We start from the raw sequence: 144179 nt of genomic DNA on the forward strand, positions 1-144179 counted from the left end.
TGTTCCAAGTGGGTAATATGCATTTGGTCCTGTTCAATTATTGATGACTAATTAATTACTTGTATTAAACCACACATCCATTCACTCATAAGAGTTGCAGTATGTGTAGCCTCCTCTCTTTTTTTCTAGGTTAATCTGTTTTCAGTTTGAATGTTTTATCTCATCTGGCCTCTCTCTGTTCGTTTCAGCACTAATGGCATACATTAGCCACCCTGACAAAGCAAGATATTCAGTTCTTTCATATTGTAAAGAACATTAGAATGCTACTCAGGATGCCCATTCACCACCCAGAGTACTGTATTAGCTTTTATCAAAAAAAAAAAAAAAAAAAAACCTGATGTGAAAAACACTTCAAAGTTGCAAGCAAAACCACTACAGTGTAAATAATTAAATAGACAAAAAAAAGGGGGTTTTGGATGGGCTCCCGAAGCCAGAGATACAGTGTTCTTCTACTCTAAAGATCTTGTATTATTCCTGATGTAATAATGAGAAAATGTTGAAAATAGGTTATTAAATTCATCTTTTGAAAATAGATGCTATTTTTTCCGGTGTGACTATAAATCTTTTACATTTGCCTTAACACCACATTCCTCTTACTTATTTCAATGTACACTCTGGTAATGATAGCGACCTTTCCAATGAGCTGAGAGTCACGGTGAGCGGGCTGCGCCCTCATTAGCAGCCTGCACTCGCTGTCTACCGGCCGTATCCCCAACCGAAAGAGAAAAAAAAAGCAAGCAGAGACAGACCTAACTGAGATGGCTTGGGTAAGATTGTCCCTGCACGCTTTCTCTGTCCCCAACCTCGTCCTTGTCCCTTCCTCTGAAGCCTGAGAAGGGACAAACATGTCAGCAACACAAGGTGCCAGACAGGCCTTCGCCATCTCTGTGGATTCTGGATCTATTTTCTGCTCATTAGGAGGTATAACAAGATTTCACCCTTCTGCCCAAATCAAATACAGGCTGTGTGATGATAGCCTCGGTGACCTTAAGGCTCCTAATGAATCTGACAAGACAGCATTCCTGCCTCCCCTAACCTCCCCTCCTCTCTGCATGCGTGTCTCACAATATTTGTCGGGTCTTGGTGAAATTTCTGCTTGTGCTTCCTGGAATATATAAGGAATGACCTGCTGATGTGACTGAGAAAAAAACATTGTGAATAATACGGATTCTCAATAGATGAATTATCTGCCAAATTATCATTTTACGAAGAAAAAACAACAAGCTGCATCTATCAATCATGATAGAATTTGCCATAGCGGGCATGAGATTCAAATCCATCTGATGTACAACAGGGAGTCTCTTGAAAGACTGCTATGACTTGTCAGGGGAGTGTCAGTTGGCTGACTGTGTTCAGGCTGTCCTCATTAATGGTTTACATTTTCCTATGAAGAGTAATAATGGAATTAGTAGATTTGACACAAGACTTTGTTCAGTGAGGAAGCAACAATGTTAAAAGCCAAATTGGCCGACTGTCAGGTGGTCAGAGGGGAGGCAGATAGGTCAAGACCTAGTCTTTCAACCAACTGACTGGTGTTAGTGTCCTCTTGGTGGGAGTTATGTGGAAGTAGAGTTTAAGCCTGGGCCTGTTCTTTCTCTTTTCCTAAGGATAAAAACAGGGTTTTGGTGCCTTAAGATAACCATTTTACAGTATTTATAGTGTGTTTAAAACAGTGATTATGACGTAGGATAACTGCTTGTCACATCTTACATTTTGCAGGATATCTTACAGATCGCATTGCAAAAGATTTGGTAGGAATAATTCGAACCCAATATATATATGTTTTTCATTTCCAGCTTTCAATATTTTATCAATGTAATACATGTTCATCCTTGTTCGGTGTATTTCATCACACTCCTGCTTACTTTTCAGGCTTGACATAATTTGGTTAAAATGATGTGCCCATTTACTGTCTGCACATTGCGTTTCTGCTACATTCTTCCATTTTGCCGAGCAGATGTTCCTGGCTGAATGTTCTGCACCATGAGATGGGTCTGACAAATGCAACAAGGAAGAAAGCAGAGTGTACGAAATTATCAGCATTTGTGAGGTGATGCTGGGAGTGCCGCACTCTTCATCAGATGTCTGCACTCCAAATGTCAGGCGTGCAGGTGTTAATGTATTCATAGACCTTTGGAACATAATGCACTGTCAACTTCTGTTATGTTTTTCATACCTTGGATTCTGACCAAGGACTGACATGTATTTAAAATATCACTGTTCTAAATAATTACAAATAATCATACTGGCATATTCTTTTATTGAATGTAACATTAGGGTGCATACATGTCCATACCAATAACTCAACATTATAGAAAGTTGGGGATGACCTTAAAGAACTTTTCTTTCTGAACTTTATGTATTAAGTTGAGAAATTTCTCTCAAGCTTGATATATTAAGTTTAAGAAATTCAACACTTAGGACTTTATCGAGAACACCTGTGGCCCACACAACTTCTCTGAAAGGCCACCCGAGCTGTCGTTAAATATTAATCATTTCTATAAATGCAATATGAGGGCATAGCTTGCACACAATAGTGAACCTCTGCTGTGTTTGAGATTGATTATTTTAATTAAACTGGCTTGGGGAGAAAGGCTCCTCAATGCATCATTGGATAACTTGTTATTTGTTATCTGAGGTGAAAGCTTTCTCGAGGGCTGTGGTGTGTGTATGGAAATCTCTTTTAAACTGCTGAAACTTTTATAAGCTTTTCTCAAGCTTTCCTTTTATATTTTCTTTTTACCACATGAAGTTGAGAGTCTGGAAAGTTTTGCGTGTTTTGTATGTTTTTAATCTTTGCCAAGGTTGACGCATTTCTATTCCTCTGAAAACACATTTTAAATTCCTAAAAAGTTTATATAATGTTTGCTAGTCTGGCCTTTTTTCGTGCTTGCCAGGACTATTTCTGTCCCCTTCTGGGGATCAGCCAACATGAGACAGCCTCAATCAAACATTTCCCTTCCACCATCAGTGGGCCCATATCCTGCTGAGATTCACTGCAGCGCAAGGATAGCCACTTTGGCTTCACACTGGCGGAGGAAAGTTTCCTGCAATCAAGAAGTTAAAACCCTCCTCGGAGCACTGATCCCAGGTCTGATTGCCTTTTATCATTTTGATTCAGCTCCTTAAATCTGTAGCCAGTTTTGGGAGAGCACCAGGTGAGAAGTTATTTCCGTCAGTGAGAAAGAAAGGACAAATGGTGCTGAAACATTTGGGGTAAAATGGAATCTACATGTCCTCTCATGATTGCACAAAATTGCATGTAAAACAGCAATACAAATCTTTGCTGTATTCAATTTATACTGGGTAGTTTGCAATACTATGAGATCCTTTCGGAATAAGAGAGTTACACATATGAATGTTATGACGGCAAAATAAATACATTTTATTGAATATGCAGATTGTCAGAATCTCAACTTCATTCATTTAACAAATGCTATCGACAAATGCTTTAAGGGTGAAAGATCTATAGGGCACATGAATAAAACAGAACAATAAAGCCAGAAAATGGTACAGCAAAATTAATCCCTGCAACTTTGGTTAGTTGGTTCTAGAAGCTTGAAAACATAGGGGAGCTAACTGCTAATTGCTAGTCAATCACAGTGGCTGACAAAGTTTCTCTCTTTTATTCTCAATTGTTGACTTGCTGCCTGTCTGTCTGCTCAAAGGTCAGTTCTGTTAAGTTTGGTTGCTCTTGGTCAAAAGTACAAATCCACGGGTCAACATTCAGCAAAGTTGAACTTGGAGTAAATCCACCAGTTGTCCTTTTAATGCTGACTGCGCTTTTAAACGTTACCTGTTACGTTCCCAGTCCCTATAAATAAAGATTATTATTACTGTTATTGTTATTTTTATCGTTATTACTATTATTATTATTATTATTATTATTAATATTATAGGGCAAGGGAGTAACCACTGATTGTAATACATTAAGGGTGACAAGGAAATAAAACAGGTAAACTGAATAAATGCAAAAGTAAATGATTTATTAAGAGAAGAAAATTAGGTACAAAACAGAAAGTGACAAAACCAAAGAAAGTATAATAAATGGACCACCTCTTTCAATCACGACTTGGTCTCCACTAACTCACAGAACCTCCATACACTTTCTCAAAATCACAAAGACAGCTCACAATCGTCAAGTGGTCCACCACCTCCGTCTGCTTGGGTTTTCACTCTATTGTACCTTCTGCATCCCCCTTAATCAGTAGGTGATCGCAGGTGTGCCTTGAGGAGGTGCAGAAGGCGGTCCTTGTTTGTCGGTATCAGACGCAGAGGGCCGTGACAATGCATTGAAGGAATGTTATGCATACTGGGCTCAATCAGAAAAAAAACTGTTTGTGTGTGTGTGTGTGTGAGGAGAGAAAACAAAGTTTTGCAGGCGGTGCATAGAGTTATATATATTACATTAGCATGTATCTGATAGCAAGGGATTGCTAAGGTTGGACCCTGAATGTTTTCCTACCAGGCCAAAAGAAAGTGAACAGGAGTGAGTGGATTGGTAGATTACATTTTTTTTTTTTTTTTTTTTTTTACCAGAGAACATACATATGCAAATCACATAAGTAAAGTATTGTAATATTGGTGAAGATTAGAACATTTTGCACAAACTTTGTCAAAACTTGGCAAGACATTGATTTCATTTTTCCAAACGACAGTCTGTGAAAAAGCAGCTGCACTGTTTCATCATGTTCGGCTGTTTATTTTGGTCCTTTTTGTTCTCTCGTGTCTGTCTGAGTCGGACTCAGTCCCTGAAGTGTTTCCCTTCTGAAGATGAGATGTCTGATCCATCATGACACAGCTACAGTGTCTTATTGAACTGGGAGTGAACCCTGAAATCTACAACAGCATCTGAGATATGAGAAGAATCTCTGAGCACGCTATATTAATATTGTAACACTTCTGCAGAGCGGGTTATATTAGTCAGAAGGAAGGAAAGATTAACAGATTATTCATTTACATTCTTACATTGAGTGCAAAATAGTTAACAGCAGAAAGGCTGATTCATATTGTGGATTAGAGAGAGTTCAACTGAAAGCAGTAAAAAATAATATAACTTCTACTTATTAGTGTGCTTTTAAGTATTTCACTCAATTGACATACCTCTATCTACCAGCCCAGTTCCTCAGGTCAGGATCATAAACAAAATAATCTTCACTGCAATCTTATCCACCTCGCCATTGCCATTTCCATTTGCATACGCTACTTTCTTCTTCTTTCTTCCAAGAAAAGAAGCCTTAATATCACTTAGGAAGTTGTAATAGAGGTTGCTAGAAACAAATAATTCACAATAACCAACAAACTATACACATTTAGGAGGAGTTGTTGGGTGAACTATGGGGTATAGATTTCAGATTTATTACCTCATCTGGCACCATTGTTTTGTCCATTTTTTCATAGTTCCAGCTAGCTAGCTACCAAGCACTGAAGGCAGATCCGCAGTCTTGGTATTCCTATGATAGGTATCCTACTAAATGTTGTCCATATACAGTTTGCAGATAAATTAAGGACAAGCAGGAGGGGAGTTGGATGGACTTTTACCCAAGAGGTCTGTGTTCATTTCCTGCTCATGTCCCTTTGTAACTTCTTCACTGATGTTCTACATTAAACATCCTAACCTTAAACAAGTGGTTTTCTTGCCTAACATTAAGTGGTTCTGTATCATAACATTACCAATGTGTTTAAAGCAGCAATCATCAGAATCAGAATCATCTTTACTGGCCAGTTATGTGTGCACATACCAGGAATTTGACTCCGGTTTGTCTCTCTCTCTTGCAAAAATACACAAATGTTAAATATTAAGAATAGCAAAACAAGACATTAGAAGAAATACATGTACATGGTCAGGTTGGTGAAAAAATATGTACAGGAAGTGAATAGTATATTGTAGATCATAAAGTTTTTTAAAGCAGCAGCTGTTATTTCAAGTCAACTGTTCTCCCGACCTCCACTGTAAGAGGTTTTGCTGCAATATAATAACATCACATGACGTCCAGTTTTGCTTTGAAAAGAAGATGGGCATTATTCACACAAGGGTAATTGTTTTGCATTGGAACAAATAGCCAATTCTGCCATTTTTCAGGAGAAAACAGTGTCATAAAAAACATAGTTAAGTGGTCAAGAGGGTCAGAGTCAAGTAGAGAGGTTAAAGGGCTTTTTGGTATTCTAAGCAAAGCCAATGTTTTTGCTACTGTATCGTCTGTGATGCACTGAAGCCTTAAAGACAATAAATCCACAGCATAGGTTAGAGTGAGTCATTATATCACCCCTCTGAATCTAAATTCACTCTCGTTCCTGGATTTGCGCCCTGTTCCAGATTGCTTTGGTTAGACCCTGCCTCCATGTTTACCATACTTCGTGTGTCTGGATAAACCATATAAAATATGTATTATGTAAACAGCCACCTAGCTTTGCCTCACTGTGTGTATGTTTTTGTTCTTATCCTTGAGATTAAATATTCATGTTCTTTATGATCCATCTTAAAGCTCTAGACATACAGCCCCACCTGCAGCGGATTATTTCTGCTCATTTATTTCTAGAAATTTTATTGAACATTGTGAAACTAATTACATAGTAAAAATAATAATAAAAAATAATTCCGGTAGTTAATGGTGTCATATTTATATAAATGTTCATTTAATGAATGCTGTCAGTGTAAGTTGACACATATTAATGAATCATAGGAGACAGAACAAGAGTTCTCAACAGTCTGAAGCAAATTTACTGATGCAAATGCACTCTATTGGGGTCGTGCTTTTTCCATAATTGACCAAATATCATCAAAGAGAAACAACACATTTGCAAAATATTTCTTAATTTCCATATCCATAAACTAAGAGCAGGAATGGACACCACTAACAATTTATCTGCCAAGTTTACTTTGTAAGCTTCAAGGTGGATTTCCTTAGTAAGCCATGATATCTAAGAAAAATATGTATGGAAAAACACTCGAAGATACCCAGGGAAGGAACATTTGCCAACAGGCCAAGGAAAAACAATGTGATTCTGCAAAACAGAATAAAAAAAATCCAAAGCTCGAGGCTATTTTTGCACTGATTAACTTTACCTGGTGCAGTCTGTCTCTGATGCATTTGTCCCAACAGAAGGAGGAGCAGAGAATCAAACCCCCAACCCTGTTATTTGTAGATTAACTTCTTTACCTCTGGAGCATTTTGAACTATCTTTTTTAGCCTGCTCTCACCACAACACAGACCTGCACGGGTGGACAGATTGACAATTAAATGCAGTGAGATAACAACAAGCTTCAGTTCCTTCCGTCTCAGCAGCCAAATACTTTGGAAGCTCCCTGCAGAAATGATTTTTCTCATACAGCCCACAATAAGTGGTGACTCGTCATTGCTCCAACAAAAGGACCTATTCAAAGACTCCCACCAGAGCATTAGATTTTACCAAACCCTCTCTTTCACTTCAAGACAAGGAGCCAATTACACACCCGTCATGCACTTCTAATAAACATCACCCCCGCGCCACACCCCACGCTCACACTCAACTGGTTGTTTAATAAATGCCTCTCATGTCTGTAGCTGTTACCGGGCGGAGGAGAAGAAGGGATTTTCCCAGTGGCCTGTGGAGATATAAATATAATTATGTACTTCTTCTCTTGTTTCAGAGTTGGTCTCAAGAAAGTTTGTTAAATGGAGCAAAATATCACGCTCTTTTTAGCAGAACTGAGAAAAATACTTTACCACTAATAAAGAGAGTGGAGGGGGAGAACTACAAAGTAAGAAGAAAGCTCTTAGCACATTTCTCTTTAATATTAGAGGGGTGTGATCATAGAAGTTTGCACAGGGGCTGAGTGTTGATTTTTCCTCTCTGTGTCCGTTTTTAATCACTCATTGGAAACCGATCCTGTACAGCCAAGTCTATAGAGATGCCAAAGTTTCCAATTATAGCTGCAGGCTGGATGTTGGGGAACTCTCTATAAAATACAAGAAATAAGTATAAAAGATATTCCCATTTGACACAATGGTGAAGCCATAAATGAGTGGCAGATGACTGAAAACATCAGACAGCCTAAATGAAGCACTGCACCATGCTGATAATGAAAATATTTACTGTCAGACTGGAAATGTATGATTTTTCCGACCTTTAAGCTACTTCAATTTTCCCAGTCTTTTTCATTTCTCAAATATGACTTTAAAACTAAATGAACCCACACACAGCCACATTATTTGTTACCTCAAATAATTTTAAGCATGACATTTGGATAAAAGCTTCAGGAAAAGCTTGTAAATGACTCTCGAGTTAAAAAACATTCTTTCAAACTAATTTATTGACTAAGGTCAATAATAAATTCATCTGAACTTTTTAGATTGTTTCTCATAGCTTTCGTGAACACCAAATTCAGACTAGGGGTGGGCAATATGGCCTTAAAATATTATCACAATATTTCAGGGTATTTTCGCAATAACAATATTCTTGACAATATTAAAAAGAACTGAAAAAAATATAGAAATTTATTTTTTTGTCTGTATAAATAAATAAAAATCGTACAACAAAATAAAAATCAATCAGAAATCTAAATGTAGTGTAAATTGCAAATCCCAACAGTTCCAAATACAAACAATTGACTCTTGATTCTTGAATATTAGCAAAATATAAAAATAAAAACATCTAGGGGGTCCAGGGGGCATGCCCCCCTGGGAGAAAATTTTGTACATTTTCAAGTAAAATGCATCAATCTCATCCACTTTGAGAATTACATGTGATCAAACACCTCACATAACAAAGTTAACAGGGCTTTCCTCTAGAACATGGAGTAGCCAGACAGTGTGGAAAAATAGCTGGCTAGGGCGGTCCGGGGTCCTGGAGATTTTTTTTCATGAAAGCCCAAATCATAAACACTGATTTTAACCATTGCCTATTTTAATTAATTATTGTTAAGGGGAAAAAGGGTTCTTGTATGTTTTATTTAAGGCATCTTATTTTGACAATAATGATTGTTTGATGCATTTTCAGGAATATTTACTCAAAGTTGATCTATAAGTAATGTTCAATCAAAGATCTGCAATGCCTTCTGTCTATATGTAAAAGTAGTTTTAAAATCAAGATCCCCATTTGAAACCATGACAGGTTTGTATGTCATGTTTGTTTCTTCCCATGCAGCTTTATGGACCATTACATTGCACCTATTTTTGGATTGGAGACGTTTTTTTGAGCGCTTAATTAATTTCCCATTCCCCAGAGCAACATTAGGTAGTTTTACTGAGGTAAATGATAGTAATTATTAGGGTCATTTGTGACTTATTAGTGGAAAATGATGCTTCATCTTCCACGGTCACTATACTAATAACAATAATTTAGCATGTAGAGATGGAACCATGTTCTTGAAATACTGACAGCTTTCGAAGAACACTGCATGTCAGCTTTTGATCACTGTTGATGTTGTATCCTCTGATTCCAGCCGGCACTTTCCCTCTCTGTCATGTTGCATCACCACATCTGTCGTCCATTCACGTGTGAATTAAACAGACGCCCTCCAAACACTGAACCCATTCCATATCATGACCACAAATCATTGCAGCAGCCAATTTCCCTCCACAGAACATTATTACGAGTGATTCATTTCGTCATCATTAAGAGCTGCGGCTATGTGGCCGAAAAAGAACAAATTACAAGATAATGGGGAAAAAAATGAACAAATACACGTTATTGAGATCATCTTTTACATATCTGTCAGGATTTGATTGTAAAATGAATGATAATTTCACTGGCGTGCAGCACTATCCTCGCTTGTTTGACCCAGAAATAATAAAGGCCGACATCAGGAAAGGGAAAATGGATCTGTGAACATAGAAGAAGTGCGGCTAATAGAAGAAGGTGGTTTCTGTGTCGCTGAGCTTTTTTGTTCAATCTGACAAGTCCAGAGGACCCCAGAAGAGGTTCAGACCAGGAAAAAATTGTTCAGAAAGTGTAAGTGCAGTTCAGAAGCATGACAAGAATATAAGATATAGAGAAAAACTGAAAAATTCTCTGCACAGAAAACCAGTGGACACCAAGGATCCTCCATTATGTCCTTATTTCCTATTAGTGGGGCGGATTAGCTCAATATTTTACAACAATCGTTCACTTTGTGATAAAAGCATGAAATTTGGTAGATGTGTTGGTGAATATGTTTCAAACAAATCTGGATATTGGGCCACCTCAAAAGCGCCCCCTAGTGGCCGTGGCAGGCATTTGTTATACAAATAAATCAATGATGAATAAAAACTGCCCTTTTAATAATACCAACTGGTGATGAATTGTATATTGTTGGAAAGCCTGATTAGTCACCTTTACAACGAGGTACAGCTTGTAAGGATCGTGCATTCATGGAATGAGCAACGGGGCTAAACGTGTGGGTAGCAACCCCCAAAAATGTGCATCCCCTGTGTAGTGGGGCGGATTAGCTGAACAATCGTTCATTTTGTGATAAAAGCATCAAATTTGGTACAGTCATTGCTGAATACATGTTTAATGAATCTGGATATTGGGCCATCACAAAAAAAATTGTGATGGCTGTGGCGGCCATTTTTAAAAATGGCCGCCACAGCCATCATAATTTTCCTCGCCAGAATGCTTTCCTACCGTACCGCTGCTGTTTCATGTTTTCAGCACCACAAATATAATTTAGAGACATGTTAAAGTGACAAAAGCTTTATTACAGTCTAATAGAAAAGAACATTAACTTTGTATAACATTTTATTAGGTCTTGATATTCCCATTCACAGGCTACGGCCTCCTCTTTGGCTTGTATTCTTCTGTTGCTCCTTAAAAAGAAAAAATAATTTTCAATATTGTATGACCTGCAACAATAAAAACAAAACAAATTTAGACAGAGAAAAAAATCATACATTTTAAAAATTCTACTAGGGTTACTTGTAGCAAGATACTGTTTCTGGCAAAATCCTTGTACTGAGGTGTGTGACTTAGTCAGGCGGCTTAGCCAAATAAAGGGGACACGCCGGACAAGAGCACCACATTTTTTCCACATACTCTCTATCATTATAGGTTTCAATTTTTAGTAGGAGCCACTTCATCAAGATTGCGGTGATGGCAGCCATATAAAGTCTATGAGAAATGCTATATCTTCCAAGCCACTTAGAAAGTCAATCTTGGTGTCAAAATATACATTTTCTGGGTCCAGGAATCATTTAAAGCTATTGAGAATATCACTGGATGATTATTTGATCAAATAGATATGTTCATTTTCACTCAGACTGGGCAACTCGCTTCAAGTGCTGCAGCAGGGAATCCTGAATTGAAACTGTTTGGAATCAATGTTCACGGGAGAGTGTGGATTAGCTGCCATGTACACTGCTCAAAAAAATCAAGGATATGCTTTCATCTCATGTCAGATCTTGATCAACAAATTATTTACAGTGAGTCATCCAGTGATATTCTCAATAGCTTTAAATGATTCTTTGACCCAGAAAATGTATATTTTGACACCAAGATTGACCTTCTAAGTGGCTTGGAAGATATATTGGTTCTCATAGACTTATGGCTTATATGGCTGCCGTCTCCTATCTGCAATCTTGATGAAGTGGCTCCTACCAAAAGTTGAAACCTTTGGTGATAGAGAGCATGTGGAAAAATGTTGGTGCTTTTGTCCGGCGTGTCCCTTTCTTCTCAAATCTGGTCCTAAGCCGCCTGACTAACTGTGATGGAGTTATAAAATACATTTAAAAAAAGAAAAAAAGAACCACATGGGCAAAGGAGACATTACATATAGTGTGTGTGTGTGTGTGTGTGTGTGTGTGTGTGTGTGCCTGTGTGTGTGTGTGTGTGTGTGTGTGTGTGTGTGCAGAGAGGGATGTCCACATTCCACAGGACATAATTTAACAGTGTCTTATTAAGCTTTCACACCCAACAGCCACTGATACATGTTCCAAGCTTACTAGCTAGCTTAAGTACCTATTTTTGCTAGCTTGCTAATTTACTTTTCCGCCAAGGCCCATGATGATTGTTTTTCTCTTTAGCCTTTATGATGTTCATAGCATATTTTATTCATAATTATAACAGGTGAAATAAAATATTTAGACATACCTTGATGGACAGTCCACTGCACTGCTTGTCCCAGGAAGCAAATGCTAGCTAGCTCATTTGCTAGCTAGCTCGATGGCTAGCCCGATTGTGGTAGGGCAGGAAAAATAACTGAAAGAGTGCCTAACTGGATTTTTGTTAATTTAATATGTGTATTTACATTTTTTAATTTACGTTTGTATATTTAGTTTAAATTTTTTAAATATTTTAAGAAATAATTTAAATATTTTTTGTAATTTTAATGAAGAAAATGACTGCTATGGCCACTAGGGGGCGAATTTGCGATGGCTTCATATACAGATTTGTTTGAAACATATCCACCAACACATCCACCAAATTGTGTGCTTCTATCACAAAATAAACAATTCTTGTGATTTATTGAGCTAATCCGCCCCACAGGGGATGCACATTTTTGGGGGGTGCTACGCACACGTTTAGCCCCGTTGCTCATTCCATGAATGCACGATCCTTACAAGCTGTACCTCGTTGTAAAGGTGACTAATCAGGCTTTCCAACAATATACAATTCATCACCAGTTGGTATTATTAAAAGGGCAGTTTTTATTCATCATTGATTTATTTGTATAACAAATGCCTGCCACGGCCACTAGGGGGCGCTTTTGAGGTGGCCCAATATCCAGATTTGTTTGAAACATATTCACCAACACATCTACCAAATTTCATGCTTTTATCACAAAGTGAACGATTGTTCAGCTAATCCGCCCCACTATATGATATAAGGCATCTTTGAAAAGATAAATGCTGAGTTTTTCCTTCCGAACATCGAAACCAAAAGGCCCAAAATATTCACAAATTTAACCAACAGAAGAAGCGTACTGTCCAATTTTATCTGACCCTTAACATTACTTAAAACACAGATAAAGGCAGTTTTTATTGTGCATATATTTGAGGTTTATCAATATCTTCAGCAAAGCCTTCTATACTTCTCTACAAAAAGAAAAAACAAAACAGCAATACGGGACTTTTTATTTTCTAACTGTGACTTTGTCAGTGCCTTGACACAGTCTGAACACAGCTGTGACTGTGATTGGCTGATTAGACATCAGCAATCTGGCAGTTTCTCTTTGTTGGCTGTTAACTTGTCAAAATCTTCAGCTTTTCTTGATGTTTCAGCTGCTCTGTCACTCACAGCTTTTTAAGCAATGGATTTCAGCTCCCAACATCAAATCATATCACATTTTCTTCTTGTTTCAGTGCGTGGACTTTGGTGCACTCATTTAATTCCAAACAAAGCCTCACTTAACAAGGTCTAATCAGCTGGAATAACTGGAAACACCTGTGTGGGTATGCAGGACCTTTTTTATGCTGTAATGTTAATCTATGTTTTACATTGGACAGTACTCAAACTGTGGAAATTAAGTCTTCTTACCTGTACAAAAGTATTATATTTTGTTTTGGAGTTCTTACTTATAAGAGCTTTCTTCATCATACCATATATATATAAATAACCTTAAATAAGTGGTTTTGTTGCCTACATTTAATTGAATGCCTAAACCCTAGCAAAAGTTCTGTATCACAACATTAACAATGTGTGTAAAAAAGCAATCGGGGTTAAAACAACAACCATCAACAGGCAGGACGTCATAGGAACCGTGTTGTAATAGTTTGCATGGCAAATCATACAAAGCTGTTATTGAGAATGTTATTATATGAGACAAAGAAATGCTAACATTGTGGTAGCTAGCCACACAGTTTCTAGTGCTCCCATGAAGGAGGTTACAATGCTGCTTTGGTTGAGATTTTATAAATATACTGATGGTCAAATCCATACTCTCCAAAAGGTCTTGATTCAAACAAACAGAACGTTGAAAACATTTATATCCTCCTCCTCTTCAATCCACATACATTTATAAACTCATGTTCCACAAAAAATGTCCCTTTTAGGCTACAGTCACATATACACAAAACGTAAGCAAGGGTTGAATGTTGGCAGTACAGGATGTGAGACGCTTTGGTTTGCATTCTCTTTGACAATCAAGTGGTGTCCACCACACACACTGCTTTATTATTGATTAAAGAGTTCAGTGTTGAACTCGCAAGCAAATATTGTCTTCACCCCTTTGCTGTCATAGAATGGAAGGGAACAGGAGGAGAGTATTTGCCATTGTTACATTCATGGATGTGTGACGGCCGCCTTAAAAGAGTGGTAAGGGTCCCTTAAATTTTTTTGAAGAAAATAGTTACTAAAGACAAAGAAATACTTAAATGCTCAAGGGCAAACACTTTGGGATCTAAGCGTTTTCCCTGACAAACTCCTCATGGTGATTTCATGCAACTCATTTTTAGAGACATTTGTTGGCTATGGTTGCCCTTAAATTTTCATCTAAGTGGTTTGCTGCTGCTGTGACCCTGCAGTGGACAAATCATCCGACCCCACTGATATGAACATGCATGTATTGACTGTGAGCACATTTGTCCATTTCTCAACGCAGCTTTCCCTTCAGCTTTAGTGAGCTGACAGACTTAAGAGATGATGGAGTACAACTGCTTCATTTCTACAGTCGATTCCAACTAATGCTAATCGCTGAGATTGACTTATTGACTCGAGTGAACAAAACACAGAAGGTTAAGCTGCTAGTTCTCTAGAGAGGCTAACCTAAAACTAGCTACCAGTTACTGTCGTTACTGTAACTGTAGAGCTAGTCTGATAATACTGTAAGAGCAACAATAAATTGGATGTTTTCTTCTCCACCAAAACTTTAAATCCATCCTCGCTCTGCAGGCTGTATACCCACATGGCAACCTGAACATCTGTGATTTAACTACAAAGCCACTACCAGCCACAACAATTCATTTCTGTTTTGATCTACTTCATCCTTCACAATAAATGTGTGAGCTCAGAGAGACTTGTAATTCTGCTGAGGTGGAGGATAGCACCTCTTAAAACTGGGATGTCTTTTTGTCTTTTATTATGAGAAAAACACATCAAACTCCAAGGCACTTCATGGTGAGCAATTCAATAATGCAAGATCAGTCACTGTGAATGCATATTTATAAAGCTTTGATTCCTCCAGTGTGTGTATATATATATATATATATATATATATATATATATATATATATATACTATTCAATGTTTTTAGAAAAGTTTTGTTGTATTGACTATGTGCTTTAGTAATAGTTTCTATAACTTGCAGCTTTGATTGATGAGTTTTTATGAGAGTACAATTCAAATAATCATATTGCAGGGACGAAACATGTTCCCACAGCAACTTTATGGGGACTCACCAACCTATCGGGGTATTAACATCACTGGTCCCCACAAGGTTAGCCTTCCATATTGTCCTCTGGGGAAATCTGTGGCCTGAGCACAGATCAGTAATCACACAGGGGAATAAATGCAACACGTCAGCAGCTTCTTGCAGCCTACTCAGGATGATATAGAGGCCACCGCGCCACTTAAATGCACAGAATAGCTTGGGCAGGTCAGTGGGGATCCTCTGATGTCTGTGACTCAGTGCAGCATTACTGTTACTCCTGGCTGATAACAAAAGACCTACCACCAACTCCTCTGTGTGTGTGCGCAGAAAGACGAGACACAGTCAGAGAGAAAGGGAGAATGCAGTACATTAGAGTGGGCCTGAGTAGAATTAACAAGACATCAGGGGAGTACGTGCAAGAGGGGAGTGTATGATGGTGTGTGCTCTTGCTCTCGGCCCTCGCAACAAAAGTGTGCCCAGGAGGAAGAGAGGTTTTCATTTAGTTGCTCCTTTCAACTAAGTTCTCAGGGATATTGCATCAGGTTAAGTTCAGGGCTGAAACTGGATTCAAAGTTAGCAATAAAAGTTACTTTTTCATGATTGTCCAGCCTCTGAAAGTTTGCAAGGTATCTGCATTCACCCACACAAAAAAAAACCAATTTGAATGTTATCAGACGATTGAATGGATGTTATCAACGCAAATCCACCAATAAGTATGGGCCAGTAGAGGCCCGCTCCACCTGCTGGTAGGCTAGTAGGTTGTTATCAGCCCATTCAATGTGCTGTTTAGCAACGCTCTCTACCGACCATAGTAATTACGAACATGGCCAAAGCCCAAAGCAGAAGTGACGAAAGTGAAGTAGAACACAAAAAGTCGCTCTTATAGCAGGTGCAAGGTGAGGTGGATGGGTGAAACAAACAAAGACTTTCCACCGTTTACGTGCATTTATTTATTTTATGTTTGTTTAGTTTTCTGCCCTAACCTAAGATAAGTTGTTTTGATGGGCTGATAATAACTTTCTCAACCTGCCAGCAGGTGAAGCAGACCCCTATTAGTCCATAGTTAAGGGCTGTTTACTGCTGATAACACATATTTCATTTCATAACATTCCAAACAGCTGGAAAAACATGTTATAAAGCTTGAAAAAGCCCACTTGTCACCAATGATAGACTTTAAATCATGTCCATGAACAATCATTCAAACTCTAGTTTGAAACTGAAATACAAACCAGATAAAACACATTAAGTGATAAAGTAGTATTTCGTGCAATTCACCTAAAATAAATTTAACCACTTCAAGTCTCATTTTCATACATTTGAGTTTTTAAGGACATCCTCCACATTGTATAATAACTCTTTGAAGAATAGAGTTTTGAGTGTCAGTCACAGAGTGTCTCATAAAAGTAACAACAACCAGATATATAAATAACAACGTGTTTGCTGTATGATTGACAGCTTGTTCATTTAATGGGTGAATGAAATAAGGAAACACTTGCTATTTTTAAATGTGATGGCTGTCTGAGTAAAAATTTCTTCCGGACTTATCAGTCAATGGATTCTCATCGTGAATTTCCACATTAAAGAGGATCAGTTTTGCAGAATACACTAACTTCAAGAGGGACCACCAACACCAGAGAGGCTTTCAGTCACGACGATGGTGCCACACAGCCACATGTTCCATGCATTTACAGAGCTGTAACTGATCAATAAGATTGATCAGAAGACATCATGCAAATCAAACAGAGTCCCATTGGCGATGCAATACTGAAATAACAGAAATTGCTTGAAAAAAATCACTTAATGTGAGTTACTATTGATCTTAGCTCCTGATCAATAGTCATCTGAGAGGCTGATGGAGGGGAGACACAGAGGCTGGTGGGTGGACGCAAATGACCTCCGTTTTGGCCAATAGCATCCCTGAGGGGCAACATTTGACAGTTGAAGATAACAGAGATAAATGGAGATCACCAACAGAATCATGCATTGAGCACTAGCCTGGCATCACTACATTAATTTGCAGATGCATGTTGTTTCATTTTTGTACTCTCAGGGGCATTATCAACAGGCACACACCAAAATGTCTCTGACTCGACCTACAACCAATCAGGGCAAAGATGTGCATGGCATATTGCAGAGTGACACAAGTGGCGCCCTTCATGCTGGATGTCAGTCGTCCTGTCTCGCCTTCTATGAGATAAACGACTGTCATTGGCCGGCTCAGGGCCTGGTTGGCTGATAATCTGCCTTAATGTCTGGATTGAAATTACAACATTTTACAAAGCAGTTTCCTTATCACAATAGTCACTTCCTGTACTTGTTTTCTGACCAGAATTCTCAGAAACCAGTCTCGACCGGTTGGTCAACAATTTAGCCTCTGGGGGCAACAACCAATATTTCTGGGATTCTGGTGCAGCCAGTGCATATGTGGATAATGGATAACCAAGCCAAGACTTTCTGTTTTGTGCATCAGCCATTTATCACAGTTTGATTAGTTACTTGAGGCTGAATGTACAACTGAATTGATGCTCTGTATACACATTAAGATACATTTTTTTAAAAACACAAATTAAAAAGTTGAATAGCTGACAGATTCTTAGATTGCATTTCGGAACATTACCCTCAGATTCAGCATTTATATGCAGGAATCTGTTTATGGAGTTTAAGTGGTCAGACTTTAGGAATGCAAGAATCAACCTTAGTATGCAAATCCTTGCATGCTCTAAAAAACTATACAGAGTTGCAAGAGAAAGAAAGAAGAAATAGACCCCTTGAAAAACGACGTCTGTAGCCTGAGTATGAAAGCTGCATTCAGCAGGTTTGTGCAAAAATGAAAAGGAGAGGTCACTTTGAAGTTTAAGGACTTCCAGAAATCCTGTAAGGTTACATGAACACAATGTGCCTGTGCTGATCTGCTCAGCTGGTCTTTGATGCTTTATATCAAAAGAAGCCAAATGGATGAGAAGGAAAAGAAGAAAAAAAGGTAAAGATTTAGCATTGGCAATATTTAGACATTTTACTGTTTGCTCTTCAGTTTCACTTCAAAGTTAAATACATGTATGACTGCAGGTGTAACAAATCCAAATAAAGTCCAAACCCCATGCCAGAGTTAACCCATCTCATCCCTCCTCTGCTGCTGTCCTGCTTTTGATTAAATGGGTGAATTTGGTGTAAAACCTTGCCATGTGCTGCTTTAAACCGTAAAGCTTGGTACACAATAGCTCCCAACAGGTAATACCTTTTGCTTTTCCTACATCATTTTGTACAGGCAGGGATTTCTGTGAAGACATCTTAGCTGTGCAACATGCTTCATGTATGTACAGTTGCACTCATAAAACCAAGTAAATAAATCCTTGAATCACCTTAACTTTATCTCTGTCTGAGCCACAGTATTTGGGGAAAATACCTGGTCGGAGAATGAAGGAAGCCTAATTGCCTCAGTTTGGCATGCTGTTCAACCTTTTGTAACTGATATTTCTCAAATGAAGTGAACAGGTGAGATAAAATGAGAGCGGGGATTAAAATTCTCTACATGCAGTCTAATTCCTGGAAACATGTCAAGTCCCTGTTATACAGCTGAATAGTGGAGGGCCTGGCACGATTTACATACAAATCATCCAAACCAAAGAACGTAGGTGAATGCTGAATGGGAGGCTAAATGAGACACAGCTCAAAGGGCGTAGGATGTTAACTTTTAGTGTCACTGCTTTGCATACATTTGCAGAACACATCATTTTTTAGGAAAAAAGTTGAATAGTGAATTGGTTATGTCACTGAAAAGATCAGCTAAACAGGTAAAACTCCCTGAAAACAAGATCCAGATAAGAAAAAATGTTATGAACTGGAAACAAAAAGGACTCAAGTGGCATTATGGACTAAAACCTGCTCAAATGATTGTTTGCTGGGGTTCAAGCTCACTGGGTAGATCAACAATATCCATTATGCCATGTAGCCCTTTCCATGCACAAGATGACTCATTTTTATTTGTTCAGGCAAATGAGTCTGATCACTCTCAGAATCAGACTGATTTCCAGCAACCGCTGGGCAAGTCAGCAGGTTTGAAAGGTTGACTGACGTCTGGCACAACTCATGAAACTCAGATTAAACTGTCAAACTAGGCAGCGCTGATCAGACATGACTTAAGATTCTGATTCTGCAGTGCCTCTGTCTCACTTCATGCATGTGTAACTCAGTGCTACGTCGCAAGTTGTGTTGCTCCAATTGGTTGGGTGTCACATTTTGTTGGTCTAATTGGTTGCAGGTCTATTCAGATGCTTTTTTTTCTGCACCCATGGGTTACAACCCGTGAAATGGAAATACAGAAATGGGACTAACTAGTCTGTTAATTCCAGTTTCTTCGAAGACATTTGACGGTTCAGTAGAGATTCAGAATTGCATTTGAAATGGACTTAGGGGAGAAAATGTAAAATATGCAAGTGACCTTGGTATTGTCAGTGATTCAGGAATTTAAACTGCTCCTCAAGTCAGTGTAGGCTCATTATTTCCATATTAAGCTAGGTGACAAACTGAATTCTGCTCAGTAGAACTGTATATAACATCCAGTTGAAATGACATAGAGCATCAGTCATGTTGCTTACACAGTGAATGAAAGATACACACTTAAATGAACCCATTTATTAATGCAACAATAACAATTTACTCAGCTGATCAGACAAAGCAAGTGTGTAGTGTTCTCCCTAAATTCTAAGACTTAGAATTTATAACAATCACCAGATCACTGATACCTCCTTGCCACACTACCTCACATTATCACCTAGTAGCCATCATAGGACCTGAGAAACCTGCAGCACTTTAATGAGACTTGGTGCAGAAGGATATCGTCACAGTTTTTGTTTTTGTTGAGAGTACGTGAAAGGTTTGATGACAGAAAAATTCGACCCAGAGGGGCAGAATAGTAAAAAAAAGTTTTTCTATCATGGGATAACACATCCTTTGTGGTTCATTTGCACTGCTTCTTACAGAAAGCACACATGTGATATCTTGTGACAATACTATAATCTTTTTTGTCAAATATTGACACATATAGGCTCACTTTTGGGGGGTTAAGGGGGTACGTCATCAGTCATCAGCATGGTGGTGCGGTGGTTGGCACTGTCACCTCACAGCTACAAGGTTCTTGGTTTGGACCTGCTGGCCAGCTTGGGCACCTATGTATAAAGACCAAAACTTTTTTTCGCATTAGGTTTTTAATATGATTATTTCAGCAGTATATTTGGGCATTTTAACATGGGGGTCTATGGAGACTGACTTATTTTTGGAGCCAGCCTCAAGTGGCTGTTTGCGGAAATGCAGTTTTTGCTACTTCTGTGATGGCAATCCAGTAACAGATATAAAATAAAGAAGCAGACTAAAAGATCATTATGGTTATATTGCTGTTTCTATTTTGTTTTGCAGTGATGCAGCTAGCTGAGTACAGCGCAGATTGAAACAAAACTGTGTGAAATCTGAGAGAAAGTAAGCAACACTTAAAAGATCATTTGGTATGCATTTTAACTTAAAAGATCTGCATTAGGCATTACACCAGTGGCATCCACAGGCTGTAATAGGACACTTCCATGGTTCATTTTTGCCACACAGGTCTCATCAAAGGGGAAACACACCAGGTATCAAAAGGGGGTGCCTCTTTTCATTTTACCCCTGCCCCTTTGCACACCACTGGTATGTCCTGATGATTATAATTATAATGTAATAAGTCAAATACAATAAATCACAATATGGTGTAGGCAGGAGCACGCACTGGAAGCCCCAATAGCAACATTGACGGAAGCCCACAGGAGCCTTTTGATTTTTTTCCACCACGCATCTCCTGGATGCAAACCAAATGTGTGTCACATTACACAAGACAGTGCAGGCAAACAAAGAGACAACCAGCTACAACATATTTAGCCCGTACCCATAATGTCCCCGGTATATTCTGCACCACCGTTTTAAGGGAAAGCCGAGTCCCTCTCCCCGTTGCAAAGAAGGGGGGCGGGCTGTAGGACGGAGCAGCCAGCCAGCGTCAGGGCTGAATAATTGATCTCTCTCTATCGGTCAGGAGGACGTTAGTGGGACGTTTCTCTCTCCATTCCTCCATGTGATTCAGTCGCTCCTTCTCATCACGGTGTGAACGGCAGCTGCTTCACCCTCCGCAAACCACCACCACCACCCCCCCTCTACTCCTCCTCTTTCTCTCTACGTGCGTGCGTGTGAGTGAGTGTGTGTGTGTGCAGGAAGACGCAGCGGCAGGCAGGAGGAGGCACCAAGGACGTCCTTTTTCCAGCCCCGGGAGCCGGAGATGCAAGGGACGAGCAGTTAGATTAGCCTGTGCTGCTGTTGCCTGCTGCAGGATAACTTCGTTCCGGAGGGTGCTGCAGTTGAAGCTCTGCTCTTTGATCCCTGTTTGGTGTGTGAGTGTGTGAGGAGGATTTCAGCCAGTCGCCGGACGGAGGTAAATCGCTGCTTGATGCGGCTGCTTCAATGAAATTCAACGGTTTGGGGAGCTATCCACTCGCGGTGGTGCTGAAACAAGGCTCTGATCAAACAAGGAAGTGCATGTGTATCCCTGCTTTCACACCGTTTCTATTTCTTTGCACGCTAACGCACAATCAGGTCGATGTTGAACATATTTACTGCACGTTCACTGCATGTGTGGCTGTAAACATGCATGCATTAGTGTGCATTGGTGCTTAATTAACGCACTGTAAGAGCAGCTTTTCTCTTTTTTTGATACCGGAGTGGGATGGCTGAGTCCAATGTCCCTCCAATGGAGGATGGAAAGTTTTACCACATGATCCGGAAAAATACACAGCACTGGTTTAGTCCGGCGTCCACATGCATGACAGCAGACTGTCCTGCCAAGCTGAGGACTTGCACCGTGCACTTTCTCAAAACTCGCTTGGCTGCTGGCAGAGCTCGACCACATCGAGATTATTACTGACTGTCGTGACACGTACTCCTGTCCGTGCCCGGCACTAAACACTCAGCCGTGATTCTTGAAAAAGAGCCACATTTGCAAGGGAATGACGAGCCATAGCTGCTGATTTGGTGTAAAGATTTGAGGTGTTTTTCCTGTTTTTCATTGTGTGCAGGTTGTATTTGAACCATTGACCTTGGTGTCCTTCAACTGGCGCACTGAAGAAATACAGATTGTATAAGCCTAGGTGTGACTGTTTGCAAGCTTTAATTGGAGCTAAAATGATGGTTTAATGTTTCTACAATATTCTTTAAATATTTAATGTGGAGCATGTCTGTAGTAGTGTAAAGTAAGGGACCTCCTTCTCCTGCTTAATGCCATTTAAATACATGACCAATCATCCTGAAAACTATGCTGTTTTGCACACTGCTCTTGCTGTCTTCCTGTTACATTTTAGGATTAAATAGTTGAAGTTTTAAAAAAAATATTTTTTTATCTTTTTTTTTCCAGATCTGGCTACAAAGGACTTCTACTCTTCTGTCACCATTGAATGTAACATTGCTCGGACAAGGAAGGCAGGGAATTAAAAGCCATCATCATGAATTTCGTTATGAAACAAGCGTTGGGAGGTAAGAGCGACCTTTTTTCTCACTGTTGCATCCCCGAGTCTCAATGCATATATGTGTGTGTGTGTGTGTGTGTGTGTGTGTGTTTGTGTGTGTGCGAGCGCGATAGTGTTCCAGCTTCTCCTGGAGGTTTTCATTTTCCTTTAAACTTCGGTCCGACTTTTTGCGTATTCAGTGCCTCCCCAATTTCACATCTTGATGCACAAATTCACACATCATTATTCTCTCCAGTCACAGCTGCAGCGGTGGAAGTCAGTTGATGTGTTATTTCTTTTTGGTCTCCCTTCCGTGTGTGCACTTTTCCTTCACATCTGCTGCTGGCTTGCTGCACACATGGTGTATTTGGCCCCTGGGGCACATTGAGTACAGCTTACTGTAACAGGCTGGTGATTTGTTACGTAGACTGAACTGCTGTGGCCAAAAGGGCATTTCATGTTCCAGTGAGTGCAACCTGCTTACCAAGAGGTGTTAAAACAGGTCTTTGCCGTGGCTCAGTTCTCCCATTAACCAGTTTGTAGGGGCGCCTCTTGACTGGACGCTGCAGCGACTCTTATCTTGACATGCTGAGTACACATTTTCCACCTGAAGGGGAAAAAAGATAATCAAGGCAGAATCTAATCTACAATAATTTCATTCCAGCATGCAGGCATGTGAATGATTTTGTAATTGCTTGTGCTGCAACGACTCCCCAGACATGAGATTATCATACCGCAGTAATGAATTTCGAAGGACTATCAACTTGTTATTATGTATGAATATGCAGATGGTGCAGTGAAAGGTGAAAGGGCCTTAGTGGTTTTCACACAGCAGAGGCACTGCTTGGTGATTTGTTTGTAGTGGGTCTGTAGAGAGGAAGTCCAGTCCTGGTCTGCTGTTGTTGATGTCATCAGGTGATGATGAGACTCTGAAGTACTGGATCCGCTCTGAAAATCATTTGTGGTATTTCAAACATGCAGAGTATTTACCCCTAGTGGCTTTGGTGGTTATAAGACAAGCAAAGCAAGAAGTCAGGTGAAGCAGTATAAAGAGTGACAAAGTCAGAGCAGGTTGGGGTGGATAGTAGGCCTAAGTCAACTTACTTAAGTATTAACTTTAAGTCAATTACATAACTTACATCACATGCGTAATGTAAATTAACTTGTAACTAAAGTTACATAATAAACATAGCCTACTTATTTTGGCAATATTTGGCACAATTTATTTCGTTTTTAAGAAAATGTTGTCAGAGTTCTAGTGCTGTGCTATGCATAATTCTGTGTACCGTATGACTTCTGTTGTAAATATACTTGTTAACATATAACGTATGAAAAGATTTCTGGATGAAGTTGACTTGGTGTTGTCACTTGGGCAGGTGTTTGTCATTATTTAAGTGATAGCCGACCACAATACTGCTACAGTCTGCTGTAGTAGGTCTGATTACTACAGGCTCATTGGACAAATTTGCCTTTTTTTTTTTTTTTTTAATTTAGCAAATGCTCTCTTCCCCAGGACATATTTTGATTTATATAACTGTATTTTTTCGGTTATTAACTTTTAACTATCTGTATGGATTACAATCATAGTCTCCATTGGATTCATGCACCTAAAATCAATTGGATTTTCTCATTACCTTAAAAGTTACTTACCACTTCAAGCAGAGAAACAATTGCTTGTCTTAGGCAGTTTCACTGATATTTTCATAAAATGCTTCAAAGGGATTTGAATCGCTTGTACCCAAAATTACCTTTCAAATGTCCAAAACAGAGGTTTTGCATGTGTTTGCATTTACCCCAAACCGTTTTTACTTTACATCACCACCTGCCAATTTGTAAAACTATGCTCATTTTATCATTTCATGCAGACTTCATACTTGTTATGATCGATTACTTAGCACTAGCAGGTTTCAAGAGACTGCTAATAGATTTTATATCAAACAGAAATTAATGAAAGTCAATAGTAACCAGAAATACTGAGAAAAATATACATCCCAAAGTATAAAATGTTATAACATGTATTTAACACTAGGCATTGATTGAGGCATAATGTCTACATGATTTGCAGTTAAGGAGCTTAAACCTGCAAACACTCTGGTATGTTGCTTTAAGGCGGCTGGTCTCTGTGGCTATGTTTGTTTTTGTTAAGTACAGTAGCTGCGTGTTCATCATGTATTTAAATGTGTATGTGTGTGTGTGTGTGTGTGTGTGTGTGTGTGTGTGTGTGTGTAGGTGCAGGTGCCCACCACCAGGCGCGCACAAAGCTCCTTATCAATAAAGACGAGTCAAATCCGCTGAACTGTGCATAAAAGAAATTTCACACATAAGGAAAGCAGGCCGTCTGTGTCAGGGCCTTCACCTTTAGCAGAGTATTTCTTTCCGTCTTGGGGAGCACGCTTTTTTTTTGTTTTCTTCTTAAGGAGTAATGAGTTTTCAGTGTGCAGTGGATTAGCTGTGGGCTATTATCTCACTTCTCTCTCTCTCTCTCTCTCTTTGCGCTCTGAGGAGAAACTCACACTCCATCTGCTCCCATCTACGCCGTGATTTGTATTCTGTCTGTTTTATACAGTGAAGAGCAAGGTTGTCTCGGGTGGCACCGAGGCAGCACTCCTCTCTTTCATCAATGACCCTTTGAACCTTTGAAATGCAAGTCATAGATCAGAAGTGCCCAAAGTTTTCCATGTTAAGGGCCCCCAGAAGATGAATAGTTTATCTGTAGAGAGCATTAAAAGTCTGTACCAGAATAAAAGAAAAGATTGTGCTGGTTGTTTTAGCTGGTTCATACAAAAGAGGAGTGGCACAACTCCACCTACTTCAAGGAGCATGGTGAAGGGAAAAGGCTTAAGAGGTTAAAACTCCAGTGACAACCTAGGACGTCCAAGTAAAAAAATGAATGAGTGAGTGTGGTCAGTTACTGATGCGCAGGTGGCACCATGCAGCCTCGGCCACCAGTGTAATAATGTGTGCGTGAATGAGTGAAATGATGATCTGTAGAGTAAAAGTCGCTCTGACTAGAGAAGTAAGATACAACTGAAGTCCATTTACCATTTACCATAACTATTGTGACTGACTAGTGCTTACTGGTTGACAGTAATCTTACTGGGGTAGTTAAGCTACTAGCCCTGCACATTGTCACTCCCTTCCCTAGGCTTCTTGTAACACATATTCGGCGATAAACCTCGCTGTGAGTCTTTTTGTTGTGACCGAAACATCATACCTTCCAATCAAGACTGACAGGGACAATCTAAAATTCTCATCGTCTTTTTTTCTGGCTCAAGGTCCTGTGTTTGTCTGACTTATCCAACCACCCCAACTGCCTCCCTATGCAGACTTTATCACTCTTTATTCTTCAGTCACTTGACTGCCTTAGGCAGCCCTGCAAATGTAGACATCATGCTAATAGAGTACCCTGTGTGATTTAAAACCAAGGAGCCCTGACCAAGCGTCCACAAGCTGATTGGTTCTTTAATCTATACTGAATAAAATCAGGCCCTGAAGATCCACTTCGAGGACTGTAGGAGTCCTTGAACCACATTTTAAGAACCACTGGCGATACAGTATCTTATCAGAGAAATCTAGAGAGAAAAGTAAGGACAAAAGGATTGATTCTGCCTGCTGGGCAGTTAGAGCAATGTGTGTGTGTGTGTGTGTGTGTGTGTGGTTGGTGTGTGTGTGTGTGTGTGTGTGTGTAGGGCTCTTTTTGCAAAGACGGGATACCATGCAGGGAAAGAGGGGAAGATTTATTACAGATGACATCATCAAAACTGCTCGTAAACAGAAGTCAGCTTTCTCACCTCTTTCTCTCGATGAAGCTGCAGCCCCCCCTCCTTCTCCTCCTCCTCCTCCTTCCTCCTCCTCTGGCATCTCTGCCCTCAGCCTCGGCGGAAGAGGAGGAGGAGAATGAGGTGTAGGAGGAGATGAAAAGTGACAAATTGATCTTTAAAACTGGGTGTTATATCATCAGCGGCTGACGGCAGAGGTTGTAAAGTTGTGCTGCACTCTGGACCGGCAGGAGCTGTAATCTCCATTTAATGGGAGATGTTTTCTATCCTCTGCGGCTTCGGAGTTTCTCCTCTTTCATCCTCTACTGCTATCATTCCTTCATTCATCATTCTGTTCTCAACTCCTTTCTCCCTCTAGCATAACCTCCTCCTACCCTTACTCATTTTCAGTCATGTTTCGTCCTACCTTTGTTTCACCTTCCTTTGCCACCTCTCTCAGTCCCTCATCACTCCCCTCCCTCCCTGCACAGCTCTCTAACTCTCTCTACTTTTACTCCATCAGTCTTTCAATCCCCTCTTTGCTCCTACATCTTTCAATTTTACTTCCATTTCTTTCCTCCCTCCCTCCTTCAGCGATTACAGTAAATCTAAAGGGCGAGGCAAGGAAACCTCAATCAGGCAGCCACAGGGGAAACTGGGGCGTGTGTGTGTGCATGTGTGTGTGTGATTTAGTGTTTGGTTGTGTGGGGCAAGAGAGAGAGAGAGAGATAGAGAGAGAGAGAGAGAGAGAGAGAGAGAGACACAGAGAGAGCAGCAAGTGTGTGACAGACAGACAGAGAGACTTTGGTGGACCTTAGTAGTCGGCTTTATGGCATTCGATGATAAAATAAGTGCGTGTGTGTGTGTGTATGTGTGGTGCAAGAAGGACACAGAGAGAGGTGGTGATGCTGACACAAACACACAGAACAACACAAAATTGGAGTGCAACACACAAACACATGAACACTGACACGCACCACCAGGACAAAAACATCCAATTCAAACCCACTGACATACTGATAAACAAGGCCAAGCACACACACACACACACACACACACACACACAGACAGGGAGTCGTAATCAGTGGGATGCGACAGACCTCCCGCTCAGCTGAAAGACACAGTTGGGTAACGCTGAAGGAACACTGGGAGAAGTGAACCTGCTGTTGAGCCTTTTACACACATACATGGACGGATGTAAACATTCTCTAAGACAGCAAACTTCTGTGAATCAACAGAAAATAACACTGGATAATAACAGTGGTTGCACAGGAGAGCATTTGGGCAGGATACTTACACAGAAATACACACTGAGTCAGGGATTTGAGGGACTAAAATAACAGAAATGTCACAGTGCTGCCAATCAGTTTCAAGTTTGAATTCCTCTTCGTGACTTATTTCCTATGGCTCCAGCTTCTGATAGAGCTACATTGTCTTATTTTGTTAGGAAGAAAATATGCATTTTCTCAAACTAAACACTCAGTCAATCCAATATCATTTTGAAACTAAATATTTTAAGACATATTTCATGTTGCTGCTTTTATAAGTGCGTATTTTGAGCGAGGTTGCTGTTACTGCAGAAGTTATTCCCTCTGACAAGGCCATGTGGATATAACCTTTATTCATCCAGGACATGTTTATTGAGCACAGATGACTCTCTCAATGATCTCTCTCAATGAGAGTTTTGCTCAACCGATGAAGGTCAGAGAACTGAACCGAGGACCTATCAGTTACTAGCCAGAGGCTACAGCTGCCCTTTGAATGGATTTCTATAATTTTTTGAGATGAGACAGAATGGATTGAAGAAATCGATCTGGGTTTGGGGTGATATTGGACATGATCTTGGAGTAAACAAAGACAGAGCTTGGATTTAAATTATTTGCGTGCTTGTAGTGTCAAAAAATATGTTCTAGTGAAGGGATAAATGGTGTAGGTCTAATTATGCAAACCTACACTCTAGGGCTGGGCAATATGGCCTATAAATGAAATTGGAATATGTTTAGGCTATATCACAGGATACATCTCAATATTTTTAAAATTAATTAAATCCTTTAATATATACAGTCACACCAATGTGATGAGACTATAGTCCCTGCAACAGATGTTTACATTAAAACATTCTTGTTTATATTCATAAGTGGTTTCAGTTGGAACTATTTTAATTTTGTATGTAAAAATGGGGAAATAAAAACCAAGTTAAATTTAACAAAACAGTATTTATAGGCTTATATAGGCTTTAAGAGGGAGGAAGAGAGGAGGGCGAGGCTAAAGCTACTCAAACTACTCAGCTAGCACTAGCTAGAATTTTTCCTTGGCAATTGTGTTCCCGTCAACAAATTTCTATGGGCATTTAGATGATTAAAAGATTTGAGCAAAGCTTGATGGAAACACCAGAATTAAAAAAAAAAAAAAAAGTTAATGCACTAAACTGGAGATGGAAACGATTTTTCCAAGTTCTGACGTAGCGAACATTTAACTTACATCGCTAATCAGCTGTTTCCAAACTGACACGAAGGACAAGTATTAATTGCCCAATTGAAACAAATTCCTGAAGACTTCTCTCCACTTTCCCTCTTGGGTGGCCAAAGTTGTCTGAATAGTATCCTCTGTTTTTGTTTTTTCTCTCTTGTGTTACCTCTTCTTCTTCCCCCAACCGAAGGGTTGGTGGTTCGATCCCTGACCATCGCAGCCTACATGCCGAAGTATCCTTGAGCAAGATACTGAACCCCAAAATTGCTCCCGATGCTGTGTTCATCGGTGTGTGAATGAATTCCCAATGGTGGCAGATGGGACCGTTTAGGGTAGCCTCTGCCACCAGTATGAATGTGTGTGTGAAAGGGTGAATGAGCGCAGTCTGTAGTGTAAAGCGCTTTGAGTGGTCGCAAAGCGACTAGAAAAGCGCTCTCTAAGTGCAGGTCCATTTACCATTCTACTATTAACTGATGAATTAGCTTACAGCAATACATTACACTGCCATCTTCTGACCTAAGTATGTTTTGCTGCTTTGTTTATTTACTCAAACCAGTCCCTTATTAGAATTTTGTTGAATAGGTACTTTCAAAATTTCGTTTCAAAATTTCACTTTAAAATTTCACTTCAAATTTTTTTTCGACTGTAATGGAAACACAGCTATTGTTTGCTATTGGTCTCTGGCAAACAAACTGGATGAACTACGATTTGGATCACAACTTATGATTAATTACAAACTGCAACATTATGAATTCATGGAAACACGTCAAACAGTGTTACCGATTTGGCTATTGATGCAAACATTATGTCATCAGTGCAGATAAAACAGCTGATTACTCCGGTAAGACCGGAGGTGGGGGGCTGGACTTTTATGTGACCGGCCCCCAACACTGATGCACGGACACTGCTACAATCATCTAGCAGCCACATATAAACTCCCTTTGGCGCTTCACTTCTTTCATTCTTTCCAGGCTCTTTCCCTGTTCGCTGCTTCTCTTCAGATACAAAAACACACTCCTTATAGGTCACACACACTGGCCCAGAAAAGAGTGGCCTGGATGGGTTGGGGAGTCCAGTGTCTGTTAGAAGGAGATAAGACAGAGTCATGCTGTGACAATGTGTACTTCGCCATTGTCATTTACTACATCGCACGTCGAGCAAGTGGGGATACTTTGATTATATTGCATATATCACCTACTGCTACCATTCATTGTAAAGTGTGCATAATATTGATAGTGTAACTGTGAAGATGTAATGTGCTATACTGTATGAGGCAATTCCCCGTGCTCTGGTAGTGTGGACACATAGGACATGAAACATAATTATCCTAAAGGATTAATTAGGATTAGCTGAAGAACCCTGGAGGATATATGGCTATATGGAGATTTTTAACTCCTGTGTGACCTCACAGACCCCTGGTGGCTATATGGCCTGTTATTTGTTTACTTGTTCAAAGAGAAAAATAGAGCCCCATTCTGATTTTTAAGTCTTAAATGTGACTCTTTTTAACCCTGATATGGATATTTCACACATAATGTACATCCCCTCTCCCAAAGGATGAGTTAAACAAACCTTCATATATTAGTGGCTTTGCATGTCATATTCTGCATGACCTGCCTTTGCTCATCTCCATGTCATTTCCCTTTTCATCTTCCTTTTTTTTTCTTCTTTGCCCTCTATCCATCTAGCTCTGCCCACTCTCTGCTAATGAGGGTGATATGGGCAATGCCTTTAGAAGAGCTGTGGGACACAGTCATTCACATTGCATAGCTACATCATTTTTCTTTTTATGTAAAGCTTTGATTTAATCGACAGAAAGTGGAGTTGAAATTGGATTTTTACGCCATAGCAGTCACATCAGTGTGCCTGTGGTATTACAACACTTATCAATGCCTCTCATTTCTTCACATAAATAACTTAATGTTTCAAATATTGCTTGTTTTCACAATACTTGCAAAATGCTGTTTGTGCTCCCAATTCATTTCAATCAGGCCATTAACATCTGTATCCCACCTTACCAGAGTTTAACCCAAAGCTTAGATAACATGACATGTCATTTCTATATGACATACGCTTCCTGCTGGATTTCATATAAAACCTTTGCGCATGGGTGGGCAGTCTCTGTGAGCAATTCAAATGAGTTTCTTCACACTTAACTGGCTTTCAGCTGACTTGGCACATAAGAATAATGTTTTATGGCGGGTATCAGCCTATTTGAACCCAATTCAGAGAAATGAGCCAAGAAGGGAGGCAATGTAATCCTGATAAATTGATGTGCAGTAATGATATCTGCCCTCTTTACACACCTCCGCTGCACAGCACAGTGGCTTTTATCATTTATGGTGCAGAGCAGAGAAAAAAATAACAAGACACAGATTTTAAAGTCATTTGTGAAACAAAACTTATGTCCATCTACAATCAAATGTTTGGCTGCAAGTCGAAGACTTTGAATTCTCATTGTTGAACTGTTTGGTTTTGTTCGATTTTGAAATTATTTATATACTACCAAAAAAAATTAACTTCAGTGATTAATTTAAGGATAAAGGTTCACTTAATTCAATTGTCCAACATGTTTTTTTGCCAGAGGTCATCATATTTGGTCTAGAGGGCTGTCAGCTAGCGCTAGAACTAGCTCGCTAGCTTAGTTAGCAAGATGCAAAAACAGCAGAGTTAGCACGAAGGAACACTGAACAAACATTTTAGGCAAAGACAAACTAATCAGTGAACCTCGGTAGCGTCCTATCAGTCACAAGATAGCTATGCATTAAAGCATACCCTTGTTTTTTACTCAAAATGGGCCCATAATTTACAAAATAAACATCATGATGTACGGGAGGGGACTTGAAACTAGTGATTGAGACCATGAACTCAGGAAAATGTTCACTTAAGTAAAAAAAACAAAAAAAAACAAGTGAGAAGTAGGCTTATCTTTCCATAAACTTCAATGCAATCTGACATATTTTTATAGCATCATCCCATGCTGGCCATTAGAAAGAATAAAGGTATATATAATAAAGGTTCAATGCCTGGAGGTTTCAGCTGGAAATGGCAGTGTCAGCCAAATATGTAAAAGTGTGCATCATTTTGAATAGGTAATATTATATAGATATCTATTGGCAGCAGAAACGGTTCATGATTGCCTAACAAGAAAAGGGATGACACCTCTGAGCTGTCAAGAACTCCATCAAAAAGAGAAAAAAAACTATACTCCTGACACCTTGTCTTGAGAAACACAACTCCTCCACCTGGTTCTACTGAAGGAGCCAATATATAAAAAGTGTCAGACTGGAGATGATTGATGTGTTGATATTTATTTGTCACCATGGTCCAGCAACTCAGCCTGAAGGTCTCCGTGTCACACTGTGTGTGTTGCTTGAGTTATCATCATGGTGAAGTGAGAGCGACCGACCTGCAGGGATTTAGTGAAACTGAAGTGACAGACCAGTGTTTCAGAAGCAGCCGTGTCCAAAGGAAAGTATCTTTTAGGAACTTATGATGTCCCCTGAAGCTTCAACGTTCAAGACTATTGTCATGAATTAAAAAGGGAAAGTGTTTTCTTTTAGCCTGGATTGGTTCTGGGACTGTTTGTGGCACACATGCTCTTTTGCAGCAGCCGTGTGTTTGATCCTCTCAGTTGCCTACAGTATGTTAAAACCATTAAAACAATGCTATCAGATCTTCAACTGTTAGCAGATTCTTCTAGTTTCCCAATAGAGTTGAAACAAAGCCAAGATTTTGGCTGTAATTAAAAAAACAATGCTTAAATGGCTGTTCTTAGCAACTGTGCTGTACCTCAAGCTTTGTCATCCATGAATTACTGGAGAATTGCACTTACCAGTGTATAAATACCTCTCAAATTGATCCAGACCTTGTCTAAATTTCTTAAGTTTGGCTGCAGACTTCTATACTCAAGCTGACAGCCTTTCTGCAGTGCTGAACTTGTATATTTCTCTCTTTCTCTCTTCTCTTATATAATAATAATAGCAATTGATTGACATTCTCCAATCTGTGGGGGTTTTCTGCCCTACAACAGCCTGCCGGGGGCGGACAGTCCAACAACTGCAGAGGGAATCCCCATGTGGCCGACGCAGCTGTCAATCAAATCCTTTTCATTGCCAACATTAAAAGTCCCTGATGTATTCTCAATGTGGAAACTGTTGCAAGAGCGAGCGAGGAATGAGAAGAATAGATGCCTCAATTAGCTGAATGCACACCTGCACTGGGCACATTGAAAAGCCAAAATACCAACTCTTTAAATGACATTAAGTACCTTTACCTAGAGACAGACTGTCTGTATGGGGAATGCCGACAATCAGGGCGCCTGAAGTGTCACAGACGACTTGTTTCCCATACCCAGTGTGTGTGTTTTTGGGCTGATAAACTAGCATTAATGGATGTTTTATGACAATCTAGGGCAGTATAAGCGAGCTGTAAAAACAACATTAGTATATTACCACCTTAAAGATTGCATGTTAGCAAACAGAAGCCCACATACACGCCCACCTGAATAGGAGCAACATCTAGCATTCATTTGCAGTTGTCGTTCTGGCCACTTTGACAAAAGTAGATCTATTATCCACTCCCCTTTTAGCTCTATTTTGGTCTCAACCATCTCCTTTTGAAAACCTTTGTCTTTTTAGCAGCACAATGTGTTGCCTTTTTGAGGAGCACCTTCACTTTCTGTGTGCAAGCTTTGCAGGACAATAGTGCGCAATAATTGCACACACAAAACTGTTTGCTGTATTCTGGTAGTTTTTAAGGATTATTTCCCCACTATATATGAATTACTTGTATAACTGTAGGGAAAGGGTTGATTTTGAGTACACAGACAACAGGTCAATCAAGCAAGCTGCAACGTACCCCCCCCCTCCTGAAACCTTGTTTAAGACTTAACGTTGTGTGAACTGGTGTGTGATTCCATCCCAGTCTAGATGTCATGTCATTACTAGATTGCCATCAGCATGAAAATGAACCACACATATGCACAGTTAAAGACACACACTAAAACCACATGCCTATCCTACTCAGCCATCGGTGCAGACAAATGAGCCTCTCTGAACCTAAACACACAACACATCACATCTTTTGCTTCTCTGTGTTAATTGCATCTTCTGTTTTTTTCCCTGATCTTGGCGGGGAGTTCAGGGAATCAAAACACTTCACCTGCCTAACTGTGGCGCAGAGAGACGCTGTGCTGCGTGAGAGCTGCTGATGCTTAGTACTGATTCACGCTTTGACCTAGAAAGCAGTTAATAGCGTACACTGAGGCTGCATGACACTTAACTATACGCTATGGTGAGAGGGATGACTGGATAGCACACATTAGCGTTATGGAGCACCCTCTCGATTGTGTGTGTGTGTGTGTGTGTGTGCGTGGCTCTACAGTAAATGCATACAATGTTCAGTGAATTATCATTATTCTGCAGGAACGTATCTGCCCTCGTTTGGTCTTTTCCACTGAAATGTGCGGTTGACTCATTTCTCTCCCCAGTGTTATTATTTTTTGATCCAAGCTTTTATGGCTGACCATTTTCAAATATAATATAGCTTCAAATGACGCCATCTGTACATACATCTGTAAGTATAGGTGAGTTGTAACCTTGAATATTATCCTCGGTTGTGTATATAATGATTTTTTTGCAGTTTATTTTTAATGTAAAATGAGGCAGGGACCTTTGAAAACTGAAATCTCTTGCCAATGCCAAGAATCTATAACAACACCAGTTGGCAACCGGCCAGCTTCATCCATCCAGCTGGTTGAGTGGGATTAAGTAGGGATGTGGCAATGTACTTGAAAAGGAAAGGGTTTATTGGTGTTATAAGACTAGATTTTCTTGGCATTATTTGTTTTATTATTTTGGACATTGTCGCGATCAGCTTTTAAAAGTATTATTAGGGCCTCGGGGCAATCGCACCGAGCACTGGTCCCATACAGCAATAGTTGTATAACAGTAGTGCTCGGGGCGATATATATATATATATATATATATATATATATATATATACATATGTATCTCTGTTGCTAGGCAGAAAGGGGGGGCATTGGACATTCCAGAAAACGCTATGATCTCACTGCTCTGATGACATCATACCCTGGTGACATCATCACGTCATCACGGAACATTGAGATTCCAGAGATGCTTTGATCTTAATACTTTGATCTCACTTGGATGGTGACATCATCACCTCCTCACGGAGATTCCAGAGCTGCTTTTATCTTAATAGTGATGTCACCACATGACATCACATATCCCCTTCCAGAGTTTGCCTTTAGACTTGGGAACTGGAGGAGAGACACTTTCTCATTTCTGTAGGACCGAGAGGAGCACTTGAAAGGACGACACAGCACAAACTACAAGACGACTTAGGATCATCCATTGTAATTTATTTAATACCGAAATGGATACAGCAGGACCTTCTGAGGCACAGATAATGGCTACAATTAAAGTTGATGACATCCGTCCACTGATTGAGTCATTTCTGGAAAAGATTACAGAGGAACAGTGGGCCAAGATTACGATTGGTGAGGCTGATTATGCCACGAAAATTTTGTTGGCAGAGTTAGTGCTGGATTTGACTACATTCGTGTCAAAATCAGCAAAGGCAACTCTTGGCCATAATGCAGCTGGCCTTACTGACAGATATGTTATGTTCAGTCTGGGTGACTCAGTTGCTCAGGCCTTTGCTCAGGTTCTGAATGTAACTTATGTCGACTCTCACATCTCACAGTCCTTAACAGAATACATTTCTCAGGAGGCTGTTAACAATGGAAATAGTCAGATGGAGAGTATGGGCACATACGAGATTGTGGTTCCTGACCGCATACCTTTAGCAGGCAGACTTGAGGGTATGGTCCTTCATGTCTGCTCCATGTTAAAAGTATCCAGGGAAAAGGTCAATGCTTTCTGCACAATTCGACCATGGACACTACGAAAAAGACAGGACACTGAAAAACTAGCAGAGGCAGATGAGATTGCGGACATTGGAGAGCTCTGCCAGACAGCCATGGGGCCTGTCAAGTCATCCACCCCTGAGAGGCTCGTGTCAGAATCAGTGGACAGCTTGATAAGTCAAACTACTAAAGCTGTCCAGGAAATAATTGCGAAAGAGGTCAGTGCCATGGCAGAACCTCTTTTGCATGATGTGGCAGATCATGAGTGTGCAGTGCTTGATTCTGACACCTCCTTAAAGATTGAAAATGTCTCATGTATCATTGCTGAGAGCATTGTTGAGGCAGTTAGGATTCAGGAGAGTATCGACGCTGAACTCAGGACTGCCAGCCAAAACTCCCAAAGGGTCTGTACCAGCCGGTCATCCTTACGGCAGCTTTGTCAAAGTCCAGATTTTAAGAAGACAAGTGGCAGCCCCCTACCAGGAGAGGGAGGCTTCTTGAAAGAAGTGGGGGACAAGGTAAAGGCCTTTTTTGCCACAAGGTTTACAAAACTGTCTATCAATAGAATCCGGACACAACTCAGGAACAAGTTTTTTCCCAACTCCAAAGTTCAAAACAGTGAGTCACTGAAGTCTTTCATTGACAGTATTGATACACTGTTTGAAACAGAGAATGGTGACGAACTTGGTGGAAATGAGCATGCTGTGTTCAGTAAATTACGGCGCATATCAGAGGGACAAGACTCAGGCTTCACACAAAAACTTGGTGATGTTCTTTACAGTCACCTTTCAGAGGAGGTGAGTTCTCAAGCTGACTCAAAACAGCCATCACGTGGGACCCTTTATGCAGCCATAGCCGGCAAAGTGTGGAGTTTGCTGGGAATGATGCGCTGGTGGGTGAAGACTAAGGCTTCTGAACACAGTCATAAAGTAGTATTGGATTTGATGGACTCTGAGGTACTATCACCATCACCCACAGTTTTAGTGTCTGTGAACAAATCACAGACACCCTCAGTGACACAATCAGAAAATGCTTCACCAACACCCAGGGTGGCAGTGTCTAAGAGCACATCGCCAGCACCCAAAGTGAGAGCGTCTGAAAGCACATCGCCAACACTTACAGTGACACTGCCAGTAACCCAAGCTTCTGGACACAGTTATAAAGTAGCATTGGATTTGATGGACTCTGAGGTACTATCACCATCACCCACAGTTTTAGTGTCTGAGAAGAAATCACGGACACCCTCAGTGACAAACGCTTCACCAACACCCAGGGGGGCAGTGTCTAAGAGCGCATCGCCAGAACCAGATGTGAGAGCGTCTGAAAGCTCAGACAACACATGTCCATCAGCCGAATGGAGAGTACTTAGAAACTCTCCATTACCACCACCACTCAAAGTGATACTACCAAAAAACTCTCTATCACCAGTACCCAAAGTGATAGTACATAGAACGGTTCTATCACCGATAACTGAGGAGGACGTCCAACAACTCAACTCAAAAACAGTTTCTCAGGTCAGTCGATCATCAACACATGCTGCTACAAGAGAACAGACAGTGAAGTACACACAACTCAGTGTACTTGTTATTAAGGTGGTTTCTCGCATCTACAGCAAAGCCAAGATAACCCATCCAGCTGAATCACCAGAAACTTTTATTAGGAGGGTGATTGAAAAGACATGGGCCGAACTTGAGGGACAAGATTTTACAATCACCCCGGAAACATACAAAAGCCTGGACAAAACCATTGTCAAAAACATGTGCAGGAAATGGGGCTGTGTAGAGGATGTGTTGATGGAAATGGCACTTGAAGGAGAAGTAGTTGAGAACTACATTGCCTGCTCTGTCAAATACTTACTTTTGACACCACCAAAGAACAAGATAAGCAAGTTCTTTGGCTCATTCGGCAAAGCAGTCAAATCCATCACTGGTATTTTTAAACGGTCTTGATGTCGTGAAGACATCAAATGTCTGTCAGAGACCAGTTAGTGGCCTCTGTCCAAGTTTCTTATAGAGATTCATGGGGTTTCCTCCGGGTGTCTCCGGTTTCCTCCCGCTTTACGTTATCATAGAAAAAAAATGTTATTCAAGGCCACCTTAAGGTTTCATCCCACTTACCATCACTACAATAATAGAATTAGTTTAATTAATGGCCATTTAGGGTTTACAGGTTGCTCTGGTTTTCTCCCGCTTTACATCAACACCATAAGAAAAAAATTAAATTAAAGGCCATTTTAAGGTTTCATCCCTCTTACCATCACCACAATAATATAATTAGTTTAATTAATGGCCATTTAGGGTTTACAGGTTGCTCTGGTTTTCTCCCGCTTTACATCAACACCATAAGAAAAAAATTAAATTAAAGGCCACTTTAAGGTTTCATCCCTCTTACCATCACCACAATAATATAATTAGTTTAATTAATGGCCATTTAGGGTTTACAGGTTGCTCTGGTTTCCTCCCGCATTATGTCAACACTATAGAAAAAAATTAAATTAAAGGCCACTATAAGGTTTCATCCCTCTTACGGCGTGTTCAGACCGGACGCGTAGCGAATATTTCGCGCGACAAGATTACATACAAAGTCAATGCAAACACGAGAATAGACGCGAATTTTTGCCGGCGGCACGAATTGACGCGAATGTCGCGGCGCGAATGAAACAACGCGAATTCGCGTGAGTTCAATAAATTCAACTTTGGCGAAATATTCGCGTGACGCTGTGTCGGGGCAGCCTATCAGCGTTGAGATTCTGGACGACAGTGACGTCATGCATCCCGGGAACCCGCCTATTCCGGAAAAATGGAGGAGAAACTTATTGTTGCGGTCTGTGGGCTTCCCGAGCTTTTTGACACATCATCACCCTCCTACCGCAACCGGAACCATAAAGATCTTGCCTGGAGGAGAGTGCGCCTCCGGATGATGTCACCCAGACACGACGGCGTGTTTTCCGACGTATCTTGGACTTCCAGAGCAGGTACAGGGACGCTATGTGAGCCATGGTTGATGACAGAATGAAATGGAGGGAATTATTTGGCGCTAAATAGTCTCTTGGGCGAAAATTCGCTATTCGTTATTTACTCGCGCGAGTGATGTGAGTAAATTCAACTACTCGCGCGAGTCGCAACGTGAAAATTCGCTACGCGTCCGGTCTGAACACACGGTTACCATCACCACAATAATAGAATTAGTTTAATTAATGGCCATTTAGGGTTTACAGGTTGCTCTGGTTTCCTCCCGCTTTATGTCAACACCATAGAAACATTTTTAATTAAAGGCCACCATAGAGTTCCCTCTTACCAACACCAAAATAATAGAAATAATTTCAAATCAAAATAGAGGCTTTGAACATGGCCCACGCAGACCCCATGTCCCCAACCACACCCGGAATGCAAGACAAATTCTCCTGGAGGTGGTACTTTCTACCAACATAACAGTGACTTCAGTAGCCTCCATGTTTACATCCCCAAACAGCGTTCTGTGACGTCTTTGTTGTTCTTCTGCCCATGTGGGTCAGGTCAGGGCGTCAGTTCAGGTGGTGGGGGAGGCTGCTGGACAGACCTTGCAAACCCAAACATGTAGTGGTAAACTAGGAACATCTGGCGGAGGCCCCTATCTGCATGTTCTTCAACTCCTGCCTCCAGGAGAATCTATCCTGCATTTGGGATGTGATTGGGGACATGGAAATCGAGTCGGCCATGTTCCAAGCCTCTATTGTGGACGTGGCTTGCAGGAGCTTTGGTCGGGAGGTCGTCTGTGCCTGTTGCAGCGGCAACCTAAGGACGGAGGGAGGCCGTAAAGCTTAAGAAGGATGCCTTTCGGGCTTGACGGGCCCGGGGGTCTCTGGAGGCAGCAGATGGGTACAGTTCGGCCAGAAGGGCTGCAGCACTCGCTGAAGTAAAAACTCAAGTGTGGGAGGAATTCGGGGAGGCTATGGAGGAGGAATTTCGGTTGGCCTCAAGGAAGGTCCGACAACTGTCAAGACAACTCAGGAGGGGAGGGCTTGGCTCAAGCTGTGTTCAGCGGGAGAGGAGACTTGCTGAGCCGGCCTGGAGATATGGTTGGGCATCACTTGCTTGCTCAATCACTTGCTTGCTCGATCTCTGTTGTTGATGAGTTTTCCACTAAGATTGATGAAGGAGTTCTTCAAAGTGGTCTTTCCACTGCTCAACCATATCTCCAGGCCGGCTCAGCAAGTCTCCTCCCCCGCTGAACACAGCTTGAGCCAAGCCCTGCTTTCCCTTCCTGAGTTGTCTTGACAGTTGTCGGGCCTTCCTTGAGGCCAACCGTCCTCCTCCATAGCCTCCCCAAATTCCTCCCACACTTGAGTTTTTACTTCAGCGAGTGCTGCAGCCCTTCTAGCCGAACTGTACCCATCTGCTGGTTAGATGAGATTCGCCCTAACATGCTGAAGGCTCTGGACACTGTTGGGCTGTCATGGTTGACACGTCTGTTCAGTGTTGTGTGGAGGTCAGATTATTTTTGTTTGACTGTTCACATTAATTTTTAAATGTGGCCAATGTCGGACTCCATTGTGAACTGCTCACCACCCTGAACTGGCACGCATGGGCAGAAGAAAAATAACAAAGATGTCACAGCATGCTATGAAAGGAGGTAAACATGGAGGCCACTGTAGTCACTGTTATGCTGAAAGCAAGCAAAGTTATGAGCAGATGATGACAAGCAGAATGCTGAGGGGAAAGAGAGCCACATTTTTGAATATAGACACTCGGGTGTGAAGAGGAGCAGAGCTGTCAACTGATCACCACCTGGTGGTGAGTTCAGGTGGCGGGAGAGGCTGCTGGACAGACCTGGCAAACCCAAACATGTGGTGAGGGTGAACTAGGACATCTAGCGGAGGCCCCTATCTGCATGTTCTTCAACTCCCACCTCCAGGACAATTTGTCCTGCATTCAGAATGTGTTTGGAGACATTGAAATCAAGTGGGCCATGTTCCAAGTCTCTATCGTGGAAGTGGCTTCCAGGAGCTGTGGTCGGAAGGTCGTCTGTGCCTGTTGCAGCGGCAGCCTCAGTAGGGAGGGAGGCCGTAAAGCTTAAGAAGGATGCCTTTCGGGCTTGATGGGCCCAGGGGTCTCTGGAGGCAGCAGATGGGTACAGTCCGGCCAGAAGGGCTGCAGCTGCAGCACTCGCTGAAGTAAAAACTCAAGTGTGGGAGGAATTCGGGGAGGCTATGGAGGAGGACTCAGTCGGCCTCAAGGAGGATCTGGAAAACTGTCAAGACAACTCAGGAAGAGAAAGCAGGGCTTGGCTCAAGCTGTGTGTAGCAGTGGAGGAGACCTGCTGAGCCGGCCTGGAGATATGGTTGGGCAGTGGAAAGACCACTTTGAAGAACTCCTTCATCAATCTTAGTGGAAAACTCATCAATATCCCAGGCAGCAGTCACCGAGGTAGTCAAGAAGCGGCCTGATGGCAAGGCGCCAGGGTTAGATGAGATTCGCCCTAACATGCTGAAGGCTCTGGACACTGTTGGGCTGTCATGGTTGACACATCTGTTCAGTGTTGTGTGGAGGTCAGATTATTTTTGTTTGACTGTTCACATTAATTTTTAAATGTAAAAAAATAAAAAGCAATAACAACGACAACACAGCACGCTGTGTATGGAGGCTACTGAAGTCACTATTACGCTGGAAGCCAGCAAACTTATGAGCACTTGATGACGAGAAGAAGGCTGAGGGGAAAGAGAGCAAATCTAGTGCATAGAGTTAGTTAAAGAGCAGTTAAATAATGCAGTCGTAGAAGTAATCAGGTCAATTATAGTTGAATTTCCCAAAGCAGACAAGGGCATTTTTGATGACACAAAATGCATATAATAATTGAAAAGGAGACAGTGTGGGCTACCACATGACCACACACAGCCACCATGCAACACACACCCAGGTCTGATCAGCTTGGGGTGGGCCCACCTTGACTGAAGGTGTCTTGTGATAAAAGGCCGAAACACCAAAATAAGTTGGGGTACACAACTGAAGATGTGTTGTACTGGTGGAAACATCACTAAGTGGTCATCACTGAACCTAAACCAACCCAAAATGACATCTCCAACTCCACATTGTGCTAAATCTTCAGGGATTGTAAAACCTAGTCCTTCGAAGCAATCCGAAGTTATTCAACTGTAGTGTACATTCTGTTACAGCATTTAAACCCAGCAGCCACAAAGTCCTGCTCTGCATCAAGATATATGATGCAGGTTTAAATATATACTATTTATACTTTACTGTAAAAATGTAAAAATCCAATTATCTGTAAACACTCACAAGTCATGTGAGCAAGACAGCCAATCAGCTGCTGACAAGGAGAGTAGTCCACAAATAAACATCAGCAATAATAGATTTGCTCAAAGCCACTCTTGAGCCCAGTGTTTTTTCCTGGCTGTAAAGAGAGAAACAAGATTTACAGATCACAAAGGCTCTATGACACAGCTACTGGCTGATTAGGGAACCAAATAAAATGCTGTGTTCATACCTCCATTGACAAAGAATTCAGCCATATAAAAGCTGGTTTTATTATTTATTTTATATAATGTAAATCAGGTTAATTATAGTTGAATTTCCAAAAACACTATTGTTATACTGTGGTTTTTGTCTTCTTCCTCTTCTGGACGCAATTTCGTCCTGCTACTAGTCCGACAACTCGAAGAGTTGCAGGACAAATTATGTATCAAAACGTGCGGTTTGATTGGGATCGGTGTGCTATTACTTTTCTCTACGGAATACAAATATTCAGTTTTTCGCAACATAAGTCGCGAAAAACTGCCCAAAATTTTGCATTGAAGTGAATAGGACGGCCGGAAAAAAATGAGCGAAAAAGAACAATAATTGCAGATTTTACTTCTCCTGCATAATTTTACCTAGAGACTCCATTTGAACTTTAAACAGTAGACACAAGTCTTGTGTATCGGTGTATTAATTCACGTTTTGATAGGTCATATAGTTTTTTATTAATCCCTGTTCAATGACCATAATCATTTTTGGAGAAATTATGAGATTATAATGGGTGTGTATTGCACGGAATGTTCGTGTCAGTGTGTGACATCATTGCCAGAGTGTAGAGGGAGAGAAAAAAATGTCAAAAATTAAATTAGAAAACTGCGCTCCAGGCCGCAAATTCCACTCTACAGAAATAATTTATACATAGAAACGTAGGAAAATTTGTCTTCTCCCTCACAATCCTCTGGTAAAGCTGTCAGAGTTATAGTTTGGGCGTAGGACGCACAGATGCGCCACCAACACACACCAACAGCCTCATTGACTCCCATATTAAAAACGCAGGAAGATTTCTGAAAAAGGGAGATGGAACAGTTTTTTTAGATCGCTCTAACAAAGCTATTTTTTAATTTTTCTGAAAAAAAAACAACATATGTAGACATTCAGGAAGAACTCAGGACGCTCAAAGTGAAGTCAGATCAATGATAGGTATTATGGTTTTGCCAAAAATGCTTTCTGTTTGAGGCCAGAAATTCTAGTCTTTCCACCTCTGCTGTCACTCTGCTGGAACAGGTGTCAGTTAATTCTGTTGATTGTTTTGATCTGATTGCCTTTAATCTTTGATGTGATTACAGTTACAGATACACACACACACACACATGCGGTTAAGCGCGCACACTCCTCACCCATGCATACACATGCTTCAAACATGCATGGACACACACACACACACACACACACAGGTAACTTTATGTGATTTTAATTATACACACACACACACACATACACAAATGCGCGCGTAAGCACGTTTCATACACACACACACACACACACACACACAGACACACATTTTGAGGTTAAAGGGCATAGTTTGAAATCTCTGAAGAATCTCATCATAGTGTACACACACCGGCAGTAGCCCCCGTGGCCCTTTCAGAATTTCCCCAGAGGAAATTTTCTAGTTAACCAATACAAGTGCTGGAACAACAGAGTCCAACAGAATAAGGAATGCAAGTGTACCTAAAGTTATGGTAGTCCGTTATAATATCATCAGAATTGTGTCCCAAACAATCTTGAGTTTATTGCTTTTTAATGAATAAATTACCATTTAACCCATTGTGGATCTCTATTTCAGCAATCCTAATTTTCAATTTCACAAACCATTAAGTTTCAAGAACTTTTTGATATTTAATGAGAAGAAAAACCATGCACAAGTGGTCTATGCTCCATTTGTTGTGTGACTTATAGAGCACTGACGCTTATGTAAAGGAGACGCTAATGGCAGTGCTGCCGAGGTTTCATGCAGGTATAATATGAGTCACTGTGTCGGACAAATAAGAGTTGATGCTGCATCCCCCGATAGCATACTGCTGCTGTAGACTGGCACTTAGTAGACCAAGGTCAGTTACTTCTGCTGTAGTGTACATTTCTTTTTATTTATGTCATAGTGGCAAGGTATAAAGTTGTGTGTTGTGGCTGGAAACTTTAAAGTAAAGTCTTGAATCTGCTGTTGAAAAGTCTTGGAGGTTTGATGAATTGGTTAGCACTAGTGCAGTGCCCGTAAGTATGTATTTGTACATTTACACTTACTTTTCATAAGGTACGCACACCATCCAGCACATACACATTGAACATTGATATTCGCTGGAAACTATTTGAATATTATTGGAAAATCGAACCTTGTAGCGCACTTTAAAACTCCGAAAGATAGGTAGGCTAAATAGACTTACAGATGAGATGAGTCAGAGTGGAAATCCAGAGTGAATTGTGTTACTGACCAGGTGTAGGCCTATCACACAATGGGGCGGAGCTCCCCTAAAAGGCGTCTGATTGGAAACAGTGCAATGCCACAACAGGTCCTACGTAAATAATGATATTTTGAAAAATAATTCAAAAATCTTCAAAATTGAGGATGCACATCTTCGTGCTATGCAAAAGGCCACATACGAAATCTGAGGTCAGTCTAACTAATGGTCAGAGAGATATGCCCTAGACACACACACACACACACACACACACACACACACACACACACACACACACACACACACACACACACACTTCTTGCTTTATAGATAGATGATGCTGACTAATCATTATTCCAGTAAAGTATTCTAATGCTGACAGTTTACTACTTTGGTAAACAGTGTACTTAACTGTTTTTACAAAGATTAAAGACAAACATTGATGAACCAACCTTGGAAAACTTATTTTTTTTATTTAGCAAAAACAGATATATCTTTTTTTGCTATATCTTCCTTAATTATGTTTTCATTTTATTTTAGTGTATTGATTAGCATTGTTATTTTACTTTTTGCAGTGCAGTCAAGGGAAATTGTTCAAATTGTGTTGTTTATTCATTTTTAAGAATGGCTTTTACCTGTTTTTGGAAATTAACTCTTAATTTAATAGGTATTCTGGCAGTTTTTAGGATTTTTTTCCATACTAATTTGAATTACTTTGAATTACTTTGCTTTTCACTGTAGGCAGAGGGTTGACTTTGCTCAAGTACACAGATTGAAGGCACACGAAAGTAGTATTGGCCAGAACAGCAGGTCAGTCAAGCATCTAGAACTTTCTCCAGGGGTCAGCAGCTGCACACCTGACGTGCACACGCACACATATTGGCAGTGGCAGGGCTGTCTTTGGTAAGGGCAGAAGGAGTCAGTGATGTGTTGTGGCCTGCTGAGCCACCTGGAGGATCCTGATGCAAAGAGACGTCGCCTGCTGCTGTGACACACACACAAAGGGGCATTAAGTTATCAATGACCGCTGCAGGAGTGGCAGAAACTGCAGAGTTTGTTTTCTCGCACACAAGTCGGATCGTGAAGCCAGTTTTTCAGCACGTTGCCAAGAAATCACTGAGTCACTGTTGCTGCTCAGCAACCTTGACAACCCCTGCAGATGTACTGGCAGCAGTTTGTTCAACTAGGTTCCAAAAATCTACTTTTTGCTCTGTTCATGCTAATGAAACATAAACTCATGACAACATATGCCTGTCCACCAAAAATGACATAAATATAAACATAGATCTCATAAAGAAGATTCAGAGACATAGTCCCTGCATTGACACACATGCAAACACACACACACACACACACAGTATATGCCGCTGGCTGATATGACAACATAAACAAACACATGTTGACAAATGCATTCAAAGAACAAATTGGTATGTTCACTTTGACATACATGAACACACTCATGCATTCACAAACACTGCTGTGTTCAGAGACACACAGCAGCCCATTTGTCACACACCACAGATGGGCTCGCTCTCTACCTCTGCAGTGACTGTGCTGCGAGGAAAATGAGTCATCTGTTTGGCCTCAATATTTGCACCTACATTGTGCAACATCGCTGCCTTGACCTCCGTTTATGGCGATTTAACATCAAACAACAACCGTTTAGTTTGGGTTCAGGAGAGCTGAACATATGAAATGAATGTATAAAAATCCAGAAGTGGTTGAGTCTAACTTCAGGGCTTATTTAAGTGCACAACATAGTTAATCAGCTCAGCCACTGGAGTGTGAAAGTTACTAAAAGGCGTCTATCCTCAGCAGGATTCTCTGCGTGGAGCTACAGGGAGTTAAAAAGTTGGGCTTTTAGTGACGTACATTTTTTTAAAGGCAGAGCTGCTCTGATGGCAGAAATAATTGATCGCTTTTATGTTGCTTGACCTAGAAACACTGAAGCTTCTTAGGATACAGTGCATGCTATTGGAGGTATGGCAAATGCAGTTAAATACTACAGTACCCATAAGCTTTAGCCCTGATTGTTGTGAAGAAGAAGGCAGTCAGTGGTATGGATCAGAGCTTTCGCAAATTCTAATTCAAAAACACTTTGAAACAAAATGTTGCACCAGAAATGTTCAATTGATCTGAACTTGAGCCAAAATACGACAAAAATACCACAAAACGTATTTATAAAAAACATGTTTCAATCATGTAGGATCATGGCATGCATGATATTTGAAGCACTAGCATGCATTGATAGAGACAGGCTAGTATGGTTATTTAAAATGTGTTCAAAAAAGGAAAGCTTTTTACTCCTGCAATAACATTCACTAATTAATTCGACTAAATTTTTCGCATTACAAATTATTTGACTTTACCCTCACTCCAATGCACACATTTAAAATGATTTTTGTGTTATCGGACAGTGAAAAACCTTTTCATACCCATTTAATGCAAAAGTTATTATATAAAGGAACCACTGTTCCCTAAAATAACCCCGGTGACGTCTTCCCTCCTTTGATAACCACTAATTTTCCACTTGGCTCTCTGATGCAGCATGCTGGGCTGCTTGCCCAGCGAGAACAATATATAATTATCTGGCGCGGGCAAAAAGCACCAGCTGACCTTCACTGCACCTTCTTGACCCGCATCCAAAATGGCCGCCCTCTTCAATATGTCACCTTGGCATAAAAAGAGCATCCTCCTCTCAGTGGCTTAAATTACTCTGTCATCAACAAACACTTGGAGGAATAGGAGTGTGTCCCCTTAAGTTGCAATGTACACATGTACACAACATATGAGGACCCAGACACACAGAAACACACTCTCTCCATGGAAAACAAACAAAAAGACTCATCAATTACGTCTACTGTGGGCTGAGCTGCTGTAGGTCCATTAAAATGTGTGGCTCCATTTAGTCTGCTGGATCATTAATCAGAACACTTCTACCGTCTGCTGCAGACTGCCTCTCCAGGTGTGTGTGTGTGTGTGTGTGTGTGTGTGTGTGTGTGTGTGTCTTCACCCTGCACATTTGTATTCATCAGGAGTTGTTGGTGTTGCTGCTTTGGGTTAAAAGGATGGGAGTGTCTCGAGGCATCAGAGTGGTGACTTTTGTGTGAAATACGGCAGAAGGTCGATCTGAAAGCCTCGTGGATCAAAGACACGCAGCGACACAACACCCACTGGGGTTTCACTCAAGGTCACGCTGAAACCGGTGTGTCTATCCTCGCAGTTATGGAAAGCTCTGGAGGATTCGTAACCTGAAACCAGGGCCGTCACGGTGCCGCTTCCTTCATCATTTTCAACCGTATTTATGGAATTGTCCTTCAGTTTTGATTGAATCACTCAGGGCCATATCTAGCAAATATAGAGAAGAGAGGGACGAGGGAGAAATCACATTTTTGGGGGGAAATGTAAACAAAGTTATTGTAATCTGATATTTCAAGATCCACCTTTTACTATGATAATGCTCTGCTTGCTACTACGGCACACAGTCTCACGATCAAACGCAGATTTAAATGATGAGCGGTGTTAGTTTGTCACCAAAACCAGGTTTGATTGGATATGTATATACACACACATTCAAGATGTGTCCTGCACTGTAAAAATGAAAAAAAAAATTTAAAAAGGGGGAAAAAAGCGGTAAGAAAAAGCAGAAGTTGCCAAGCACTTAAAGTCAAATAGCAGTAAAGAACTGGTTATTAAGTTATAAGTATAATTTCTTCTCTTACAGATAATATACAGCAAATATTGTTATAAATTATTCTACCTTTTTATGGCATTTGTATTTAAAAAATGTATTGTAACATTTTTCAGGAAGAAAAATGGGAGCACTTTGCTTTAAAACAAAATAGAGAATATTCTTTTTAACTATTTGTACAATTAAAGATGTCTGAACAATTAAAACAGGGACACAAGTGTAGTTTTTAAATCAATTTAAAAACTCAATCAATTCAATTTTGTCAATAAACTTTATGACATAATGACATACTTACATATTCCAAAGGGTCTTGGAAAAGGGGTAATAACTCCTCAGGCTTAAATAAATCAAATGTTTGCTTGTGCACCAAAACCCAAAAATGCTTTCTGCTTTAGAGATTACGTTTATTATCAGTTTAATAAACACCAATTGAAATTAATGAGCATCTTGTGAAAATTTGCAGAGTGCTGCTCATATGACCACAACCTCACACTTTAGAGGCTTTTCTCAAAAAATGCCAAAACTTAAAATACTTCTTTGAAAATCATTGCATTTGAGAAATTGCTTTTCACTAGATTGAGATGAAGCTCATTTAACTCTTCCTTTAATGCTTAATGTCCTCCTCTTTATTCTACAGATGGAACTACTGCTGGTTTTCTATCTTAGCAGTTAATTGGTGTTAACAGCAGTCACCTGGCCTCCCTGGTGCAAATCACTCAATGATTAGTTGGCATGAACAAAAGCCAGCAGGACTCTGGATAATAAAGACTGAGCTGGTGACTTTTGGAATACTCATCCTCAGTCTACCATCTATCAGAAAAATTTACATTTTGCATGGAATTCACAAATCAATCTTTACATTAATTTATATAGTGAATAACTGTTGTATTCAAGCATTTGTTACCCTAAAGTTGTAATCAACATTATAGTTGTAATACTTTCTATATGTTTCTGCGCATGCTTCGCTTTAAGCGTCACTTTTTGCAGTCAGGTCAGGCCAACCTACGTGTCCTGCTGGTAGTCATATGCCGAGTGTCCTGAACAGTCCTTATTCCCAAACACTGCCAAGGTTTCTGTGGTTTGGTTCCGACTGGGGCAAGCCATGCTGAAAATGTATGCACTCACGACATTGTATGGTTATGTGGATTAATAGTTTGCGGCCTGATCGCAGTGAACGGCCAGGGGAGAGGGACATGTGGACGAGGGGAGGGTGGTAAACTAGGGGGGGGCAGAGAGCACACGGAACTTTGTTGATAAGATCAGGGATACGTCATCCACCATATGTCTCAGGGAAATTCCTCCTGCAACAGGAGCAGGACAGAAAATGACCACAGAGGAAATATTACAGGAGATCCACCAGCAAGGCAAACATGCACAGTTAAACACATACTGGCTGTATCCCAATGTCAAGGATCCTTCCTTGGTAGGCTCCTTCCTTCAGAGTCGGGTCCTCAAGAGGAGAAGCCAGAGTAAAATCAAACTCAAATCAAATCAAAATCAAAATTACTTTATTTATCCCCGAGGGGAAATTCAGTTAGTCTGGTAGAATCTCTTGAAGAATGAGACAGCCTGATGGCTGTAGGAGCGAAGGTCCTTCCTTTCACTGTGATAACACACACATGGAACAGCCTTCCGAGTGTGCAGGTGTGCGTCATTGTGTAACTGGACGTCCTGCTTAAATTCAGCTCCGCAATTTCATAACCAGTTCACAACATGCATGTGGCTTTGGCATCAGCACTCTGCTATATATTTGTGGAAATGGAAGAAGATGCCTTAAAGTTGAATCTCCACGGTTAAAAGCCAAAAAGTGAATTAAACCTGAATATTTCAGTGATCCTGGCTGAATTTGGCCGCTACTTAGTTTCATAAAAGCAGTTTTTTAAACAATTGGTTGAGGTTAGGCAACAAAACTACTTAGTTAACTTTGGGTAAAAAGAATAGGATAATTCTTAAGAAAAAAGGACACGAACATCAGTCTCCCGGTCTGTCTTGAAATGTTTTCTTAATGTGCCGTATTCTGAGGATATTTAGCTGACTCAGGGTAACCTAGATACACTCCAGTACTTTTGATTTGGTCAGGCCTTAAAACAGGCATCAGGCTGTATGATTGATTGATTTAGAGCCCAATTACACACATCACAAATTTGCCTCAAGGGGCTTCACAATCTTAACAGCATGTGACACCCTCTATCTTTAGACTCTCGATTCAAATAAGGAAAAAATCCCCCCAAAACTCCTTTAACAAGAAGAATGAAGAGAGGAGGGATATTTCAACAACCATTTTCACCCTCATTGATGGAACTGGTGACGTAGAATGAGTGAGAAATATATATTTGCTATGGCTCCTATCCAATTTAATATATCTATTTGGTATTTTGTCTAGTTTTGGTGAAGTAAGGTTGCATTATGTGAATTTAATAACACCAATAATTGAGATCACTGTGCTGCTAAATGATGCAGATGGTCAATGCATTCTTGATTTAACTTTGTCCTGACACCAGGCAAGGCTGCTGTTCTCACTTTTTTCCTGCAGATTTGAATTCTTTCAGTGGGAGTTTAAGTGCAGTTTAGGGTGGCTTTCCCGAGAAATATTTTTTTTGTGTTGTTTTGAGATTACTGTAGCCCATAGCCTTTCATGCATATCCCTCCAGCGCTGAGTCATGGCACGATTCATCGGTCTCCCAGCAAACTCCTGAGCTCAGGTGATGACTCTGGGGAAGAGCTCCCCAATCCTGTTTCTAAGCTTTCAAAGGCTGAATATGCTGTCCACAGTGGGATCCAGTCTGGGCTTTTATATATCCCTGGTGTGTGGGGAAGCACACAGTTTGTGGTCACCCACACACACACACAAAGTTTGCCTCCAGCATTTAGCTTTGTAAAACATATACGCTTTGTTATATGTCAGGAGAGAGTGGGATTTGCAGCCAGAAAATGGCAAGAAATGATGGAGGGATGGAATTAATGATTTTTACATCATATATCAGCACCACAAACCTCTTCTCTTGGGCTGCATCTATATTTTACTGAAGTCCTGCAATATACATTATTATTTAAAAGCCAAGTAGTATCAGAAAATCATGTTTTTCAGAGATAAAACAAGCCAAATATGAGTCACAGCTTTCAAACTAAATCATTAAAGATTATTAGATTCTTTCAGGTTGCCATAAAAACAGAGAAAACAAACAAGCTTATTGGCCATTTAAAGCCACTGACACTTTGCACTGTGAAAGCAGTCCAATTTATCACTGAGATGCAGACGATCGATACTTTAAGGCTGAATTGTGTGACAGCAGGAAGGGTTTTTTGCACACAAGCAAATTAGAAAAGGAACTTTGTAACAGATCTTGGCTATTCACCCTTTTTCTGAAGGTCTTTGAAATGCAGTCTTCTATTTCCAGATGTATAGAGGAGATCAGTGCTGAAGGTCTGTACAGCTGCACAGGTTACTTTGCTCACTGTGAACCTTTGTGAAGGTACACAAGCCCGGGAGGTGTGGGCGTTGAGAAAAGGCTGCCGTGTTGCCGTGAGTAGGAGTGTGAACTTCTGCTGACTGCTAAAAAGCTTCATGAAGCTCCCTGGGGCGTTCCACCTAAAGAGCTGCAGCGGGCATTCGCAAACCAGGTCAAACCATTATTACTGGTGCAGGGGGTCAAAGGTTAGATATTCCCTTGAACGGATTTGGTATCTTTTCCCAGAGCTTCAGGGGAGCTTTCTCCTCTTCTATTCTTAGCCACATGAGGATAATTTGACCATTTATTGCAACGGAAAAGGACCCGACTAGTATTTTGATATGTTTTCTTGCTTGCATGCTTCCGGAAATGGGTCTTTGCTAATAGCCATTTCTCAGTTAAACAGTTATACGGGTAAACAAAAGGGAAAGCTCAATCACTGACGGCCAGTTTATGGAACTGAGTAAATATATCCTCTGTAAGACAGAAAAGAGAGAAACTCTGAGGGGAAAAACAGCCAGTTGACACAATGGAGCTCTAATTAGTTTGCAGATGTGAATTGGGTGGCAAGTGCCTCAGTTTTGGGGACGGTTAAATGTGTCACTGGCAGAGAAGGAGAGAGACATGAAATTAGTGTGCTCACATAGCCGGTTTAATGAATCACTGACGGCCGTCCCAAATAACATTAAGGTGCAGATTTAACATAACCCCCACATTGGCAAACACCTCAACCAGACTGGAAAGTCAAACCACGACGTCAAACAGAGTCAGGAATTAGGAAGTGTGTCGACATGTGTGAAGAACATCCTGTTTCTGTGATACAAGGAGCTGTTGGAAGGAAAAGAAGTGATGAATTAAAGTGAAGAACATAAGAGGTTGAAGGGAAATTGTTGAAAAGGTTGGATTTCAGGCTGAGCTGAGCCAGGCATAGCCAGACCTTTGTCCACAGTACTGAGGAAAGGTGTACCAATCTGAAATGAGGGGGAAGTACCATATTATATTGAAACCAATCACAATCGTATTGGGCAGTGCTAAGCTTCTGATGCAGCTGTGGTGCCTCTGCAAAATAGATAGCAGAAGGAGAGGAAAATCCCATCAGGGAAAGGTCGCCAGTGGCAGGTTTTATACCAACAGCCTACACCCGGTGAGTCAGACAAGACTTAGCTTAGTATTCAGCATACTTCAATTTTACACTACTTACTCTCATACTCTGACTTTCCATGTGCAATTTGAGCTACTATAGGCCACGCCTTGTGCTCTAGGGGCCGTTTGTACAATGTCACATTGCTCCTATTATCAGCTTTTGATGATGGCCTCGAGCTGAAACCAGTTCGTTATTTGCCCACATGAAATATGACTTTTTTTATGCTAGTGCTGCCATCCGGTATAACTGTGGTCCAATCACTTCTCACTACAAAACCCTTGCAGTCCTAAAAATTAAATTAAAGATTCAAGATATAAGATATATCTAAGATTCAAGACCATTAAGCAATTTTCAGAATTTCTCATTATATTATTTTCTGATTAAGGCTTCTATTTTATGACCTTTTTTTCCCACATTGTATGACAAGTAGTACTTATTTTAATATATCAGTGTGTCATCTTTTCTATAATCAATAATAATAATTATGAATAAAAAATAAATAATGATGCACTGTATTTGTGCAACATCACGCTCCTTGTGTTGACAGTAGGGCATTTTGTAAAGCAGATGGTACAGAGCTGCAGTTTACTGACTCACTGCTGTTTGGTAATTTATTCCATCGTGCTGAGAAGGTCAGGATTGGGGGCGAGGAAGTTGACCTCCTGTCAGACATTTAATATAACCTCACTGTCCAGAAGTTTGCCATGCGACCAGAGGACACTGACAGAAATAGATTTTGTATCCTTCTGAAAAAGTGGAAACAACCCTGTGCTGTAAAGGTCAGTCCCACTATCACTGACTCACTGGCTAACACCTCACATACAGTAACATGTACATTAAGTGTGACATTGCTGAAGTCTTGTCCCTTTGCTGACTTCCTGGAGGTTGAAATGATAGAATCAATAGCAGCCTGAGGGTCACGCTGAAGAAGAGATTTGCTCTTTCTATTTCCAGAGTTATTATGAAAGGGAATTGGCAGCTTTGTTATCAGGGCAGTGCACAGTTCAGACACATGTGCCAGTTTTTGTCCTCAAGACAATGGAGAGGAGATATCTTCTCAATCCATATCTACAGTGCTACAAAGAAACACATCCCTCAGGTCAAAGGAGCAGACTAAAAGCCCACAGTTGACTGAGCTGATGGAAAACTATTGATGGAAATGACAGCAGCAGTGTCCAGAAAGAGATCCAGCTGCACACTACAGAATAAACATGTATGCTCCAACAAATTCAGGTAAAATTGAACATGATACACATTATAAATCCTCAACAATGAACACTTTAAGCACAAAGGATCTGTACCAAAGCCTATACAGTAGATGACTACAGTGCTTTGTAACAGCCATTTGTGAATGAAAGTCATATTTTGCATAAAATGTCTTTACTGAATTTCATTCAAAAAAACACCACAATTTTTACAAGGAAAAGATTGGTTGCACCCCTTCAGAACCCAAATATGTTCCAAACACATATTCAAATATAAAATACACATTTTTACTTTAAATCCACCCATACATCATTTACAATAAAAACAAATGTTGATTAAAATACTTATGTGTTTTCTATTCCAATGGACTGACTCAAACTAAATACATTTGAGCATTTTGGTGGAGTCAGATGACAGTAATTATAGATCTAGAAATCCTAGAAACGTCACTAAAATGTCTCCATGCACCCAAATATCCTCTTGCAAGAAGTTGCGATCATCACAGTAGATGATATCTTGTTGAGCTCAAAAAAGTGCCTGTCAATGCGAGCCCTGAGCTGTGAATTAGCTGAAAAAAACCTAATGACAGTAAGAAGACAAATGAGGAAGAGGCTCATTTGCAATGCAGCGTTGATGGTATGCTAATGGTAAAGCTGCTAATTACTGATGATTCCAGCTGGGGTGATAAAAGATCATATCGAGTCATGTGACACGTGAAGTGTTGATTAATTAGTTTCTTCTTTTTTTCTGCCCTCGAGAGGAGACACTTGAGCAGCTGCGGTGTGGCATCACATCAAAGATACTTAACTTTGAGTCAACAGGTTCAGAGCATCTCTGTGTTACTTCAGTCGTTCGGAACAAAGCAGAGTGTCAATGTACAGTCGGCTTAAACTGCTGTGCACTGTTTCCTTTCAAGCAAAGGGATAAACACTGAGATCTTCATGTCTCCTTTTAATGCTGTATTTTCAAGGTATTGTCAAGGGGACACAACTTTCTTTTAGTGTCTTGAAACATGAAAGAAAGAAGCAGGATCTTCATGTTCATATGTTCATATTTTTGTTTTTACATTGTTATTTTTGTTATTGTCATTATAACTTGTTGTTGATGTTACACATATGTTTTTTCTATTATCAGTTTGTTATTACATTCTTATAATTTTGAAATTTTAGGTGGAGGCTTTAAATAAGCCCATCTGGGTTTTCTGCCTCTCCCTGCACTTTACATTATTTGTTTTCTTTGTCATTTTATTTAATTCTAACTCTGCAAATAAATAAACCTAATAAATAAACCTAACGACGCTGCACTGCAATAAGTCAAATCAAAATTTAATTACTAGAAGATTTTAGTTGTTAACATTGAATAACAGTCACAGTTTGGTTGGGTTCATGCAACAAAACTTGATTAAGTTTTGGAAAAGATGTGTTACACCATGTAACGCAACTGTGATTTTTAGTTTTTTTCAACAAGGATGGATTTGTCGCTGTTTATGATACATCAAATGACTCTGATAATAACTATGGCCTAACTACGGTTGCCTGATTACAATAAATGTACATATGTCTAGTAAAAGCTGCTTATAGAAACAACCTATGAGGAGAGGACAGTCCTTATATCATTGGAAATAGAATATCTTTAGGTTTCTGACAATACGTGCTGATTATGAGGCCAGGAGAGTAAGTCAAGCATTTTTTTTAAAACATTTTTTATGACAATCTATAGATTAAACTTATATAATCTCTTTATATAAAAATAAAGAGAGACTGATTAATCCACAATTAAAATAATGATTCATTTGTACAGTTTTGTCTCTAGTTTCTGTCTGTAACAATTTGGACAGTGACACATTTTCTGCTGGCTCTGTTGGCTTCTCTGGCTCAGCAGCACATTGGATTTGAAATGAAACAATGACCATATTATGTGAACAATTAGGACTCAGAGCAATTTTTTGTACCGGCTGCCCCAATTTTGTGAACAATGCAACAAGAGCCTGGGCTAAAATTCCTTCACTGTTCATCTAGTGTGGATGTAAAAATCCTCAAATAAAAGATGAAAGTCAGCCCTTTAAGTCACGGCCGTTGTTTTTGTTATATTTAAGATCCATTGTGCTGCAAAGGCAACAAAACAGTATTAACAATCACTTGAGAGGACCAAAAAAGGAAACATTTATTTAAAGCCATATAACAGCTACTATATAGATCTACCCAGGTTCAGAAACTACTCTGGATATAAATAGAGACTTTCCAGCCTCTTGTCTGTACGCTACAAACAGTAACAGTCTCATTCTTACAGTGTGGTGTCCAAGCTAGGGTTCCTCGCCAGCCCTTTATCATCCGCCAGCTTAGAGATCTAAGCTGTTCTGACATCAGTTCATTCCCCATCTGACACCCTCCAGGTCCAGTTAGCCTCCTCAAACCTGGTGCAAACAAGTTCACCCTCCTAGCGTTTACATAGTCTGCCACTGACCAGCATTCCCCGTTCAACCCTGAGGAATAAAGGTTAATTTTCCGAGTGAGCTGCTCCTGTCACTTGCATCAACATACTGATTCATACAGTGGAGCGAGCTGTGTGTTGGTATGTACGCAGCGCGGCTCGGTGAATGCATCGTGCCGAATGTGAGTCATACACAGCCGCTGGCTCTCAGACATGGAGCCTGTCAGAAAGTCTGAGCGAGAGCCGGCTTCACTGGTAGTGCTGACCGGCTCAGACCCACGGAGTAAAGATAGATCGACCATGGCTAACTAGACAAGGGACTTATCTAAAGATCTTACAGGTTGCAATTAGTTTAAAAATCGAATCAATGGTCTAAAAGATGGCTGATTAATATAAATAGTGAGTATGCTTTAAGGACTTGATATCAAGGTGAGGTTACTTTAAGTTATGTGTTTCTGTTTCTGAAACTCTCTTGAGCCAACCTCAGAGATCTAGTGCCGATAAAAGCAAACTGCAACTAATCAAACACAGTATGTGTCCTTATACTTCATAACTATGAAAAGTTGCACTTGAGCACACTATAATGACTCCAGCAGTTGGCCATCTAAGCACTAGCACAGAGTGCAAACAGAAGCAGTAAACCAGAGGAGATAAAGAAGAAAAGTTCTCTGCAAAGTGAAACATCCAATTTTAAACAGAGCAACACTCACATAAATGAGGCTGCTGGGAAACAATTCTGTGGTCATTAAGCCAGGGTAAACTACAGACTCTGAAGCTTATACAACACTTATTTTTTGAATGATGAAATCAGTTCAAGCAAACCATTTTTTTTGTCTCACCCTAACCCTGCCCAGCTGCTACCCACAGGCAGACAGGTGGTTTTTCAGAGGTTAGGGCTACTGGATGTAAAAGTGGTTGTTTTTTTTTTATTTGAAGGTCAGCTACATTACAGGGAGACTGAACATTGGAGTCTGAGGTTAGAGGACAAATATTCAGTAAGTGAATCCGGGACAATTGATGTCTGCATGGAACATTTAGTGGTACATTCTGTCTCTTTGAGCCTGAGCACACCACTATCCAAGGTTTTTTTTAATCGTAGATAGACATATAAAAGTATTATAACAGGTCATATCTGGGTTTTTTTTGTAAACGAACCAATCGTTGAACATCAATCTGCTAGTAAAAGGATCAACCCTCAGAACCAATGAAAACACACTTATCTCCTCTGTTTCTTGTTCTTCCACTTGGTTTCTCCTCTCATTATTTAAGAAAAGCCACATTTTTATTTAATGTTTTGCTCCCTGTCGGTGGCTTAGAGGAAAATGAGAATATAGCTCGTATGTGGGAAGTTGAACATTGGCAAACAAAACCTCTGCATGAACTCTCCCACTGGGATGACGCAGATTTACTGAAATACACCGACATAATAATCTACCACTTTCTGTAGAAAACCTCCCGTTTTTACGTGCTAATTTTCATCAAGGCTCATAATGAAGACTTAATAAACTGCATTAATGCTTCTCCCTCCAAGGAATATAATTCCAGCATCCATCTTTCTTCTCTGTCTAATAATACCTCACAGCGTCCTCGCTGACCTTACCTTGACAGTCTTACATAGAACATTAGGAATCCACTTATAGTGGAGGAGCTTTGATTCAGTTGTTTTTCAGGGTTCTGAGTATGGGGATAGACTCACTAGCTTCAACAAATTTGATTAAATTTGTTTGGTGTATTGATGCCAAGACAAAAGAAACAATGATAAAATATGTTTGTGTGTAAGATTTTTCTTTTTCTAGCCTTCCTGCATTCTGAGCAAAGAAATCAGGAAAACAGCAGCAGCAGCCCGACAGCTGGAGGTAAATCAGTGTCTCGCTAAAGGACGCTTTTAGCACAAATTACGCAAAATAACCTCTTTCACACATATAATGTACCTGAAGTGTGGTCTCTTTAGAAGCTATATCTACCCACGGTACAAATAGCTGAACCAAATATATTTCTCAGGCCAAATTGAAGCTGTTGAGACATGAGCATGAGCACCATGTTTCCAAACAGGGTTTGTGTAATGAACTTCTTTAAATAGAGGCCATATTGGAGGTTCTCAGCTCTCGAAAACAACAGCTGTGATTTTGTTTCTAAACTTTTTGACTTGGCTCTCTTCAAATTATGGGACAAAGTATATGAATGCCTGCTGTTTTTTTTTAAGATTATTTTTTTGGCATTTTACTGCTTTATTAGAAAGTGGCAGATAGAAAGGGGGAGACAGAGGGGAAGACATGCAGCAAAGGGACCTCAGGCCGGATTCGAACCCGGGTCCGCTGCAGCAAGGACACGGCCTTAATGGTACACGCTTCACCAGTGTGAGCTACCGGGACGCCCCATGCCTGCTGTTTTATAGGAGAGAAATCCCATTCCCTGCTAAGGCCATTGTAACTGAAGATGAAGTCCATAAAAAGTCTAAAGTAGTAGGAAGATGTAGCCACAAAACTGGAAAGACATGGTTAAACAGAAAGTAAGGTGCTTTTGGCTTGCATCATACAAAGAAATCTGACTGCTGGATTGTTTCTGCAGTCTGTTTTTATATACCCCAAAGAGTGAGTTTACTGTACAGATGTTAGTTGAAGAAATACACTGACTGTGTGTATGAAAGTGTGTTTGGGCTCAGCTCAGCCTCTGACTCATCTCAAAACTCAACAGGAACTCCAGTTCTTTCTTTATTGTTCCCCCTCTTGTCTCTGTACTTTTATGACGCATATTCAAAAAAAGGTTTTGGGATAAGCTCACATTTTTCACTCAGGTTTATAGCCTCCATGAACCTGCATTCTTGCTCATGGCCTTCAGGGGGGACTCCTGGTTCTAAAACAACGTCACTGTGGTAGCCATGCCATCAAGCATACCCTGCTTTATCACCTATTTTAATCTAAAAGCAATAATTCAAACTTTTTTTTCTCTTTACATCAGTAAACATTCTCATAATGAGTTTACCGTCTCAATAATTTCAAGTATTCCACAATACACCATGGTGTTGATTTTGTAAGTCATGGTCCCATTCATAGTAAAATAGACAATAAAGCAGGGGATACGAGATTCGATACGATTCGAGCGTGGCTTGTGAATAATAACTTACTACCACAGCGACCTGTCTAGTGAGGACAGAGTTGTAGCATTTAAATTGCAGTTTGTTGCACTTGTTTTTGGTTTCCCTCGAATGTTGAAAGCTAACTTACTAGTTAACAGCGACTAAGCATGGCATAGCCAGCAGCCAGGTGCAGTAAGGTTACCGGTATAGTAAATTGGAGTGCTTAGTGTGTTCAGGTTCTCAGTCAGATCCATCCTCACCTCCAAATATGTTCACTTCCGTCACCAAAAAGTAAGATTCCAAAGGCCAAAATGCCAAATTCAAGGCACCAGGACAGTGAACCACAAACCAATGATGTCACAGTGGCTTTCTCACCTTCTTACACATACACACACACACACACACACACACACACACACACACACAAACCCCACCCCTCCAACTATATAGACAAGGAAGGCAAGACCAAGAGAAAAAGTTGCAATTATAAATCCATTTGCTACTTCAGCACCACGGACAGAGACATGGATTTATCAATACACAGCGCAGCAGGGCTACTGATATTTCAGAGCTATGGTTGGCGTCATAGATTCCCCCGTCAGATAGAGGACCAGAGAGTCAGCCAGACCTCAGTAATAGCTAGACAATCCCCTCTGCCCCTACACTCTCTCTGCTTATAGGTTAGCTAAAACATAACTTTGTTTCACAGAAAGCTGGGCTAATAGCTTCAACTTTTAGTGTGTCTTTGAAAATCTTAACTATATAGTATTAATGGTACAATAGCTTTGCTCCCTCACCAAAAGGCCTCCTGGTAGAGCTAGCTGTGGATGTGTAACCACAAAGCTTTGCTACAAAACCCCTGACATTCTTTATAGAGCTTTTAGTAACCAGATTTGTCAGATTTGGCTATACATGAGTGAGAACATGTAAAGTGTGGCCTATCTCTTTCATCTCCATTGTAGAGGAGAAAACATTGATATTCTGTCCGTCTCCCCTTCCTCTGCCAGCCAAGGTCACTGGCATGGATGAGTCAGCATCACAAACCCCGCCGTCACACTCTACTTCCTTTTTCTCCTCGGCGACAATCAACTCTCAGCCCCCCACCCATCTCTCTCTCTCTCTCTCTCTCTCTCTCCCTCCCTCTCTCTCCCTCTCTCTCTCTCCACTATTTTCCAGTCCCCCCCCCCCCCTCTCATTCTCCCCCTGTGTCTTTTTTTTCTCACCTTCCTTCACTATCACGCCTGTCTCACTCCCTCCTCCATCACATGGGGATTATATTTCTTGAAATTCAGGAAGAAAAAGGGGGGAGATCAGGGAGTGCCTCACCGCCACGGAAAACTTGCAGAGAATCCAACGCTGACCTCAATTCTCAGCTCACTTCTTACACTTTCTTTTTACCCAAGAAGAACTTCAAAGAGCTGTGGGAGAGGCAGGGGTCTGGTTGCCTGGTGAACATCAGAGAACCTCTAGAAAAACTCCAACATCTCCACCAGCATGAAAGTGTGCCAGAGCGTGTGGTATGACTGAAAATCAGTCAAGGGAAAGGCATGATGGGATATTTCTCCTACAGTTAGTCCAGTTTTCACACCTTACTGGCTGGATGTGCCAAAGCTATGGTTCTCAAAATAGAGGTCAGGTAAAGTTTCGGGGGGAAACAGGACATTTAGTACAAAAAATATATATATTTATCTGCTTTACCTTCAAATTCAAACATTATTTACAGCTCCCAGCCTTCCTCCAAGGGTTAGTCATGCAGCACAGTCTGAAATAAATGTAATCAAAAACTGCGCGGTGTGGAACGTTCACCTTTCTGCCTGTTTGCCGTTGGATTCCTCTCAACTACGCCTACTTGCCACTCACACGGGGTGACAAGTAGGAGTTGTATCTTTTTTCGAGGAAAGTGTGAGCCAAAGAGGTTGAGCGTTTGTTTTGGTGTGAAATTCAAAATGCTAAATTCCCTCCAGAAATAGACACATTATATAGCTGTCCTGGAGGGAAAAATAATAACAGAGAACCAAATGCTTGACATTTTTTGTTTTATAGTAACAGTCTCTTTCTTTTAAGTTGCACCATCGTTCCATATAACACTCTAGCATACAGAATGTATAGTATTATTTTTTGCAAACACAGTAGGAGTTCAATTCAATGAAATGACACAAAACACATTGTTGTTGTCTTCCCATTGTATGCAATTCTTATGCAAGTATGTGCAACACAGCCAATGGCCTTCATGTGTTTAGTTGCCCTGTGTAGTTTTTATACCTCTGATCTGCAGATCCTGACCTCTTCAATCCAGAGAAGGCAATTAGGGAACTTGTCCAATGTGCCTCGAGCTACAAACTGTTGCTTCTTATGTTTTCTCTGTAAAATTATTTCTGAGGTACTCATAAACTCTCAATGAATGGGCCCGGCCTATTTTTAAGAAACTGATCATACCCACAGGCTTAGAAATCCCTTTATTTAGTTACACTAGTTGCAGAAGTGTTGTTTTGTCTTCTGGTTTTGGTTTCTGTCAAGTACATTTAGTTAGTGTGTCTAATCTCACCCATCTGCATAGGTCTTATTTTTAGAGTCCAATTGGTTAAATTTGGCCCTCTGTATTGAATGCCACCCACTAGCCGTTTTTTCCTTTGTAGTCTATCTCACCATGTTTCGTTTGTGACAAAAATCTGAGTTATTTGTTAATAAATCAAATCTAACTGGCTCTATGTTGCTTCCCCTTCCTGTAGCGAGCTGAGTTGTAACAGCATGTATGTGCAGAAATGTGCACATACATCACTATGATAACCTTCCAGGATTTTGAAATCTGCTGTGTGCAGTATTAAAGCATGAGGTAAGCCTTATGGTTCTATATCTGAAAGATGCCTGCTATTTTTTTTTTACTAAATGTCCAGTTAAGCTACAAAATGACAACTTCTTTTAGTCCTAAATTGCACTCACTTTTCCATTGTGGACATATTACTGTTAATGGAACTGACGGATACAATCTTACCTTGTAAAATAATCATGTTATATTTAGACTTTCAGGGTTTTATTTAAGTGAAATTTTCATTTGCATGTTACACAGCAAACAAATACGGAACAGAGATTCCTAATTTTCTCCTCTGTACATAAGAAAAGTGTAAATGCAGTGAGGTCACAGAGCACATTGTGGGCTGAGGTTCATCATACTGCCATACATGCTTAATTAAGCTAACAAAATTAATAACACAAAGAAACTATCATTAACAGTGTGCTTCAAATCATGAGGCTATCATAAGGCTACAATAGGCACCCTTAATGAAAGGACAGAAAATGTTTCATTATATTATTATATATCACATCAAACTGAAGGTTTTATGTAGCTGAAGAAAGAGAAAGGCTGAAATTGTTCATAAGGCTCTTATTCACACTGTTTCATTATCAACTGTTATTGTGCTTCCAGACGGGATGATGGTGAATAAGTCAGAGTTTGTAGCTGGCTCTGTGACAAGGCTTAAAAAATATTTTGATGCTCACACATTCAGTGCATCTTTATTCATCTCCTCTGCCAGTCACAGTTGTGTATTAGGGCCGCTTTGGCTTTGAAGTGGAGCGTTTCCAACTTTCTTTTGTGTTCATGAAGTATCACTGAATGTATAAAATATGAGCAACACCTGGTCTCTTTCTAAAATACAGGATATATAACAAGTAAATTCAAGGGGAAAAATGATCCTTTTTTGATGTTTCAAATTTAAAATTCCCTCTTTTGCTAGAGAAGGACTTTTAAGCTTTGAAACTGAAGGTAGAAGCAGCGATGATGACACTACTGTCCATCTGAATATTCCTTTTGAACAAAACTTTTTGAGGTACTTATACTTCAGTATTGTCTTGGAGCTCTGTAGTCATATTTTTTACTTTCACTTTAATCCTAACAACCAGGATCAACCTGTCCACTAACAATGGTTCATTTAGAAAAGTTATGCATACTTTTCATGCAATATCTTTTGAATGTTCACTTACATGAGAGGTCATTGCACCTGCACGAGAAGGACCTGTTTTCACAACAAAACTGGGCAAAACTCCTGTTTTTTCTAACCCATCTATTCGACCTGACCTACTCGCTATGCAGACTTTGTTGCTCTTTATACTGTGTAGCTGGACTTCTTCCTTCGAGGCAGCCCTGCGTGTCCTGTCACAGCTCATGCCTGGATTAAAGTGCATTTCTTTTTGCAAGTACAACTAGTGAATAAGAACTAATATTATAAAAACTTGCAGATTGGTTGAAACCATACAGTACCCTTTTCAAAAACTATAAAACTAATAGTTTAATATCTCTGTTTAGGTTAAAGATCCTAACATATCACTGGCAATAGCTGCTCATTTCGTAAAAGGATTGCATTCAAAGGAGAACCATAAAATTAAGAGGTGAGGTACCTCTGCAAATTTTTTTCTAAGCATCATTTGAAATAATTATAACTTTTTGATGGTAAACTCCACAGAGATCAAACGAGACCAGGATCATGCTGTAATTAAATTTTTTAAAGAGCAATAACCACTTTATCATTTTCGCTTGTGCAGAAAAAAAGATTGGTGCTTGTGAAGGATTTTAAGCATCAAAGTATGTATGTCAAGTACATATTAGGTAGACTAATGGCCCCTGTGGAGCTAATTTTACTTACATTATATACTGCTAGGCAGTTAATCTTTTTTTTTTTCATAAGAGCATGTGTTTTATCTTCCACTATTAATTTTAATCTCAAATATATGTTTGTAGTGGATTTAAATGTGCAATATTTCCTGCTGGAACATAGTGAAGTAGATGTATTAATAAATACATAATGCTAAAGTAAAAGTACCTCAAAATTATTTATTATTTGGTGAAATCTACTTATTGGTCCATTTCGAAAATGATTTTAAGATATACTGTCAGATATACTTTTACTTGAGAACATTTCAACGGAAAATACTGAAATATATAACATGTTAAAATGCGGATGTGTAAAGCCATTTAACAGTCTAACTGCAGATACTTTAACAGACATACATTGTACAAAACAGGATGGGAGGCCATTTCCACACTTGCATATGCACATTTAGTCATTGCAACCTAATCTGCGCCCTGCAGAGCTCCACAGTGCTGCTCTACATGTACGCCCTGTCTTTGCTTCTGCATGACCACTCATGCTATGAGAGGGATTGGCATGAATTGCATTTTCATATTTCACACGCTAAAAAAATCTCCAAAGCCACACAAATCCGCGCCACGGGTGAGGGCTTGGAGGTCGGCGCAATCTCATGTTTGAGTAATGGTGTTAGTTATCATTGAAATCAGATTTCCGACACGTGATCGATGAGTATACTCAGAGAGTGGCAGGGAGGGATGAGGCGATACTGATTATGCGTAGCGGGAAGCCATAGATCCGTGGAGCTAATTCACAGACGGAGACTTTCCAAAGCCATCAGGAGGCACAGAGGATTGAATCATAGCTCCTGATATTAGCGTGGAGGCAGGAGGCGAAATTGGTGCTAAAAGCACAACTAGGGGGGAGGTGAGAGGGGAGCAGAGCCTTGGGTCTTAGGGATCAATGTGCATGCATAACGCTCAGAATACATACCCAAGGAGAATCTCAGCCAGCTTAGCTCCATGGGGATTTTTATTCTAATGCCTATTTCCAAAGGTGACAGCGGCATCACAGTGCTCACAAAGGAGCGCCAAGCTTTGAAAAGACAACTTTCCTCAAAGGTCATACTGCAATTTGGGATTCAATTTACACATTTCAAATTTAATTTTAGATTTTCACCTAAGTCATCTAAAGTCACTTGGTTTTTAGACGTTATTTTCTTTAATCCAAGTGAATGTAACAGCTTTTTGTCGCAAATCCCTGTCAATAAAAAAAACAAATCTGCAGAAAAAAACTCCCAGGTACGCAACACTCAAAATACTTGAGCCTGTAAAGCTCTGCAGCTTATCATTTTCTTTTCACTGTTGACAGTTTGGTGAGACAGAAACGTATGAGGCTTGGATTCTCAACCTTTCACTGCTTGGTTTATTACTTCCAATGGTGTTTTTTTATATATATTTTAAATTAACATCAAGACATCTTTAGCCTTTAGATGACATGACTATCCAACACATAGCGATGTCATCATGGCAATGATCGGATCATTGGTTTTTAGATGAGAGATTGGCAAATTGTGTAAAATGAGAGCCGTGTCAGAAGCTGCCATTGTATTAATGTGAGAGAGTCTTTTAGCTGCGTGGATGATGGGGAATTTTATTGCAGAGCTGAAAAGCATTAGCATCTGTCGTCATGTGGGAAGTACTACGACTGAAAATGCAAATTTCGGATTGATGGATTCTCCTAAACATAGCTCTCGTTTGACAGCAAAAGCAAACCGGCTTTCCTATTCCAGCATCAGAAGGAGTTCAGTTTTTCACTTTTAACTCATATCTGATCAATTTTAATGACCAGTTCTAAGTATAACAAAAAAAAAAGAAATCAAAAAAGGGAAAACACAATCTATGTCAAGTATCAATATTCATGCTGCTATTGCTCAGTTACCCACAAAAGCTAAGACTGTATCTCTTTGAGAAGTTCAGTTTCAGAGATGCTTGATGCTTATTTTTAATGTTCATTAACATACAGAACAGTGACAGTGGGAGATGAAGAAATCTGTGAAGTAGTTAACCTGTTAATTGGCTCGGGTATGTAAGAGTTCAAAGGTGTTAAAGTCACATCTTAGGTATCTAGGAAGTGTATAAATAGTCCATATGAAAATGGGAGTGAAAATTATCAAGTTAAAGTGTGAAAAAGCAAATCGTACAAAAAACAAAGAAACATGTTGTAACATGTATTTTTAAAATAAAATTAATAAATATCTCCATGAAATTGTTGTCTAATTAGCTGTCAAATTTTCTTTTTTACTGATCTTCTCAAAGACAATTATCAGAAGCAATTATTCAGCTCCACAAAGAGCTCAACAAATCTTTGTCACATCTGACTCAGGCGTAATTGCTATAAGGTCTCCTACCTGGCGGAACAAAGCAAACAGCAGCAGCACACAAGCAGTGGTAATTAAGCCTTGAATAATTTGTGTGAAAATTAACTAACATGATTTTGGAAGTGGATTGATTGACATGTTGTTATGAAAAGCTTCAGAGAAATAACTTTGGCATAAAAACTTTTATATTCTACCTGTATAAAGACTCTCTTTTTCTCTGAGTTAAAAGGTTTGTAGAGGTCCATGGTTCAGTCATATAGCAAAACACTTAATAGCTTTAATCACTGAGCAGTGTACTGATATGGGATTCTACCTCTTTTGCTCCACAGGTAATTACCTACTTTCTTTTCTTGGCACATAAAATCATATCTATAAAGCTAATTAGCCTACTAGTCAGCATTGGCATCTTAAAGAGCTAAAGTAAAACTGTAACTTTCAGGCGGCACGGAAGGACGACAGCTTAACTTGAAAGGAACTGTCGTGTTTTTCATGCTTACATTTGTTTAACACTGCTAAAGTTGGGAAGAGTTATAATTGTAATAGAGATAATGTAATGCTGTAAAGATAGCAGATTTATATCACAGTATGGATAGTTTGACTTACTGGATGGTTAAGCCCAGAAGGATAATGCCAGAGGCCGAATGTGATGTCAGAAGGTCATAAAAGACCAAGAATGGACGCTTGGAAAACACCATTTATGCTCAGTTTCTTTGAGCATTTTCTTTCAGATTGATGTCATGTGAATTACTTCCGAGGTTATGCACCATCAGGGATCACTGGCCTGATGCAGCTCACTGAACTGTCAAGACTCATGCACATGATTTAGACTTGAAGAGGGAGTGACAGGTGAAAGGGAGTAGTTCCCATCATCTTGGAAATATTTGTATCCACTTTTAATCAAAACTAAAATGCATTCAAATTCTGCTCAGGGAATAATAATTGTTCCATCAAAATAAGATGATTGAGGTTTCATATTTAAATAAGAACCAATAAAACAGCATCTCCTTCATTAGTGCATATGAAAGCCAAAAGTTTGTCCTTGAGAGACTTTGCACAACTCTTCATTATGTTAAGACAGTCTGAACAACACTATTATGTTATGAAGGTGTGCATTAATAGCTCAGCCTTTCACAGGTGCCTTTGATGAGCCATCTAACAGGCTATTCAAGTGTTTCCTTTCATTTAAGCACACACGGGATCAGAAAACCAGACAGAGCTGTAAAAACAAACCCTGGTGTGAGATTATTCCTTCAAAGTACCGTCTGATACCTTATTGATCCCTATAGGGGAGAAAAAGAAAGCAATCTCATTTGTCGACATGATGGTCAGGGTCAGCCATAACAAGTCTGAGGTTTATGGAGCTGAGCCCTCGAAGCAGTCAGATGTTCAGTAATCTGCTCAAGGACACATCAGCAGCATCACGACCCAGGCTGAACCTGTGAATCGATAATAACTACAGCACAGACATACAGTTTCATGCGTTGTGAGAGATTAGTGCAAAGTGTGTACGCAGGAAGGTGTCATAAATGGTTTGCGGTGGTTCCTACGAAAAGTAATTCACAGGGATCCCACTAAATTGTGTCCACTGACATTGTGTCCCGAAGTATTGTTGTTAAGGTGCCTAAAGCTAACTGCTTAATAACATGAACAAAGTGTCTAAAAAAGTGATTGTGATGTTTAAATCATGATGCCATTGTCACATGTTAACAATGTTCCAGTCACATGTCTGCAATGTTTTTAAACAGAGCTCTCCAAGGGTCGTGTTTTGTAAGATATCATAAATCATACTGACCCGCACATGGGAATACATTGATATCTGCCAAAATCTCTCACAGGTATCACACTTAAACACTGAAAGATTTGCATGTTTCCTTTGCAAAATATAAGTTCTTTGTAGATTACATTTTGTACTTCTCTCTGAAACGGATGACAAAATATTGTATATCATGCACGACCATCAAATTGCAAAGTTTAATCTATAGTTTGCAGCACATGAATGGTCCTTGATTTGGCCCCTTTGTTGTTTCATTGCTTTGTTAAACCAAAACTTATTGCTAAAAGTATAAGACCATCAAAACCTTTCTAGGCCATTCATGAATGTGACAGTGTAAACTTTATATTACTATGCTTTCATCCAAACGTACTTATTAGGGCAAAGAAATAGGTTAAAGAGTCTAAAAGCGAAGCAGCCATCATGTAAGATAAGTGACTGAATGGAAATGGAACATCCCTCACACTAATTAAATAAAGTTGAACAAGTAGAATACAAATATTCAATTCCAGATGGGCCCTTTTCCTGAAAAATGTATTGTAAACAGCACATTGTTCCAAGGCTAATCTCTCTCTGTTTCCTGCGTTCTACCTCCCCCCTGGCTCTGCGGTGGGTCGAGTCTTTGGTGTTGCCGGTGCAGCCTGCCGCAGTGTCACCTCCATGACTCATTACTGCAGTGACTCTGGAGTAATTGCTTATGAAGTTCTGCGATTGCTCTCCATGATCTCTGGCACGCGACCAAACGTGCCACACCGAGCTGTCGTGGGCTGTTAGAGCACGCACCAACACAGATACAGTGGTGCTTATCTGAAGAGCCAGGAGAAGCTCAGATCCACATTTCATCCAAAGCCAGTTATCATATAATGAGCTGATGAACATTATGATGAAAGTGACTGCTCAAGTGTTTATTTATTAGAAGAAATGATTGCATTTTTGGTATATTTATTTGAAGGATGTATTCATCTGTATGATTCATTTTTCCAAAGCTTTTTATGAGACATTTTTCTGGATACATTGGTTGTCCTATATTAACATCATAAACTTGTCTTAGATTTTTTACATTTTGATTTATTTGCTCATTTTTATGACTGATAGTGTAAATTATCTAGTAGAATGTGCTTCTTCTGCACATATTATTAAGATAAAGTAAGAAATCCACAAGTAAAAGGGTGCTGTGGTGACCTGTATTCTGAGTGTGTGTGTGTTTGTGTTTGGATGGATGGTTTGCCTCGTCCTTGGTGCCAACCTCAGAGGTGATAAATGTGTCCTGTCCAGGCTCGCTCATCACCAAGGCCAGACCCTGTGAGGCTGTCTTCCAATGATAATGGTTGAGAACGGGTGATAAAGCACAGAAATGATGTTCCTCAAGCCTCCATTTACCATGTACCCCAGAGATTTACTGGGGTATGTTGCGGAGGTAGAGAGGGGGGCATTTCCTTAGTGTCCTCTGTTCCCATTTCACTTCAAGTTCTTGAAAAATCATCCTGCACGTCTGTCCTCTTTGTCAAATACTTCCTCCTGTATTTCCACTCGCTCTGCTGCTGAGGTTCTCCCTCAGTTTTGCAAATACATGTCCACTGGACTATTGATGCTTTAAATCAGTTTTTGTAAATTAATCCTTTAAGGGACACTATTCAAGACATCCTCCCCCTTCCCTTCCAATCATCACTTCATTGGTGTATGGTGCTGTCTATATCCTTTATTTTCTCTTTTATTGTTATTTTGCTGTGGTCAGGATGTTTTTGGGCGTCGCCCTTTGGGAATGAGTTAGGAAAATAGCCGACACAGCACCTTAAAAAGAAATGCAAACAGGCGAAATGTCAAGTGGACAAAGCCTGTTCCAAAAGAGAGTGAGTCATGTGTTTGCTTTCACTTTTGTAGAAGGAGGGGCTAAGTAGGAATGTAATTTTTTTCCCAACAAGTAAGCGACAATTTCTGCATAGTATGCCTTTAAAGAAAAGTCTAACATAAAATCAGCTTTTTGAGAAATTGAATGTGTGCAGGCTACAACATTTTACATTGCAGTCATTTATTGTATTTTAACGTGCGTCATGAAGTAGAAGTGACAGTTCTGTTGCTTTCTGAGATAACACCATTATTATTTCTTCAACATACAAAAGAAGTTAGACAAGCGGACTAAAAATTAAATAGACAAGAGTACAGATGTGTATCTCCCGTTTGGTTGGATACAGTTCTTTGTTTAACCAGGAGCATGTAGCTCTCATTTCAGCCAATCAGGTTGGTACCCATTTTCCAGAATATAATCTAATTTAAAGATAAGCAAATGTTCCATGAGAAACTGAAACAACACAGAGGGAGAGGTATTGAAAAACCTTTTGCTGGCAGTGAAATGTTGCTTTAAGAAAGTTAATTCTATCTTTCCAGTGATGTTATTTTTCACCTACTGGTCACTTTGATAACTAAGGTCACTACACTGGTAGTAGTTCAGTTTTCAAGGATATTTTTAACAACCTGAACGTCCAAGAATTGAAAAGGAAAGGGCTCTGTGTCTTGGCCAAGGACACTTTAGAGGAGACTGAGCTTGGCACCTCCGAGCGATAAAATAAGCCATCCCTGGACAGCTTGATATAGAAGCAATTTTCTGCAGCGAGCGGGGCTTTCTCTTCTTCTCTTACCCAAAGTGTTGTTGGAGCTCTCAAAGGACAACTGTGTTCCAAAATCCAAACCGGTCTCCCTGATTGAGTCAATACTTGTCAAGGACCGGCGCAGACAGCTCAGTGTGAAAAGTGACTCAGTGCTGTTTGACAAAAGATTTTTATTTCATTTTGTCAGGGTCTGAGATAGATAAAAAAAAAAAAAAAAAAAACTTTGTGTAGGAGTTAAAACACAGCCACAGATCTTTTGAGGCATTGCAGTGCAATCATGGAATCCAGGTGGCAAATCAATGAGAAAAATGCGTAGATTTATGAGATTTAAAGTGGTGAATCTGGGAGAAAAAAGTTGCTTTTTCACCACTTTTTTTCTCGTAATTCTGCGACTTCTTTTCTTGTAGATTTGCCACTTTTATCTCGTAAATGTGCAACTTTTTTCTTGAAATATTACCTGAAGTTATCAAATATAGTTCTTTGCCTGATAAAGGGTTAAACACTTGCACTGATACCTGATTGGTTTCTTCTACCACAGAAACAATGTATTTTCATTCAGTCAAGGCAAATTCCAAGGGGATTATCAATCCTTATTGTGTTTGTCTTGCTGAGTAATCTGAACCATCAAACTATTTGTAGCATCTGACAGTAACTGTAATTACTTCTGAGTTGTCATTGGCCAAGTCAATGACAGTTCTCAGTCGGCGATTAAACTAAAGCCACATTTATTTGACCATTAAGCTCAAATAGTGTGTTTTTTTATACGCATCTGGGCACTTAATGTAGCACCCCTTCTGGTGTTCATAATGGACATTGACCCAAAATTCGATTGACCCAAAATCATGCCTTTTATTAGACGCCACAGAGGCACACTGGCCCCAAAAGACTTTCTCTCATGCACGATTATTAGAAGAGGGATGTTAAATGATGAGCATCAAAAACACCCCAAAAATGACTCTCAGTCTACTGAAGTATACTCAAGCAAGACGTCTTTGCTCTATCACATAATAGCATGGATCACAATTACCATTCTGAACTATTGCTGAATAAAAATAGTTTATCACATATGTAAATCAACATTACCTCTTCCAGCGCTGTGGGGGGACAAATGATTCGCCAGCAGCAGCACAACAGGCGGGACTAACGCTGTTGTCAAGCTGTACCTTGAAAGCAAGGAGGAGTAATAACAACAATGGAAACTGCTGTAGATAGCAAGATAGAATAGACTATGCCATTGAGGTTGCTTTAAATCGATTAAAGGACCAATTACTTTCAAGTATAAACAGCACTCTTTGCTTTGAAGGCTTATATTCAAAGGAAAAACCAGTACAGCTACACATCAGTGTCAATTTAAAAATACATGATAAGGGGAGACATTGGTATCTAGTGATTGGTTGGTGAAAATTGATTCCTCCTCCCCTACAGAAATCAGATAGAGTGGAGCTGTCTGACTGAAGATGGAAATGGAGTGTAATGAGTGGACGATTATGTCTGATCTGAGGCAAATACATTCAGACATCTCTCAAGTACACAAAATCCATATAAAATTCAGCTGGAATTTTATATAATTATTTGCATGAATAGGGGGTTTATCACAGCTTGTTTGCTGAAATAGCTGTTTGCTGCTGTTGCTAGAAACATGGGTTGAGAATGGTGAGAAAGAGCCATGCAATGGATGTGCTGTAAAAGTAAAACAATGCACTAAAAATGAGAAAGATCCTCTGCAGAGATTTTTTTCTGCATTGTGTCTTGTTACTGAACTGAAAGATTTGAGATTCAAGTCACGGAGGATATTGAGAGACAGAAGAACAAAGCTAATATTTTTTAGTCTGCTCTCATGTCGTTTTCTGCCTTACGGTAATGCTCCCTTGGTGTTTTTTTCCACTGGGTTTTGGGACCCCCTTCTTCCTTGCCTCGGGCAGGAGGCAGATGATGATGGTCTGGACGGTTGATGTGGGCCGTGGGGACCCGCCGGTCAGCAGCCGTAGGACTGCTGAGGACCGGTGACAGATGGGAGAGCAGGAACACAGAGTCCTTGAGCTAGTCCCGCTGTTTTCCTCTCTCTTCCTCAATCAGTTTGTCTCTGCAATATCTCCTGTTTTCCCTCTAACAGCCCCCTTGCCCTCTTAATTCATCTCACCTTTTCTAAACCAGTTTCTCTTTTTCTCATCTTTCTTTATCTGAACAATTTTCATTTAACTTTTCCTTAAAAATTGATTTCTTGATCATCATTCTTACTCACTTCACTTTGTTCCCCTTCACTGTCTTTCGTTTCTGTCCGGTATTCCTCTTCTCTTTTTCCTAAAAAAAACCCTCTTACTTATAAGAGTAATTAGTAATTTGTGTGTTATTTCGTCTGTCCTTGTGTTATATTTTGTACTATTTAGTCCGTCACTCCTTTTTTTCGCATTTATTCACGTTCATTCTCACTATTGACAGCTCTAATTTGCTGTCTTGTAGACGAAATAATCGTACTCACTGTCCTTCTAGTTAACATTAATCCTCTGTCCTTGTTTTTTTCCGTCTCTAATTTCAGCCCTCTCTCTCTCTCTCTCTCTCTCTTTCTCTCTCTGTCTTTTTTCTATTCGACCTTCGTTGTGTGCCTTTGGGCTTCACAGGGGACTCTTCTCATGTGGTCTCACCCGTCCAGCAGCATGAAACACGCAACTCATGCACACACACACACACACACACACACACACACACACACACACACACAGTAGAAGTAGAAACTCTCTTGGAGCCCAAATGCACCTGGAGGACATACTCGATTATAGTCTCAGGTCTGACAGTGCAGAGCGTCTGTGCACACTTACTGTGACACACACATCACACATGCACAGATGCAAAGTGGGAATTAAAAGCTGTACAGACTGTTCTCATTCTTCAACACCCTGCAGTGCCTCATGCACACACACATATACACTACTTCCAGACACTTCTCATGTTTTCACACACTCTCCAAATCTAAAGCCAGCATTTTATGTAACCCTGCCCAGTCTAATCCCCCGCGTGACCAGGCCATCCATAACTTCCAAACTTCTTCCTGATCCCTTTTCAATTTTGACTCTTCTTCCAACTAAGCAGAGAAAGCCCTCTCCTACTTTTAAAATAAGCCCCTGGGCCTCAGCTGACCTAAAAAAAAGTCCCATTAGAGCTGTAATGAGTTAGCGTGGCTAACTAGCTCTCCATGCTCATAGCAGTGATGTCACTAAACATGTTAGGTTTGTACTGTGAAGAATTGTAATGACTTAAAACATGGTTTTAGCCACCCTGGCTTCTGGGGAGTCGTTAGTCGGTCTGCTAGATTGGTTCTGACCGAAATATCTGAAGAACTGTTGGATAGACTGCCATGACATTTTTATGGATATTCATGGTCCACAGAGGATGGATGAAGTCTTCAACCTTTATATTTAGTGAGATGTCTTGAAACTGCTGAATGGATTGCCATGAACTTTTGTACAGGTATTCATGGTGACCAGAGGATGAATCCCAATAGCCATTTTTCCATTAAAGTTGAATCGAATTTTGGAGCAAAATTTTAAAATGTTGCATTAAAGAAAATGCAAATTAGTTTCAGTTTCCATCAACTGGTTTAAAACAAATAAACAAAGCTGTATACTGTAAATGTACTTTAGTCAGAAGATGACAGTGTTATGTATTGCTGTAGGCTAATCTGTCAGTAAACAGTAAAAAGAGATTATGTGAGAAAGAAAACAGTAGAAGAGAGAAAAAATAACAAAAAGAGTTTGCTACTCGGACAACTTCGGCCACCCAGGAGTGAAAATATGTCTTCAGGAATAAGATTAAATTGGGCAACTTATAATTGTTCTTTCATGTCAGCTCATCTTGACCAGCAGAGCAGAAACAGCTGATCAGTCACAAGTTAAATGTTGACGTCAGAACTTATTCGGAAAAAACTCTTCCATCTTATATGTTTAGCGTTAACCACCTCAACTGAGTGTTAAAACTTTTATACACATTTTTTTTATGTTTTTTTTTCAAATTTTGGTGTTTCCATCAAGCTTTTCTCATGCAAATCTTCAAAATGCACAATGAAATTTGTTGATGGAAACACGACTATTGACTTAGTGTTCCTCTAGCAAATGTATGGATAGCTGTTGGAGAGATTACCATGTGACTGGATGCAGACATTACTGACAGTCTGAGCTTAAAGGTCTAAATTCTTGCTGTTTAATGCATTTCATTTGTGATAAACCACATTGAGACCTTAGTCACATGTGGGCAGAATACCTAATAACTATTCAGTAAATCAAACATGAAGTCTCCTGATTGAACTTAAGTTAAATCCTTTATGTGCACTTGCCTTTTACTAGCATTTCAAGTAATCAAAATGTTGTATTTTAAAGCTCATGTTGTGGTCAGGGATGAGTTATTCATTGTGCTTTCTAATTAAGTACTTTAAACCATGTTCCAGTGATTTTCTCTCAGCTTTTCCTCGAGAGGTTTTCCGGTTTGCTTACTGTTCCCAGACTCCACAGCTGGCAGCGTTTGATGACACCAAGGCTTTTGGGAACGACAACTGTCTTATGCTTCTACACAGCAACTTTGTCACAATCAGACGAGCTAATTAGCCCTGAGCATCCAGATTAGTCATGTGGAGGCTTGGGAGAGGCACTGCAACATGTAAATACAAGTGATAAAGTGGTATCAGTTGCAAAGAGGAGAAAAGCCTCAGTACACCCGAGATAAGAGGTGTACCTCTGTGCTATTACAGCTGATTTATCCTAAAAAATAATACTTATCCACTTTTATAGATTGTAGAAGCATACGTTAACATTTTATTATCTGGCAGTTATAATGAGAAGATGAAAATAGATAATGCCTCATATCTTGTTTGAGCTTAGACTTTATAATATATATCTTCCAACTCTCTTGTGCTATTTTTAATTTCAATCTGCGACTCTCAAGTTTAACAAGAATTCATTTTAAAAGTTTCTCTGTTCAGCTTGGCCAAAGAGAAGAATGTATTACCCTCAGCTTGTGTTAAGTTCACCATGAACACAAGATTTGCAAAATCTCCTCAAGCTACCAGCAACAAGTAAGAGAGGAAGTTTACAGGGCCATTGGGCAGTTTGATTTGGCCTGGGGGCAAAGCATAGAGAGATGGAAAGATTCTGTTGGGGTTACTGTGCCTCAACCATCTGTTAAGATGGCTTTTGGATGGAATAAAAAATAATAATAATTATATTGAATAATTTGAAACTAAGTCACCTCATGGGGCACCACTGTGTTTCATAAAATGTCTAAACTTGGAACTTGGAACTCTGATTAATACTAAACTTGATAAATGTAAACAAGATGGCCACATGTCTTACAAACAAAGGAGACTAAAACAAAGATGCCGGATGGAGGGAAAGTTGATCTTTGTTCGGTCTGACCACGTGTTGATGTGTTGAGGTTAAAACAATGGCCATGTCTCATGAACATTGAATACCTCTCCAAAGATCTATTTTACGAAAGCCAATCCAAAGTATATTGAATGAGATCTAATGGTGCCAGGATGGAACGAGAATGGTTAGTTGGCATGCAAGACCCTTTGTTGGAAAAAGGAAAGGCTGGGAGAGTTGGTTTCTTGTTCTTGTTGCAGTCTTTCGCTGGGTCCAGCTGCAGACCAGAGGAAAACTAGTCCCTCTTGCCCCCCTTGTGGGCTTCACAGTTTGGTGCTTACTTGCTGTGTTGGCTCCTGCTTCTTTAAAAGTTAGTAGACAGGCCTTGGGTTGTGGTCTCTGGGAATCTCTAATCGTCTCTTAATAAAATTGTAACTCTTTATTGTATTTAGCAACGTCAGATGCTGGAATGAAGTTGGAGTTTAGAGACGATGTCTACAACCAGAAAAAAAGAACGTGTGAAGTTACTGACTGCATTTCATCTGGGCTGGATCACCTCCTCACAGACTAATGGCGCCTTTATGTGCATCTTGTTACTGTATGTTTTACATGCCACACTGACATGAAAAGCCATTCGATAATGAACATAATGTATTCTTACCATGCCAACATGTCACGTCCTCTGCCCACTAAGGAGTTAATGAAAAAAGCATAAAACATCAAGATGTCTGTTTATTAATTAGCAGTCACCCGGCTCCGTACGACTAAGGACCGGGGCTTGTCCTGGTCCGTCAACATGGCAAGTTAGGACTGCAGCCAAGAACCTCAAGGTCACTGCTGTCTCATCAATTCCACGGCCGAAGCAGATGGCTGTGTCTTTGAGTTGTTCCTCCAGAGAGCCTGCGAGGCTCAGCATGGCAGTCAAACACAGACAGGGGCGCAGACAGAGGCGCTAATAGTGAAAGGAAGTGTGATGGAGCCAGGTGTATTTCAATTTTTTCTCGGTGTGGTCTAGGAGGTCCAGTTCTCATTAAAATCAATTTCTTTCTGCGAGTCGGAAGTAAGGGGAGAGTTGTGGGTTCAGGGTTCGTCAGGCCACTGTTAGAGCACTGGCTTGTTTCCAACCACTGAGCTGGAAAGTAGAGCTAATGCCTCTGGGGTGAGAGCACACAGCCAAAGCGCCGTGTAAAGGTAATGTTCAAAAGCACTGCGGGACCAGCTCAACACGCAGGATGACACTCAAGATTAGTCTGTGCAACGTACTGATTTAAACTCTGGCCTTTCAAGTCGTTATAATTTAAAGGATAATACCATCATTTGTTTTCTTAAGGGTTTTACTTAAGCAGTTGAACCGATAATGTTCTTGCTGCTCAGAGTGAAATGAGAACATGTTCTGGTAACAGCACTGCCATGTGAAGCAAATTAGAGTAAGGCAGTTCTGTTGTATAGCAAGCATACAGGGGTTTAACTAGGTGTTTGTCATTGCTTTCTCAGTATCATTTACAAAATAATGCCTCTAACATTATTCAACCATTAAAATAAAGCGTCACAATTAAGGTAGTAAAAGAGTCTGTGTTTCAAACTGTTTCCTGTATAGACTCTTCCCATGCGTGTGACAGGAACTGACTAAATAAAATGTTTACTGCAAAGGACCATCCATCCGTCTCTGTTTGTGTTGTTTTCATGTTATACAAGTCAGACTGAATGGACATACATGTACTGCCCATGTGGTGACATATGAAGCATGACATTTGATGCCCGTAATACAAACCATATGCTTCAAACAGGCCGAAGAAGGAGTAAAGATACACTACAGTATGGCGTCAGCACCTGAGACAGCTTTGCCAGTGCCTGCAGGGGTTTTAATAAACCAGTCTTCATTAATAAGATTCTAAATTGCTTTTTTGCATCTTTCTCGACTCTCTTCTGCCAACATCAACAAAAATAACAACATGACATTCACATGAATTGATACTCCAACAGTCCAAAATCAGTTTCCAAAATCATCTAAAGCATGAGAAGTGGTGATGAAATAAGAACAAAACTAAAGTCAAAGCTCCAACACCAGGCAGACAAAAGCTGTAATAACCACAATAACTGATAAATGTTTTAGTGTATGTTTAGCATATCTAACAAGTGCAGACACAAGATGATATCAGTACTGTCTGTTTATTATTGTCCTCTGAGCAGCAATCAAAACCTTTTATTCTCAGGTCTTGACCCATAGTCCAAGTGGACACTTTGCATGAGGATGTGAAAACCTGTTGGAGATAGCAAAGGCCAAAGTTAGCAGCACAAAGGCAATCAAGACAATTGCTAATAATTTATTGCAGTGTCTTTTATCTCTGGCTCTTGTTCGTGGCACTCACCTCTTGTTCCATCTATTGTCCCACTTGCCACAAAGACACTTCTGTCTTTGGTTCAATCAAGGGCAGATTGTACCGCTCTTTCAATGGCCTGAAAGAGGATTTAAATACAAAGCAATGACTATTAAATTATCCAAATCTTTGATGTACCACTGTGCGCCCTGAATGCTTAGCAACAGCCGATAGTTGAGATCTATTATGTGCAATTGCAGTGAATTACCAGTGTCACTCGTTAAAAGATTTCTGCTTGACATTTGTATCATTTCTAATTTTCTTTGTCTCTCTCCCTCTCTGTCACTGACAACAACAGGGGCCACCAAAGACATGGGCAAGATGCTTGGTGGGGAGGAGGAGAAGGATCCCGATGCTGCCAAAAAAGAGGAAGAAAGACAAGAGGCGCTGAGGCAACAGGAGGAGGAGAGGAAGGCCAAATATGCAAAAATGGAGGCAGAGAGAGAAAACCTCCGACAGGGCATCAGAGATAAGGTAAAAAAATAAAATAAAAAAAAACTTCAGTACAGCCATTAAAAGTTACAAGTTAACAAAGGTAATTTTCTTGTTTGCTTGTGGAAACATTGCACAGCACATAAAACCCTCTTTCCGAAGCTGATGATCCAACTATCAGGCTCCTTTTTTTTCCTCTTCACATTATTCTAACACCATGAATACATTTGTGCATTTGAGGATGGACTTTCTTGAAGTGTGCTACTTTATCCCGATAGATATAACTGATCATGTGCAGTCCTTCTCTGTAATGGTTGGGTTTCTTCCCAACATTTGAGCGTGACTTTTCAGCAGTTCAAACCATAGACAGACACATGGCCCCTCCCCAAAAAAGAAGCCAAAACATCTTGATCAGCCCCTGGCTACTGGCTCCAAATGACATCAACAATGTAACATGGCAGCTCCCATATTCAGGTTGTTTTTGCTTCTTTTCTGTCACAGTGGGAGGGAGTAAAGACATATTGTCCAACTTTATATACATAGTCTATACATGGTTGGCCAACATTCGTACAACCTACTATATATGTTTGATGTTAAGATGTAGGGGATTCCTTTGGTGATGACATTTAAATGAAATCAGTTTTCAAAGCTTCAAAATATATTTTTTTTGTCTTACTCAACCTTTTTTTGTCCCACCAAGATTATATTGTCTTTGATACCATCAATTAAGATTTTATTACATATGAATTAAATAGTAGACATGAATTTATCAAAGTGTCTGCAGCTTGCGGTCAAATATTCCTCTTGATATTGCTAATATTTCATTGACTTGAACACTCTTTGAGGGATTTCAAGCTGAGTTTGAAACTTCTTCATGTGTAGCCCTTGTAAAGTTGTCTTTTTGATGCATGGCTGACCCTTAAGCTGATGCCCAGCATTTCTTTAGTTTAGTTTTGAAAATAAAAGAGAGTGTGGAGACAGAACGGTTTGACAGCATATCTTTGGAAAGTGTTTGACTATAGCGAGTGTAGAGGGGCTGACTAAGCGTGACTGTCTTCCCTCCAACTGACACAGGCCTTTGTTACTGTGGAACAACTCTGAGAGTGAGAGGGAGACCAACTAAGACAGATTGCAAGAGAACAAAACAGAGCGGCATAGAAGGAAAGCAGAGAACAAACAAGGGAGCAGAATGATAGAGAGGGGATATCCATCAACCAATCACACCAGTGTTTGTTTTCTGTCATAAAGTCAGGAAGACACAATTCTCAGGTGGTGAACTTCCACAGGTCAAATCTTGTGCAATGGTGCCTAGGGTTAAATGATGGTTTAAGTTTGGACCAAGTCATTGTTTTACAAGTCCCCAGTAAGTCTCAGGTCCCAAGTCAAAAAGCAAAACTTCAAGTCTTTGCTTTTCATCAATCGGTCAATCGTTGACAGTAATCAACTATTGGGCCCAACATTGTGGTTTTAAAGTCCCCTGTCTCAGTCCTTGGTCCAGAGAATTGTGCTACTCTAATCCAAAACGTTTGTGGTTTGCAGTTCAGGTCTGTTGATTAACAGATATTTGTGGATTGGCACATAATGGGTTGGTTACATACTGAGAGATCAGGTACTTGCACACTCTAGTTAAACTCGTAAGGCACTGAGGTTCCCCTCATTTACAGTGAAGACGAGTACGTTGAACAACAGTACAAAAATACAAAATAAAACAGTTAACAGACAAAGTAAATAAATAAGTAAAAATGCTATTAAAAATTACTCAAGCAAAAGGGAGCTGTTGCAGGCAGGTCTGCAGTCAAGTTACAAAACTGACAATTGTTATGGGCGTATTGATCCTCAATGGAAGTTGAAGATTATTCTAGGTCATTAAAACAAAAGGCTGATTTCCCAAGTTCGGTCTGCACAATGGGAACTGTGAGAGTAAACCAATGGTTTGATTGTGTCAACTGTGCTTCACTAATAGGGGAGACCATTTGGAAAGACTGGGTGAGTAGGTGAGGATGGGCTGAAAATAGGCACATTAATGCAAAAAAAAAAAAAAAAAAGTAAATAATATAATTGTTATTGGTTTAGCTCTCTTCTTCAACTTAATTGGATTGACTTTCTGGGAATGAATAGTGTTATTCCAAAGGGGGACAAATGACAAATGTTTTCATGTTGGAAACGCTGGATGCTCATCTTCACCATCAAATAAGTCAGGAACAGAACACTGTGCATGTGGGACTACTATATATATTAAAGTCGCAGTATGAATAGCATTAATGTTGTGGTAATGCGTTTTACCGCTGTTGTTGTAGCCATAAACATGCCCAGGATGACAATCAGGCCTTGTATAAGATATAATCTCTGCTCCGTCTTTCACTGATGGTTTTATCTGCTGCAGCTTCCTGCTGATCGATTGCTGCCCTGCATTGACTTAATTATTGGAGCAGGACCTTGTTTGACAATTATGGCTGATGCATTAGTCTTTTTCCTATAAGATCAGGGATCACAATTCAGCGTCGTATTGACTGAGAGGGGATGAATAATTTTAGAAAAGGAGCCCAAAAACTCTCCCCGGCTGTATAGGTTGAATCCTTCATATTCAGCGATGAGTGAAATATCAAACCAGAATTAAAGCAGCTGTCAAACCACCAAGCAGCTGCTGTTATTTGTCAATGTGTTTGGCCTTGAGGCTTTCCATTACAGACATGCATCTATTTACTGGATATTCTTTTAGAAATGATTCTTAAGACTTTAGCACATCACTCACACATTAAAGAGTGCTTTCTATTTTCTTGGAATTAAAAAGGATGCTTTTGTTTTGACAGAAAATGTGTTTTAGGTGGATAGACTCTAACGAATGGAAACAAATTTGACTAATGGAAAGAAACATTTTGAAAGACTATGTTTGCATACTGTTTTGCTTCATTGTTACCTCAATAACCATGGTGCTCCGCTCTAAAAACACACACACAGATAGTCATACTACCCCGTGGACATGTTCACAGGGGAAATGGACACTAGCAGTCTTCCTTTAGGTTTGTTATTGCTCCAGAATCACATTAACGTGTTCCTGGGGGAGCAGCAAAGAGTTCACGGAGGAGTCCAGCTCATTTTCCACATCTCTGCCTCAGCCTGTTGACCTTCCTGTGCTCTGTAACCTTTTTCCTTGCAGACCAACTGTATTGATTTTGCTCAAACTAAACTTCAGGTAGCAGTGAACCAGGCTTTTCATCAAAACAGCTTACAAGATACTGGTTTCAAATTGTGTCGAAGTTAGAACCAATATCATTCACTCTCCATCTGTTTAGATTCATAAAAGATTCATGTTCAATTAAGGAAGCAGTGTTTCAGCTGCCAAGGATAATTAGTGATAAATTGTCTCAGCCTGTCCAGGCTTTCAAGTTGGTGTCATTGTGCAACAACTTGTGTCTGCAAAACATAAGAAGTTCAGAGAGTTTTTAGACTTTATATTAGTATACAGACTACATAAAAAAAACACGTTTTAACTTGAATTTAGTTGAGACTGATAATTAATTTATGATCTTTGAAGCAGAAGTTCCATTTAGTAGCTTTTCGATCACAAAATCTGATTTAGCGGAGTTTGGCTAATGATTAATCTGCTGTAATTAAGGCTTTCTCCAAAAAAAATCTTAAAATCTCCTAAGTCCAAACAACAAAAGTAAGCATGAAACATGCTTAAATACTCTAAAAAACGAATTGAACATTTTAAATAACTAAAACGATTTTTTAAATATATAACAAGATCATAATAACAAGGTTTTTATCGCCAAAGCACTGGTCAACAGATTTCCCAGCTGCTGTTGTTGTTATTTCTATGTTTTAAAGTCTAAACACACTCTTGATTTAATTGAAGCCTGTTGGGGTTTTGTATGCTAATTGTTAGCATCGTCCATTACACCGACTGTGAGCCTCTGCCTGTAATTAGTAGATATAATATCCAGGAAGGTCAAATTAGACCAGGCAGCATTTAAAACTCCCATGTGCGCTCCAAAACACACAAGCAAGAGAACGAAACCCAAATTCTCTTCGGCTCCAACTCTGCATCTAATTGCGGAAATCGATTGTAGCTGCTGTTCGTGCAGGACCCAAAGAGCTACAGTACACTGTGCTTTAACTTAATGAGGAAGCAGCCTGAAGCTAATTCATGCAAATGAAGAAATGTGAATTACTTTGCCAAAGTAGCAGTCATTTTCAACCAATTTACCTCAAATGCATGAAATGATCATGTCACGCCTCACACGTCTCTATTTTTAGACTAAAAATTGCCACATTTTGAAGTCAGTCACAGCATGCAGATGAAGTTTCTCTAGCAGTGAGTGAACACTGGGCTTCCTGCTTACTTTTGAAGTGGAGAAAAGATGTTCCCACTCTTATTCTAAACATAGAAATCATAGTGATTGATACAAGGAAATAACATTTTTAGTCATGTTGCCTCACTTCTGAAGTTTACAAAGTTTCTCACTGAATCTGGAAAGTTGTAGGACATAATGAGTGACGTTGAAAGGATGTGGCTCAGTTGGTAGAGTGGTTGCCTACTGATAGGAAGGTTGGTGGTTCGATCCCTGACCATGGCAGCCTACATGTTGAAGTATGCTTGAGCAAGATACTGAACCCCAAATAGCTCCCGATGCTGCGTTCATCGGTGTGTGAATTAATTCCCAATGGTGGCAGGTGGCACCGTTTAGGGTAGCCTTGGCTACCAGTATGAATGTGTGTGTGAACGGGTGAATTAGCGCAGTCTGTCGTGTAAAGCTATATAATTGCAGTCCATTTACCATTTTCCAGGCGGCAAAATGTTTAAATTGGGGCACTTCTACAGTGTGCAGGGTTTTCAGTTTTGGGGCCTGGCAAGAGGCTGTATGGAAATACATGTCGCATAAATGTCTTGAAAATAAATCAGTACAAGCAGGACCAAAGCCTGGTACTGGACACAATGTACTGTAGGTAGGGGCAGTGTGAAAGTGCTTGTATTTCTCAAATTAAGAACTATCTCTTTTCTCCAAACAATTGTGGTTTTGGGTTAAAATTATGTTTTGACTTTATTTTGTATTGACAATGCTAAGCTAAACTCATTACCTCCCTGATCATAGAGTGGTCTCATTTTTGTCATCTAAACCGTAGTAAGAAGGCAGAGTTAGTTGAATTATTTAAATAACATTGTGACTTTTGATTTCACACTCTCCTCGGTGAAAGTCTTGTGTCTGTTTGGATCATCCAGCAGCTCTCCTGTCCTCTCTAAGTGGACCTTAACATTCTTTATGCTGACTTCAGTGCAAATTGTACACATAGATCTGGGTTTTATATTAATTAGCTGCTGTACAAAAACATATGGGCATATTTTGGGGTAGGACAGTCTTGTTTCACTGCATATGCCCCCAACCTCATGCTTCAAACTTATGGCCCCCTTTGTTAAGATGCGTTCACTGGTCCATGTTAAATCCTAACCCTAAATCCAGATCTCAGAAATGTTCTATTTGAGAAAGAAATGTTATCACACAATGAATGTCAAAAGAATGTCAAAAAGTAGAGGTTTGACTTGAAACCAGAGAGAAATAAATCCCATCTGAATGGGGCTTGACATATTGTCTTTCTTTTTGTCTTCCCTGTGCAGTATGGCATCAAGAAGAAGGAGGAGAAGGAAGCCGAGGCAGCGGCTGCTATGGAGCAGGCCTCCGAGGGCAGCCTCACCCGTCCCAAGAAGGCGGTCCCCACCGGCTGCGGCGACGAGGAGGAAGAGGAGAGCATCGTGGATACGGTCATGAAATTCATCCCGACCCCGCTCATGGATATGTTCAATAAAAAGTAACAGTGTTTTGGGTGAAATATGATTAACTTCTTACAATGTTCACCAAGACTACTGCCGTACCACCCTGCCCCGCCCAAACCTGCAGTCACACTTTTTCTCCACCCTCCCACTCCTTCATCCCAACTTCTAAGTGTCCTGGAATTGAGCAGCGTGCCATGATTTGCCCTTGATTTAAAAACAGCTGATCTCTGATGGTGACGCATACTTTTTAATCTCTCATACAGAGCATCTTTCTTGATAATACTATTTTAAAAGTATGTAACGCCTACACACATCTAGTGTCTTTACTTCAAGGCAAATCTTGTCATGTTTTCAAAATGTCCAGCACTTAGAATAAGATCAGATATCACCCATCATCCACCCTTTTTGTTTGTAAATAGCCTCGAGTTATGAAAAAAAGAGAATTATATATGAGTGAAATATGACGTATAACAAGATGACTAAGAGTATAAGCCATATTTTTAACTTTTAAGAAATTATCCAAATCATATCAAAATTTGATTGAATTTTCCTGTTCTGTTCTTGCTAATATTTGATACATACAATGTATATAAATACTTGCATTTTTATCAGTTCTCCGTTGTGAGGATTCAATCCATAAACTGTCCCTCATTGGTTTATTGTGAATGTGTAATGTGAGCACTGGTACAGTCAAAATGTCACCTGTAAAACCAGAAAGTGAAGGAATTCATTTTGAAATGAGACTTTATTTTTGTTTCCTTTTTTTAAAGCATGCAGTAAACTTTTGTGAAGTGAAGTACACATTTGGATACCATTTCATTTGTTATGATGAAGCGGAAATACATTGATAATTGAGGCAATAACTGGTTTTCCATATTGATTTAATTGACATCTCGTCCACCATGTACAGTAGGTGATAACTGACTTTGTGTCTGAATTGTTTGTTCCATGGGGGAAACTATAAATGTTCTCCATACATAAAGTTTGTCTCAAAGCAGTTAGATGAAATTCTTACTATAAACTCACTTGCTATACATGTTTGTGGTTTGAACACTGTTGCTCACGCTGCTTCTGCAGAAGGATCTAAATCTTAGATCAGTTTGGTTTATTTCATTTCATTTCCATATTTTTTGTAAAAAACAAAAAAAAGGAACTTTACAAACACAACTATGTTGTGAACACACTATATGTGAACAGACAGTGACAATAGTGCAATATATTGTTGGAAATGAAGTTGTCCTGTGTCCGTTGGTTAAACTGAAATCAGCAATAACAGACAATCTTCATTGTTGTGTGTTTAAATTTACTCCTTAATGTGTTAGTTGGCATTAAAGGCACAGGTGTGTCTGCATAGTGACAGTGAAGCCTTCGTAGGTCAGACATGTTTGATTGGAGTAGAGAAAAAGGGGGAAGGTGGGACAAGTTGTTTCATGTTGTAAAAAAAAAGTTCAGTTACGTGTTACAGAATGATGAGCACAAACAGGAGTTGGGTTCCAAATCACAAACCAAAAGGCAAATCATACTGCAGGTTTTCAAAGGCAGACATTAACATTCCCAATATTAAAAAATTAATAACGACGCTTCATGACTGTACAAGAGATAATGTTTACCTGCTCTTTCGAGTCCAGTCTGCCCTGCTGGCACAAATTTTTAAAGGGGGTCATATGAGGATGACGAAATCAAACTTTTTTCTCCATATGCCTTGTTTTTTTATTTCTCCTTCATTCCACAGTGTCTTGTTAAAACATTCCAGATATTTCAGACATTCCACCAGACTCGTGCTGGTAAAACACACAAACTTATACTTACTGTAGTCCTCAGTCGATGCCTTCGTTAGCCTACGTCATGATGAAACTTCAATTTGATGTTGTTATAACCTGAAAATAGACATTAGAATGAATCGAATATACATATATGTGAAGATTCATGACTTGACCAAGTAGACCAAGAGTTATTTTAGCAACCATGTAAAGAAAAAAAATCCCATATGAAGTTTAAGGGAAAGCATAAATGTGCAATTAGCAGAGATCAATCTTGTGATGCAATTTTGTTAGAAAAAGTTTTTGTGATTCACATGAGCACAGTAGCTTTAGGCGTAATGAACGTTTTTCTGAACCAGCTTTTTTGCCACTACTGTTTTTACCTGCTAGCTAAACATGAAATAACACTAATTTTGAACTTGTGCATTCCTGTGGCATAGACAAGGAAAATTTAGCTCTTAACAGCGCTTTGTGAGCTCTGTAATCATGTTGAATATATATTTAGAAAAAACAAACATCCAAGGGCACAGTATGGTCATTTGTAGAGCACATTTATTGAACTTCCTGTGATTTTATTGTACTTGTAAACTGCCTTTGCCAGTTAAATGTGTTAGCAGATAGTTTGCAGCTGATACATGTTTGCGGTTATGAAACCAAGCATCAACAACACTCCAATCCATTATCAGATCCAATCAAACCAAAGAATAGTGCTGGTAGTTGTAGTATTAGTAGTAGTAGTTGTAGGCTAAGTCAACAGGTTTCATTCTTTTTGTTTACTGCATCTTTTTTATTTTGAAATTCTCAGGTATTTTAGCTTTCAAGATCTTATAGAAAACCATAACTAGCCTTCTCTTAGCATAATTAGCCTTCTCTGCTAAAAAATTAACAATTTAATTGCCAGGGGCCTAGCAAGCCTACACACCAACTTTTATTTATGAATGACATATCTCTCGTTTGGCCCAAGAATATTCCAGAAAGCTACGATTACTGCCCAGTCAACCCAAGTAGAGGACTTTCCCAGTGACCAAACCTTAGTAAACATCGTCAGTGTGTGCAGTTCTTCAGGCCACCAATGAGTCTTTTCCACACTGGTGTGCTCGGAGATCAGATCACTCTTTGCATCTCATCCATCATAAATCCATTCATCATCATCATCATCTTGTAAATGCCAATTGATTGCGCTCTAAATGGCTTATAGACCACTGCCCAAACCAACTGCCCAAGTCATGCGTAATCAATATGTAGTCGTCCAGTGGACTCCGTGTCACAAGTCGACTTCAGTGTTCAGTTGGAAGTCATTCATCTGTGCCGCTCATACAGACATTAATATGATTAAAAAACTGCCTGAAAAATATGACACTTAAAAAAAAAACTACTCCTTTGATGTGACTTGAATGTAACTGTCTGATGTTTCTCTCTTCTTGCATCTGTCTTTCTCTGTTCTATACGTGTTGAGAAGATGCTTACTCTCGTGCAGTATTTTTTTAATTTGTCGTCTGTAGCCGGTCCTGTTCCTGTCCTCTGGTGGTTGGTATTTTTGAGAATAAAATTTTATAATTTAGTGCATTCTTTTTGTACTGCGAAATCTTCTCACCCTTCTCCCTCTCCCTCTCTCTCTCTCTCTCTCTCTCTCTCTCTCTCTCTCTCTCTCTCTCTCTCTCTCTCTCTCTCCCTATTTGTTGACAAAATGTATGCATGCTTATGGTGTGCGATGTAGGCAAGGTTGTTGATAATCGTTTTGTGTCTTCTCTGTGTTTCAAAGCTCCACCTGTTAGCCTCACTGCATGCCATTTTAGACAGATATTTCAGTCTGTAACTTTCCTGCAAAAATGGAATCACCGCACACTCTGAGAATAAAGTGATTTCATATAATTTTTCATCGTCTTGTGTTTCTGCATTCAAACAGTACTGCAGCGGGCCTTTGGCTGCTGCTCCTTCTGTAAAAAAAAAAAAAAAAGATGGAAGCAAAGGTACAGTGTGTTTCTGGTTTGGGAGGCAACATCATCCCTGACTTGTGAGACCTGAGTCATGGATCATATCCCATTGCATGGCATTCGTTAAGGAAGTATATGTGCAAAGACCTTCAATGTATATCACATGTTACTGTTTCTGTCAGTCAATCCTGTTTTTCATATCAACATGGCTGTTGTGCATTTTTTTTACATTTATTATTTTTTCTCAGAAGGAATTTCAACATCTATTCAATAAAAGCGAAAAGGGCTGTAAACAGAATGCACTGTGTTGTTCAAATCGTGATTGGAGGGTTTTAAAAAAAAAAACAGTCTTGTGATCGTGTCACAGTGAGTGAGCGCGGGGACATCAAAGCCATGCAAATGGCATCTCTCTCGTAGCAGTTTGTTTGTCATAAGTGGGTCTGTGATATGGGTATCGGCAAACCTTTTATATCAAACAAATCCACTGAAAAGATAATGGAGGAACGCCAAGAAAGGATTAGGGATGGCAATGACTTCAGAGTTGGGTTTAATTCCAGCACAAAAAGGAGGCCGACATTAAAACTAAATTAATTGATTGTGATGCTTTGACATTTTTGGGTTTATTGCTTGTCAGAATTGGATTTTAAATGAGATTCTTTGAAAAGGTTGCTGGCATTGCCTTTTCTTTACACACTATGCAACGCTTCTCATTTATTTACCTTCCACCCTTTTAAAGGTTAGCTGCCATGTCAATCTTTTTTTGCAGTGCGGCTGTGTTTTAACAAAGAGACACAACTTGCTTAAAACCACATTAATTTATTTAGTGGTTCAGTTGGTACGTAAGTATTTTCAGACAACTTGGTGGTTTGCTGTCATGCTTCAATAAGCACATGTGCTTTGCGGAGCAGGGGGGAAACAAAATCTTTCTCACTGTCTGTTGCAACAGATGTTGAATGATTTATGCTCCGCTAGTTCCTCAGCAGAGACACCAGAGGCAGGTTCTTATCATTAGCAGTGTACCAGCAGTAGAGACAATGGCAGTAGTACTTCGTTTACTATAAGTACAATATCCTTGCTTACCCTGAGAAAAAAAAGCTTTATGCTTTATATTGTTGCGATTTCTAAGATACTTCTGGGTATTGAACCTACCTGAGGTAGTCCACAACAGCAAATGGCGATATAAACAAGATCTCAAGATCAAGATCTCTAATCCTACATTTTGGATTACTAAAAAACATGCTTTAGTGCATATTATAGAAATAATTTGACTACTGGTTCCACTGTTTCCCAATCGTAAAGGAAAGTTTTTGAGTGCCAACACTTATAACAATAAAGAAACAATGATATGACATGCATTGGCATATAGCAGCTTCAGTATAATAAATATATTTTCAGGGAAGAAAACGTCGCTCACCGCCACACAAAAATTGTCATCCTTAAATTCTGACATGCTGCTTAAAGGGGTGCTTAGGCAATTTAGTTTGGCAAAATAACAAAATTGGCACACCTCTGAGCGACAGAATAAGACAAAGTAAAGTGCACCCAGTTGAGTGTAGAACTCCGCCATTCGTGAATTTCCAGCAAAGCATTTTTCTAAAACATCAGAACTCTGCTCAGAAAACAACAATTTAAAAGTTGTTTACTTGTGGCTTGTTTTGACAAACCAGCGGAAGCATTAATTAAGACTTTGGCATTATGTTGTAATTATATCAGCATCCTTTTGATCCATTATTATAATTAAATGATTACTATAAGAGCATGGAAATGAAAGCCTAAGGTCCTGTGATGCACATGCACTGCACAGGTCAAATGTGGCCGAGGTAAGGCTTGTTTTTAGCTTAGCTGATTTACAGAAATGCCTTTGCTTTGTAAGTAAAGCAGCTGTTGATGATTTGCGACCCCTACCAGCCAGAGGACTGACAGATCAGCATTCAATGACAATATAAAACCATCAATAAACAGGGTTTTCAAAAAGTGTCAATCAGTGCAATCATGGCAGGTCCTTCAACATTAGGTCATAAATCTGCAAAACGAATCTAAGGGTGATTGGTCCAGCTGTATGAGATATCAGCTGTGGACAGACAGACTGATGGATGGATCCAAACTCTCACCTGCGTAGCCGGTGTAATGCACAATCTGATTTTTTGTCTTGGGGTGGACACCTAAATCATGATACAGATCTACTTATCAGTCCATTCATCAACATTTGTTGGAGGTGAAATTTACATTGATCAAAAACACCAACATCTTTCTTATGTTTCTCTTCACCGTGCACAGCCATTCCTCCAGTAAAGCTCTGTAATGGCACTGGACCTACTTGTTCAGTTTGTGATGGAACTGCAGAGCTTCTGTGGGTTGCACTGTGTAGCTGCTTTGCCACCACTTCAGGCTATTAAGCACACACAAGGGTCTTGGCTCCTCCTTTGCAATAGAGGTCCACAATTCTCCCTGCAGGAAATAGAGGTATAAATCAATTCCATTAGTATTCATGCTCTGAGGTAGCCTTTTCAGACCAAGCTGCCTTTGTGCTCTCAGAGCAGCACTCAGGCTGCAGGGAAGCCTTGGCTCTATTGGTGTCCTGTAGACATGCAACAGTCAATGTCAATTAACTGCTCTCCACTGGGCACCAGAACCATAAACCAGCCAGTGTGCACAGACCGGAACTGGGATTTGGAAAAGGCTTTTTTTTTTCTTTCTTGTGGGTGGGTGGAGAATATTTTCCTTCATGAGAAGACATGGACAGAATTACTGTGATATGTGACCATCTGGCTGTTTTGATTGCTCATATACTAAATGGTAATTTGCTAAAGGCCTACTGTGTCAGACTCTCAGACAGTAGGGGCACAGAAAAGATTGCTAATGATATATTGACTGTCTGACTAATCTGTCGCCTGATTAAAATATTTTTAAAAACTGCAATGGAGGCACAAATATTCCCACTGGTTGAACTCAGAGTCAGTGGGTGTAGTAACTGTGCTTTAAATCATCATCTTGCCATTCTCAACACAAAAACCACTGACCAGACGCTGCACTGCAATTCAATACAAAGCTACAGAATGGGAGCCTGTGTTAAGTCCATCAGTAACATTAGCCAATATGAAAAAAATAGTAGTAACCTGAATGGAACTCGGACAATACAGACCTCATTCAAGGCCATATTCATGCCATGTTAATGGGGAAGCAAACATAATATGTGAAACTGCCATTTGATTTGGACCAGCTCCAAAGTTTAATAGGTTCTTCCTTGGCCACACCTTTCATTTCATCCACCAAGTTCATTGAAAAACGGTCAGGTAACTTCTCTGTCATCCTGCTAACAGACTGAACTGAAAACATAACCTTACTAGCAGTGGTAATAAGATAAAAAGAAGAAAATGTCCAAAGCACTCTGGGCTCTAACTGAGAAAGCACAGCCTGTTATATAGATAACAATACTTAGCTAGCTTCTGGCAATTACTTTAAAATAGCTGTATTCAACCCAATTGCCAAAAACAACTCTGTTACGCAGCAATATCTATCTAAAGCATAGTTGCTCAATGTTTTGGTGGATAACTCTAGACTGCATTTTGTCTGTGTAGCACTCAATGTGCTGGCTCCCTCACTGGCACAAAACTTTGAGCAACCCTGATCTAAAGTTTGGCAACATAAGCCATCGCTGGCAAAAGAGGTCTGTTGTTTTTGCTTATGAACTAACATTTTTTGAATGTATTATTTATTCCTCTGTTGTCATGTTTTAGGGTTAAGGCGCTTATTGGCTACCCATTGGCAAGCTCTTTATAATTGAACTAACTTGCATTGTGAAAAGCTACTTCACACACTGACATCTGCCAACATTAATGATAATTTTATCGAAAAGGAAGCTCTGTCTCTTAGAAACATGTATAACTAAAAGGCAAGTGTCCTTAAACCTCAGTTTTGACTCTAAGCACAACAGACTGCACATAAAGACAACAAACTCAGCGCCCTACATGCAGAATGTTTACATATGACAACGCTTTATGTGTGAGAGAGCTGTATGAAACACAACAGGGTCTTAGCTGTAGATGGAAATGTACAGTGTGACCAACAGTGCATGACCAGCATGGCTGGATTTCCATATTGCAAGACTAATACTCAGAGACAAGCAGCCACCCTGAAAGAGCCTTTGTTTATTTTCTCATCAAACTCCATCTAAAGGACACACCATATGCTCCAAACACACACAGATTCTCTCCGGTTTTGTGTAGCTTGATTATATGCAGATGAGCTATTTAGAAATGTGATTCATATTTAAATCCATCAGAATGCTATTTGACTTTCATCATGCTGGAAAAGGATCATCCTCCACCTTTCAGCTTTGAGTCCAGGGACCTCGATAAGTCTCACAGCATCTTTGGGAGACTCTGATTGACAAGTCCATTGACGGGAAATCACAGCAGCCGGCGAAGCTCAGATGGACCTATAATGGGTCCGTTTAATGAATAAAGTAGCCCAGAGACCTTCCCTGCCCGTATCAGCGACAGAAGTGGGAGCTGCTTTTCTATCCACCTCAGTGACAAGAGGTCTGACGTATTATAAGGCATTTAATTTCAGCACAGGACTCCAAGGGGACATTCCTCCATTTCATTGTGTTAAAAGGAGCGAACAAATGGGCTGAAAAGGATTAAAAAAAGTTCGGTTAAAGAGTACTCCTGACCTCAATTAGTGAGCATTTCTCCTCTCAGTGTGAAGTGCTAGCTGGCATATGATGACGTTAAGTCTTTGCCACACAACCTCTTAACCGTCTAATCCTGTGTAGAAGCCTACATTATATACAAAATGCCCTCCACAAATAAAAGATGTAGACTGGAACCATGAATACTGCATGTCTCTCCTTAAGGATTTCAAGGGAGTAAACAAGATGTTTTGCTCCGTCTATAAATACTGCTATGCTTCAATAAGTTTTCCTTCAGGGAAGCTGTCACACTCATATTGTTCTGATGTGCTGCATCTCCAAAAAAAGACATCATCTCACAGTTTTATCAAACCAGGTATGGTGCAGAATGTGGCTCAGAATATCAGTTATTTGTGGTGATCCATTTCAGAGCACCAACTGTTAAATGCAGTATTGTTGGGATTTATTTCACTTCATTGCTTTTTTGATGGTTCCCGTCTTCATGTATCCAGGTGTGATTGTTGAGCGCTATTTTCTATTCTTTAGGCAACACATTCTCACTACTAGCATCCTGTCAAAGTTACAGAACTCCACGGGGAACAGAAAACACTCTCCTCCTACATTTTCCTTGCTTTTTCACGACTCTGGGCTTTGGGTTACTGCCCCTCCTAAAACTACACTTAACATGATATGTTCATAAACAAGGTTATTTGTAGCATGGCATCGCAGGCTTGGTTTGGGTCTTTTCTTCAGCATGGTGTTATTACTTTCCAACACGATGCACTAAATATTACGGCACATTTCGCCGGGCTAAATCTGCAGCAGTGCTTCCCAGAAAGTGCTCCTTTGGATTAAGCTCTGCTGAGCTGCAAAATTGAACTGCCAGTCGTCTATGGAAATTTGATAACGGAGGGTAATGCTCTGAGCCTGACATCTGAATTTTGACTCTGAAGCAGCTGTGGCATAGTGTTGTGTAGAGTAAATCACGGTCTCTATGGCTATCATGGCCATGGAAATGTAGTGAACAGGGGGAAAGAGAAAAGGAGGAAATGCATGTCTGAGACACAGACTGTGCCGGGTCCCAATGGAAACACTGTGATATCTTATTACCAAACTGTTTGATGAAACATCTGGGACTCTGCAACCCAAGTTCCCTTGTTGCATCTCTTAATCCGCCCACATTTCCTCTCATCCAGGCCTGCGTTGTGACCGTTTGATCCATCCAGAAAACCAATTACATATAGCAGGCAGCCTAATTGTCTCAAATTTAATTTAAGACACTCATTTGTTCCACAGTCAAGAGATGGGCCAAGATTTATGCAGAGGGCCCTGTGCTGCTTTAAGCAAATGGGCAGCTTTGAAATTGAAATGGTGGCTTTTGTGTCAGAAGCACGAGGCAACTCATGATGTTTAATCAGAAGTTAGTGGCTTAAAGAGAAGGTCATTTAATCTGAGATCCTTGTCGATACATGGTATTCTAAGAGATTTATGTGCCTAAAATGCAGATTAGCCAATACTTTAAGTGCCTTAAATGGTTAACAATACTGAATTTAACATTCAAATGAAGTCATTTAATTTTTATTCTGCAGGAAATCTCAGTTGTAATGAACATTTCAAAAGTCTGCAGTCTCATTTTCCATGCAAAGCACATCTCCAGAGAGCTCTAGTTTTGTCATAACCTAAATCTAAAGTTACCTGATTTTACTAATGGGCCAGCCTACTTTATAAATCATAAAAAAGACAGACGTCTCATTATAACCAAGGACAGTCCGCTTGCAATTAGAGAACATTTTTTCATTTGGACATGAAAATGGGACAGCAGGATTTTTTTCCCTTTTTCTTTTTCTTTTTTTTGGCGCACTCCTTATCTCTGACACCATATGGATGTTTAGCTCTGGCAAGACTCGACTGACAAAGGTGGGGAAAATGGCTGTGCTGATATTCAGGAGGATTTTCTGGGGATTGGGGTGGATTTCCTGACCTAGAAATGATAGAGCAGATGAAATGGAGATAATATGGGTGTTAAGTCTCAACAGCCACTGTTCACAGCGCTACAACATGTTAGTAGTAGCAAATAGTCACCTTACATCACTCCTTAGGTTTGTGCCTTATTAGGACCCAATAAAGCCATCTTCTTTTTAATTAAAAACAAACTTAGAGTGGTGGCATTGGGCGACATTCATTAAAAACATTCAAATATGCGAGCATTATTATGAGGCGCAGATAAGACTGCTCATTAAGCCAGCGAGTCACAAGCTGCATGAGATTGCTTGAATGCATTAAATTACAGTTTCTGCACCTGAAACACATGCAATATTCTCAGCAGATAGTGCAACAATGGAAATTGTTCAAAATGGACCTAAAAATAGAAACAGAGGTTAAGGGGGGACTGGATGAGCATTGAACGGTCATGCAACATGTGAGCAGAGCATACGTGAGCTAAGGGGGGGTAAGAACAGCCATGGTCTACTAGGTAAACTGTCCAGTGGGGAGGAGTGGGGAGATGGATTATAATTGGGAAAGGGAAATTCATGGCACTTTAACACTAACAGCCCCCATAAAAACCATAGCGACTAGCCAAAAGGGTAGAGAAGTGGTAACTCACCCTTAAATTCCAAGAAATGGTTAACACGAATTCAACCAATCCTCATTACATTTGTTTACCTAATGCTTTTATCCAAAGCGACTAAACAATATTTACATTTCAACCATCAAGATGCGAAGACCCGAAGTTGCTAGAATATTCTTCTTCTTCTTCTTCTTCTTCTTCTTCTTCTTCTTCTTCTTCTTCTTCTTCTTCTTCTTCTTCTTCTTCTTCTTCTTCTTCTTCGACTCATGGGCCAAGATGCAGTCTCAACAGGTGAGTTTTCAGTCTGTAAAGGAAGATGTCTTGGGTAGATTTTCCAAAATCTCTGCAACATTTCACCAAAAGAAAATGTTGAATGAGATGAAAAGTTTCTAATTGTTTAAATGTCACGTCTTTCTCTTCAAAAAATAACAATGATGAAAATCAGGAACAATGGACAACCAACAGACCCAGCATCAGCCTGCTGCTAACTCCTCAAAAATCATCAATAGAGTGTAACAGCTTGCTGCCTGGTAGTCATGTTGAAGGGTGCACAGCTGTTGCTTAACAGCAAGCTTCTGACTGTGTTTCTAAATGTTCAATTTGTCCATTAAGAAGAAGTGGAAGGACATGCTTTTTTAAAAATTAAATCTATTTTATTTTTGACTGCATGAATTGTGTGGACAAGATATGTTTATTCATATCAGAGTTGCTTTTTCATTAAATGGCCCTACACAGCTATGATCCACCCACACAGTTGTCACTTTTGTGTCCTGACTGACCTCATGTCAAGGCTGTGCTTGACATGCATATCCTCCATTCTCCTCAATCATTTCATTTAATTGATAATGAAAACATATTCACTTCCAGCTAGGAGTGCATTGCTTATATAATTGCATGTGAAGAAATACAAGTCGCAGAGAAAGACTGAAGTGGTTGGCTGTGGAGAGCATAGTGACAATGATTAACAGTTTAAAGTAGCTACACAGTCCGTGTGAGCAGTTCAGCTCAGGCACAGCTTGGCTGCCTGTCAGCTGCAGCCCAGAGATCCTGGGTGTCACCTTTTTTTTTTTTACTGTGGGGTGCCTTTCTTTACAAAAACCCTACCAGCAACATTAGTCAGCTGACACCTTTTACTACTGTTTAAGTGTCTATTTCTGTAGAATATGTCACAGATATTAAAAAAAAAAAAAAAAAAAAAAAATATATATATATATATATATATATATATATATATATATATATATATATGAAAATATGCATGTCATGCACAGGTGCAACTAAGACTAATACATACTCCACAAGAACATTCATACAACAGCATGCATACTCCAACATTCATTTTTTCTTTCTCCCAGGCCTGCAAGATAGGGAGAAAGAACAAATTTCTCTGTTCTTGACACTTCGTCAGTGACGTGCGGTGAGGTTGATTGCTGGTGAGGCACTGACTTCATCACAATCAGATTTACAACATATGAACCATACAGAGCTTATTCACCATTTGAGTGAATAACTCTGTGTTAGCCCTCACCTAACTGCCCAAATTATTTCCTCTCTTGCCTGCAGTCATTTTTGACAGGCTGTGACCACACCATTACACCTTTATCACCCTTTATTAGGTCATGAAGTTTGGCACTCTCATGCAATTCTTAGCATAGAGTGCCAGTGTTAGCTGAGGTCTAATCAGTCTTGATGAATGAAGACGTGTGTGGGCGTGCAGAGTACATTAACACTGGTTGATTTGTTCAATTTGCCTGCAAGTTAGAAAGCCAAAATATTCTCTAAGATAGGCTTTCTTTATTTGATATATCCTCTCTGTCAGGGTGTTGTCTTGTAGTACTTTGAAGCCATTTATAAAGTTTGTAAAGAAATAGCAGAAAGAACAATCCTCTACACATTTTTATTTCACTTTTCATGCATGTGAAACACAATTGATAATAAATGCATACACCTTGGCAGCATATTTTTGTTGGGAATTAAGGATGCCTCTTTTATGAATAAGTGATACCTTGCACAGGGCATCAAATATGTAAATAAAAGGGGGTTATCATAAATGCTATCCCTCCCATAAGGATATCAAATTTGCAAGGATGAACCTGAGCAACACTCATGGTTCAAAATTGTGGATAGGTGGCTATCAAAATTATAAATAATTATCATGAATAATTATTAATAATAATAAATGATATGACTTGATTTGCTGTAAGTCATAGCTCGTTAGGGGCACCATCTGTAAAACAGAAAATATAGCCAATTAAATAGAAAGCATTTGTAATCAAATGGTATTTATTCTAAATAACAAGTAAAGTAAATAAAAACACACATCTTTAAAATATAGAGGTCTGCAAAGAGACTAATACTAAGGTGTCTGTGTGGGGTGTCTGTGAAGCAATGCCTGACCTTTTGGCTGTGTGCTGCTCTGCAAAAATGTGTCTTCATTAAAAGCCAAATTAAAGGATATTATGTGTTAATAACTGTGTGAGCAAATCCAATGTTAGTAAATTAGTTTGCATATAGGGCTGACTGTCTGTATACAGCAAGATTAACATACAACTTCAAATGATGTAGCTACAAAAATATCACAACAAATATTCTTAAAAACACACATATAAAACAAATAATTAATTACAGGTCAAATCCTTTGTACTTAAAGTCCATGCTGATATCTAAGCCCAGTACATTACTCACAGTCCAGTTGGAAAAGGGGGGTCCTTTTCGATGGAGGGTGTGGAAGGAAGTTTGATTTCAGGCTGTGTTTCAATAATTTGCTGTCTTGCAAATTAAGTTGCTGGTTCGTCGTTGTTGTTCAGGTGAAGCGTTCTCTGGCAGTTGCAATGAAACTTTGCGTTCATTAATGCAACTTTGATGTGCAGGGAAGATCAGAGTTGCAGTTGTTCAGAATTACTTCTGGAATGAAGATTTCTGAGGAGAAGGCCTCATCACAGCAGGGCTCTGCAGGAGATGAGGTGGGGCTGGTGGATCCAGGAACTGGATCTCAGAACTGTCCCCCTCTGGCTGGTCAGTGGAGAAAGAGAGAGATCAGGGGACTCTGATCTGCTTTAACAGGAGACCACATGTGGTGTCACAGGTCCCTTGACCAATGAGGCAGCCTGTAGGTGTCGTAAACGACAAGCATTCTGGGAGAGAAGTTCCTTATCAAAGATCCAAAATGGAGGTGCAATGCTATTTTGTGAGTTAAATCAGAATGCTGTTGCATTTTAGTCAACATCAGTTAAAGTCCACAAATGAACCCAAGATTCACCCGTGGTTCGATCACAACATTTTAACAACTAGTGTGCTATTTTTGTCAAAACACAGATGTGTCATTTTGGATTAAAGCTATTCACACGTGCTGTTCAGTAAGCACCAGATGTCTGCGCGGAAATTTTGCAGGTCATAAAAGAAAACATTTTGCCGAAAGCAGGCAGAGACAAGAGCTTTATAATTGTTACAGGACATTGTTTCTATTGTGCTGCAATTCAACTGTGGATCATAATATGGTCTTATCTTTTCTTTCCAGTCACCTCAAGAGAAAGATGCAATGTGACCCCATAGAAACAAACTGAGCTGATAAACAAAGAGTCTTTGTGTCAGCGCAGACTACACATTTCCACTGCACAAAAGGAAACGCTGACTTTTATAATAGCCGCCGAAGTCAGCCCTATTTCCCCAGGTGTCATGGTGAGAAAATACCTTATTTTTTCTTGTACAGAAGCCATGTTACACAAAAGATGCCCCGCAAGTGTTTGTCTCTTTAGTGCTGCCTCTTTAATTGGATTTCTTTGAAAGTTCAGATTAACCTCGAGGGGGCCTCTGTCTCTGGTTGTGGCCTGACACCTAGTTTCAACCTGCCTGATTAAATCGCTACGTGTTTCTTGGGGCTGCTATTCATCATGTCTGGACTTGCTTTTTATTGATTCTTGTTTTCGCACACAGGAAGTGTTGCGTGCTCACTGGGGATCCATTCTGGGATCAGCATACACGTACACATTTCCACAAACACTTCAAATGTCATCATCTGCTGCCGGTGTCTTCTGAACAGACTTGCAATATTTGTTGTCGTTTCAAATTTTGGCTCACTTTCTTTGAAAATGTTTTCTTCGAATTTTCTCATAAATTATCCAACCTCTTTTTGTTTTTCTGTGCAGTAGGCCACAGAGTGCTTCACATACATGTCCTCTTTAATTTAAAAGTAAGACAAGAGTGGCAGCTTTGAAGCACTCTGCTCCCTGATGAAGACAGTCCTCTCCTCTTAGATATTTAATCAGCCTGCTCGTTTAGATCTCATTTGATACTTGCTTAACAGCAGTATCTTTCCTCAGTGGTCTATTCTTAGAACTTATAAATATTCAGTTCATACATAATTATCTTGATTATAATCAAGTGTTTAACAATCATGTGTAATTAAATGCTGCAGGGGTCATGAAACCCATCCCTCTTTATAATGTATTTACAGTATCTCATCCGGCTTCTCAAAAGTTAAAGAATAAATCAATGAATACAGTAACTGATTAGATGTGGAACTTATTTTTAATAGTAGACAAAACTATTTTGCAGCAAGGTTTATTTAGTCGCTTTCAATTGTGTTATATGGTCTTCCTCAGCAGATGGAATTTGCACAGCTGTTATGGAATCATAAATGTTCATGTTTAGATTTTTTCTGAAAGTTTGAAGGACTTCTTGCCAACAATGTCTAAAAGATTGAGATGGAAGCTCATTGTTGAGCTTGAAAACAGCCGTAGATGAAGCATTTAGTGGCTGTGTTCACAGATCACAGATTCTTCCTTTGCTGTATTTTTAACATTTCAGATGGTTAACATGAAATATGCAGGTTATGTGACTTATTTCCTTAAGCAGCAGATTCTGCAAACTCAAAATTCCAACCTGTTAATATTTTAAATACAGGGGAGGAGGCTTGTTTCATTTGCATGCAATCAAAAAATACACTTCAACAAAAACTGGCAGGACAGGAGGAGCAGATGAAGATCAAATCACATACTCCAGCTTTGGCTCTTTGTGCAAATAGACATTCTCTTCTGTTTCAGCTGCTGTGTTGGATCGTTTTCTTTGATAAAATTGTGCAGGTTTAGTTTAGTCTAGTTCTTGAAATTATCCAAGCAGTCACTATTTGCATTTTTTCCTGTATGCAGTAGAAAATGCATTCTCTGCTTCACACCCGCTTCGGATCTATACACAGTACAGTGACTCTGCTGATGGCCTGAAGCAAAAAGGCAGCACAGAGCCGTGGCCTTGCCTCTGTGGGGACCAGTGGAGTGAACAGATCCCTGAAACATTGATGTGGAAGGCAAACATGTACCAGTCCCCCGGTGAACGGTTCCTCAGTCACCTCCAGCAAATACTAGCAGAGCAGAGTCTGCCAGAGTGAGACACAGTCATGCTGAATAAGTCATAGCTCTGTATTTACTGTTTATCCTGTTATTATAAGAAGGTAGGTGGATGTTTTGGAATAAAACGAGAGCAGCAGCTCCTCTAGCAGAACACTGTTTCACTTTGATTTTGCTTGAATTCCCCTTAGCTAACCAAAGCATATGGATAACTGCAGTCATGTGGTGTGCCATAGTTAGGCATAAATGCACAATAACAAGATTTATAGTGAAAAATCCCCAACGAGCGCACTGAACCACTCAGAGTCCAGCTGTGACAAAACTGTGACGCCGTTCAGAGAAGATCTCATTAATTTTCCATCATGGACCCTTACCATGTCTGGTTCCCCCTCCCTGATGATGTGTGACAGCTGCCAAGTATTTTTTTTATCTTGTCACACACTGATTGAAGAATTATCGCTGTGCAAGAGAGGGAGGAAGCTGACACATTGATCTAAATGGGGAAGTGGCTGTTCTGTTTGGTTCCAAAGAGGGACCTTGGCAAGACGTCTGACAGATCATTTTGACTTGACCTGCTGTATTGATAATTTATTTTATTAACATACAACTGCAAAATAATTTGATTTAATGTCTCCTTTAACTACCAAAGAGTCTGGAAAGTCAGCAATTCTATTCCATTACTTTATTTTTAGCTGATAGAAATTCCCGCTTGGGCTTCAGTAGGTTTATCCATTAGTGCCTGGTTTCTCTGATTTAATGCACTAAGAAATTTTGATCCTGGAAACAATCTCATTCTCTCATTCTAATCTAATCATTTTTTGTAACTTAGTTCTTATGACCAGTTTTCAATGCATATTAGGTATAAGTATTTACAATTATATATAGTTTTAATTATAGGACTCCATTATAGGCAGATTTTTTTTCTTTTTTTGTGATCAATTTTTTATTGGTTTTTCCATTTAGTTTAAAACAAACAAACAAGCAGCTGTGGCAAGCACCAATTGGGCAATAATAGCAACAGCAACAAAGAAGATAAAATGGTAGTGTAGCATAACAAACAAAAAATAAATAAATAAATAACAATGGCAATACAACCAACCAAACATATCAACAATATTAAGTGATGAAAAATAAGAAAAAGGGGAAAAAAATATAAAGAAATTAATAATAATAATAATAAAATAATGAAAAATACAACCCCCCTCCCGCACCCCAAATTTCAAGGGGTCCACAGGCTTTGTCTCCAAAAAGTACACTGATGAACATACAAACACGCCTGTGAACACACATATATACACATAGCAGTTCAGAGCTTTTAAACAAGCCTCAACCAATACTAACCTCAAAACCTAAAGGGCACTTGAAAGGGGGCTGTACCACTTAAATGGAGTCAAAGCTTAAAGAAACTAAAAAAAGGAAGAAATAAATAAGAAAATATATACTAGTAGTGCCACAACCCCACCCACCCACAGGACCCAAAGTAAGAAAAGGAGATGGCATCATCCCAACATGAAATGTTTTCAGGTTTGGCTAGGTGAAAGTTAGATTTTTTTTCCTTATGTCACACAAAGGTCACCTTGTTTAAACTGACAATTTTAGGTTTAGATTTGGTTGATTCTATAGAAACCGAAATATTTTGAAACCTTTGTGCATTAATAAATAGTATCTTATTAACCTATAGTGGATAGTTAAGTAGATAAAACTTGTACACTAAGAAAACCACATCTAAAAGATCATTGCGTTCATCAGATGCTTCAGAAATGTGCTGCACAACAGGCTAGATTATTGCATATATATATATATAATATATATATTATAAGCACATTGCCTCCATAATGGCATTAGTGGGTGGTGATTGCTTTTAACGCCATTAGGATAATCCCCATATTAATGTTATTGAATAAAACCCACATTTTATGGAAAAATATGTAGGATATACATAAGATTTCAGGACTGAAGGAAAAGCTGTTTTTTATTTTTTTATTCTTGTGGCAATGCAAGTTTGCAGATTAAATACGGTGGTTTAAAGAGGTTTAATGAGCCAAAGACAATTAGACACAAATTAATACTACTAACAAGTAAAGAATTAAATGAAAATGCTGAAATTTGTATCACCATAGGCAACTCTTAAGTTGAAGTAAATTGTGTTTTTTAGTCTCGTGCTCAATAAGAAGCAGACAGACTGAGGGGAGTTTCCCCGACTGGGAGCGTCACATTACCTTCCAGCTTGTGATCAGTGTTGGTTTTTCTGGGTCTACACATCGGGGATATTTCTTTCCCCTGATCCACCATCTGATCTTAACACTGCCAAACCATGTGGCTGATTTTTTTTGCAGGCTTCTCTGTTCTGAGATCAAAACGCTGAGCAGACCTGGCATCAAAGCCTCAACCGTAGAGCTGAACGGGAGCTAGTTAATATCCAATGCTATGAACTCTTAATGCACAGAATTACCAGCGGCAAGCAGAAGGAGGTCTTTCACCATGCTGTCAGACATATTGCCCTACTTTTACTTGAGCTCCCACAGGAAAGATGGTAAATAAATTATTTACCAGACCACTGGAGTGGTTGAAAGGGCACGTGTGCTGCTGTCTCTGAAGCAAAAAATCCATACGCTTTGCTCTGAAATCAAACATCCTGAGTACCCTGTGACCATGTATCACCCAGGATGTCAATATGCAGTGGGTGTGGGAAGATTCTGGAAACCCAAAATGATAGATTGCTGCAGTGCAGCTCATGACTCCCTTGTTGACCAACGCCCACTCCTCTTCTCTCATCAGTCCCCGTCAGCAGCCTTTGTGGAGCCTGTGACACCGTTTTGTAATACAGGATGTGCTGCAAAATGGTGTTTCACATGTGGGTTTGTCATAGTTTGGAAGTGTGAAGGCAATATTTTTGTATGAAAGCGGAAAAGAAAATTGTTGGATATTTTCCTAATTTAAATAAAGCAAATTGAAATTGTATTCACACATTAAAGCAACATATTTTGTATTTAGTGCCCCTAAAATTTTAGAGTGCAATTAACTTCTACACTGTTAATACTGTATGTACACCAGCGCATGTGTATTTGTTTTGATTAGATGAAAGCTAGATAAAGCTAGTCGTAAAACATCATGTGTAACAACTTAAGACATAGCAAGCAGGCTAATATCACTCACTAGTGCAACAGCAAGAAGATCAGTTTCCCAGCAGCTGTCCTCAGATTTTTATTTGGCAAAGCTCTCACCAATTACCAAAAGTCAGTCTCAGATTTACTCTTGGCTAGCGGCCTCTTGCTCAGTCTCTCTCTTCTTTTCTCTTCTTAGCCTCAGTAAACGTCTTCTTTCATCTCTTCACCTCTGCCATTATGTCCCTAGAGGCAGCTGAACCTGGTTCTGTTTGTCTGTCAATTTTGAGTATATAGTTGCATAAACAAATAAAAAGATAATATACTGTATAGAGTTAAGACTGGATGGTGTCACCGGAAGCTCTACGGGTCAAATCCTTGATACAAAATAGTCATATTTTCTTAGTAATTAACAAGAAACTGTATTTTAGACTGAATGCAGACATAAACAACATGTTTCCCTATAGTTTCTGCAGTGAATTCCCAACAATCTGAATGCTCATTATGTAGCTCCACAGGTGGATGTATATTTGAAATAAAGTGACATGAAATAAAGTGACATGAAATAACGGATCATAAAAGCACAAAATGAATGCACATGTCTATGAGGCTGACCCCTCACAAGGGGAATATGCAAAGAAAAAGCCTTGAAAACATCAGCGTGAAATCTTTTAATCAAGCAGATCAGCATCCCCTCTACACGGCAGTGGCAATTAAAAAACTAAGATTTGAAAGAATTAGTAATGAGACAGAAGCAGAACTGTGGATCCATCCTCTAAACCCTCGTTCTCCCCAGCCTGCTTCACCCATGACATCCTGTAACGCCTAAAAGTGAAGAGCTGACATTGTGCTCACAGACATTTTGGGTGGCAGTGACGATATTGAATTTTCAATTATTCATTTGAATCATAACAGGATAATGAAGAGGAGGAAAATTAATGATAAGGACCACCTTTAGCTCAGAGTATCAATTTGTCCCCATGCATAATTTAATCGATTCCCCATGGAGCACGCTCACTCCAAACACAGGCAGGGAGATATGATTGAGGAAAATGGAAAGTTAATGTCCAAGGTTCATGTTTTATATTTCGTCTTGTGGCGGATGAAATCATGCTTTATGTCCCAAAAGATGCTTCTCACTTGTTTTTTTCTTGTTGTTTTTTTTTGGTTTGATTTAACTAGCCTATATAACCGCTACAGTACTCAACCTCATAATTAGGGTTTGTTTTTAATTGTTAATTAATAGGAGATGATTGAGATGAGTTGATGGTGGGGTATGAAAACCTAGTTTCTATTCACCATGGCCTTGATCTTTCTCTAAGTAATTTTAGAAGCCTTGAACTAAACCCTTAATTAGAAAACGTAATGGTTAATTGGTAATTTGAAGGGATGAAAAACGTTTTATTGTCGACGTACAAGAGCTTATAATTATTGGGTATGTATTGGTGCAGTACTGATTAAAAGAAAATAGGGATAGGGAGAGATTCACTCAACTATAATGTTTAGTTTTGGGCCTTGTTGACTAAACAATAAATGTTTATAATGAGTCTAAAGAAGTTCCGAAAAGCCCTTCAGTTGGACTTTTCTGTAATCACACTTATTTCAAGTAACACATTGGCCCTCATTTATCAAAGGAGCATAAGCCAAAAAGTGAGCATAAAGTAGGCGTATGATCATTTCTACGCAAGGCTCGGCATTTATCAATTAGTATGTGAGCAGAGGGTACGATCAGATCTCAGCATGAAGTCCAAATGTTTGAGTCAGAGAATTGTTCTTAGACTATTGTATCGATGCCTGGAGCAGATAAAACTCTGCCGTGTTGTTTTATGTTTTGCATGTTTAGGCTACATCATTTATCATTGAAACATCATTTAAAATAAATACACCCTGCAACCGTGAAATTCTTTAAACAGAATACAAGCCGAGGCTATTAAATGTTGTTGTCTTCTGCTATTTAGCGTTATCCAGCTCGGACACCAGAGTGTCAGCGTCTCCTTGAACACCGGTTCTGCCCGAATAGAAACATTTCCAATCAGCGCTGCCACACGCTCCTCTGGCTGGGACAGAATTCTTACTAATGTGAATAATATCTCTCTCATAATAATAATAATAATATTTCTATATGATACAGGCTATGAGGCTTCATTTATCACAATGTATAAATGAAATATTCCAACCTCGCTGGGAGTTGAATGGTCCACTGCTACTCTGCTGACAGCACCACTGATTTCCTTCCTTTTCACTCTTTATGCTGCCAATCAAAACCAGTTTGTTCTGTTGCAGCTGTTGGACGTCAGCGTTTCACTTTCTGCCTCTGAGAAATTCCTCTTCTACTGGAATTAAAACTAACTTTAAAACATTGTTTACCTCCTGGCTGCAACCAAAAAGCTGTGAAAACCTCAAATTTGCAACTGTGCTTCAAATTTAAAACCTCCCTCGCTGCGTATTTCTGTGAAATGTCTATTTCGCTCCAGTTGTTATTTGTGACGATGTACTTTGCTAATAAAGCTGACTTTAAGGAAAAGGAAAAATATTCTCTTTTTGTCCGTATTGCTTCCTTGTGTGTCGTAATCTCTCGAGGCGAGTCCTCTGAATCAGGTAGGGCGCGGTATTTAAATTACATTTGTTTCAATCCGCCACATTCATCAACAGACAATCATTTTTAAGCTGTGATTGGAGACATACGCACATTTGATGAATTACACATGAACCCTGTCGTAAGGCGAAATATGCGCTCAGGTCTGCGCAGGTTTCTATGCTCGTTTGATAAATGAGGGCCATTTTGCTTTAAAACAAATCAGTAGATGTGCATTCAGCATGAAAAAAATGCCTTTGGATGCAGTTCATTTTTCTCACTATCCAATAAAGTAATAAATCATCTATTGCCACTTAAACACACAAAGAGTACATTGAATAATTTGAGCAGCCTCCCCTGACAGTACAGAAAGTCTTGTGTAATTTAACCAAAAAATCGGTGGACTTCCTTCCTAAGGATGTTTCTATAATCTCAAGGCTGCCACTCACCCCCGAGTCTCTGATGCTTCACTCTCTGCTATAAAGCAGAGATACTTTGAACGTGTAACACATCAAACTCAATACCATTTGAAATATCATGTCAGCCCTAAAATCGGCCATGCCCAGATATTAGCTAACAGCAGAACCTCAATTCACTGAAGTATGTCAAACTCGTTTCAACAGACCGACGGAGAAGTTGTTCAGGCATCAAAGAGTCGGCAAGAGAGGAAGAGCTCTCATTTAAAAAATTGTGTGCAGCCGCTCTGTTGTCCAGCTCAGCTTTTGATGGGCAGGATTATCATTCAGGCATGGGAGGCAGTGATACATGAAGGACAGCGGTGCATCAATCTTTTCCTTTTATCCGCGCAGAGGCTCATTAATTTGAGCTGGGAACCAAAAAACTGCGACAATGTGCGAAGGTATATCTGACGTGTCATTATCCACACCTGACACCCAGGCGGTTAAAAACAAAACTTTTAAACTTTCTGACAGTCAACTCGTGACCTTCTCCCTGCGATTCTCAAAGCTGCTGGTGAACTCCACTGCCCTCGACTTCCTCCTGCATAGTTAACAGATAACGCTGAAAGGTCATCTGAGAAGTTCATGTTCATCATCTGTTGTTGTGATAAAGGTTAATAAATATACCAGGAAGGTACTCAGGTGGAGATGGCTCTCCTGGGGCTGCTATTTTGCATTCCAATTATGCTCTTTCACTTTCACAGAGACAACATCAGCTTACATCGTCTTTTCATTGTCTTTCAAGTGACCAATTAGTTTTGTGATGTTTGATGTGGCGAGCACGGGAGTACCTTGAGGACTAATTTATTTGTGGCAGACCTGCACTGTTGACTGACATTGCTGGCCATGGATGATGACCTCAGTTAATTGCAGGATGAGGTAATTAGAAAGGAGAGTCTTCTAATGGATCCAACGCTGTATTTCCTGAGGAGGATCTTGGACACAGTGTGGATCCTGAGGTCCAGACCTTTACCACCATTCCCTGTTGGCTACTTTTAACTTTTTACCTACTGGTTGTTTGTTGTTGTTGTTGTTGTTGTTGTTGTTGTTGTTGTTGTTGTTGTTGTGTTTGTTTCCTCTGTGTAAGCCTTCAACTCTAAGGGTGCCTTCACAACACAAAGTTTAGTCTGTTTCAATCAAACTAATTTCCCATTGCAGAATTATCAATGTATTGCTCAAAATTATGCAATGTTTACCTTCCTGGTAGAAGCAGATTGTGGTAGAGTGCCCCTCTCTCACATTATTGGCGACATGGAGCGTCAGCAGTCGATCATTCTGAGCATTTCTCTCCAAATGTGTTTGGTAGGAACACCAGAGTAGTATTACGGCCTGTATGATCAAAGGTACTAGAGGTGCATTCAGCTCCATGTTGCTTAGTTGATTTCCATGTTTACATTTTCGACTGCCAACTTTCCAAACAATAAGAAATAGAGTTTCAAGCCCTCTGCCCTCCTTCACACCCCTCTGCAAATCTTTTTTTAAATTTGGTCCACTTATATTCATGCACTGTGAAAGCAAACCAGACTAAATACAAAAAGAACTACTAGGGCTGCAAGCAGCAGTGAACGGGCCCTCGCACCTAATGCGCGTCGGGGAGCTGGCCAGTCACCGGCAGGCACTGTGGTGGTTTCAGACATTGAAAATGTCATGTAAATCGGATGAAGTTTGTAGTATGAGGCTGATTTCCTAAAAAGTATCAATTTCACTCTGATTCGGAATAACCAAACGGACTTGGGTTGTGAAAGTGCCCTAAGGGAGCCATCATCAAAAATCAGAGAATCAACTGGAACAAAACAGCATGTAGATCTATCCTCCAGGCATTCTAACAACCGCCAACACCTCTGCCCGGCCATGGCATTAACTGGCCCTAGGACATGGTTTTTCTGAATAATGCACCATAGAATCGATCTGGAGATGTGTTTTATTAAGTAATTTCCATCAAAAAAAGATTAAATAAAAAGATTATATGCCACTTCAAAGGTTTGCATTGGCAGACCACCGTCAATCATCGTTAACTCCCATATCAAATTAGCCATGGAACCAGATAAACAACTTCTATTGAGTTTGTAGGTTATTAAGTGAAATCCAATTAATGACACAGTGATCCATGGTCCACTTTCCATATGAATTGTGTCAATGTTGGATTCTGCATGATGTGATTTATATCCAGTTTGATGCTGATGTAGAATTTAGTGATCCTTTTTTGTAGGGAACTGAAAAGTTATAGCTGGGATTCACATTGATACTCCTGCAAACAATTAAAAACCACACAAAACATATACGCCCTAAAATCATCATCAATCATGATTTACGTGTTTAAAATTTTGACTGTTACGTTTAGGTATAAGGATGGTATGGGCACATGGAAATGCTCCCATGGGTATTGCCGTGTAGGAACAAATGACCAATGTGCTCGCTTGGTTTGGAGGACTTGTTGGCATGACAAGAAATGTTTAACTGTCAAGTGGATCCAAAGCTTCAAGGGGAATATGTGCCAATGCCCCCAGGAGACATCTGGGTTGGGACAATGCTGAGTTAGCCGATCCTTACCCCGAGACGTCTTAGAAACTCTTCTTTTTGCCTCCATAGTTTCCTGAATTCCTAATTGCCATAGCCTCCAGGAAAAGATGGACTATTTTTTGCCTCTTCTTTGCCTTTCCATCAAAACACAACAGAGAGGAAAGCAGGAATGAGTGTTTCTCCCTCAGAGCATAGAAGTATAAAAAAGTAATGAGGTGTGAAAACAGATAAATCAGAATTAGCTCTCATGGGTTCCAGCTAAGAATGGGATCTGATTGAGCAGCTTGCCAGAAACTTTCACAAAGCACTGCATGGACTCGTGGGCTTTTAGAGGGCAGCAATAACAGCCTCAGTTGTTCTAGAAGGCTAGTCAAACCCCACTCTCCTCCACATGACACTTTAAGAGAAAACGAGTGAGGCAGCCAGCAATACATCAGTGGTCACGGCGCCTGTCGACTGTCATCACGGGGCCTGAAGGCAGAAAAGCCTGTTGAGGGCAAAAGCTGAGACGTAACAAGAAAACTGAGGGGTAGGAGAAGAAATGGAACCAGAGGCATAACATTTGAAGGTCTGACTTATTTTTAACCCTAATTTATAGATGCACCTGGCAAGTTTTATACCTAAAAGTACACTGGAAGGCTTATTAGCTTCAATCACTTCTGGCTGCATAAGACAGCAGCACCCCATATAATATATTTAAACCTCTTCAGACATACCTGTAGGACCAGTCTTACCTGCAAAGCCATGATTTGGTAAAAAATGTATTTTAAATTATATGCAAGATGCCAAAGCTTTTTAGAAATAATGGGAATGAGAGCTACAATATTTCCATATGATGTAACGGTGCCACCATAAAAAATGTTTAAAAGCGATACAAGCAAAATAAAAATTCAATATATTGCTTGAAAGTTACAGACTAATACTATTACACAGTGAAAAACACCTAATTTCATTTTAAAGACACTCATTTTCATTTTAATGGGAAAACTCCAATTATCCCAAATTTAAGGTGACTGCTGCACTAAAATCTCTAACATTTATCCAGACAACGACTGCAAAAGGGCAATTTTATGGTGTCAGGCCACTCATTTGTTCAGCTGTGCTGCTGCTGCCAATATTCTTTTTATGCCCGTTCAGCCTGTGGAGGAATAAATGTTTCATCTCAACATGGTACGATCGCTCCTGTGGTCTTGTGAAAGGTATATAGTGAGTTGATGTCTTGGCTCTTTCAGTTGCTGCTTCCGTCCTATCTGTTGTTGTGCTAATGTCCAGATTCTGGCTGCTAGCTTATAAGAAACATTTCTGTAGTCTTTCCCCAATCACTGCTGTGCTAAACATGGTGTTTGGAGTAATAAACCTGCCTATTGAGCAAAGACTGAACAGTCCACCAACTAGATTTTTACTTGCTGCTCCGGCACTTTTCACCCGAAGATACTCTTACCTTCTGGCTGCCATCGCCCTGCTGACTCGGGCCCTGAGGCAAAGGCTCTTTAACCTTTCCAGCTCTGGACTTAAATGGGAACTGTAGTCTTTTGCCCAAGGGCTCAGATACAAAGATTGGAAACGCATTACTTTTTCTTGTCTAGGAAATGCCCTGAATCACATTTTCAGTCCAGTGCACATGGTATTAGTATTCTACTAATACACACAATGGAGCTGAGTTGGGACAAATTAGCAACAACACCATAGCTGAAGGTGAGTTAAGAACCCTGTAAACAAAGCAAATACACCCTGAAAGTGGTAGTATCTCTGGTAACATGGTTCTGGTTTCAGACTGTCTGGAGTTTATTCTGTGTTTCTAGCCTTTTTTCCATGTGATCATTATTTTTTATGTTTGAGTTATTTGGAGGGGTTTGTTTTCTAGTTGTTGGATTTGAGTTCAGTGTTTCCTGTTTTAGTTTGTAAGTTATGTTCCTGGTGCATTATGGCTTTCTTTACTTCCTGTCTTTGTCAGCTTTCCTTCCTTTTACCTGACTACACACCTGCTCAATATCAGTTTCATTAGTCCTTCTCTTCTACTTTACAATCACCGGCTGTATCCCAATGTCAAGGATCCTTCCTTGGTGGGATTCTTTCTTCAGATGACGTAGTAACCTTCGAATTCAGCAGTTTGAGGACCATTCCTTGACATTTGGATACAGCCACCCTCACTATTAGCTCCCTGCCTTCCTCGTTAGTTTATTCCCCTCACCTGTGATTCTCCATCTACGCTGCATCTCCTCGTTAGATTGGTTTGTATTTTAGTCATGTTTTTCAGTTGAGAGTGTTTTGGATCCTTGGTTTTGTCCAGTTTTTGCCTTGCCTGCAGAACTTTCAATAAAAATAACTTCAGGTTCCAGTGTTTCCTGCACTTGGGTCCACTACTGGGGTTTAATTAAGCAAAGAAAGAAAGAAAGAGATATATTTTTCTTTATTTCATCATTATGAGTCATTGAGCTAGTAGTCAGAGCCGGCCCAAGCCTCCATGGGGCCCTAAGCAAAATTCAATTTCGGGGCCCTCTATTTCTGCCAATAATATTGATTGTTGATCATTCACACACCTACTACAAACTCATTGCGGCTCTGGCAGTGTTGTTTACATTATGCTGCCTGATATGTCTTCACACATTTAAGGGGGGTCCCAGTTAATTACATAAATAATACCAATACAATAATGATACAAATGATACCAATGAATGAATGATGTCCAGGGTGTCACATGTGTTTTTTAATCTAAAAATGTATCACATTCAACTATAGAGTGACTTGGGGTTGATTTACACAACAATCCAAATGGTAAAGCATTATTTTTACTGTAAATGTGTCATCTGGTTTATTATTTTTGAAAAATGTGAAAACATTCCTTTATCTTGGCGTTGTTGACATAAAATTGTATTTTTGTACAATAATATATCTTTGATCATATAGAAAGTGTCACTCATGCATGCAAAATATTAAACAAAATATGTACATATTTTTTGTTAATTGCTCTTGGGGGCCCCCTAGTGGCCACGGGGCCCTAAGCAGTCGCTTAGTTCGCTTATGTCTTGGGCCAGCTCTGCTAGTAGTATACTAAACTATACTATGTATAGTCACAAGACTATACATAAACTATTATATTCCATCAGTACTGAAGTTCTAAGTACAAGAAAACAAAAACAATTTGCTTTGGCTTCCTATACTCTATTAAACAAGTATAATTTATGATGTTTGATGATATTTGTCCCCAATAGCTGTAGCTTTTAGGTTCTCAAATGGCTCCATCTGAAAGTGAATTTATCTTGCACTCTGCGTGTCAATGCGTTCCGCGACTTTTAAGTGTTGGATATTGACCTGCGTTCACTCTGAGGGGTTTTGCTCCGCACAAGCTTGTGTCGTTAGCATTGTCCTCTTCTCCAGGCTACACGAGCAGTATTGAATCTTCCTTGTGCCTTTGTCCTTATCCAACCAATTAAGCATTGTAACTGCAGTGTGCCATGAAAGTATTGTCTCGAGGCACACTCCCAGGTGGATTGATTTATGGGCCTCTGCCTCTCAATTCTCATCCAGCTGTCAAGAGAAGTGAAACAGAAATCACAGTCAATGATGGAAATTAGCTTTTCTTCATCTCAGTAAATTCCAATAGTTGTTTTCACCCTGCAGGGGCCAAACAGGTCGACCTTATAACACAAGACAGAGAACAGCTTACACTTTGTAGCCACAAAGACAGACCAGGGACCATAATTGTTTTTTCAATCCCATGGAACAAAATGACCATCATGAGTTTGATGGGGAGTATTTAGGGTATTAACTCATTAGGTGTTGAAATGTATGGATGTCAAACCCAAATATAATATATATATATATAGAATAAAATAAACTATGTAGTAATCTAAAGAGGTTATGACAATATATCAGCAGCATTATGGAGTACAGATTGAAACTCACTTCCTGTTGCTATTTCCCCGATGACTGATGTGCATTAGACTGGTGACTTAATCACATAATTTTAATTTCTGTCATTAATAAACCAGAGTGGTGCTTGGCAAGTAAAACTTCTATCAATTAATATGATGGAGAACAAACAGAGTCAGCACAAAGCTTAATTTTGAATCATAAATATTTACCAATAGTTAACTGGATTACTGGAATGGAGTGATTGGATGTCTAATTGTTTTCTGGTTTTATCTTCTCTCTCTCTTTACCTCTCTCTCTCTTTCTCTGCATAACTTTAGAAGTTGTTTGTATTGTAATTTTGTGCAATATGTTCATAAACAAAGTTCAATTCATTCAGAAGTGAAATGAAAATTCTAATTTACTGCAGTAATATCTTCACTTGAACCACACCGTATTTCATTTGATGCAGCAGATATTGCAGCCATGTCTTAATAGGACTCTTACTGATTAGACTCTTAGCGTTTATGCAAATGTTTCTTATTCCTGGAGTCCCAGCCTAACAGTATAACACAGTATTACCACACTCTTCTTAGGAGAAGATGAATCCCACTAAGATATGGCATTTAGTGCTATTTTTCCACATACAGGGCACGGTCACACATCCTATCCATAAATAGGCAATTTAAAGATAACAAAGATAGTATTTTTTTTAAATCCTCATTTTAAACTTTGTGCACAAGGGTTTGTTTATCTTAAGAAGCAGGAACTAGCCATACGGAAACACTTAATCCTTCAATTGTATAGATAAATACAAAATTGGAAAATGTGGAGAAATTAGACAACAGGCTCCAAAATCAGTTGATCTGGATTTAGCTTTGGTTGTTTGAATTATTTTGCAAGGAGAAAAGTTAAGCCGATCATGTTATTGTTCTCAGATTAAGTATAAATTGTAAACGGATTGGACATTGTAGAAATAATGTCCATGTTTGGACAGAGACCAAATGGTATAAATCAAGAAACACAATGTGCTTTGGTTTTATACATAGTGTTCCTTTTCCCTGTTTTTATATTGTTCTTCCTCCCAACAGGAATATAAGCCAAAACATTGACAAATATTTGTCTTTGTAATTTTTTCTCATACTTGCAAGAACAGCATGGCATGGTCCATTAACACTGATAACAACAGCTGAAGCCTGTCATCGTGAAAAAATATTGTTGTGGCAATTTTGACAATTGCACTAAGTTAATGGGTGAGCTGGCCAAACAAGAAGCACACAATACTCAGTTCTCCAGGTTTTATTAACACATCTGTACTCCAGTACACCGCTCAGTCCCGGATGGTTAAAGCAACAAAGTCCATACTTGTGGTTGTGTAGTGGAAAATCTCAGGAGACAACAAAAGTTTCTAGAAAGACAGCCCTGTGCGGGATGTATTGACAAGTATCACAAAACAGATACAATATTCAAGATACACAAACAGATCCTTGATTCGAACAGCAACTGTGCAGTTTTCATATTTCTGTCACTATACCGAATGTTCGTGTGTAAGGTCTCTTGCTTTCCTGTTATTGTTCCAAACGGTGCAGTGGGATTTCCTAACTCCGCTCATATCTAATCAAGCAGGAGTTTCTTTTGGGTGTGGGGACTTTCCTGCAAGATATTGCCTTGTGGACAAATAGGTGTTTGATATACTGGTATCTAAATATACATTTCCAATGAAAATTTACAACACATCAATAAAATCAGACACTTTCTAATGGTTATACAACACATCAGGACAGACCTCAGTTGTTTACACGTTCCCCTCTCGCATGGTGCTCCCAGAGTTAAGTTCACAGTTTGAGTTCCCACAAGGCCTTGCGTCTTGAATATCAAGTAGGTTGCCACCCACTTCATGTCCCACAATGACAGTAAACACCAAATTTTCTTCACAATATCCAACTCCAGCAGAACAAGAATCACTTTATATCAATGCTTGCTGGCAGCATGAGTCATACTGTGATGGGGATACCTGTCAGAAATGTGTTAGCCTTTAATGCCTTTCATGAGCAAACTCATAAGTGACATTTAAGGAATTTGTGCTTGTCCTGAAATAGCTGTGACCATAAAATGTGCATTTCCAATATTAAAATACAAAGCAACACCAATGCATTCACTCGTGAAAAACTCAGTGTGTGTGTGTGTGTGTGTGTGTGTGTGTGTGTGTGTGTGTGTGTGTGTGTGTTTATCCAGCTGATGTTTAAACAGGAGAGGATATCCCTCCATGCACTGCTGCCAACCATTTGAAGTTTGTTGTCAGGAAGGATTTTTTTGTTCATTTTTTAATCAAGAAATACAGTGCAAGGTATTATAAAACTGAAAATGCACTGTGGAAAGAATGTTCTTACTGATAACAAATAGCTATCAATTGTTTTATTGTAGTAAAAACCAACAGTTACAGTGAGACTGAAACAAACTACCCAGAAAATGACTAAACTTGCTTTGTAGACTAAGCCTACATTCTAATCTTAGTTCCCACCACATTATTATTATTAAATGTCCTGAGTTTATCCACAAAGTGTTATTTAACCATTTCTAGACTTAATGGTTTTCTGGAGCAGTTGTTGTAATATATATCAAAGATGAAAACAAATTCTGAGGCTTAATATTTGAATGTCACAATAACTAGGAGAGGTTCTATATTCAAATTTATGCAGTGAACAAGTGACTGGGGAGGGACCGTCCTTCATCAGTTTCTCACATCTACTTCCCAGGGTAATATGAGGAGCACTGGTGGGTTGTAGAAACATAATTACAGCCCTGATGCATACACTTAAACTCTCCTCCTTCATCTTAACAAGTTCAGTCTTCCAACTGCTTCTGAAGGGACGATTTACATACTGCAACTCTTCTATGCAAAATTAAAAGATGTTTTTCGGTGTTGTGAGTCTTTGATCTGAGCTTTTACTCTTCTGTTACTTGTAATTTTTCTCATTAATTGTATAACAAAAATGCTTGCAATGCGGTTCATATGATATCCTATGATGCTGTTTTGAAACATGCAACAGTCACTGTTTATTGTACATAAGGTTAGGCAACAAAACAACTTGTTTATGGGTAGGAAAAAACAACGGGATAAACTACTGGATGCCGTTACGTTGATGACCTCGAACATTAGTAAAGAAGTTTCCAACAGGACATGAACACTGGTTCCCTGGGTTAAAGCCCTGGGTTTATATAAATATGTTTGTAACATAACTGGAAAAAGTAAGTTGATTTTTCCATAACTTTAAATAAGTCAACATTAGCCGTGTTTCCATTAAAGTCTAATCAAATGTCTAAGCAAAATTTGAAACATTGCATTAAAGAAAATTTGAATTCGGGGTGTTTCAATCAACGAAGCTGCATAAACCTACTTTGGACAGAAGATGGCAGTGTAATGTATTGCTGTAGGCTAATGCATCAGTAAAGAGTAGAAGAAGAGAAAAATAATAGAGGTTGCTAATCAGACAACTTTGAGAGAAATATGCCTTCAGGAATAAGATTCGATTGGAAATTATAATTCTTTTAGTCAGAGGAAACAGCTGATCAGTCATGTGAGTTAAATGTTCGCTACGTCGGACACTATTTTTCGAAAAAGACAAAAAACACCTCAAGCGAGTGTAAAAACTTTTCCACACATTATTGCATTAAGCTTTAATAAATTTTCGTGTTCCACCAACCTTTTGTCATGTACATTTACAGAATTTTTTTGATGGAAACGCGACTTATTGACATACAAGACAAGCTGCAGGATGAGAGAAGAATGAACCAGAGTATAAGGGATGTTGTCTACCAGACACCGAATAGATTTTATACTCCAAATGCTCTTTTGCTGGCTTGAGTCCTTTTCTAACTCATTTTTACTACAGTCTTGATGGCTACTGTCTCTGAGGAAAGCTCTTTAGGGATCTCGACAGGAATAGTCACCCCGCTCCTGACTGACTCAAAGGTCAGCTGCAGCCTGAAGGTAACAGAAAACTACGTTACTGGAAAGACAAGTTTCAATCTTTTGTGCGGTTGGTGAGAGCTGGTCGGATTCATCAGTCAACCAAACCCCCTTTTTTTAGTTTAAAAAGCAGTGATTTCAGATTATTGAGAGAATTTATAATGTATGACTTTCTTTTAGGCTTGCAAATGTTGCATCATGCAATCACCACTCCATAAGGATCTCATTCTCCCTCAGCAGAATTGACATTATAAGCATGTATTATGCAAATGCAAAAGGAATACAGAGATGCAGTGCCCATGTTAAATATGGTGGACATCATCTGTAATACTGTGACATTATAGGTGCACAGCTTTCACTGCACTGCAGTCTGAACAGCATTCTGGCTCAACAGTTTGAACAGATGCATAATTTCCCAATAAAAGCTACAAACACACCCATTTTTACAAGCATTCAATGATAAACTATTTAATGTCTACACACTCAACCTTTTGAATAATACAGTCCAGTGAAATACAACACATGCTGCTATATCCAATGTGTTATAAATACATACAAATCTATGCAAATAGGTTTGTCCAAGTAAACAGGAACATATTATATATGCATCCTTTTGAAGTACAGTGGGGCTTTGAATAAATGCCCTGAAGATACACCTCTAACTAAAGGGTCCATACATATTCAATAGATGAACTCTTAAAACTAAGTAAGGGAAAATTGCGTTGCCAAAGGCTACAGATGGAGAACAGGAGGGGGGCTGTAAGTGTTGACCCTGATCGCTCTGCCAATGTCACAGAAGCTGTGAGTATAGGGTGAGTTTGCATGCAGAGATGCCTTTAGTTTCAACGCAAATTATGGAATATGACCAATTATAGCCTTCTTTTTTTGCCACAGCTGTGCAGAAGTGTGTCGAAGGATGTTTGGGACACATGAGAAAGCGACTATGTCTGCGCCTTCAGAGGAAGCACACCTGGGAGGAGACCCTCTCTGATGACGACAGAGATGTTTGAAGTCTGTTGATGGTTTGATGTTGCAGCAGTCCAAAGCTTACCGAGCCAGAACAATGATGAGTCTGTGCTAACCCTGAGAGCTATATAATGGTGCACTCCCTCCCATCTGCGTAGTAAAAGATACAGGCAGCAAAAAAGGAACAGTAATTGGGGCATAAATGGGTTCCCAGCTATGTGCCATACAGCTCCGTCCTCATTTCATCTTGCCAAATAAAACACCAGTGCAGAGACGACCAAAATAAACCAATCAGATATCTTCCATGGATTTCATTTGCTTTTTAATTGCCTTGCCTGCGCTTAGAGGTCACTCTCCACATTGCAGAGCTGGCCAAGGGCGCTGCCGACTACATCTCCATAATGGCCCCAATTCCCGATGGGATTACCAGCAACGGCACCTCCACATTCTGTATGCTTCCAAAGTCATTACCCTCGGTCGAGCACCCGAGCCCTGCAACATGTCAAATGCTGTTATTGCACAACGCTCTCACCATTTAGCACCACTTGCCGTGTGGTGTTTGGTGTTTGAGCATGTGTCTTTGTTTGTTGTATTGTGCCAAAACCCTGACAGAGCTGCTATATATCTCTATTTTTAGAATGTTACCTCTGTGTTGAAATTTTGGGGCCCTAAAGAGCTACCCATTGCGTAGAGATCTAAGCACACTGCAGATGAAGAGAGATCATTTCAAAGGTTGTTTCTTTTTTATAATGTGGTGCAGTTTTTTGAAACATGGTTTTATTTTTCAGGCCCTCTGTTTGAATCCTATTTATCTACGATAACGGGCGGTAAAAAAAGGTTCAGAACTGCACACTTGGACGTTGATAGGCTGCATCAGCTTTGGTATACTTAGTCACATATATTCTCAGAGCACAGTGTTGTGTTTGTTTGTTCCTCTACTAACCACCCTCCTCATTTTCCCCCAGACTGGATGTGGTGTTTGAAGCCACGGCTGCTTTTACAGCTTCCCCTCTGCAGAGAAAAAAAGAGGCAGAGTGGGAGGAGAGAGAGTAAATGTAGGAGCAGAAAAAAGCAACAAAAGCAGAAGAACATGAACAGTGAGTGGGGCATGCTGTCTGCGCTGATTGTGCGTAATACACATAAAAGTGATTGTTCGGGGGAAATACATTCATTATACATTGAAGAAACCCTGAATGAAAAGCAGTCTCTGTCCACAAAGAGAGAACAGTGCAGAGAGGGAGCTTCAGAGAGCAGACAGAGACCACTTTCATCACAAGCACAATTATGTCATAAATTGACTTGAAACATACCTGAAGGTCTATCTATTCTGTATTGAATCTGAGTAATATATTCATATCTACAATCATTAAATTGAGCTAATACTTTATCATTAATGATTTAAAATAAATAATGTTCTACTTTTCTACTTGTAGGGGGTCTAATTTCTTCTAGTGTGCAATAAATTACTGGGTTGGCATTAGATAGTAGGCTTTTTGAAATAATTGTAGTTGTTTCATGTTGATAAAGTGTGACATTTTGATGAAATATGATAAATAAATTTCAATACGAGTATGATTCAACCATTTATTACTACTTGCAAACCCTCATCAAAGGTGTTGGGTTTATGACTTCTTAGCATTTTAATTAGTTCATTTTCCTTTTCAAGCAGTTCTATTATAAAACAATTTTAGTGGCCTGCAAAGCAAATCCTGAGAAATATATTTACATTTATTTGTGTGGTACAATTTTTGTTGTAATTATTTCCTACCTGAGCAGTCATCTGCCAACCACTAACAGAGGTCTCCATTGTTCTGTCACAGTGGAAATACAAGCATTGACATCAAATTCAAGATTACGGTAATACTTTACAATAACCAACTAAGTAATGTTTATAGATGGTTTATAGAACAATTATTAACCATTTACAAAGTGCTATACATATTTAATCTTTAAATGTTTTTAACCAATTTCTTAAAGGTATATGAATCATTTCAAAATCATTAACATACTCAATATGGTGTTAAAAATGTTATAATGAGTGCAACTAAAGCTATTTATACACTATTAATTATAATTGAATTGTTTGTCAATGGTAAAGTAACTATAAACTTGCATTAATATACCATCTATTTGCCATTTAAAAAGTATCTAGTTAGTTAAACATTAATACATTATGTATTTACCATTCTAAATGGCCTATATATGGTTTATAAATGATGATTAAACATTACTAAACTATCTGTTTACCATTTATAAATTATGGTTATTGTAAAGTGTTACCAAGATTACAAAGTTTGAACTTAGACAATGATTTTTAGCTTTTCACACAACAATGTTTTGTGATATATAGCACTTTCAAGGATATATGTCCTTTTTTATTGCCTTGTGTTTGCTTTAAATCTTGTCTTAATGGCTTTGGCTCATGTAATGCACTTTCAAATGCCTTGTCGTCAAAAGACGCATTACAAATAAACCTGCCAAGCCTAATGTGCTAATGGCTGCAGGAAAAACACAGATCTTCTCATCCATCCCACTTAACCAAAAGGTGCTCCACTAGTAGCAGAGGGGCACGAAGCGTTCCCAGAGATGTTCTGTTCTTGCCAAAGTGCCGTGCCTTTCTGCCACCTCCATGCTGAGTGTTCTCCACCACAGAGCTGCATGCTTCTGCACCAAACATGTAGATATGTAGATTTTTTGCTGCATGATATCGAGCCTCAGAGAAAGTACCGGTGGGATATTTTGGGGTGGTGCTTTTGAATCAGGAACACTGGTGTGGTTTAGAAGCAAAAATAAATTAAATTTCACTCTCAAATTTCTGCTACAGGAGCATTTAAGAAAATCCAATCAAACATCAATCAAGCATGCAGGGGAAAAGTGTGTGGAAGTTCTTTTATTACTTGATTCTGAACCCCAAGTACAAGTCTTAATCACTAACTGCTTGGTTGCTCGTCTTAATTACAGACCTGGGTGAGGTTAGAGATGAGTTGCTGCCACTAATCTAGTTTAAAAAAGTACTTCCCTAATAAATGAATAAACACATTTGCAAATCTATCCTTCTAAAAAAAAACTACCTCAAAGAGTGTAGTGTAAATGCTGAAAAATCAATGCACTGCTGTCTTTTTTCCCTTGATGGAAATGACACCAAATATGAATTATTAGGTAGGATTTCTTCATAATGATGAATTGCTGGGAGATGAACAGAGACACGTTTGATGGATGAGCAATGACAAAAACAGCAAGAACAAAACAGCTCATTATCACAGACAAAAGACTGTGGACAATGAGACTTTACACACAATAAACACACTGTACATACATATACATATTCACTATGTTGCTGGATTTATTAGCCAGTGCAGTACCACACACACACTGAGAGGAGAAGTCAGTGCCAAGGTGAGAATGAGGGATCAATTGCAAGGCTGAAGGGTTCTCAGGAGACTTCAGCTGAGTGGAAGACATGATGGATCAGCTGTGTTTAGTTATGAATTCACTGAGGAATCAAAAACTGTGGTGATGGATAGGAAGAGTCTGTCTGACTGTACTTTTTTTCCCCATGCAAGTTTTCTCTCACATTGCGGGGATTCACCTTCAGTGGAAGGTGGGGATGGTGATTTGAAGATGGGTGGTGATGGCTGGAGGTTTTATGTCAATGGTTTTCACTCTTGTAAAGTGTTTTTATAGGAAATCTAATATATGTTTTATAGCTTTTATGTGTTTTGTTGGGCTCTTTGCACAACTACTTCTGCCACTCTTTATGTGTTGATTTGGGCACAATACCATAAATGCATCATGGATCGATGGTCCCAAATGTGTTCTTATCGTTATTAGTGTTGTGATCATATTTTACAGTAAAACTGATTCAAATTTAGTGAATCTTCTGGATTAAATTTGGATCACTTATTTTTTAGTTAGGGCCTCCACTTGCAACAAGTTCTCCAACATAAACGGCAAAAGAGGTTGTGTATCAGTACCAGAAATTAGGCACGTATCTCGGCTTGAGGGCCAGATTCTGTTTCTGTTATACAGTGTTATAAAAGACAGTTTAAACAGTAAATAAATGTATCTGAATGCAGGAAATTAAGTAGTTACAAGGGTCACGTGACTGCCGCAATTTACGTTTAAAAAAAAAACATAAGTTACGATCAAAAACGTGATTCACGTAACTAAAGTTAAAAATGCTTTACTTTTGTTTTTCACACAGGACGGGAATCCTGTTCTCCTGGGTGAAAGTCCGCTGCTTGTTTGACCCATCCGCCACCCCAACCTCCAATCAATTGCGAGAATCCGCCCTTTCAAACTTTGCTTGGCTGTCAATAACTACTAAGTCAGCAAGATGGCACGGCGGCTGCATTACAGCGTACGGTGAAATTCATAAATATAGCTTGTTTTTCACTGCCTGTACACACGACCTATATTTACATTTTTGACGCTTGCCACTTGAATTGAAATACTCATTAACATTCACTGTCTTTATGCTGTCTTATGCTATTGACAGGACTCTTGACTTGTCTTTTCATGCATCACATGTGTCAACTCTCCCGCCATTTTCTCTGAGCCAGAGGTCTCTCAGATGTGAAACAGAGAGAATAACATCAAAGACTCAAGCCTGGCTGCCTTCTGGGCTTTCCAAAAGAAAAAAGCCCACCATCTTCACTTCAAGGACCCAGCAAGGAGAGGAAGATAAAAGAGATGCTGTGTTTCACTAGAGCATTTGAACTTTTGACTTTCTTGCCATGTGGGATATTGGCTGACAAGAGGAATGCTGTCACATTTACCTGTTTGGTTTAGTTTATTACTTAGTTTATTATTTAGTCTGTGCAGGTAAAATAAGGTTACTACCAAGGAGAAGTGTTCACCTACTTAAACAGAGCTCAGCTGTCAAAGCAGTGAAATAAATTCCACTGCTGCACAACACAAAGTTTGATTAATCTTTGTAAAGTATCATTAGCTAATTTATGATCAAGTGTGCATGAGAATGTGAGCAATTGCTCTGCTTACTTTTGCAGAACAGACAGAGTCAATATTGAAATGAGACTGGTGGGAAATGTGATGTTTATCTGCAGGAAACAAAGGAGCTGATTATGAAATATCCATGTTAGGTGAGTCTGCAGGTAGTGGTTGGAAAACTTACCATTATTATTAGCTGTTAGTGTTTAAATATGTTTTATTGATTACTTAAGTTAGAATTTCCAAGATGCATAGCAATGAGGGCATGCATCTTGTGGTTGTTTCACCGCTGTCATAGTACAGTTATTAATCTTATATGAAGTAAACTTTGTTTTATCCACCATCTCTATATCTCAATGTATTTCCTTAATAAAATAGGTATATTACAGTCCTGTCTCGGAGGAAGAGGCCAAATTCAGCAGCACTTTTGAATCCTTTCAGATCCTGCAATTCTCCTCTCATCTTTTGAATACACAATTAGGTTGATAACAAGATTCTACCAGCAGCCATTGCTGTATTTTAGCTTTTTATTGCTTTTTTGGTCAATTATTTTCTGGTTCTCTTTGTTGATCCTGATATGCTGTAACCACAAAATCGAACATCAAAAATAAAATTCTCTAAAGAAAAATCTCCTGATTAGCCTTTGTCAGGCTAATGGACTAAAATGTAATCAAAGACTGTTTCATAACCAGGTAAAAACTCCTTGTAGCTGCTTTATGGAAGGACTGCTTACAGTCATAGTTAAAGAGACAAACATTGACTGTTGGCAGGAGATGTCATGTTACTTCTGCTTCTAAAAAAAAGAGCTGTCATCATTTGCAAGAGGTTGCTTTTGAAAAAAAAAACTGTGAATATGGGACATTTTAAGCATTTGGAAAGTTTTAAAAAGCTAACCTTTTTATGTAACAAATGACGTAAGAACTGTATGTTGGAAAATTCTAATTTGTCCATAATGACATACAATACAGTTTTTCTCACCTTTTTCTCAAATTCTAAGGAGTTATTGGAAAGGTCCCTTTGGCACAGCTGTTTGCTTTGATTTAATACATGGCTCAATAAAATCTATTCATGTTTCAACTAAAGCACTCAGTGGAACACCAAAATCCACTGAGGCTGTGACTCAAAGTGCCAATTTGCTTGGATGAGCCTAATTGTGACCATATAATTGAATATATCTTTTAAAAATGACTCTATGTTGATATTGGGTCTAAAAAAAGAAATCTGCTGGTGTTAACATGTGCTAAGCCCTTTGGTAGTCTGTGTGTACATGCTTTTTTCTCATGCAGATTATAGCTGCAGTAAGCATTTTCTTCTCCGTCTTATTATGCAGCAACAACAATTTCCTGCTGTCAATCCAGCAGCCAAAGCCTGATTTAAATGAATCAGTGTGTGTTCTCAAAACCAACACACACATGCTTGTAAACATGTTGACCCCTCAGGCTCTACATGTTTATATTTACAGGAGCTACATATACTTGAGTGGCACCTATGTAGACTGTATACATTACTGTCAATCGCTTTCCTTCTCTGTGCAGCTGCAAATGTTAAATGATGATGATTGAACTGTAGCCTGAAAAAGAGGCTCAATCGGATCTGACAATCTCTGGCAACTTTTAAAATCTACAGTAGTTTTATTGATCTGTTTATTTATTTATGTTTGAAAGATCAGGTAAGGGTAAGTAACACTCACCTCAGCCCTCCATTGACTTGCACTAGCCCCTGTCAGACTGCTTGCTGCTGCAAGACACGATATTTACGCCTCTGTGATGTTTCACCTTCAATCTGAACGTCTCAGAGGCGTGATGGGGGGACCAAGTGATTACAGCTCTGTACCACCTCCTGCAGTAGTAACCGAGGAGTTAAATTGGGGAAACTGTTCGAGACGGGATCAAGACAAGCAATACGGAAAATACGTGATGTACGTTATTTGTGCAACCAACCTCTCTACAGAGAGAAACAGGCAGTTCTTCCGCTATTAAGGTTTGCGGTCACTTACTGGACGTACTGCCATTGCTCTGTTACAAAGCACTACCGTCTCCTCCCACTTCGTTCTGCTATGCTAGATCACAATGTGAATGGACGCCAATATTACAAAAAGATCTCCAACCTTAACGACAGAATAGCTCGCGTGTCATTACGTATCGCGGCTCGCGGTACAGCAGCACGTTCTACAAATAGCACACACGTCATTATACATACATGTAGGGTTCACAGTTGTAAAAGAGACTGCAGTTTCTGTTAATTTATGTTACAAAGCCACTAAAAACTTGCTGGTTAGGTATTGTAAAACAGTTAACTTACATAAACGTAACTTATGTTAAAAGACATTTACTTTTGTTTTCACAAGGGACGCAAAACCTTACTCTCCTGGATGAAAGTCCGCCGCTTGTTCGAACCATTCACCCCCTATCCGAAGGCCGGCATGCATCCGCCATTTTAACTTTGCATCGCCGTGAATCATTACTACGTCAGCAAGATGGTGGTGGAAGCATTGCAGTGGACAGTGTAATAAGTTAATATAGCTTGTATTTTGTTGCATGTACATACGACCTATATTTACATTTTTGAGCAATATTATGTGGAATCAGTATGAATGTCCTATGGCAAAATGACGGCAGAACTCATTACGGTACTTCTGTGGAAATGCAGTATGAAAAGTGCTACTTACAAAGGAGGATGAAGAGGGTTGGGTTAGGGTCTTTATCATCACACTCTTTAATTTTAGATCTACTCAGTAAACTTAAATGACAGCTCTGTATTCCTTGTAGAGCTTTCTTGATCCTGTCATTCCTCACCTGGTTATCTCTGTTGCTGAAGCCTTTCAGCCATTCATGCTTGTTTGTTTCCCTCTAATTTGTTTGAGTATAATCTGCCTGTTTTCTCTTATTTTCTTTTTTTATTTATTTGTATGACAATATACTTATATCTATTTGAGAAACAATTTGTGTGTTAGACATGGGAATGAAGACATCTGTAGTCACTTCTCCAAAGGTTTGTTTGCAATTTACGATTTAGTGTTTCCATCTCAGTATACTTCCGACAAACGAGGCCATAAGTTTATACCTGATCCAAATAGCCACAATCAAAGGCAAGCACAATGGTCTGTTGACATACGGGGGGGTGAAATCACACAAAATGACTAATGCTTCAGGAACCAGCTTTCACGTGGTGTTAGACAATCCAGTGTAGGGGTAGCTGCTTCAGATACACATTGCCTCCAGCAGGGGTACTAAAATATTTAGAGGTAAAGCTAATTTAGATCAATTTTGCTATCAGAAATTGACTAAATTAATATTTAATACTTTAAATAAATTAAAGTTATTTTCGGGGCACCACCTGTTTACTTAGAAAGAGGAAAGATAGCAAATCATAGTAAATCAGTCTCATAAAGTTAGCAAATTATCAATTTGGAACATTGATTATTAATTATGAATATAATTATAATCGAAATACCTTATTAATATTTAGTAACGGTTGAAGGAATTTTGAGTTCTTTCCATAGCAGAGGTTAGCAAATCACTCATTCATGTGCAACATTAAAGGGAGAAGCATATTAATCCAAAAACATATTTATTCTAAATAAAGCAAAGCAAACAGAACACACAATAACTAATCTAAAAGACTATTTACAGTGGAAATGTGGGTGAAAAAGAATGTGTAACAAAATGGCTGCCAAAAGGCGGTCATTTAAATAAATCAAAATGGCGTTTTGTTCTTGAAGAACAATAGACCATGCGGTCTTGAAGGTCTATGTGTTGTAGGAAGCCAGATTAAAGTATATTTCATGTGGATTAGTGTGTGAGCAAATCAAATGAGTTATAGTTAATTTACATGTACAACTTGAGATATGTAGAGCAACATTAGTCATACAACTTCAAGTGATCTAACTACACAAAATATCACAACACATATACTTAAACACACAACAGATCAACACCATTGATTAAAGCTTAACAAACTTGTTTTTGCTTACTAACTGCCCAGTACTATACCACAGAGTCCAGAGTTTAAAGGGAAGCAGAAATCCTTTTAGAGAAGAATCTGGTTCCTGGTTGGGTTTTGGTGGTTGTAGCGTTGTTTGCTGTTGGCTCCAGAAACTTGGTGAGGGTCTCTGTGATTATGTCCAGTATAGATCACAGGCAGGAAACTTAGAAGCGTCGTGGTGGGCCCACTTGGTTTGGGCCTCACCGGCCTTCCCTTAGAGCTGGAGACAGAGGGAAGGTGTCTGATCTTCCTCCTGGAAGATCAGACCAGGACAGCAGGCATGCTGTTCCTCAGGGAGTCGAGAAGAGAAGAGCGAGAAGGGATGGCTGCAGGAGACTTTTGTGTCTCAACCTGGAAGTTGTATTTCCTGTTGGTATCAGCCAATGAGACGCCTTTAGGTATCTCCAGATACCTGTGGGGGTGGGGTCGTTTGTCTTTGTTTGGAGGGGGACAAAGAACGACCTCCATCTTGAAGCATGGAGAGAATTTGTTGACACAATTCTCACTGCATTCAGTCTTTAATCCAAATGAACCTTGTGGATTAGCTGTGACCCCTACACCAGCAAGTACTTAGTTTTAAACACTCTGAGGCCTTTAGGGGCTAGGAAATACATTGTATCAATGAGAATCCTCTCAAGTGAAGTAACATTGCATGTGTATGAGTGGCCTGATGGGTTGTGCTATGGTAACCATGCTAATACCTATAATTTGCCATGTTCAGCCATTGAGGGCAAATTGCCAATAAGGTTAACACATGCCGTTTCACAAGAATGCACATCCATTACACAGGAACAGCAGGAAAACCACATGTGCAAGTTTCCTTTGTTATTCTATACAATGATTCACATTAGAATGTAGACTGGTTTCACAGCTGTGCAATTAGCTTCTAACTTCATCCATTTTTTAATCCTCATCTTTCTATGTTGTTATTCAGTGTTTTTTAAGATCAAGTTTTGGGATAAATCGCTTCTCTTTTTTTAGGATTTGAACCAGCTGCTCTTCCAAGTGTTCAAATCAGCATGCAGTGTAAATGTCACTATCAAGAAGTGTATATCTGCTTTTTAAATATGAATATACAGCCATGGGAAAAAATATTAGACAAATATAATGATAATAACAAAGATAGCTCATACTAGTTTAATTTAAGAGCTGAAGTCTAGCCATTTTCCATGGTTTGCTTGATAATAACCAAAATGATTATCAAGAAAACCACGGAAAATGGCTAGACATCACCTCTTAAATTAAACTCTTATGAGCTATCTTTGTTGTTATATTTGTCCAAACAAATGTACCTTTAGTTATACCAGGCATTAAAATGAACAAGAAATTGAAGAAAAAGGATGCTCAAATAATTGTTTCAATGACTGTATATTCAGTAATAACTCTGTGTGTGTGTGTGTGTGTGTGTGTGTGTGTGTGTGTGATAGTTATTAATTTTCTATGTTTTGCAGCAATTCCTGAGATCAGCTGTTACACATGTAGTCTCAGGTTGATTGTTTATAAGAAAGCATCTCTTATAGATGAACCCCAAGCCCCAACAGAGCTGTCAAACATGTACACGTTAGAGGTTTGACATCATCGCATGTACATGCGTTTTAGTATAGTTGCTGACATAAAATGCCCCTCATATGCGTGTGTGTGTGTGTGTGTGTGTGCATGTAGGAGACGGCACTCGTCATTAATTTCCATCATTAATTTCAATCTGTACAAAGAACTAAACTGGAAACTTTCCAGCAACAAAGGAATCTTTCATTTGAAGCAGCCTGAGACAAATTAATTTAAGAAAAGACAAAAGAAACTCTCAAACAGTTAGATCATACTTTTAATGGCAGGTATTTAATTGCAATAACCATGCAACATTTCTTTGCTATCTCTGCTCACTCAACTGGAAGGTTAGCTCTTTGTGTAGTTCCTCCATATGATGGATTCACCTGTTTCCTGTAACAAAATTGAATATTGTAGGAAAGCAAGAGCTGTTTACTCCAAGGTGGCCTCGTCTGATACTCGATTCTTTCAGCATTGTGCAGTAAAAGGCTACATTATCTCCTGTTGTCCAAAACATAACAAGCCTTTCAAGTGCTTTCCTGGGAACATGTTCATGTTCATCAACCTTGTGAGGATAAGTAGCTGTCTGTAGTTAAAATACACTTTACCACCCAGAGGGATTCATAAAGGAACTCTCAGGCTGCTTTTACACCACAGGCCTTTGGGCTTTAATTCAAACTGAAAGGGGCTGAAATCTGCTAATTTATCGATTATAATCTACTGCCAGTTCTTAATCAAACTCTTAATACTAGCTACCACCTCCTCACCAGCACCAGAGTTCCTCATACACAAGCCATGAATTAGCTTCCTCCCCTGCTTTTTCTTGAATTTAAAAACCTGTTGCAATGTCAGTCAAAAAGCACTGGTATTATTTATTCTTGCTCTGTCTTGCCAGCTCTCTCCAGGTGCAAAGAGCTGTTTCTTTCCACCTGTGAGCTCCAGGGTCTGAACCTTTTATTTGTCACTTTGACACCAAGTTATTCAGTCCCTGGGAGGGATGTCTAAATAATGGAAACCCTAAAGCAAGAAGTTGGCTTAGTTTCGGCTTTGATATTTTAATCCAGGGGTGTTTTGTTAGGTGGAAAACTACAGACCTATCTTGCTCCTACCATTCATATCAAAAATACTTGAACACACAGTTCAATTCTACAGATTCCTTGCTGAGGACAATCTGTACAATCCAAATCAGTCTGGCTTCAAGCATGGTCACTTAACTGAGACTGCACTCCTGTCCGTAACAAAATCACTGCGCATGGCCCATCATCAATCATCAGCTCTATTGCTACTGGACCTCTCTGCAGCCTTCGACACTGTCAACCACCAAAATCTCCTCTCTACACTCGCTGAGCTGGGTATCTCAGGTTTGGCCGCCGATGGTTCGAGTCCTACCTCTCAGGGAGATCTTTTAAAGTATCCTGGAAGGGGGAAGTGTCCAAACTACTAAACCTATCCACTGGGGTACCCCAAGGGTCAGTGCTAGGCCCCCTTCTCTTCTCAATTTACACCACCTCACTTGGTGCAATCATCCGCAATCATGGCTTCTCGTACCACTATTACGCCGATGATATCCAGCTGTTCCTGTGCCTCCCACCAAATGACCCCACAGTCTCAGCCTGCCTTTCTGATATCTATGAATGACAGAACACCACCTTCAGCTCAAGCTCTAAGACTGAGCTTCTAGTCATCCTGGCCCGCCCAGTCCTACATCAGCCTATCAATGTTCAGCTTGGATCCATGCAACTTGTGTCCACAAGCTCTGCACGGAGCCTGGTTGTCATGATTGATAACCAACTGACCTCCACGGTTCATGGGTCCTCAACTGCCAGATCGTGTCAATTTGCCCTATACAACATCAGAAAATCAGACCCTACCCCGCTTCTCATCTCTCTGCACTGGCTCCTGGTTACAGCCCACATCAAATTCAAAGCCTTGTCTCTTGCTTATAAAACAGCAACAGGCACAGCTCCTACATATCTATCACAAACCCTCTCACCCACTTAGCTCTTTGAGTGAAAGGCGTCTGGCTCCTCTGCCACTGAAGGGCTCTACATCTAAAACCAGACTCTTCTCCTCTGTAGTGCCCCAATGGTGGAACAACCTTCCAGACCCCATACGATCTGCTGAATCCCTCTCAATTTTCAAAAAGAGGCTGAAGACCCAGCTCTTTACTAAACACCTACACACATAATCAACACAAAGAACACAAAATAAAAAATTGCACTTACTGATGAAAAGCACTTGCGTCCCAAAAACACGTCCAAAAAGCACTTACGTCCTAACAGGACTCAACATATTAAATGCCACTTATTCTTGCTATTCTTGTGTTGTTTCTCGACTTCATCCTTGCTTGTGTTGTATTATCTCTCAAATGTACATCGCTTTGGATAAAAGCGTCTGCTAAATGACATTGTAGTTTGTAGATGATTTGTACCTTGATTTATGTGGTTGAGTAAAGCCACATTCATGTCATATGTTATGAGATGCTTGCATTCTTGTAAAAAGAAAGCTGGTGACTGTCCTTATAGCACGATGTCCATCAAGTTTGGGTTCAATGATCTTGAGAGGACTTGGTGACCTGTGGTATAAATGTTTGTTTGTTTGTTTGTTTGTTTTACTTTTCAGGCATTTTTATATTGTTAAGCTCCAAGTCCATTACAATTACAATTTGGATGTTGAAGTATTTATCTTTATTATTACAAATAAGGGTGAGCCTACACACTTTACACACATAACTGATTTTTATGCACAAAGTTAACTGCAAATTGACATTGATGTGCACAAGTTGTATATTATATTAATCTTATATTGCACCAACAAAATTGTATATATAAAACGCTTCACACAAGTTTTTCTTTATAAAATCTCAACTGAAGAGAAAATCAGAACTGGGATACTTTTAGCTTCAGTGTAAACAAACCCTTAAGACCAATTCTAATATATTTCCAAAGACAGCAAACAAAGCCGCATGTTGACTAGAGTTTTATGAGTAAACACAGTGCAGTAGAGTGAAAAACAACAGTATTTTGTAACAGACACCTGGACAACACGTGTTGAGTAAAACGTGATAACAGAGAGATTTCCTCTGTTTGTTAGGTTGCACAGATCCGCCTTTAAAAACCATAACTAACCCATAATGTGACGCATGTGGTCCCTCCTGCATGAGGCACCATGCTGCCAAGTCACATGCGTGACGGACATCAGCACCGTGTTTATGGAAATATTGCCTTTTGTTCTGCTGCAGGACACGAGACTGCCAGAAAAACACAAAAGCCTGGCATTTCTGCTTCATCTATGACATTTACAAAGAGACAGATAAACACAGAGGCTGTGTAACCCATCAGAGGCTCGTTCCAAAAACGCTTTCCGATTGAACTGTCACGGCAAGGCACGGTGCCACGCTAAACCCCATTTTATTTCTCCTGTTTAATTCTTGCCGTCTCGCTCTGCTGCCATGTTTTCTGGCGGCCAGCTCGTGGACAGGCACCGAGCGGCGGAGCCAATGAATGACGTGTGGGGGGGAGGACACAGCAGCCATGATGCACCTGTGTCTCTCTTCACTGGATGGATTTCAGGATGAAGACCCAGAGGTGTCATCAGCTTATGTGATCCATTCATTGTAAATGAGGAAAAAAGAACACAAAAAGGCTGCTGGCATGAAATGAAAGCACGGCAACTGATCACTCTGACATCTAAAACATTTGGCTGTAACAAAAAAGATTGATTTAAGAGAAGAAAATTGCAAATGTAAAATCTAATGTTTTTCTAGTGAAATAAAACCCAACATCCTCATCTGGAGGGTGCATCAACGTTTTCTCCACACAGGCCCATTTACATACAGCAGATTGCTTGCAGCTTCATTGCCTCTGCTTGGCACAGACGACGTATGTATTCAGCAAATATTTTTCATTACAGTATTAATGAAAACACAAAGGATACTTCAGCCTTTAGACCAGTGTGAACAACCACTTGATTATACTCCTGGCAGCCATTGTGTGGATCCTCCATCATATTTCCATCTTTCATTAGAACAACTTTGGATGCAGCAACACAGTGTGCTCTGACAGAGAGCCAAATTTCAATTTTTCATGTAAGCTCTGTAACAAAATCAGAACAACATGCACAGCGATTACATTTGCATAGTGTTGTGTAAAATTATTGAAGTATTAAAGGGGACATATCCAACCTATTCCTGCAGTTATTGTGTTGCAGCCAGCAAGAATTAAAGGTAAACTTCACTCTCTTTTGTGTATTTTCCTGCTTTTTGCAACCCAGTAAAATTTAAAGTTGTTTCCTATCTCCTTTAAAAAAATACAAATAATTTGGTCAATTCAAGCACCAGAGTATCAATAACAGTAGATGTTTCTTGCTCTCCAAAGCTGTGTGTCTGTGTGAGTGGGATGTAAACATTTCACAGGAGCTACTGGCTTTGCTCCGAGGCTTATTATTTATCGTTATTAGGACCCTTGTGATTATTGATTGGCTTCTTTGGGTCAATACCAAATTGAATTATACGCAGGGGGAGCCCACCACTGTGGTTTCCTGAATTTGAACTCTGGCTGACAGGTCATCCTTTGCTTCTATATATAATATTATAATGCAATGCAAGCAGAGCCATGGAAAAGGCCAATGCTGTAGTTTCAGCATTGTACGTAACAGCAAAGGATTCTTACTTGGAATTACATCTGTGTGTGTGTGTGTGTGTGTGTGTGTGTGTGTGTGTGTGTTTTAACCATATTAAGGGGACATAAATCTATTTACACAGTCACATTGTGGGGACCTATCAACATTATAGGGACAAAATACAAGTCCCCATAACAGTAAGTCTGAGTTTGAGAGTAAATACTGGGTTTAACATTAGGGTTAGATCCTCTAAAGTGATGAAATTGTACCTTCTACATAGTAAGGGCCAACATAGTGAGGGCATTTCAGCTGGTCCTCACTTCTTCAAAGGTCTGTTTAAGGGTTAAGACTTGGTTTTAAGTTACAATTAGGTTTAAGTTAATGTTAGGGTTAGGCACTTTGTTGTGAGGGTGAGGTAATGCATTATGCCAATGGGGTTCCTTTCAAAGATAGAATGTGTGTGTGTGTGTGTGTGTGTGTGTGTGTGTGTGTGTGCCAGGCCCATTGTTGCATGCTTACCACCGCCAAGTGGCATTGAATGAATAGTCCTCCAAAATGGCATTTAACTGCCTTTATTTGGCAGTCACTTCCAGTGGGAAGAGACAGAACTGTGCAACTGAGGGGAAAATGGCTTTAAGGTCATTTAGCAGGCAGACTAAATCATTTGTATGAATATCCAAAAACACTTACTGATAAAATTCGGCCAACAGGGAATATTCTCATTCACAGGTTGTTAAATACCACAACTTTGTCACGGCCACCATCATCTGATGACTCACAAAAAGACACAACTAACTAAACATCTGTTTTAATCTAAAACATGTTTTTTCCCCCCTCATCTGTATATGATGAGTTCAGAATAAGAAGGGGTGTGAAATACAGAGATTCATTTTTGATTTTGGATCTTGAAGTGTTATATTTAATATATTTCTTTATGCCTATTTACTCTCTTTCTCCAAAAAGTTTACTTTATCCTTTCATCTAACATCTTCCTTGCCTGTATTTGTCTTAATAAAGTGTTCAGCCTGTCAAAAATGCGTATAAATTGTTAATAAACATTGAATCAGCTCTAACATCAAAATGAAAAACATAAAGAGAAACTTCTACATGCACAATGAACTGATTGCTTCATCTCTTAATTTGCATCCTCTCAGAGCCAGCCAGACAGTGACACTGCTTTAGTGACCGAGACCCAAACTGTGGTGATGTCCCGATCTGTTGACTACAAGCACATGAAAGCGGCGGGTCATGCCGGGTTCCAGTCACATCTGGATGAGTAGAGGTTCTCCGTCCCTGTGGGGAATGTGCAGGGGAGTCATCAGACTGTCGCAGATGAACATCAAAGCGAAACCTCCTTTTAATGATTCATAGTTGTTGTGGGTGCTGCACCAGGCGGCGAGCCGGCACCACCGGGGCCTCCAGAGTGTTCCAAATCTCTGCTGCTGACAAAACAACTTTGTAACATTTGACTTAGTGTTGAAGCAGACAAATCTGCATGCAATGAGAACATTCATAATAGCGTATAATTCAAAAGAGAATTAGAAATTAAGAAGTATTGTTTGGAGTTTTGAAAGTGGTTTGGGGGGATTTCTACAAATTAGAAGTTTAAATAGCTCTCAAAAGTCTTTAGGGCACAGCACTACTTTTTGAGAGCCAGAAGAAGTGCTTGATCACATTAGCATATATTACATCTGGGCTTTCTGTGGGAAACCGAGGTCTCCAGGAGGGCAGACGTCTGTGTTTGTTTCTAAAAAAAAAAAAGTAGACTGCCAATGAGCTCATTCTGTGAGGCGAGGAAAATCCTCCAAGATGAATGCCGGTCTGCTTCTTCCCTTTCTTCGTTTGCCATTTCAAAGCCGCCATGTTAAAACTAAGCACTTTTATTTCCACGGCTCTGCGGCGCACAACTTCGATCCAAATAGACCTCTTTTGTTCTAACTTGAGCTTTTTCTGTGTGTAAAAAATATATGAACTACTGCTGCTCAATTCTTCAGTGTCAAGTGGAGAACTTGGGAGTAGAACTTGCAGAGGAGGATGTGCTGTCTAAGCCTTTGGCACCGGGTACGGCTGCCATACTGAGCAGCTTCTGAACAAATGCAAATTAACTGCAAATATTTGGGAGAAGCGCTTGAATCAGGTCACTTGTCAGCTGCGCGACAACTTGAAGGAGTAAATGTGTGACAGCAGAAGAGAAAAAAAATTAAACCAAACCAAAGTCACTCTGCCTCTTTTTTACCTTTCCACCTCGTGGAAAATATGCATATCCACCTAGTATGCATAAGATCAGCAAAGATAATTTCCTATTACCTACACTGTCAAAGACATTGAAGATAAGAAGGAACCATTCCATAGTTCTGACATCCCTAAAGAACCTTTACTAACCCTCACCAAGTGATTTTTAGGCCTAGACCTAAAGATTCCTTAAACATAACACAAAGCATAATTATTTAAGAAGCACATGGGCAATCATTGGACTTCTAATTTAATCTAATTTACTGTGTTCTTAGTGTTTGGATGGAAAAATTATATTAAGAGATTAATCAGCATTTTAAAAGTTGTGAAAATTTTAAACATTAGAGTTCAGGGAATTGCAGTTTTTCCAAGTCTGGCTCACGTTGGCATGTGGTTGGCCAACGCTGATTAACATTATGAATCACAGATTATATTCTGTTTTAGTGGACTAGACACATTCAGTTTCCAAGGGAAAATTTGGGTTCACGGGTGAGACTATAAAAAGGTAGGTTGTAAAGAACAACTGGTTCCATATTCATGAGAAATAGATTTGTTAAGAAATGTCTATTTTGTTTCTGCTTAATGATTCCAGAAAGAGAAGTTTGTACTCGCTGAACTACACAGACCTTTTTGAAGGTATAAACACACACTTCATAAATATAGCAAATGGTCCAAGCACTTGTAGGTGTCCCTGTAAGTCTTTCAAAGGACAGTGAATCATAATAATTGCATGAAAATACTTTTACCAGGAAGGTATGCAATGCATCCTCATCCCAACTTGTCATATTGAGCCTCAGTGTCTCATACTGATGCACAAGTCTCCCTTTTGCATGAGTTTTGACTCATGACTTTGTCATTTTCAGCTACATGCATAGTGGCTTTTCAAAATAAACGTCACAGGAAACGGTTTACTTCAGGCAATAAAACTACTTCACTAAGGTAAGGGTATAAGGGTTACAGGGATGGGTTACTTCTGCAGTTAGCTACTGGATAAATATGAGCAGGTTGAGTCTGAATAACAACACTGACTCTTGGTTTTACACAGGACACAAACACTGGTCTCATGGGTCGAATGTTTGCCTGACCTCCACTCCCTCCCAGCCTGAATGGATCGCTGCACTCTTTTTATTACATCCATTACTCTAAGTCCATCTGTGACAATATTAGATGCTTAAAGTGTGCCTCATATAGATCCTACAGGCTACAAAGCATTGGTATCTGATTAGTTTGGAGTGAGACCATACTAGGAAGGTTGTGGGTATGTTGTTTATCATGACAAAAACATTTCCTGCACCATGGTCATCATTCTAAAACCAAACATAATGCTGCCAAATCCAGCTTAAGCAAAAGAAAAATATTTTACCTTTTGCTAAATGCAAATGAATGAGAAAATATCTTGACAAATATATATTTATAACAGCCTAGATCTGCTCAATATGTGAGCAATACGCAAAATGCGTGATTAATATAACAAAAATGGGAACCAGGGTTAGAAAATGTGTGATAGGGCGCTTTCACAACCCAAAGTTTAGTCCGTTGTAATCAAACTCTGGTGCGGTTAAATCCTTTGCACTTGCAGAGAGGGTCTCGGTCCGGTTCCAAACAGACCCTAGTGCAGTTTGATTCTACTGTGAACGTAATCCCACCAGAATCTGAACAAATTAAAGGAAATTAACCAAAACCCATTGGATTGTGGGCTACCTGCACGGGCATTGTGTAAGATGTACACAGATAATAGCATAAAGATGACATTCTTGTCCTTAGGTTTCCCTCTGTAGCCTACCACTGAGCTAAAGCTAATTTATCATTGCAGAATTATCAACATATTGCTCAAAATAGTCAATCGTGGTTGGAGCGCATCAAGATTGCAACACATTATCCGTGGAAATAATAGATCAGTTTCACGTTGCTTTGTATCTTTCCGTGTTTACATTCTTCAGCGACAACTTTTCAACTAATAAGAAATAATAGTGTGAATAGATTTCCAGCCCCTCGTACACGCCCCTCTTCAAATCTTTTTATTTTATTTGGTCCGCTTCCATTCCCGCATTGTGAAAGCAAACCAGACTAAATTCAATACAAACCAAATGTATCAATTTCACTCTGAGTCAGACTAACCAAACAGAGTCGGGTCGTGAAAGCGACCTTAAACTCATGTGGTGTGACCCAGACTGAAGCCTCCTGCACAGGTCAGTCTCTGTCACGCCGCCCCGGCTCGTCAGTCGCCACCCTCTGCTGTTGTGTTAAAGTGAACAGTGTCCCTCGCTGGTTGTTTTCCAGTGAAGGTGGCTTTAAGGGTTAGCTGGCAGGCAGCCAGTGAAGCAGCTCGCTGCCTGGTGACAGCTCTGTGTCGCTTTAATTGACTATGAATAAGTGATAACATCTTAATTGAATCAGGCAGCCCAACACTGACGTTGCTGTTCAAACACCTCCTCTGCAGTCATCAAGATAAATTAAGAAAACGTCCAATATTTCTCCACTTTGTGTTTCCAAACTGTCAGAAAAGCCATCTATATTGTGTCGATGATGACGTTGATGATGATGATGATGATGTAGATGGTGATGATTTATAGTCAACACAAGATTACAAAGCTGTGCATACATTTTTTTTGGAAGACTAAGTGCAAAAGTAAAGATAACAGTTTGACTTAAGGACACACATACGTATATATAATCATATGTTCTGACATTGTATCAACAGAGAAAATACTAATAAAGCATGTGTCATGATCATCTATATGCAAAATATTTCCTATTTTTGGTCGCCTGTGCAGCAAAATATTTTGGCTTAGTTTAATATTTTATGTAGCATTGACAATCCTAATCATGTTGTATGTACACACCCCAAAAAAGTGTCCCTCTTTCCAACTTTCCCAAATCAGTTGCATACAGCATCATTTTTGGTAATATTTTTCATTTACTGTCATATTATTATATATGTCTACAACTTATAGTATACCGTGTAAATCATCTGCATACTACTACATACAACCTATTTAACCAATTTAACAAACTAAAATATATTTTCTCTAATGTGTAATATCTGTAAAATGCAAAGTTCTCTCAGGACAACAAACATATAAGTAATTTTTGTATGTAAGGTGTATAGAACGTGTGTATATTTTTTTATTCTTTATTTTGTTTTTTATATCTATGTGTCTGTGTCTTGAGCTTCTGTGAAATAAAGTCTTATCTTATCTTGTCTTATCTTATAATCTTTTGGACCATCTTCCTCTGATTTTTTTTATTTAGGGGTTCCTATATGCCCAACATCCACCCACACAGGTGTTTTTTTCACTGACTTTTCTGAGTCTCAGGACTGTGTGGGCATGAGCACACTGTGCATTTGACTGACAGCTCCCTTCGTCTGCTGTCAGCTTTGTTTCACCCGTTTAAAGGAAAACTTTGCAGATTTTCAACTGTCTTTGTGTCACTGCAGTGTTGGAAGTATTTGCAGACAAACTATCCAGAAATTTAAGTTTGTTTTAGTGTTTCATGCTGGTCGAAAAGTAAGAAGAAAATAAATAAAACTGCAGCACACAGACAAACATGCCAGAAAACTGTAAGTGCTGGTTGTCAAACACTGTCAATTCTCCAACTTAGTTACAAAGAACTGTTATTCACCGTTTTCTGTATTCAAATCATGAAAAGTGTTCAGTTTTTGTTTTTGTGCTTGTTGCAAAGAAGGATCTCTGAACAAAAGTAATGATCTAACCTTTATTCTGGGCTGAAGCAGATTGCAGTGATCTGTTTGGCCACCTCTGTTTGTGTCTGTATTCATTCTCAGGTGTCGTCAATCACTCAGGCAGCCCTTCGAGTCTTTTTGTTTGTCTCAGGGAGGAAAATGCTGCAGTATTTTTATTTATTTGTCACAGAGGAAGTGGTGACATGTGACAGTGTGGCACCGCTTCAACTTCAACAACACATCACCCAGTAAACACTTCAGTCCGTTAGAGAAAGGCACCGCAAGCTGCTCCAATCATTGTGTGTGTGTGTGTGTGTGTGTGGGTAGATAGATAAAGTTGTGCGGTATGCTATAGAGTTTTCTACAAACTATTGTTGCTAGGAGACGTGAAGACCTTGTAGAAGACTGCTAATTAAAAGAATATTCTGGTATTTTTATTCATATTTCATAAATCTGTATCGTGACTTTCAGAGTTTCTCATCATTTATAATCTTTTTTTATTCAACAATTTCACATCCTTCACCCTCCCACACGTTTCCAATATATACTGTATTTGTGGATGTGGCAACAGTTTACTTTCTCGTCTTCTCTTTTGAATTCAAGTTAAATTGGATTTTAAGTGATCTTGGCACTTCTGATACTACAGACATGTGAGGGTCAAGGGTCAGGTAAGTGTCTGAGTTGTATGAATTGAGGGAGAAATTTCTTAAGTGGACACACCTTTGTACTATTTGGTATGTGCATTTTTTAGTTTTGGCGGCTCAATTCTCATACTGATGTTTAGATTTTAGTGTTCTATTCAACAGTTTGGTGTTAGTTCCCTCATGTACAAAGACTAGTCCATGAAGAAATGGTTTTGTGAGGTTGGTGTTGAAGCCCTGACCTTAACCCAATCCAACACCTTTGGGATGAACCTGAATGTCGACTGTGAGCCAGATCGTATCACCCAACATCATGTTTAACCGCACTAAGGGTCAGGTGATCATTGGAAATCAGAAGTGTTTATAGATATTCCAAGGAAGGGAAAAGGGAGATGTGATATCGTTTGAAAATGTACGCCGTTATGTCCATGTTTAGGCTGTTTCTCCCAGCAGACAATAATTTATGGCCAATGCATTCTCGTATTTTCTTGTCACATACCGCCATTTCATCACGGCCCTCAGCAAGTTCAAAACTGATGCAAAGGTGTAGGATAAAGTGGGTGTAAATGTTTCGAAAAGATAAAACAAAAATTGGACCGACACAAACTAAGTCAGAAAGTGTCCCGACACCAAGGCCGTTCCATACCTGCAGGACAATCTGACAAACACATCTGTAGAACGTCCTAAATTATCTTGTGGCTAAATTGAAGACATTCTTTGCAGCCAGGTTCCAAAACATTGCCGAAAAACTTCATATAGTTGTCTGGTAGACCAGAAAGCATTGTGTGTATCCTTGAGCTCTTGGAAATGTGCTGAATATACTCTACTCATAAATCACTGGCAAAGTTGTATTATCAATACAGCATTGCTGACATCCATGTATACAAGCTAACAGTATTCTCTCTCCTGATTTGGTTGCTGCACTGGAGCATCTTTTGGCATAATAATCGCATGTAGATGTGTTTGTGTGTCCACATACTTTTGGCCATTCGCACAGTAATTAATAACCAGAGGTAAAAAAATGGAAAGGTAGAGTCCAGTTGGATTATATTAACATAAGTGTTTCTGTGTGTTCTGCAATACTGCACAACAGTTTACTGTATTTAATGCTAAACTCCAATTTATTTGTCTTCATTGGCTTAAGTGTGGTTAATAGTATTATTAATACAGTCTATGGGTTAACACCACCTCTGTGGCCAATGGTTGCTACAGTAAAAAGTGCACTTCACTACACAATGATTAATGCTCCAGCATATTAATTAGTTACACCCCTTACCTGATGAGTAACGATGTGCCACGACTCTGTTCATGCACTGGGAGCCTGTAACACGCTGCCACTTCATAACAAACGGAAACTGTCACGAGGGGGGGTTGGACTTCACCCATGGGTGCTGTTGAGTGTGTGGCACCAGTGAACGAGGGCCGTTCATCTCGTACTGCCGGGTGCCTGGAGGACGTCACAGGCAGCTGCAGCCCAGGTCGTTGTTTCTGAATTATAGCTGCTAATTATCCAGCTCCTTCGCCTGATGGGAATCCTAACAAATGGCCTCAATTTATTTAAGCTCTTGGGTGGAGATCATGCACAGTGGTGTGTCTGTATATGTGTGTATTGGTGCACAAATTTGTTTCCATTAGCAATTACGTTCAGGTGAAGGAAAGCTGTGTCCCAAATCCACACCAAAAACAGATTAATGTATTTTAAGATTTGATACTTACAATAAATTATTATATCCATGTAGCCTGGGTATACCCATACTGCCTTGCACGCTCAATTTAATTTCGAAATGCAAAAGGGTCTGGTGTCTATAGCGGATCCTTAGCTCTGTTTTAGGGATCCAATCACAGAACGGGGAGGGACTGCAAGACTTGTAGTTTTGTAGTTTTCTTACAGATCCAACATGGCTGCAGCAGACATGAAGCTCTCTTTTGATCTAGCTGTAGACAGCGTTTTAAATAGTTTAGAGCGAAAGTTTATTTTAAAAGAACAATGTTTGACTTTACACTCCTGTTTCACCACAAAAAAGGATGTTTTAGCCTTGCTTCCGACAGGATTTGGCAAAAGCCTAATCTACCAACTAGCCCCGCTACCGCTAGCCGCCGAGAGACCCCCAGCAGCTCGTCTATTGTCCATAAAATCAGTGGATGTGTGTGGCTGAATAACATGAAGGCGTAAAAATAAATAATCTTGCAGAAAGCGAGAACTGGAGAAGCAAGGCAGTAAGCAACACTCTCTCACAGAGCAACACACACCAACACTGCCGGTAGCTGAAACTTCAGAGCAGCCAGAACATGCTGCAGAAAAACGTTGCAGAAGCAGAATTGAGCATTTTAGTCCCAAAGTAGAGATGGGCTAGTCTGGCTATGTAAACACACCATTCGTCTTCTTGCTCGATGCTTCCTCGAATTTCTGTCACTCTGCATACGTCATCTGGTATAACTGATACGATTGGCTAAGAGCTACGTACAGACGCTTAAGATAGACATTCGTAGCGCCCAATAAACGGCTCTGGACAATCGTAAACCACGCCTCCAAAACGGAAAAATGAATAGGTGGTCTCCAGACTTTATCTCATTTGTGATTTAGTCTGGTGTTAGCCAGGCTAATCTCCATGCACAAGTTAACAAAAACAAACTGTGACTTTGGAAGGCCATTGCTTTGTAACTCAATTTTCCAAAAGAAGTCAAAAAATAAACACAAAAACCAATCAAGAACAGCTGACTGAAGGAGAAACAACACTGTTGTCACTCCTGCTGTTTTGATACAGATCATGTTAAAACAGAGCTCTCAATTTAAGCCGTTTAGTACTGAGCATCCCCTTTAAAACAACAATTTCTATATTTCATACCAACTGACATTAAACATTATTACAAAACATTATTATTTTTTCTTTCCAAACATTTTTTATGGGGGATGGTTTGCCAAGCATGCTCTTTACAGCTCTTTTATAGCCCTGCTCTGCATCCGTATAATTAAACTCTTTCACAGGACGCTGCCCAGTACACAGCACCAGTGTCCTGCTGCTGGCCGCTGTGCAGCTGCACCTCAACAGCTGTTGTGTTGTAGCTGAAACAACAAAACAAAAGTTTCTGTCGTGGACTTTGACTTCAACGGAAGACTCAAAAGCAAAAAACTCAGAAGCAGGAAGTATAACAAAAAGTCTTTACTTGAATGAAAGGCTGAACAAAAAACGCTCTCAAGGAGGCTGCAAAAATACAACATAAAGCGCTCACACAGGAGGTTACCACAAAAGGCTCACTAATAAGGAAAACAGAAATGAGACCCAAAACCTGGTTTTCCTGGACGTGGAACATGCATGGTAAACACGACGAACTGACACGAGACAAAGGGAGACAGGGTCTATTTATACATGAGGGAGGGGAGCCCAGGTGAGACGAATCAGGTAACGAGGAGACGATCACAGTGGAGGGAAAACTCACACAAAGGGAGGAAGTGAAGTGCCTGAAACAAGATGGGAACAGGTGAGTACAAAATAAAACAGGAAGTGAACGACAAGACTAGACATGAGTGATTTAACTTGACATGAAAGTGCTCAACAGAATTAACAAACTTTGCGTGACATAACAGTACCCCCCCTTCTATGGACGGCTCCTGACGTCCCAGGCACCTTAGGCTGGTGTCTGTAAAAGTCATCAATTAAGGTCCGATCCAGCACGAAACTGGATGGGATCCAAGACCTCTCCTCCGGGCCATAACCCTCCCAATCCACCAGGAACTGTCTCCCTCGTCCTCTCTTACGGACAGCCAAAAGCTTTTTGACTGTGTATGATGGGCCACCATCCACAATCCGGGGGGGTGGTGGGGGCTTGGAGGCGGGAACCAAGGTGCTTTCGGTGAGTGGTTTGACCTTGCTCACATGGAATGTGGGATGTACTTTCAGAGATCTAGGGAGTTTTAATCTCACAGACACAGGATTAACCAAGTTGGATACTGAAAATGGACCAATAAACTTGGGCGCTAACTTAC

At 39.6% G+C, this 144179-nt stretch overlaps 1 protein-coding gene across 2 annotated transcripts; it reads left to right on the top strand.

The window, feature by feature from the left end:
- The first annotated feature begins 21143 nt into the window (after window positions 1-21143).
- On the top strand, window positions 21144-88486 carry LOC131981518 (complexin-1-like). Of its 2 annotated transcripts, none has more exons than XM_059345832.1 (4): window positions 21144-21713; window positions 22689-22807; window positions 78948-79123; window positions 84699-88486. In XM_059345832.1, exons 2-4 carry the CDS (start codon window positions 22777-22779, stop codon window positions 84891-84893), a joined length of 402 nt encoding a protein of 133 aa, XP_059201815.1. In that variant the 5' UTR covers window positions 21144-21713; window positions 22689-22776; the 3' UTR covers window positions 84894-88486. The 2 variants fall into 2 exon arrangements, with proteins under 2 accessions (XP_059201815.1, XP_059201816.1); XM_059345833.1 differs by lacking the exon at window positions 21144-21713 and adding an exon at window positions 21746-22324.
- The last annotated feature ends 55693 nt before the right edge of the window (window positions 88487-144179 follow it).

Source organism: Centropristis striata, chromosome 12 (assembly GCF_030273125.1).
Source record: "Centropristis striata isolate RG_2023a ecotype Rhode Island chromosome 12, C.striata_1.0, whole genome shotgun sequence".
In the NCBI taxonomy this organism is placed as follows: domain Eukaryota; kingdom Metazoa; phylum Chordata; class Actinopteri; order Perciformes; family Serranidae; genus Centropristis; species Centropristis striata.

What these genes read in the sequence shown, in the direction of transcription:
- LOC131981518 (XM_059345832.1), top strand. Translation starts at nt 22,777, where the DNA reads ATGAATTTCGTTATGAAACAAGCGTTGGGAG. An exon ending in TATGAAACAAGCGTTGGGAG is followed by an intron (nt 22,808 to 78,947) that starts GTAAGAGCGACC and finishes TGACAACAACAG; the next exon opens with GGGCCACCAAAGACATGGGC. An exon ending in GACAGGGCATCAGAGATAAG is followed by an intron (nt 79,124 to 84,698) that starts GTAAAAAAATAA and finishes TTCCCTGTGCAG; the next exon opens with TATGGCATCAAGAAGAAGGA.